This window comes from Phyllostomus discolor, chromosome 12, assembly GCF_004126475.2.
Source record: "Phyllostomus discolor isolate MPI-MPIP mPhyDis1 chromosome 12, mPhyDis1.pri.v3, whole genome shotgun sequence".
NCBI classification, from domain to species: Eukaryota; Metazoa; Chordata; class Mammalia; order Chiroptera; family Phyllostomidae; genus Phyllostomus; species Phyllostomus discolor.
The window spans coordinates 21,815,794-21,925,896 of record NC_040914.2 but is presented as its reverse complement, the minus strand read 5'-3'; the positions used below and the strand labels follow the sequence as shown (position 1 = coordinate 21,925,896).

Genomic DNA, 110,103 nt, shown 5'->3' with positions numbered 1-110,103 from the left:
CCTGTTCCCCTGGATGTGGATGTCACGTGTCGGTGTGTCAACTGGGGAGGACAGAGAGAACCAGGCCCTGGAGAAGGAGTCCCTGAGTGTGCCCCTAACTACAACCTCTGTGCCAGGTCAGCCCCTGTGTCCATTCCCCATTAATCGCCCTGAGTCCTTCCCAGGATGAGGAGACTCAGGCTCCTTCCCAGCCCAGGAGCCCTCAGGACCCAGCCATGTGTCCTCACCTTGACCCCATTTCTTACCTGTCACATGTACAGACAGCATGTTGTTTTTATAATTTTGTTTCACATAGGACCCTTTCTGCACCCTAAAGAAGTATCTCCCTGTGTCCCCTTTCTGTGCATCTCTGATGTGCAGGGAGCAGTTGGAGATCCGGGGATCCCCGATGAGGTGGAAGCGACCCCTGGTCTCATTCTTCACTTTACAATTGGGGTTGTTTGTGGCCACAGGATCATCCTCGCCTGACTTGGCCCCTTCCACGAATCAGTAACCATGAGCTGGGGCAGACTCAGTCCAGCCTATCTTGGGGTAGATCACAGTGCAAGGCATGGAGATGCACTGGCCCTCCTGCAACGTCACAGACTCCTGCACTCACAGCCCATATCTATGATCCTCAGCCACCGACCCTGCAGGGAAAGGTCAATCAGCCGCTGACTCTACCCCAACCCACACACTTGTCCCTGGGGCACTTACCTGCCCACAGCAGGGCCAGCAGCCACAGGAGCAGCAGCAGCATCTCTGGGGTAAGTGTAAGGGTCTCGGTGTCACAGGACTGAGAGGAAGCCCCAACAGGAAGCCAGGGGGAAGGGAGAAAAGTGATGATCAGGGAGAAGGAAGTGGGCAGCCTGTGTGGTGGAGCTGACCCAGCCTTTGTAGAATAAGTTCTTCCACTGTTCACATAGGGTCCCCATGAGGGCCCTAATGCTGAGGAGGCCCAACAATCCCAGCTCCCTGTCCTCGCCTGCCCCTCTGGCACTACTGTACACATAGGAAAGCAGGCACTGTCTGACCAGGTATGGGTTCTATCTGATGCAGAGGATCAGTCCCTCAGGCATGGGACTCAGGAGGGGCTGACAGGGGAAGGGGAAAGTGTGAAATGTGACATAGTCCTCCAGGTGAGACAGGTGGTGATGCATGAATGAATGAACACACAGTGCACCAGAGCATCTACTCCCTCAGGGGTGTGGAGTAAAAGTGGAGACAGTGGCAGCCTTTGTCCCTGTCCCTGAGAGTGACCCTCACACATGAGGAGGCAGAGGAGTCCCAGGCCATGCCAGCTCCTGGTGGTCCAGGGCATGTTGGTGGGAAAACAGGCCGGGGTATGTAGAAAACAGGTTGCTCAGGACAGTCGACAGTGAGCCCCTGGAGAGAATGACCAGAGTGCACAGGAGCAGGCCCCTGAGGGTGTCACCAGCCTCTGACCCCACAGGTGGTCCTCAGCTTGCTCACCTACTTGGAGCCCCCCTGCCCAGGCATCTCTGTTGTTGATACAGAGCAAGATGCCAGCACACTGTGCCTTTGGAGTCAGGTGGGCTTGGCTCTTCTGTCCTCCAAGCCTCACTTTCCTCATCTGTCACAGGAGGCATCACAGTCCTCAACCCTTGTTGTCTGTGGGAGAACCGTAGGTAAGGGCAGGTGCCAGGCCTGCCCTATCCTAAGCGGTCACTCTGAGTCCGGCCCTTGGTGGACATCCCCTGATGGGTAGCTCAGCCCTGGGCTTCCTCAGTGGAGGCCTCCAGATGGGGTCAGGGGTGCGGGCTCTGCAGCGAGATGGCCCTGGGCTCCAGCCTGGCTCCTCCATGCTCACTGTGCTGCCTCGGGAAAGGCCTCACTGCCGTGTGCACAGTCGGACCCACAGGCTCACGAGGCGCTGTGGGCTGAATTGTGTCACCCCCAAAATACATCTCTTCATGTTGTGACCCCCCACTACTGATGACTGTGACTGGTTTTGGAGATGGGTTTTTGAGGGGGATTAAGGTAGAATGAGGTCATTAGGGTAGACCCTCATCCAATAGCACTGGTGTCCTCATAAGGAGTGATTAGGGCACAGACACACACAAAGGAGAGACCACAGGGGAAGAACCGTGTGCAAACCAAGCAGAGAGGCCTCAGAGGGGATCAGTCCTACCAACACCTTGATGTTGAAACTTCCTGTCTCCAGAACTGTGAAACTATGAATTGCTGTGGTTTACGCCCCTAGTGGCGGCCCAGTGTTATGACAGCCCGAGTCAGGGAACTCCGGGCATTGCTAAAAAGATGGAGGTGTTCCTACAGGTAAAGTGTGGGGAGCGGCCTGGCTTGGCCCACAGTGTACACCGTCTACATGGGGCGGGTCTATCTGAAGGGGCTCGCTCTGTGGGTGGGAGGAGGAGAGGGAAGGGAAGGAGTTGGTAACAAGAGGAAACCTCGGAAGGAAACACCGCTGCTCCTCCACAAACAGCTCTGCACTCTGCAAGGCTGCAGCTTCACCACTGCCACTCTGTTTCTCCTCTCCCCAGGGCAGGACTGGCCCCCTCCTGCACTCTGCTGAGGCTGCTCCCTCTGCTGGGGAGGCCCATCACTGCGCCTGCACCTGGTTACCTGCTTCCCATCTGAGGGGCACGGTGTTCTTGAGGGGCTGGGCTGAAGTGAGGCAGACCCTGCTGGACCTGGGCTGGAGGCAGGGACAGAGTCACAGCCTGGGTGGTCAGGGCTGACACAAGGGGAGGGTGGGCTAAGGGAACCCGAGGAGGGAGAGCAGGTGGGTCTGGGGGATGGGACAGGTGAGCTGGGGGATGGAAGGGGAGCAGGGTTGTATGGGGAGGGGAGGCAACTCATCCCATTTCACAGAGCAGGACCAGAGCCAGACACACTGGTGGGGCAGAGAGGGGGTCCTGCTGTAATCCACTTGCATCAGTCAGTCCTTCAGCATCTCTGCTCCAGCATCCAAGGGAATCCACCTCCTCCCCTCCCCCATTCTCTCCTCCACATCTCCCCTGCCCCTCCCCTCACCTTCTATTACTCCTACTCCACCTCCCCTTTCTTGCATCCCCTTCTCACTTTCTCCTCTCCCCCTGCTTCTCCACCACTCCTACTCTTTTCAAGTGGTTCCACTTCAATTCCCACCTGTCCTGGCTTCAGGTCTCAGTCTTTCTAAAGGTGGAAAGATGTCCCACCTCCCCTGTCCATCTCCCAGTGTTTTTTTTTTTTCAGTGTGGACACAACTGTAGTTCCCTCACAGGCCATTGGGGGGGTGATAAAGCACAAGAAACTGGTGGACCACAGGCTAAGGGACTAGGGGTGTGGTGACATCAGATGGCAAGGGGTGGCTTTTGAGATTGGCAGGGAATGTCAGTGGAAGGGCAGACAGGACCCTGAGCTTATGAGTGTCCCTGACCTTCCCTCCTGCTGGGATGTTGGGTCTGGTTTGCTTGACCATCAGGCCTGAATCTTCCCAGGGAAAGCTGCCCATGTGAGGAACCAGGGGTGAGATCTGTTGTGTGTCTCTGTGTGTGTATGTTGTTTAGAAGTATTGCATCTTTTTTGCATGTCTGTGTATATATTAATATGTGTATATGTGTATATGTGTGTCTGTGGTCTCTGTGTGTATGCGTGTATATGTGTTCCTCTGATCTCTCTGTGTGTATGTGTGTATATGTGTGTCTGTGGTTTGTGTTTGTATTATGTGCACATATCTGAGTGGTGGGTGTAACTGTGAGGCAGCTGTGGTGAGTGTGCATGTGTGCACACTGAAAGCTCAGCTTCTCAAAAGTGACATCCACTAACAACACCATGCAGAATGTAATCCATCCCATATTTTCTATAAAACTTTCCTGCTTTGTTTTCCTGCAAACTCCTATCACCAGTCTATATAACATATAAATCTACTTATTCCACTTCCTGCGACTCTTTAACTCTGGGGCTCAGGCCAGCCTGGGGAGGCACTGCAGGAAGTATCTGGGCAGAAGTGGGGCTGGGAGTCTGGGGTGGTTGAGACCACCTGGGAAGAGACCAGAAGGCTGCAGACAGAAATGTGAGAAACCCCAGAAAAAGGGAAAGCCTGTCCCAGACTGTAAAAGTTACAATCAGCTTCAGTGGGGAAAGATAGAAAGCATGCTTGAAGTTATTCAGCGGCTGGGGGACAAATAAAAAGCTAAAAGGAAACCTGATTTCCCCTAGCCTTGTAACACCTGTAAAGTGTCATAAAGACCCCCCCTATGAGTGATGAATGTTCTTTTCCATTCATACTCCCAGTCTGGCTTCGTTATTCCCATCTAATGAGTTAACACAGCATCCAGTACACAGTAGACTTCCTTACGGGGGAAGGGCCCACTTCTGAGGAAGGCGGCACCCCAGAGGTCCCTACACCCATGACCAGCATTACTGACTTGGAGGTCAACAGACCCTCGCCCAGCCCCTCCCACTCTGCCCTTGGCATGATAGATGGTTGGCCTGCAGGGGGCACACAATCCACAAGGAAACACTGAATCTCTGGGAGACTCAGGCAGGGACGCTGCCGCTGTCTGTGGTGCTGAAACTGCGTTCCGAGGCGAACTCAGGTACCTACCTCTCAACTCTACAAAAGGGCCTGACCCCAGAGACTTATGTCCCAGTTTGGAGTCAGGAGGGGAAGATTGTGGAGGTGGACGGAACCTGGTAAAGGGAGTCAACAATCAGGTGTCTTCAAGCTGGGCTCCTCTCTCTGCTCCATCTTCCCCCTCTCCTCTTGACTCTCAGGCATTGTCTGTCTTGAGGAGGATGTCTGTCTGTTCACCTGGCTGAGCTGCAGGCAGGAGGATGTGCTTGCTAAGACTCTCTGTCGCCCTCTGTATGACTCCTAAGTAGCTCTCTTCATGCCAGCTGCACTAAACAAAAAGCCCAACACAAGAAATCTAAAACTGAGAGGTTAGCCCTCCCAGCTGACAAAGGATGAAAGTGACGGTTAGGGTCATGGATACTAGACACTATGCTGGAGCCTTTCTCCAGTTCTGCCCACCCAGCCTGTGCTTCTGGGCAGGAGAGGATACTCTCAGGCCTGACAGGAAAAGTAGGCACTTCCTGGCTCCCACTGGCCCCTCTTGCAGGATTTGCTGCTACTGTCAGAGGGACCTGGAGAGGGAGGCACCTACCTGGCTGCCTCCTGATTTTCAGTTGGCATTTCGGAAACAGCAGGTTGAGTGTTGGTCCTCTGTTGTTCTGGGCACTGAGGGGCCCTGCGTCCGCATTGTCCCTCATGCCCTGGGCTCCTAAACCAATTTACCTTCTTATCTCCAGAAGTTTCTGGTGGCCTCTTGCATGAGTCACAGGGTGTATGGCTGTGAGTGGAGAAGAGGAGTAAGGAACAAGGGTTGACACCATTCTCTCTGGATTGGAGGTCTATCTATCAATTATTTAATGTTTCAAGAATGGATTGATGTACATCACCCTGCCTGACACTCTCAAGAACACACGTCTGACTCAGCTGTTCCTTCTGGGTGTTGGACAGAGGGGTTTAGGGATTGGGCATTGTTTTACATTACATTTCTCCTTAGGGGTCACTTTATGACCTTATGATGCATACTCTCCACTGTCATGGTTTTGGTGCTGTTTTTGTTTAAATTGATTTTAAGATCAAATACTAGTTATCTTGCCTGTGCCAGCAGGCTCTGTTGACTAAGGCAACATCCTGTAGACTGAAAAATTGTGGGTTTTATTTTTTGTCAGGACACATGCCCAGGTGGCAAATTCTATCCCTGCTTGGGATGGGAAGGGCAACAAATCAATTACTCTATTATCTATCTATCTATCTATCCCTATCTCTCTTCCCAAAGTGATAATAAAAATAGTCCTCAGGTGAGGATAGAAAATAATGAACAAATGTCAGGGTTTTCAGAAGGAAGATTGCAGAATCCTTCCTCCTTCCATCATCTCAATGATGGCATGTAATTCTGAAGGCTAGGAAGGTGTTAGGCAGAGGATGGCATGGTGATGGGACATGGATGCTCACAGACAGGGAAGAACCCATCAGAACAAGGGTCCTCAGAGACTGGCCTGAGTGATTGAAAGCTTAGGATATGGTGACAGGGAAGTGGGCCAGGTGTGATTAAGAATCAATTTGAACAGAGGGGAGAACACTATAACCAGGGGGCTGCTTGCATTTGCCAATAAAATGTTGTGAAACAGTGACACTAACTCATTTCCAGATTGTCTATGATGGTGTTTGTCATGCAAATCAAATTGCATCATTGCAACAGAGACCATACAGCTTGCAAAGCCTAAAGTTTGCTTTCTGTCCTCTCACAACATTTTTCTCATAACTCCTGACCTAGAACACCAAGTGAAGCCTCGTAAAGTGTTCTTCTGGGCTGAGAAGACAGAGCAGTATTTTGACTCTGGTTAGCTCTGAGTTTTAGGAAATTCTATAAATGTCAATACATGGTTTTGCCCATAGCAGGACTGGTGGCAGGCAGGCAGGTTGGAAAGAGATTTAGGAGTAGAGAGAGGTGATGGGAACTAACCTAAAGCAGGGATTTGAGTAAAGAGCAAGGCTGACATGTTGCAGATGTGGTGTCCACGACAGGACAGACACCCAGCCTCTGAGTGAAATGTCACTCAGTCTCACAGTGCACCAGGACCTCTGCTGGGTGTTCTGCATATGGACTTTTATTCAGTCCTCAAGCAACTCTGTGAGGTGGAGCTTCTTACACCTAATCACAAAGCAGGGAATGGAGACACAGATAGGCAAGGTGGCTCACGGGTTGTCATATTCATAATAAGTGGAAGAGCATGAACTCGACCCCAGGTCCCTCTGATTGTTATGCCTAAGACAGTTTCAACATTGCAGGAAATGCAGGTACAGTGGTTTATCCACTCCTTGCCCATGGGGACATTAAGTCTCCAAGAATGAGTCTTCTGACATGGACACGCTGGCTTCCTACTAGGTCCCTATCTCTGTGTGTGTTGTGTGGGTTCTCTTCTGAGGAGGATTCATTTCTGAAAGCTGATGGAGGCATAAAACACCTCTGGCTCTGTTTCCAAGGTCGGGCTGTCCCCTGTAGAGTGTGTAGGGTTAACCTGGCTGTCTGATGTGGGCTTCGTCTGGGGACCCTGTGGGGAGAGCAAAGAACAGGGTCAGACCAGGGAGTTGGTGGGGTGGCAGGGTCCCCTGAAGTGGATTTGAAAGTTACAGGACCTTTGTTCATTCTTCCAATCTTTTATGTAATACCTGTTTTTAACCTTTACCTGGGGATATGTTTATTGATGTGTGTGTGTGTGTGTGTGTGTGTGTGTGTGAGTATGTGTGTGAGAAAAACATTGATGTGAGAATATCAATAGGTTGCCTCCTGAACGTGCTCTGACTAAGGATCGAATCCGCAACCTAGGTATGTGCTCTGATCAGGGATCGAACTCTCAAAATGTTCATGTATGGGATGATATTCCAATGAATAGAGCCACTCCACCAGGGCTATGAAGTATTTCTCAAGGTCCCATGTCTTAGTTATCCAACAAACATGGCTCTGATAGTTTTCTACCAGTTCCACTCAACAAGCACACACACTGTGTGGAAAATATAATTATTTTTACAAGGACAGAAACTAAGTATCAAAGAAGTTGGGTGCCTCTCAAGGCCACATGTCTATGGTTTGGGGACACATCCCCTGGGCTCTCGGGGGTCTCCCATGTACCAGACAGATACAGTAGAAGGGGTTTATGAAAATTGACTTCTCTTTCTGTGTGTCTCTCCCTTGCCATTACACCAAGCAATTCTCTGATACCAGCTGAGTGTCCTACAACAGGGCTGAACTTGGACACTGTCTACTTGTGGTATTGTCTGATCCCACACATCAGGGGCTGTGTCCCACAAGATCAACACCTTCACTGACATGTCAGATGCCAATCACAAATATAGGTGGTCACTCCTTTCTTGGTTGCCAAGTGAACTGCAACATTTCTCAGGAGGCTTTGCACTTCCTCTTCTTCCAGTCTCTCTTGAACTCACTCAATCAGGACATGTGCCTCCTCCTGGCCACCAGACTTGTGTTTGTCCACAGCAGCTCTGACACCACTCAGCTCAGTCTGAATGGCCATTTCCCAGACCCTGTCTCACCAGACTTACTAGCATCTGAGCAAACATGGGCAGTCTCTCCCCCTCAAAGTTTCACTCCCTTCTCGCCACCAGGATCCAACCCCTCACTCTCCCAGTCATTCATTTTTCTTCAGTGGTCTCCTTTCTGGGTCCACCATGTCTCCCTGACTCTAAACACTGGGGTGAGAGAGGGTCTCAGAGCTCTGTCTGCAGACCCCTTCTCCTCTTGGTGCTGTCATCCACTATCAGAACTTGAGTGGAGGATCCCCAAATCTCCATACTTCCCACCTGCCCCCTCTTGAGATCTGGATTTTGAGCATCTGTTTGTCACCCTCAGGCAAACATTTCAGAAGCGCCTTAAACTGATGGTAACTGACGCAAGGTTTCCTCTCTCACACTGCACTCCTCCTGAGAGTTGGTCATTTCAGGAAATCGTGATTCAGTTCTTTTAGTTGCTCAGGGCAACCACACAAAAGTCCTCCTAGGTGATTGTGGGAATTTATGGACATCTAGGGTTGTATATGGACCACTATGGCATCACTGAACATCTATGATGTCCATGGAGTCACCTTTGACACCAGTGACACCTATGAGGTAGAGTCCATGGGCTCTCTCTGCTCCCAGCCCAAGTGCACCCCTCATTCCATTGGGAAATCTGGTTGACTCCACCTTAAAAACATATCCAGAACCCAACCATTTCACACCAAATTCATTGCTGTTCCCCTCACAGTCTGTCATATGGACTGACCTGTGCCCCCACATTCATGGGTTGAAGCTCAAAGTCCCAATGTCCCTGGGGACCCAAAGGTCTCTACTTGGTGTTTGGGCCTTTGGAGAAGGATGCAATTTTAAAAGGGGTCATTAGGGCAGGACCCAAAATGACTTAAATCTTCCTAAGAAGAAGAGGAAGCAGAAATGTGTGGACTCAAAGAAAAAGCCATGAGAAGACCCAGCAAGAAGGTGGCCATCAGCAAGTCAAAGAGAGTGTTTCCAGGAGAAATGTTTTACATCAGTAAGGTAATGATTTGTAAAAATACAGATATTAGCCAAGCACCCAGAACAGTTGACGGGGGAGATATTTGCTGAAGGAAAAGATCAGTGCTCGGGTTCTGTGAATCATGTGCTCAAAGACCTCACCACAGTGCCCTCATTGGTCAGAGTTCAATGTGTAACTAAGAACCAGAGCACAGAGGCTTAGCAGAAACCGGGCAGGGGACACAGGCATGTGACAGGGTGGGGAGAGACAGTGAGTGATGCTGAGACGTGAGTGAGCAGGCGAGTGTGGGAGGCAGGAGGCACTGAAGGTGACTCTGGTTTTCTAGCCTCAAATGCCAGACCAAGTGGCCTGGGCCTGTTGTAGCTCAGTGCATTTTGGACTTGGGTGGGATGGGGCAGTGCTGTTTCATGGAAGCAATGCTAACATGTGGGCAGGGAAGGAGAGGTGGAGAGATGGCAGGCAGGGCATAGAGGGGCATAAGCAGGATAAGGACTAAGAGGGGAGCTCAGGTTGAAGGGACTGGTTGTGCTCGGCTATGTTCAGAAGAAGCATGAACAAGCTTTACAGAGTCTTGTGCAGGAAGAGCTCATGGAGGAGGGACAGAGATAGGTCCCTGATTGGGTGTCAGAGGCAAGAAGACCAGCTGTGAGGTGCAGATCCAGCAGAAGTGTGTTTGTGGGAGTATTAACCACATCCTTCTTTGTTATGACACCAGGGGCCTTGCTCCCCTAGGGAAACTGTCCTTGCCAGAACTGGCCAATGGCTAGAGATAGGGAAGGAGTTACCTGCAAACATGACAGGCACACAGCAAACCAGCCAGTCAAAAGGGCACAGCCCCACCACCCCCTTTACAGAGCTCTTACACCCCAGCCCCTTCCCCTCCTGCCCTAATCCCACCAGGACCAGGAACCAGGCAACAAGAGGCAGCCCCTACACCTAGGCCCACTGACATTATTCAAACCAGCCAGGCTTAAGCCTGCTTCCCCTGACTCACATCCCCTTCCCCAGGGGACCCTCCATCAAGGATATGCCTACATGTCCCTCTCTCCCCTTCTGTCTGTGTCTGACCTGCCCTGGAGCTGCCCTATCTGGCCCTATAGTATGGCTTTCCCTCTGCCTCTTGGGAAGTGGGAGCAATAAATGGTGGTACTTGTTTCCCAGGTGTGTTGGTCTGATACACTGAATAATAATAAAATTGATGTTTTGAAAAAATGTATGACATTTGAGACCCAATTTTTGTCCATGCCAGCTGGGGCTCAACGGTAGCCCACCCGGGGAAGGGGTGGGGTGTGCAGGTTGCCCACCAGATGCCCAGGTCACTCACATGGGAGCAGGCGCCGTGGCAGTGTGGGTGTCGTCCACGCCCCCTGATGGCCTGGCTGCTTTCTCCCTGCGGGTCCTCTTCACTCTGGGGGAGACACCAGGGTCTTTGACAGGAGGTCATTCTCTGAGCTGGAGTGTGTGGCTAGGTCAGGTGCAGGGTGGAGCAGTCCAGGAACCTTCATAACAAGACTTACTAACCAAGTCCCCCTCTGCTTGAATGTGTGGAGACACAGCTGGAAACACACTGAAGCCTGGCTCAGCAGCTGGATTCTCACCACTACTGCACCCCAGCCTTCCTCCGAGAACTCCCAAGCCCTCCAGGTCCCTGTTCTGCACCTCGTGCCCACACCCTATGCAGCTCACAGGAAGTAGGTGGCACAGAGGCAGCCAGCCAGCAGCGTGGTGACAGCAGCTCCCATGACGGCCCATGAACCATGCCTGCCCTGGTCTCTGATTCCCCTGCACACGAGAGAGGCTGGGGATGAGCCCAAATCTTAACATACAGGCTGTGTCCCCTCTTCTGGAGCATGAAGACAGGGGTGCCCCTCAGTTCCCAGGCAGGCTCATCACTGAGGTCCCCCAGAGCCACAGCATGAGGGGCATCGTCTACACACACCACCTAGCCAGTCCCTATCCTCCTGGGCAGCACACCTCTTAATTTCTGAGACCAGGTCCCTCTCCACCTGGGTGTCTCTGAGGCAGATGCGCCCTGGCTGCACAGAACCTTACACCTCAGGGTCGTGTGGGTATTCCTGCAGAGACACGCAGAGAGCTGGAGGATGCTGAGAGACCCACCTCTCCTTCCTTCCTGGAAAGCATTCTGAATCTTCTCTCCTTATCCCCTCTGGCCCTGTCAGTCAGGGTCCAAGGTAGCCTTTTTGCCTCCAGAAAGGGGCACCATCAGGGAGGTTCTCAGACTTTCTGGGGAGCCTCAAACCACTCTCTTGGTTTTATCTGTCCAGTCTCCCAGGAGTCCCACACCCCTGGTCAGGGTGGTGTCTCTGGGCACCATGTGTCTGATGGGACCGAACAAAGTCCCTGTCCAGTGGGAGTGGGGACCAGATGCCATCACCAGTGGGAACAGGGCTGGGGAGTGCTGGGCTCCAGAGTCAGGCCCAGGCCAGGGCTGAGGGGTGGGCAGTCACTAAATGGGTCAAAGAAATTATTCTGAGCACTGAAAACTCTCTGTGTGATGCTATAAATGTGGACACAGCCCATCACACAAAGTCCAAACCCTCAGCACATCCAGCACCACCTAAAGTAGATGGTGGGTTGTGGGTGATGGTGCTGAGTCACTGCAGGTTCGTCAATTGTACACATGCCCCCTCAGGTGGTGGATGTGCTTGTAAGAAAGGGAGCAGCAGGTGTATGGACAATCATTCCATCTTCTGCTGAGTCTTGCTGTTGACTTGCAGCTGCTCTAAACACTGCATCTCCTGGAAAATGCTCCAAACTTGGGTGACTGGAGGAAGAACCTCCTTTAGGATGGGCAAAGAGGAGCTTGTGGGCCACCCTTGGGAGACAGTAGGAAAGGACATTGGGGAAGACGCCTGAAGGAGGTTCCTCCATCTAACCAGGTTCCGTCCCTCTGTCGGACTCTGGGAGACTTGCTCTGAGTCAGCTGGGCACAGACCCCTCTTCACTCAACATCATATGGACAGGAGGCTCCTTCCCACCTGGGTTGTCTCCCAGGCAGGCAGCGATGGCTGGGTTGTAGGGGGCACCTTGGGTAGGAGGAGAGAAGTTTCCTGTTCAATGGGTGGGAACGGATGAGACACCTGTAGGCATCACCCCATCCTCAGAAGTCACAGAAATGCAGGACACACAGGGCTGTGCCCTCTGGGTCTCCTGCTCAGCCAGGCCTCCAGGACAAAGGCACCTGCACAGCAGCCTGGCTCTCCTGCTCCCACACCCTCAGGGACCCTGCCGTTCTGAACCAGCACTCACAGGTGACATTGAGCTGGATGGTTCTCTCCACAGTCACACCCACTGAGGGAAATTGCACCTGACAGGTGAGGTTGGTCCCATGGTCCTGAGGCTGTGGGGTGAGGGTGACCATGGAGGATGGGTGGGTCCTGGGGCCCAGGGAGGTGTGAGCAGCTGACATCCAGGAGAAGGGGTGGGGCGTGCCCTGCTCACAGTCCCAGGGCATAGAGCAGGTCAGGTTCCTGGGGTGGCCAGACTCCAGGTTCCCTGGGATGAGGATGTCAGGTGTGTGGTTGAGGGCTGGTGAGGAGAATTGGGGACAGAGGATGAGGAGCAGGAGTCTCAGGTTCAAACCTGAGAGAAGCCTCAGGCCTTGGTCCAGGTCCTCCCTCTGAGCCCCAATATGCTGTCCACCCTTCCCCTCCCAGGATGGGCCCATCCCAGCCCTGCCCCGGGGCCACTGTGAACTTCCCTGTGGCCTCTCTGGGAACCTATTCCTTACCCATCACAAGCACAGTGAATTTGTTCTGTGTGAAAGAATGTTTTACAGTAGTTCCTCTCTCCACTCAAAAAAGGTACTGTCCCTCATCAGTCCTCCTGGCGTCTCTTATGTCCAGGGAGCAGTTGTGGCTTCCAGGATCCCCAAGGAGGAGGAATTGGCCCTGGCTCTCCTCCTACACTTCTCGATCTCAGTTGTTTGTTGCTTCAGGAAGATTTTGTAATTGCTTACCTTCTTCCCGCAACCAGTAGCCATAAGCAGGGGTAACATTATACCAGTAGAACCATGGATACTCAAATGAGCAGGGCACAGAGACACACAGGCCCTCCTGCACTGTCACTGGCCCCTGTAGGGTCACCTTTTATCTGTCATCCTGAGCCAGGGACCCTGTGGAGAAAGCAGGGTCAGCAGCTGCCCTCACCCACCCACAGCCTTCCCCTCAGGCTCTCACCTGCCCACAGCAGGGCCAGCAGCAGCCGCAGCATCGCTGACAAGGAGAGTCTTTGGTTCCTGTGGGTGAAAAAGAATGAAGGTGGTAGGATGGGGCTGTGGGGAGACCACAGAAGCTGGGAGGAGCACCAGATCTTAGCTGTTTACAGAAGAGTAACCTCAGAGCCAACGTGGGTCCCTCTGCACACAGCAAGGGGATACCCCGCAACCCACACATGGTGGCACCCAGGAAAGAGCAGAGGGGAGCTGATCCTGAATCCTGGCCTCTTGGCAGCTCCCCTGCAGGACCAGAGCAGCGGCAGGACCTCTGAGGACAGATTCGTGAGTCTCCTAAGGGCCTCCATCAGAGGGGCCGGTCATCTCTTGCCTGAGCAGGAGTCAGAGCCTCATCTGGGAGCTGTGCTGGTGCCCACAGGGTGTAGGACTCAAGATGTTCCTGTGAGAGTCGGGGAGAAGGGAAGTGGGGGTCCCTGTGAGGAGAAGGCAGTGCTCGCTCACTCACTCACTCACTCACTCACTCATTCACAAACACTCGGTGAAGAGCTAAGTGTTGATTGGCTGAAGACCAGACAAGAGGGGACCCATGGACCTGGTCCATGTGCCTGAGAAAGTCCCCACCAGAGACCTCCCTTCCTCCCAACACAGGAAGGCTGTGGTCACTGCGGATTTGACCACATTTCCTGCTCACATACTATTTTTTTTCTAAAAATACAGGTGTGGGGTATTTTAAAAATCTAACATGCCGAGGAACTGCAAGGGTGTTTTCCAAAGCAGATGCACATTTTGCAGTAGAGAGCAAATCAGAAGAGGTCGATTTTCTTCTTATTCACTCCAATATTTTTTCCTTTCTCTTTTTTTAGTTTTTTCGATAATAGCCAACTTACAGAATCATTGTGAAACTTTCTTGTATGAATTAATTTAAATCTATCTCATATTGGTAATGTTGAACGTATTTTCATGTATTCATTGACCATTTGTATGTCTTTATAGAAATGTCTATTTAAATAATTGAGAAAATTATAAGTAGGATTCTTTCTGGAGTTATTTTGGTTGTTGTTGTATAGTGACTATTTTTCTACAATGAGGTTTATTTTTTTATTATTGCTTCATGTAAAAATCTTGGTTATTCTGGATTGAAGTCATTCATGAAGTCCATATTTGTAGATAATTTTCTCCAAATCTGTAACTTTTCCTTTAACTCTCTTAAACATGGCTTTTTAGAGCAGGAATCCCCTGTTCCCCAAGGTATGTGCCCCTCACAGGGTCACACTCTACTGCATCAGGATGTGGGAGAACAAGGCAAACTAAGTCTGGAGGCAGAGGGGGACAGTCATGGGGGGCAGAAGGTCACATGGGCACTGCAGAGGGGGAATATTGGCCACCCAAAGAGAGACTGGTACCTGAAAATGCTACCTGATCAGGAAAAGGGTCTTTGCAGATGGGATGGAGGTGAGGACATTGACCTGGAGAGGATCCTCCCTTGTCAGGGTTGGTCCCTGAATGTAGCCACAGTTGTCATCCTAGGGAGACGCAGCAGGTGACTTTCTGCACACAGAGCAGGATGAGGCTGTGTGGCCAGGGGACAGGCTGCAGTGACCCAGACACCAACCAAGGATGGCTGAGAGCCCCACCCCCTGGGAATCACAAAGGTGGACTCTCCCCTCGAGTCTCTGAGGACATGAGTCCCACCAACCACCGGACTTCCACACATCAGACCTCATTTTTCATCACATGGTTCAGGATACGGGACCCCTGGGTGTGATACCTAGTCTTTCTCTGTTCCAGGGATCTCAGTCCAGAACTTAGAAGGACAGAGGATATACATATTTTACTTCTTACATGAATTTCTAGCCCCCAAATCAAAGAGAATAAAACTTTTTCAAAAGTCACTGAGTGTGTGGTAATTTGTTTCAATGGCCTCAGGAAAGCAACACAGGCAGGAATTCACGGGGCACCTCTGGGAAAGGGCAGAGAAGGAACCGAGAAAAGTCCTCCTCGTCCAGACCCACTCCACTGTTCCTCTTTGCAGACAAACCTCTCAGGGGTTTTCTGGACCCTGGGTTCCCATATTGCCATGTCACCTCAATACATTCAATGAAAAGGTAAAACAATAAAGAAAAAGTAAGCATAAATACATTAAAAACTTTGGGAGGGAAACTAAATGTGAGCCTGGCGGACTTCACCAGTCACATGCTGAGCAGGCCCCTGGCCCTTCTTCAAGGCCTTGTCACCTCTAGGCCCAGGGTCCACAGGACCAGCCCGCACACTCCCCTGTCCTGGCAACAGCAGCGCCCAGAGGGTCTGGGTTCCAGACATCCTGAGGCTGAACCTGGAAATAAGGTGGAGCTGCTGGGCCTCATCCCAGCTGAGCTGAGATCATCCCTGGCCTGGATTAGCTCCTACCCCATCCCCATCCTCTCTCACATGTCCAGAGCAGGGGCAGCCCACACACCAGTCACCAACACTCGCTTGACATCGAGACGCTCAGAAGGTGAGCTCCCCTCTGTCTGCAGCTTCCACCCAGGGCAGTGCCACACCCTCAGGGAGTGAGGATTCCTACGAGGGGGCCACGGTGAAGGCTGAGCTCAGGACAGTTAATATTGAGCCAATTAGACTGACAGCAGTGTGTGAGTCCCATAGAGTCACTGCTGGGGAGGAGGACCTCCCACCACGCAGGACCCCGAGGGCTGTCCTCAACAGCCGCCAGAAAGAGTACCTGACATGGGTGTGGGGGGTTGCAGTCAGGGATCTCCGGGTTCTCACAGGAGGACTGGACCTGCTTGCCTGCATGATTCTACAGGCAGACAGGGAACTCAGTCAGCTCTGGATTTTGTAACCATGTACCAAGGACTGGGCATTTCAAACAACAGAAATGTATTAAGGCTGGGAAGTCCAAGTTTGTGTTCAGCAGATTTGGTTGCTGGTGTGAGCCCACCTCCTGGCTTGCTGGTGACTGACTTCTCCCTGTCCTTACGTGGCCTTTTTTTTTTTTGCATGTGGGAAGAGGAAGGGGAGATTGCTTTCTCTTTGTTTTCTTCTAAAGCCATCAATCTTCGGGATACACCATCATGAACCACTTTAATCTCAATTATTCTGGAATAACTATCATGTCACTTCAACATATGGATTTGGGGGACCTGATTCAGTCTATGGAATTCATGCTCCATGGGGTCCCCACCTTCCACCCATCCTTATCCTTACTGTAGGCTGTTCCATACCTGTTGTGTGCACAGTCTTTCTTCTCTTACTGCTATAGTTTCCTTCCCCCCGCCCTTTGCAATAATCTCACTTCCCTTACTGCAATACTCCTTGTTTAAAAATCCTCACCTGAGGATATGTTTCTTTAGAGAGAAAAAGAGAGAGGGAGGGAGGAAGGGAGAGACAGAGAGAGAGAGAGAGAGAGAGAGAGAGAGAGAGAGAGAGAGAGAGAGAGAGAGAGAGAGAGAGAGAGAGAGAGAGAGAGAGAGAGAGAGAGAGAGAGAAATGTTGATCAGTTGCCTATCATATGCATCCCAACCAGGGATTAAAACTGTAACCTAGGCATGTGCCCTGACCAGGAATTGAACCAGCAATCCTTTGGTGTAGGAAACCATGCTGCAAACAACTAAGTCACTTCCCAGGGCTTATGATAATCCTTTTGAATAAAGTCTCTCCTTATCTAGATCCAGATTTGTTTTTTATGTTACAAACTGAAGGCTGAAGGCCCGCCTCCTCTGCTCAGCTGTGGAGCCCTTGGAGAGCAGACCCCAGAAAGACATCCAGGGGCTTGACCCCACCCTGCCTCCTTTACCCCAGGTTTCAGCTATCACATATGGACTGCTCCTGCCCAGACAGTGGCCAGGACCTCTCCCAGCCCCTTGCTTTGTGCCTGATACCATCACTGCCTGGGATGCTTTCCCTCCTCTCTCTGCTTGGCCAACTCCTGCTTTCCCCTCAAGGTGCATCCTGAGAGAGGTTTCTCCTGAGAAGTCTTTTCTCACTTCCTTTCCACCCCTGAGGGCTAAGGCTCTGGTCCTTCGACCTGCAGGCCATGGGAACCTCATCACACTGTGTTTCAATGGTTTACATATTTCTGTGCCTTCCCCAGACCCCAAACCATGGACTTGAGCTCTCCTGAGGCAGGAACTGTATCTTCCTCTTACTGTTTCTGGTGTACAATGGACATGCAGTAAGAGAACAAAGAAATGGGGAGAAATGTAGGGATTTCTCAGTGTTTCCCTCATGAATATGATGCAAAGGAGCTGAAATGCACTTTTGTGTTAAAGCAAGCCAGGGGTGAATCTTTCTCTGGTGAACTTGAAAAGAAGAACTGGAGAAAGTTTGTCAATCTGCCATAGTGACTCTGAAGGCAGAGGCTGGAGACTCTCAGCCCATGGTTCTTTCTCATCATGGGTGTTACCACCCACAGACATTGGGAAATGTCTGGAGATACTGTGGTTGTCAAAATAGGGCAGGGGAAGCTCCTGGCATCATGAGGGTAGAGACCAGGGATGCTGCTTAACATCCTACAATGCACAGGACAGCCCACCCTTAAGCATCCAAAACCCCCACTCAGCTACAAATACCCCAATATCAATAGCACTGAGGTTGGTAAACCATGGCCCTAATTCAACCTGTGGGGAAGAGCAGAGGTGGAGGGGTGGAAAGGCAGAGAGCACAGCTTGTGTTAGGAGGTGGTATTTGAGCCATTCTCACAGGATAAGCATAGGCTGCAATGATGGAGAAGGTGGACACTATGACAGGGAGGTGGAACCAGGTGAATTCAGTGTGCGGAGGCCAGAAGGAGCAGGAGGTGTTCAGGTGGTGTCAGGGGTGTGACGGAGGTGTGTGTGGGTTGGTGGCTGAGAGAGTGTCATGATGATGGTGAGGCTGTGAATCTTCATGAACACCTCCTTACAGAGTTGATACCTTGAAAGTGGCAGGTGGATAAGGATGTCTAGCCGGGGGAGGAGCAGAGCTGGTGCTTTGTGTTAGAAAGTTTCCTGTTTTGCTGGATTTTTGTTTTGGTGTGGCTGGCATGGATCAAACTACTTGAAGGAGTCATCCGGAGGGCAGGAAACGGAGAGCCTTAGCAAGCACATCCTCCTGCCTGCGGCTCAGCCAGGTGGGGCAGACAGACATCTTCCTCAGGATGGACAAAGCCTGAGAGTGAACAGGAGAGGGGGGAGATGGAGTAGAGAGAGGAGCCCAGCTGGATGACTCCTGATTGTTGGCTCCCCTACAGATCCATCCACCTCCACACCTTTCTCCTCCTGGCCCCAAACTGGGACATAAGTCTCTGGAGTCAGGCCCTTCTGCAGAGTTGGTAGGCTGGTATGTCAGGTCGCCTAGGGTCCCGGTTTCAGCATCACTGACAGTGGCAGCTGCCCCGAGTCTCCTGGAGTTCAGTGTCTCCTGGTGGATGGATCGCCCCCTGGAGGCCAGACTCTCTCAGGCCCAGAGCAGAGTAGGAGAGGCTGGGTGAGTGTCTGATGAACTCCTAGGTCAGTGATGCTGGTCCCCTGCATTGGGACCTCCGGAGTGCCGCCTTTCTCAGATTTGGGCTCTTCACCCATGAAGAAGTCAACTATGTTCTGGATGCTGTGCTAACTCTTTAGACGGGAATAATGAAGCCAGACTCAGAGCATGATGGGAGGAGAGCATTCACCACTCAAAGTGGGGACTTTATCACACTTTACAGCTACTATATGCCCTTAGGAGAAATCAGGTTTCATTTAGCTTTTTATCTGTCTTTTTAGAGGGGAGGGGAGGAGACAGATTCCCTGGGATGCTGGAGCAGAGATGCTGAAGGACTGACTGAAGCAAGTGGGATACAGTGGGACCCCCTCTCTGCCCCACCAGCATCTCTGGCTCTGGTCCTGCTCTGTGAAATGAGGTGACTGGCCTCCCATACAACCCTGCTCCCCTTCTACCTCCAGCTCGCCTCTCCCATCCCCCACACCACCCTCCCTACTTCCTCAGGTTTTCCCAGGCCACCCTCTCCTTGGGTCAGCCCTGACTAATATGAAAGTGACTCTGGCTTTACCCTGCACTTCATGTCAGCAGGGTCTGCCTCACCTCAGCCCGGCCCCTCAAGAACAGCCTGTTCCACGAAGGGAAGCAGGTACCCAGGGTGCAGGTGCAGTGACAGGCCTCTACAGCAGAGGGAGCCGCCTAAGCAAGGCCCAGGGGAGCTGGTCCTGCCCTTGGGAGAGGAGGAGCAGGGTGGCTGGGCTGAAGCTGCAGCCCTGCAGAGTGCAGAGCAGGTGGAGGAGAAACAGAGGGGTTTCCTTGCCAGGTTTCCTCCCCTTACTAAGTCCTTCCATTCCCTTTCCTCCTCCTTCCCACAGGGTGGCCCTGTCCTACAGACCCGCCCATTTGGACTGTGTCCACTGTGGGCCAGGCCAGGCTGCTCCCTACACTTTTCTTGTAGGAACACCTCCATCTTCTTGGCAACTCCCTGTGTTACCTGGCTCAGGCTGTCATAACACAGTGCTGCCACTAGGGGCGTAAAGCACACAATTCATATTCTCACAGTTTTGGAGACAGGAAGTTCAACATCAAGGTGTTGGTAGGACTGGTCCCCTCTGTGACCTGTCTGCTTGGCTTGCACAAAGTTCTTCCCCTGTGGTCTCTCCTCTGTGTGTGTCTGTGCCCTAAACTCTCCTTATAAGGACACGAGTCCTATTGGATGAGGGTCTACTCTAATGACCTCATTCTATCTTAATCCCCATAAAAGACTCATCTCCAAAACAACTCACATTCAACAGTAGTAGGGGTCAGGACATGAACAGATGAAATCTGGGAGTGACACAATTCAGCCCACAGCACTTTGTGAGCCTGGGCTTCCAGCTGTGCACAGGGCAGTGAGGCCTTTCACCAGGCAGCACAGTGAACATGAGGGAGCCAGATGGAGCCTGGGGCAATCTGGCTGCAGAGCCCACATCCCTGACCCCACCCCAGAGGCCTCCACTGAGGAAGCCCAGGGCTGAGCTGGCCATGATGGGATGTCCACCAAGGGCTGAACTCAGAGGGACCAATGAATATTGGGGAGGGCCAGCACCTACCCTTACCTATGGTTCTTCCACAGATCACAAGGGTTGAGGACTGTGATGCCTCCCTGTGACAGATGAGGAAAGTGAGGCTTGGAGGGCAGAAGAGCCAGGCCCACTTGACTCCAAAGGCACACTGTGCTGCCATCTTGCCCTGAATCAACACCAGGGATGCCTGGGCAGAGGGGCTCCAAGCAGGCCAGCAAGTTGAGGACCACCTGTGAGGTCACAGGCTGCTGACACCCTTGGTGGCCTGGTTCTGTCCTCTGTGGCCATTCTCACCTGGGAGCTCACTGTCGACTTCCCAGAGCAACTGGTTTTCCTACACACCCTGGCCTGTGCTCCCATCAACACACCCTGGACCACTGGGAGCTGCCATGGACTTGGGCCCCGCTGCCTCCTTGGGTATTAGGGTCACTCTCAGGGACAGAGACAAAGGCTCCCACAATCTCCACTTTCACTTCACGCCCCTGCGAGAGTAGATGCTCTGGTGGGCTGTGTGTTCATTCCTTCATCCACTAACACCTGTCTCCTGGAGGACTATGTCACATTTCCTGCCTTCCCCTGCCCCTCTGAGTCTGTCCTGAGTCCTGCTCCCAGGGGACTGATCCTGTGTATTGTACAGAAACTGTGTCTGCTTTCTTGTGTGGACAGTAATGCCAGAGGGATAGGCGAGGACAGGGAGTTGAGTGTAGTGGCGTGGGTCTTCCTTGGTGCATGGGGGCCTCACAGGGCGTTATCTGGAAAGTGGAAGTGCTTATTCTCCAAGGGCTGGGCCAGCTCCAGCACACTGGCTGCCCACTTCCTCCTCCCTGATCATCACTATTTTCTCTTCCCCCTGGCTTCCTGTTGGGGCTTCCTCTCAGTCCTGTGACACTGAGACCCTGACAGTTACTCCAGAAATGCTGCTGCTGCTGCTGCTGCTGGCCCTGCTGTGGGCAGGTGAGTGCCCCAGGGGAGAGTGTGTTGGCTGGGGTAGAGGCTATGGCTGATTGATCTTTCCCTGCAGGGTCCCTGGCTCAGCATCAAGAATTCCAGCTGCAAGTGCAGGGGTCCGTGAGGGTGCAGGAAGGCCAGTGCATCTTCGTGCCCTGCACTGTGATCTACCCCAATAAAGGTTGGAATGAGTCTGACCCAGCTCATGGCTACTGGTTCCTGGAAGGGGCCAAGACAAACACGGATCCTCCTGTGGCCACAAACAACCCCAACTGTAAAGTGAGGAATGAGACCAGGGACCGATTCCACCTCATTGGGGACCCCCGGACCTCCAACTGCTCCCTGCACATCAGAGATGCACAGAAAAGGGACACAGGGAGATACTTCTTTAGAGTAGAGCGAGGGTCCTATGTGAAAGAGAATTACAAAAAAAACATGCTGTCTGTACATGTGACAGGTAAGAAATGGGGTCAAGGTGAGGACACATGGCTGGGTCCCGAGGGCTCCTGGGCTGGGAAGGAACCTTATTCTCCTCATCCTGGGATGGACTCAGGAAGACTAGCAGGAAGTGGATCCAGGGGCAGGCCTGGCACAGAGGCAATAGTTAGGGGCACACTCATAGACCCCACCTCCAGGGCCTCAGTCTCTATTTCCCTCTTCTCCAGATCTGGTACCTGACATCCACATCCAGGGGACACTGGTGTCTGGCCACCCCAACAACATTACCTGTACAATGTCATGGGCCTGTGACAGAGAGACCCCACCCATGTTCTCCTGGATGGGGCCCAACCTCATGCCCCTGGGTCCCTGGACTCCCAACTCCTCAGTGCTCACCTTCACACCAGGGCCCCAGGACCACCGCACCAACCTCACCTGTCAGGTGTCTTTGGAGGGTGGCCAGGAAGGGCAGAGGACCATCCAGCTCAATGTGACCTGTGAGTACCTGGTCAGGACAGCAGTCCATGGGGGTGGAGGGAGTTGGGGGTTAGGGTGCTGGGCCCTGCAAACACAGGATGCAGAGGAAGGAAGGAGGACACCCAATTTCACCCCATACCTGTGTATACTGTTTGTGGGTGGAAAGGGACATTGCCCACCTTTCTGCCATTGAAAAGGGAATAATTATGTCTGTCTGCTTGTCCAGATGTGATCCAGAACCTAACCATCATGTCCTGGCAAGAAGGCACAGGTAGGGTGCTTCTTCTCCTGTCTGGGGGTGGTGGAAGTTGGTCTCCCTGCATCCTTCAGAGCAGAGCTGGGATTTCAGAACTCAGATGGGAGACAGACTCAGGCCAGGTGAGAGGACAGAAGAGGAGAAGGCTCCCACTCACTCCTTCTCAGCTTACAAAAACTGGCCTTCCCCACCCCTACCCCTCACAGGATACTGCATGAGGTTCTCAGATTTACAACACTGTGGTCAGATGTTCATAGAACTTACAAAGAAATAAGTTTCGCTCCCCCTGGCACCATCCATAATTATTAAAATATTATTCACTATATTCCCTCTACTGTACTTTACATCCCATGACTATTTTTATAATGAGTAATTTGTAATGCTATTTTTTAAATCTCCCTTAATTTCTTCCACTAGCCTCATGTAAACAGCCTGTACATGGCCACTCCATCATTCCTCAGAGGACTTCTTGCTTCTCTGGGAGCAGGCGGGGCCATGCCACACCCTGGTGGTAGTTGTGGTCTATGCCGTCCTCCCACCATGCCCTCCATGCCAGCACCATTGCCTGGCCAGCTGCCACCCTTTCTTGAGCTTTGCTTAAACTTCTCTTCCTCCAGAATGCCCTCCCTGACCTGCCAGTCTCATTCAAGTCCTCTCCTCAGGACTCCCTCAACACAGTTAACCCCCCATCATAAACTATACCTTACTGTTCTGTGAGAACCTGCTTTTGGAGCATCTTGTCCATGAGACTGTGAAGTGTGAGACATAGTTGAAATGGGCAGGTCATAGTGTACCTCTGTTGAGAGACATAAATGACAGTGTTCATCCAGAGAAATATGGGGTCTGCGTTTGCACTAGAAGCCAAAGCAGGAGGTGTGGGGACCAGGGTGGTCCAACCAAACCCTCAGTAGCCTCTTGCAGAGGCTGTAGTATCTGCCCCTAGCCCTGTCCCCTCGGGGTTGAGCCCAGATAGTAGAGTCCATGCGATTATGGAAGAGAAGAAACTGATGTACATAAAGTATGGAGGGGAGAGATAGCATGTGCACAGAGGTGAGTAGAGACAGAGACAAAGGGAAATATAGAAATGAAAAGAGAGAGAGAGACATAGATGAAGAGGAGGATTGAGAGAAAGAGTCAGGGAGGTGAAGAGAGAGGCAGAGCCACAGAGAGGCAGGGACATACAGGCAGGGAGAGAGGGAGGCAGAGGGAGACCTAACCACAGGGGGGCTGGACTTTCTCTCTGTCTTGCCAGGATATCAAGTTCTGTCCAATGGCTCATCTCTCCAAGTCCAGGAGGGCAACTACCTGTGCCTGGTGTGTAAAGCCGACAGCAACCCACCTGCTCACATGAGGTGGACCCGGGGCAGCCTGACCCTCGAGTCCATAGACCCAGGGGTCTTGAAGCTGCCCCAGGTGCAACTGGAGGACCATGGGAAATACATCTGCCGAGCTCAGCAGCATGAGTCAGCCTCTCTGGAAGCCTCTGTTACCCTCAGTGTGAAGAGTGAGTAGGAACACACCTGGGGGCAGGGTGCTGGGGTGTTGGGGAGGAGAGAGGCTCCTCTGATCCCTGCCAATTCTCTCCATAGACCCCCCACAGCTGCAGGGACCCTTCTGCTCCTGGGAGGACCAGGGTCTCCACTGCAGCTGCTCCTCCCAAACCCAGCCACCCCCCTCAGTGAGCTGGCGGCTGGGGGAGGGGCTGCTGGAGGGCAACCACAGCAATGTCTCCCATAAGGTCACCTTCCACTCAGCAAAGCCCTGGGCCAACAGCTCCCTGAGTGTACATGGGGAGCTTACTTCCAACCTCAGGCTGGGATGTGAGGCCCAGAATGCCCACGGGAAAGAAACAGTGACTGTCCTGCTGCTACCAGGTAAGGTGTGAGGGGGGAAGGTCAGGGAGGGGGCACAGAGGGCTGGACCCTAGAAGACACTGAGTGGGAGGGAAAGTGTCCTGATTCTGGGCAAAGGGACACTGGAGTCCAGGCCCCTGAGACATTTGGCTGGGGAGGGGGCTGGGCAACCTGGATGCTGCAGTCTTATGAAGGGGTGGGGGACAAAGTAGTCCTGGATGGGTGTGGGCACACTTGTCAGCATGGATTCGAGAAGGCGCGGTGCTCAGATACATGCTTTGTGTAACTGGAACTCACCCCAGGTGTCTCATCCCTGCAGGGAGACCAGGATATAGGACAGGAGTAATTCAGGGGGCTGTTGGGGGAGCTGGTGCCACAGGCCTGCTGGCTGTCTGCCTCGGCCTCATCACGTGAGTGGATGATGGCCCCAAGCTGGGCAAAGGACTCAGGAGGTGGAGTTGGTGTTGTGTGGGGGCAGGGACACAAAGAATCTCCTAACCTGAAAGCCCAGAGTTATGACAAGGTGATATATCTGGGAAGAGTGCCACTAGTTGAGGCAGAGTCAGGAAGTCAGCCTCCTGGCACCTTGGCCAGGTGCACTGTGTTCCCAACATCTGGCTGCAGCTGTCTGGGAGGAGGGACGTGTGTTCCTGTCCTGGTCCCTGCAGCCAGGCAGCAGCCTCCACACCTGCCTCTGTGAGCCCTGCTGGGCCCCCAGGTGTGAGCCAGCTGGGCTGAAAGGCTCTGTCTTTGTCCTCAGACTGAGGATCTTCAGGAAGAAATGGACAGAGAAGGCAGAGAGCCAGGAAGGCATCTCCCAGGTGAGTGGCAGGGGCCACGTTCCACCCAGTGTCTCTGTGCTGAATACAGGTGTTCCTCCTCTGCCCCCAAACTTGGCCCTTCCCCAGTTTTCCGGGCACTGCCCCTCAGGTCTGAGAAATGTCCTCTCCTGCCTCCCCAAGAGCCTGTCTTGGCCAAGTCCTGTCCCATTTTTCTTATAGCAACGCTCTTCTCCTTGGTTGCCATTTTCCTTTGGTTGCTTTTTGGCAGAGCCCCCAAGTATTACTCGGTGTCCTCTACTCCATCTCCCCTCCCCAAATATTCCCCACACAGCTGTTGTGCTTCTCCCATTAACATCAGTGAGTCCAACAGAAATATGATGTGAACAATGTTTATAACTTACAACTTCCTAGGGGTGGTGTCAAAAGAGTAGGGAGGAACATGAGATCAACTTTCCTATTTGTAAAATGGGATAACAGTCATATCCATGGAGAGAGGTGATAAGAATTATGTGAGATTAGTAATAAGAACAAGTTTTTATGCTTAAAATTTGTTAATGGTACAAATGGGTAAATGAATGAATGAGTGAGTGAATGAATGAGTAAGTGACTGAATCATCAGGAAATTGGTGTGAAATGGATAAAGGAATAAGATCCTCCAAGCCCCAGGTACCCATCTCCAGACCCCAAAGGCCAGCTCGGACACCCCTCTCTCCTCCCACTCAGGGTCACCTGAATGTACCCTCCTCCCACCAGCTGCCCCCAGCGCTGGCCACCTCCCCCTCAGAGTATGAGCTCCACTACGCTGCTCTCAGTTTCCACAACATGAAACCACACAACCCTCAGGCCCAGGAGACCCTGTACTCTGAGGTCAAGATCCAGAAATGATGGCGCACCCTCACCCGCAGGAGCTGGCTGGAGCCCAGTAAAGGCATCTCCAAAAAGAAAGGTGTGTCAAGGTCTGATTCTTAACAGCTAACAGCCCTCTGAGCCAAAGATCATGAATGGAAACATGAAGTTCCTTGGAGTCGCTGAAGTGGCAGAGATTCCTGGGTTCAAATCCAGGCTCAGCTACTTCCTGAGGGTGTTCCAGCAGGCAAGTCACTTTACCTCTGTGTGCCTCAGTTTCCAGCTCTGTAACATGGGGGATAATTTGATGACCTACATTATTAAGTGAGAAAACATGCACCTTTGGCATTAAGGACATTGTTGTGTACTAAGTTCACCTCATGTCAGAGGAAGATGTCACTTTTGTCTCTACCTCTATCTTCTGGTTCGTTGACTATTTTTAAGAACATGTGTGATCACCATTGGGTGGGGAGGAACTTGTACTATTTTAAAATATTTCTATTTCTAAATGTAACTTTTTGGCAGGAAAAGATATTGCCCAATACATGTATGTAACAAAGGATTCATCCAGAGTCAATAAAGACTGTGTAAAGATCTTCCAAAAATCAAAGACAGAAGGCAGACAACCCAGGAAAAAAAAAATGGGATATTCCAAGGGCCAATAAGCACATGGAAAAGCTGCAGGCTTCAGCAGCAATCAGGGAACTGCAAATAGAATCTGCAGTGCTCTACCGCCACACAGCACCACACTGGCAAAAATAAAAGGAATATAAAAAATAGCAGGTGTTGAGAACATTGCACTGAGTGAAAAAAGAGCCAGTCACAGAAAGACAGACACTGTGACTCCACTTACACCCTGTATCTACTGCCATTAAACTCTGAGAAACAGAGGGCACAGGGCCCCTGGGGAGGAGATATGGGAAGTAGCTACAGAGTTTCAGTTTTGCAATATGAAGAGACTCTAGAGAATCATGGACAACCACATGGGCAGACTCAACACCATTGTGCTGTGCACTTGAAAATAGTGAAGGATTTTATGTTTTTTTCCTTTTTTTTCTAATTTTATTTTAATCATTGCTCATGTACAGTTTTCTGTTATTTACTCCCATCCCAGCCTGCCCTCCCCATTCCCTCCCAACCTCTCTCCCATTTCCACATCCCCTAGTTTTTGTCCATGTGTCCTTTTTGTTTGTTCCTGTAAACTCTTCCCATTCTCCCCCAAAATTCCCTCCCCTCTCCCCTCAGGTCACTGTCAGCCTGTTCTCTATTTCAGTGTCTTTGGTTATATTTTGCTTGTTTGTTTGTTTTGTTGTTTAGCTTCCTGTTAAAGGTGAAATCATATGGTATTTGTCTTTCATTGCCTGGCTTATTTTGCTTAGCATGATGCTTTCCAGCTCCATCCATGCTGTTGCAAAGGGTAGGAACTCTTTTCTTTCTGCTGCATAGAATTCCATTGTGTAAATGTACCATAGTTTTTTTTTGTTCTTGTTTTTGTTTTTAGTTTAATCATTATTCAAGTACAGTTTTCTCCCTTTTACTCCCATTCCAGCCCACCCACCTATCCCTCCCCACCTCTCTCCCATTACCACACTCCCTAGTTTTTGTGCATGTGTCATTTATATTTGTTCCTGTAAACCCTTCTCACTCTCCCCTGAAATTCCCTCTTCTCTCCCCTCTGGTTACTGTCAGCCTGTTCTCTATTTCAGTGTCTTTGGTTATATTTTGCTTGTTTCTTTGTTTTGTTGTTTAGGTTCCTGTTAAAGGTGAGATCATAGGGTATTTGTCTTTCACTGCCTGGCTTATTTTGCTTAGCATGATGCTTTCCAGTTCCATCCAAGCTATTGCAAAGGGTAGGAGCTCCTTCTTTCTTTGTGCTGCATAGAATTCCATTGTGTAAATGTACCATAGTTTTTTGATCTATTCATTTACTGATAGGTATCTAGGTTGCTTCCAGCACTTGGCTATTGTAAATTGTGCTGCTATGAACATTGGGGTGCATAGGGTCGTTTGTATTGGTGTTTCAGGGTTCTTCAGATATAATCCCAGCATTGGAATTTCTGGGTCAAAAGACAGATCCATTTTTAGTTTTCTGAGAAAGTTCCATACTGTTTTCCATAGTGGTTGTACCAGTCTGCAATCCCACCAACAGTGCACTAGGGTCCCCTTTTCTCCACAACCTCTCCAACACTTGTTGTTTGTTGTTATTCTTCAACATAATAAAGGCTATATGAGAGACCTATAGCCAACATCATACTCAATGGGCAAAAACTAAAATCTTTTCCACTAAGATCAGGAACAAGACAGGCTGTCCACTCTCACCACTTCTATTCAATATAGTATTGGAAGTGTTAGCCACAGTGATCAGACAAGAAAAGGAAATAAAAGACATCCAAATCAGAAAGGAGGAAACAAAACTGTCAATGTTTGAAGATGACATGATAGTGTACATAAAAAATTCTATAGACTCAGCCAAAAATTTACTACTTGATGTAATAAATGAATTTGGGAAAACAGCAGGATACAAAGGATTTTGTGTTTTTAACCACAATAAAGAAAAGTAGCATATAGTGGTTATCAGAGGCTTGAGACTGAGGGACTAGGTAGGCTGTTTGTATTCAACGGGTACAGAACTTCAGTTCAGGGTGAGAAAGAACTTCTGGAGGTGGATGGTAGTGATGGTTGCACAAAGTGAATGTACTAAAGGCCACTAAAGTGTACACTTAAAAATAGCTAAAGAGTAAGTTTTATGCTGTGTGCCTTAGAGCAATCAAAACATTTTGAAAGACAATCAAGTGTTGGTTGGGAGGTGGAGCCACTGGGACTTGGACACACGCTGATGGGGAGGAGAACTGGGATGACCTCTTGGGAGACAGAGCATACGAGCCAGCAGTTCCACTCTGGGGGGCAGAGCTAACACAGATGTGTGCAAATGCCCCTGAAACGTGCACCTGGAGGTCCCCAGCAGCACTCCCTGTGAGGGCTGAACAATGCAACCTCCCCAAATTCCCATCTACAGGTCCACATAGTGCAGATTATTGACACAGTGGAAGATGCAAATAACATCTCTGCACCAGGCATGTGAATCCTACCAACACTATGATGAGGAAAAGAACCCACACACAGAGTGCATGTGCTGTGTGATACCATTATCATGAGGTTCAGAAGCAGACAAAACTCATCTTTGGGCCCTGGCTGGTGTAGCTCAGTGGATTGAGCATGGGCTGCAAAGCAAAGGTTCGTGAGTTTGATTCCCAGTGAGGGCACATACCTGGGTTGTGAGCGAGGTCCCCAGTGGGGGCCACATGAGAGGCAACAACACATCAATGTTTCTCTTCCTCTTTTATGCCCTTCCTTCCCCTCTGTATAAAAACAAATAAAATATATTTTCTAACAAAACCTCATTTTTGGTACCAGAAATCTGGAGCTTGGTCACCCTGAGGGGGAAGTGATGGGAAGGTGGCAGGGGGGCCCTTCTAGGGGTTCAGGGAAGGGTCTGCTTCTTGATCTGGGCACAAGTTGCTCATGTGTATTCAGTCTATGAACCATTTTACTTACTTATTTTTACCCTTACCTGGGGATCAGGAAGGGGTGTTCCACCTGAGGCCTTGAGGGGAACCTCAGGCTTTGGTACAACTCCTCCCTCTGAGCCACAACATGCTGTACCCACAACACCCTCCCAGGATGAGGACATCCAAGTGCTGTCCCAGGGCCACCTTGAATGTCCCTGTGGCCTCTCTTGCAGCAGAATCCATACCCATCACACCCAGGCAGGCTGGTTCTTTTTGTAACTATGTCTCACATAGGACTGTCTCTCCAACCTGAAGAAGTATCTCCCTGGGTCTCTTCTCTGTGGGTCTCTGATGTGCAGGGAGCAGCTGCAGTTCCCAGGATCCCCAAGGAGCTGGAATCGGCCCTGGGTCTCCTCCTGCACTTGATGATCTCAGTTCTTTGTGGCTACAGAAGGATCTTGTAATTCATTAGCCCTTTCTGAGAACCAGTAGCCATAAGCGGGAGTGGCATACTTGCAGTTGCTCCTTGAGTAGAAAAAGGATCAGGGCACAGAGAGGCTCAGGCCCTCCTTCACCGTCAGAGACCTCTCTAGGGTCACCTGATATCTGAACCAAGGTTACTGTGGGGCACGCAGGGTCAGCAGCTGCCCTCACCCACGCACAGCCTTCCCCTCAGGCTCTCACCTGCCCACAGCAGGGCCAGCAGCAGCAGCAGCAGCAGCAGCATCGCTGTCTAGGAGGAGGTCTGGTTCCTGTGGGTGAAAAAGAATAAAGGCAGTGGAAGGGGTGCTGTGGGAGGGGGGTTGTGGGGAGAACACAGAAGCTGGGAGGAACGTGAGATCTTGGCCTCTGCTGGCCATTTGCAAAAGAGGAACCTCAGAGACAAACTGTGTTCCTCTCTGCACAGAACCAGGGACACCCCACAGCCCAGACATGCTGGCGCCCAGGGAAGAGCAGACAGGGAGCTGACTGTGAGTCTTGCCCACCTCAGGGCTCTCCTGCAGCACCAGAGCAGGACAAGGACCTCTGAGGACAGACACATAAGTCTCCAAAGGGCCCCCATCAGAGGGGCTGGTCATCTCCTGCATGAGCAGGAGTCAGAAACTCATCTGGCAGCCGTGCTGGGTCCCACAGGGTGTAGGGCTTGTAATTTTCCTGTGAGAGTCGAGGAGAAGGGAGGTTGGGGTCCCTGTGAGGAGAAGGCAGTGTTCACTCACTCACTCATTCATTCATTCAGAAGTACTTGGTGAGCATCTAAGTGTTAGTGGCTGAAGGGGAGCCTTGGTAGGCACTAAATGGCTGAAGACAAGACAAGAGGGGACCTATGGGCCTGGTTTGTGTTTCTGAGACAGCCCTCACCACAGACACACCCCTCCCAACACGGGAAGACTGTGTTCACTGGGGAGTTGACCACGTTTCTGCTCCCATTCTAAGTATTTTCTTTTTAAAAAATTTTTTTAAAGATTTTATTTTATTTTCATTTTTAGAGAGGGAAGGGAGGGAGGGAGAGAGAGAGAGAGAAACATCAATGTGCGCTTGCTGGGTTTATGGCCTTCCACCCAGGAATGTACTCTGCCTGGGAATCGAACCTGCGATACTTTGGATCACAGCCTGCGCTCAATCCACTGAGCTATGCCAGCCAGGGCTAGTATTTTCTAAACATATGAATGTGGGGTGTTTTATGCTGAGTAACTGCAAGGCTGCTTTCCAAAGCAGATGCACAGCTTTGCAGTGGACAGCAAAGCAGAAGAGGTCAGTTTCCTTCTCACTCACTCCCACAGTTCTTCTTTTGTCTTTTAATTTTTTGATAATAGTCAACTTACAGAATCATGGTGAAACCTCCTTGTGTGATTTGATTTAAACTTATCTCATATTGGTAATGTTGAACATATTTTCATGTATTTATTGACTATTTGTACATCTTTATAGGAATGTCTATTCAAATAATTGACCAAATTGTAAGTAGGGTACTTTCTGTTTCTTGTTGTTAATGACCGTATTTCTATATGGAATTTATTTTTTGATTATAGCTTTATAAAAATATGTTGGATATATTCTGGGTTCAAGTCATTCATGAAGTCTACATTGTAGATATTTTTCTCTAAGTCTGTAACTTTTCCTTTAACTCTTTTAATAAGGGCTCTTTTAGAACAGCAAGCCCCTGTTCCCCAGACATGTGTCCCTCACTGGGTGACCCTCTACTGCATCAGTATGTAGGAGAACAAGGCAAACTAAGCCTGGAGGCCACATGGGGACATTCATGGGGGTAGCAGGTCACATGGGCAGTGCCAAGGCTGAATATGGCCAACCAAAAAGAGCCTGGTACCTGCAAACATTACCTGATCAGGAAAGGGGTCTTTGCAGATGGGATGGAGGTGAGGATATTGACCTGGAGAGGATCCTCCTTTGTCAGGGTTCGTCCCTGAATGTAATCATACATGTCCTCTAAGGGATACACAGCAGGTGACCTTCTACACACAGAGCAGGATGAGGCAGTGTGGCCAAGAGACAGGCTGCAGTGACCCAGACACCAACCAAGGCTGGCCAACAGCCCCAGTCCCTGGGAATCACAAAGGTGGACTCTCCCCTCTAATCTCTGAGGATGAGACTCCCACTGACAACTGGATTTCCACACCTCAGAACTCTTTTCTCATCACAGGGTTCAGAACATCTGACCCCAACGTGTGGCAACTAGTCCTACTCTGTTCCAGGGGCCTCAGCCAAGAGCTTAGAAGTGCAGAATGAGAAGATATTTTACTTCCTGCATGAACTTCTGGCCTCAAGGGCCAAGAGAATAAACCTTTACCAAAAAAGGCCCCAAGTGTGTGGTAATTTGTTTCAATGGTGTCAAGAAAGCAATATAGGCAGGAATTCATGGGGAACCTCTGGGAAAAAGCAGAAAGAACTGAGAAAAGACCTCCTTCACTACACCCACTCTTTTGTTCCTCATTTGCAGGCAAACTTCTCAGAGGGTTTTCTGGACCCTGAGTTCCCATATCCCCTCCTCCCATTCTCTGCTGATCCTGCTCCAATCCCATCTTCACACCATTCCCACCAACAGAGATCCAGTGATGATGTGTTTTCTTGTGTCTTCTCTGTGTCCTCCCTCACCACTGCCACCCTCTCACACTGACACATGTGCCCCCATCTCCAGCTCTGACAACCTCCTCATCTCCATCATTCACACCTGCTCTCTCGCTTATGTCCCCCGGTGGTCATGAGGTGGCTTCTCAGAATGAACATCCCCTCAAAACCCTTCTCTGGTCCCTGAAACACAAGCCGTCTCTTCTGTGGCTCAGTGCTATAGTGGCTTCAGTGAGTTAAATTCCACCCTTTTGTCTCCAGAAGGACAGTTTCTGGACTAAATGGATTTTTGGTGCTGTGTTCACAGCCACATCCCCAGTGTCTGCAAGACTGCACACAGTAGGGGTTCAGTCACACTAGTAAAGAGACTATAAATAAACAAGTAAGTATTATTTTCTTCAAAACCACATAAGAATTACACACACACTTGGAGATGTAGGAATCTGAAGTGAAGGGCATTTCAGCAGGAGGAGCTGCACATGCAAGGTTTCAGAGTCACAGAGACCCTGGCCCAGCTGGGTTTGGAGATGGTGTGACATTCCAGGAGAGGGTGGAATCCATTCAAGAATCCAGCAGGGCACAGTCCATGCCCGGCTTAAATCCAGCCTGTGGAGTTTGTCACTCATCCCTGGCCACTGAGAAGAAACATTGCTGATCAAACCATGTGGGACATGGATGACAGGTGTCTGCAAACACAGTTGGGAGGCCTGGGTTGAGGACTGAGGTGGATGCAGGACATTGATGGGTGCAGAGATCCAGGAAGAAATAAGGCCCCAGGAACGACCAGGGTCAGCATGGGGAGGAGATGAACATTCAACTGAGCTGTGATAAGGAGGAAGGGTGGACAACACTTAGTGGTTTATTAAATCACAAAGAAGGAAGGGAGGGCACTGTGTCATCTGTGTGACCAGGACCCAGTAAAGAAGTAGGCTCAGGGAGGAAGATGGCAGCTCTGCTCTAACCATAGTAAGCAGAGCAATCCTAGGGACCATCCTGGAGGTGGTGTCAGTGGGATGTTGGGTAGTGAGAGTCCTGGATCACTCACCTGGGACATTAACCTGATTCTGTGTTTGTATCTTTCATGCCCCTTGTGAGCCTTGTCACCTTCCTCCTGTGGTACCTGACTCTGAGAGAAGAGACCAGGGTTTTCCAGCCTGGTTGGATGAGGGTGCTATGGGCAGCAGGCCCAACCCCCTGTTTCTTTCTCAAGAGATAGAGGAGAGAGTGAAGTGGGGGAGGGCAAGTCTCACAGATTATGTTGAGCACAGTAGGTGCCTCCCAGCCTGGACACTCATGATGGCTGTGCATGTGGGGTCCTCACCCACCACCCCTTCACCTCCTGCCAGCACAAGCCCTGATTCATCAGTGTCCCTGTCCCTAGTTCTGGACTGAGCCATGATCCCCTTGCCCTCCCCTCCCCTCCCTCCCTCGTGGGGCAGAGCTCACATGAGAATGATGATGCAGAGGCAGATGACCAAGGTCTTAGTAGTTGCTTCCACAATGGCCACCAGAACCACCACTGGTCTGGGCCCTGATTTTCCTACAGAAAGGAGGGACAAGGAAGGAGTCATCTGCTCAATGGCAATCCCGTGTTCTTCGGCCCCACTGGAAACCTGGAGTTCATCCTCCAGGCTTTCCTCCATCAATAGACTCGGGACTGCCTGTGCCTTTACCCTTGAACCTGCCCTGACCCCCTGTAGTGGGACATAAAATAAAATGCCTCAGTTGGAATTCATCAAAATAAAACATTGTGTTCATTGATTAACATTACGGAAGAAGTGAAAAACCAACCCATTTAACTGGAGAAATGTTTGCTAATGGTAGATCTGATAACGTTTTTATCCAGCACATATAAACAAGTCTTACAGTCCTGGCTGGTGGCTCATTTGATTAGAGTGCCATCCCAAAGTGCCAAGGTTGTGGTCAAGGCACATGCAAGAAGCGACCAATGAATCCATAAATAAGTGTAACAACAAATCAATATCTCTCTCTATTTCTGCTTTCCCTCACTTTATAATTGATTTACAATAAAAATCTTAAACAAAAAACATTCTTACAACTCAACAAGAAAAAGTAAAATAACCCCAATAAAAAATGGGTAAAGGACTTGAAAAGATTGTCTTCAAAGGTGGATACAAATGAGCAGTAACTGCATGGGAAAATAAATGGCTTCATTGTTATTACATGGAAATGCAAATCAAAGGTGTGCTGAAATAGCCCTTCATCCCCACTTGTGACCTGTAATATTTTTCAAGGAGAATAACAGTACAAGTCACTGTGGGGAGAAATGGGAAGGCTTATACTTTCCTTTGGGAATCTGCAATGAAGCTGCCACCATGGAGATCACTCTGCAGTTTCTTCTAACAGTGACACAAGAAACTACCCTGTGACTCAGCAATTCCACTCCCAAGCATGTCCCAAAAATACGTATTTTCCAACAGAAAAAGATAACCAATATTGACAGCAATGTTCTCACCATCAAAAAGTGGAAACACTCAAATGTCTGTCTACTGATGAATGGCTGAATGTGACACATCGGTACAATGGAGTGTTATCAAATACTATGTACAGAAGTTGTGTTATGGAATTGTCCACCTGCGCCTATATGATATTAATAACTAATGTCATCTCAATACATTGAATGAAAAAGTAAAACAATAAAGAAAGAGTTAAGAATAAAGACATTAAAGACGATAGGACAAAAACTAATTGTGAACCTGGGGAGAAAAAACTAACTGTGAGCCTAGAGGACTTATCAGGAGAAGGTCTACCAGGAGCCCCAAGAGGCTGCTCTGCATGTGGGAGGTGCCTTGTTCTCCTGGTGCAGCTGACAGGGGCTGGAGAGTCCTTGGTTTGGGGGTGGCCAGTTTGACAGCTGCTCACAGGGGCCAGGAGGAGGAGTTAGAAGAGGGAGCACTCTGTTCTTAGGGTGCTGGGCACCTGGGTGAACCAGGGTGAGGGAGACTCCTGGTCCTGCCCTGGCTTGGAGGAGGCCGAGCTCCCTGCAGCCCATAAAGGGCTCCTTCCTACCTGGGCCGTCTCCTGGGATGACACCAATTGCGGGGTTCTGGGGGGCACCTGGGACAGGAAGACAGGGTGGGATGGGGTGAGACATGTGTAGGTAACTCCCCATCCCCCAACCTTAGAGACCACAGAAATGTAAGACACACAGGACTATACCCTCTGGGTCCCCTGCTGAGCCAGGCCTCCAAGACAAAGGCACCTGCACAGCAGCCTGGCTCTCCTGCTCCCACACCCTCAGGGACCCTGCTGTTCTGACCCAGCACTCACAGGTGACGTTGAGTTGGATGGTTCTCTCCACAGTCACACCCACTGAGGGAAACTGCACCTGACAGGTGAGGTTGGTCCCATGGTCCTGGGGCCATTGGGTGAGAGTGAGCATGGAGGACAGTTGTGTCCTGGGGCCCAGGGAGGTGTGAGCAGCTGACATCCAGGAGAAGAGGTGGGGCGTTCCCTGCTCACAGGCCCAGGGCACAGAACAGGTCAGGTTGATGGGGTGGCCGCACTCCAGGTTTTCTGGTATGAGGATGTCAGGTGTGTGGTTGAAGGCTGGTGAGGAGAAGTGGGGACAGGGGATCAAAGAGAGGGTCCAAGGTGTGGCCCTGAGAGATGTTTCAGGCTTTAGTCCAGCTCCTCCCTCTGAGCCCCACCATGCTGTTCCCCCTCCCCCTCCCAGGATGGGCCCATCCCAGCCCTGCCCAGGAACCACTGTGAACTTCCCTGTGGCCTATCCAGGGAACAGTTCCTTACCCGTCACATGCACAGTGAGCTTATCCTGTATAAAAGAATGTTTTACATTAGTTCCTACCTCCACCTGAAAAAAGTACGATCCACCATCTGTCCTCTTGGCGTCTCTGATTTCCAGGGAGCAGTTGTAGTTCCTGGGGTCCCCAGGGAGAAAGAATCGGCCCTGGGTCTCCTCCTGCACTTCTCGATCTCGGTTGTTTGTGGCAACTGGAGCATCCCAGTCTGTTTTAGCCCCATCCCGGAACCAGTAGCCATAGGTGGGGGGAGCATAATACCAGTTGTTCTTCGAGTAGTTGAAGGAGCAGAGCACAGAGACACACAGGCCCTCCTGCACTGTCACAGGCCCCTGAAATGCCACCTGGTATCCTCTGTCCTGAGCCAGGGACCCTGGGGAAAAAGCAGGGTCAGCAGCTGCCCTCACCCACCCACAGCCTTCCCCTCAGGCTCTCACCTGCCCACAGCAGGGCCAGCAGGAAAAGCAGCAGCATCGCTGACAAGGAGGATGTCTGGCTCCTGTGGGTAAAAAAGAATGAAGGTGGTAGGAGGGGGCTGCGGGGAGACTACAGAAGCTGGGAGGAGCACAAGATCTTGTTTGTTTATAAAAGAGGAACCTCAGAGCCAAAGTGCGCCCTCTCTGCACATAGCTGAAAAACGCCCCACCACCCAGAGATACTGTCCATCCACCCAGAGAAGAGCAGACAGGGAGCCAACCCTGAGTGCTAGCCCCTTTGTGGCTCCCCCGCAGCACTGGGGCAGCAGCAGGAGCCCTGAGGCCAGACACGTGAGTCTCCTAAGGGCCCCCATTAGAGAGGCTGGTCATCTCCTGCCTGAGCAGGAGGTCAGAGCCTCACCTGAGCAATGTGCTGAGTCCCATGGGGTGTAGGACTCCTAATGTTCCTGTGAGAGTCAGAGGGAAGGGAGGAGGGGTTCCCTGTGAGGAGAAGGCAGTGCTCACTCACTCAATCATTCACTCACTCATTCATTCACAAGCACTCGGTGACCATCTAAGTGTCAGTTGGCTGAAGACAAGACAAGAGGGGACCCGTGGACCTGCTCTGTGTCCCTGAGAAAGTCCCCACCACAGACATACCTCCCTCCCAACACAGGAAGGCTGTGGTCACTGAGGAGTTGACCATGTTTCCTGCTCACATGCTGGTTTTATTCTAAAAATACAAGTGTAGGGTGTTTTAAAAATCAAACATGCTGAGGAACTGCAAGGCTGTTTTCCAAGCAGATGCACAGCTTTATAGTGGAGAGCAAATAAGAAGTCAGTTTCCTTCTTATTCTTTCCCACAGTTCTTGTCTCCTTTTTTAGTTTTCCTGTAATAATCACTCACAGAATCATGGTGAAACTTCCCTGTGTGATTTAGTTTAAATATATCTCATATTGGTAATATTGAACATATTTTCATGTATTTGTTAACAATTTCTACATCTCAATAGAAATGTCTATTCAAATAAGTGGGAAAATTGAAAACAGGGTTTTTCTGGCTTTTTTTGTTGTTTTTGTTAATGACTATTTTTCTACATTGGGATTTATTTTTAATTATTGCTTCACATGAATATCTTGGATACATTCTGGATTCAAGTCATTCATGAAGTCTATATTGTAGATATTTTCCCCCAAGTCTGTAACTTTTTCCTTTAACTCTCTTAATAGGGGCTCTTTTAGAACAGCAAGGCCCTGTTCTCCAGACATGTGCTTCTCACAGGGTGACCCCCTACTGCATCAGGATGTGGGAGAACAAGGCAAACTAAGCCTGGAGGCCACATGGGGACATTCATGAGGGCACCAGTTCACATGGGCAGTGCAGAGGCTGAATATTGACCACCCAAAGAGTGCCGGGTACCTGCAAACATTACCTGATTAGGAAAAAGGTCTTTGCAGATGGGATGGAGGTGAGGATATTGACCTGGAGAGGATCCTCCTTTGTCAGGGTTTGTCCCTGAGTATAGTCACAGTTGTCCTCCAAGGGAGACACAGCAGGTGACTCTCTGCACACAGAGCAGGATGAGGCAGTGTGGCCAGGGGACAGGCTGTAGTGACCCAGACATCAACCAAGGATGGTCAAGAGCCCCAGCCCCTGGGAATCACAAAGGTGGACTCTCCCCTCTAGTCTCTGAGGGCGTGAGTCCCACTCAGCACTCAATTTCCACACCTCAGAACTCATTCCTCATCACAGGGTTCAGTACATCTGACTCCCAGGTGTGACAACTAGTCTTTCTCTGTTGCAGGGGTCTCAGTCAAGAACTTGGAAAGGCAGAATGAGAAGCTTCTTTACTTACTGCATGAACTTCTGGCCCCAAGGACCCAGAGAATAAAACTTTACAAAAAAAGGCCCCAAGTGTATGGTAATTTGTTTCAATGGCCTCAGGAAAGCAACACAGGCAGGAATTCATGGGGCACCTCTGCGGAAAAGCAAAGAAGAAGCTGAAAAATGTCCTCCTCCTGCGGACCCACTCCTCTGTTCCTCTTTGTAGACAAACTTCTCAGGGGTTTTCTGGACCCTGGGATCCCATATCCCCTCCTCCAGTTCTCTCCTGGTCCTATTCCAATCACATCTTCACAATTTCCCACCAAACACTGAGACCCAGTGAGGACAGGTTTTCTTGTGTTTTCTCTTCTCTGTGGGACCCCTCACCACTGCCACCCTCTGACACTGACACACGTGCCCCCATCTCCAGTCTTGACCACCTCCTCATTTCCACTGTTCACACCAGCTCTCTCACTCATGTGCCCCAGTGGTAATGAGGTTGCTTTTCAGAATGAATATCGCCCTCAAGACTTCTCTCTGGTCCCTGAAACACAGGCCCTCCCTTCTGTGGTTCAGTGTTGTAGTGTCTTCAGTGATTTAAATCTATCCTCTTGTCTCTAGAATGACAGCTTTTGGATTGAATGGATTTTGGTGCTGGGTTCACAAACACATCCCCAGTGTCTACAAGACTTCCCACAGTAGGGGTTCAGTCACACTACTAAAGAGAATATAAATAAACAAATAAGCATTATTTTCTTCAAAACCAAGTAAGAATTACACACACACTTGGAGATACAAGAATTTGAAAGGAAGAGTATTTCAGCAGGAGGAACTGCACATGCAATGTCTCAGAGTCACAAAGACCCTGGCCAGGCTGGGTGGGGGAATGGTGTGAGATTCCAGAAGAGGGTGGAATCCAGTGGAGAGTCCAGCAGGGCACAGGCCACTATAGCCCTACATCCCATCTGTGAAGTTTGCCCCCAGTCCCTGGCCATGAAGAGGAAATGTCACTGTTCATCCCATGCAGAACCCAGAGGAGAGGAGTCTGCAAACACAACCAGGAGGACTAAGTGAGAACAGAGGTGGAGTCAGGACATTTTTGGGTTTAGAGGCCCAGGAAGAGATGAGGCCACAGGAATGACCAGGGTCAGGATGGGGAGGAGATGGGCATTGAGCTGAGCTGTGCTAAGGAGGAAGGGTGGACAAGATTAGTGACTTATTGAATCACGATAGGAAGGGAGGGCATCCCTGGCCCTGGTCCTGCACTCAGCTGTGGGCTCCTTACCCTCCCCTCCTCTCCCTTCCCCTTGGGGCAGGGCTTACTTGAGGACAATAAGGGAGAATAGGAGGAGCAGGGTCTTAGAAGCTGCTTCCACAATGGCCACCAGCACCACCAGTGCCCCAGACCTTGATTTCCCTGTAGGAAAGAGACAAGGAGGGCGTCACCTGCTCAATGGCAATCCCGTGTCCTTCGGCTCCACTGGGAACCTGGAGGTCATCCTCCAGGCCTTCCTGTATTCATAGACTGGGGACTGCCTGTGCCTTTACCCTTGAACCTGCTCTGACCCCCTGAAATGGGACAGAAAATAAAAAGCCTCAGTTGGAATTCATCAAAAGAAAACATTCTGTTCATTAATTAGCTCTATGGAGAAAGTGAAAAACAACCCATTTAATGGAAGAAATATTTCCTAATCATAGATCTGATAAGGCTTATTATCCAGCACATAGAAAGACCTCTTACCGTCCTGGCTGGTGGCTCAGTTGGTTAGAGCATCATCCCATTGTGCCAACACTAGGGGTTTGATCCCTGGTCAGGGCACACAGAAGAAGTAACCAATGAATCCATCAATAAGTGTAACAACAAATTGATGGTTTGCTTTCTGTCCCTTCCTGTCTCTGTGAAATCAATTTAGAAAACAAATCTTAAACAAACAACATTCTTAAAACTCAACAACAAAAAGTCAGTCAACCCGATTAAAAATGTGCAAGGGGTTGGCCTGTTCTAAACAAATTAATTTTATAAAATGGGTAAAGGGCTTGAAAAAATTGTCTTCAGAGATGAATACAAATGGACAGTAACTCCAGAAGAAAATAAATGACTTCATTGTTATTACACACAAGTGCAAATCAAAGGGGTGCTGAAATAGCCCTTTACCCCCACTAGTGACCTGTAATATTTTTGAAGGAGAATAACTATGCAGGTCACTGTAGGGAGAAATGGGAAAGCTTATACTTTGCTTTTGGGAACCTGCAATGAAACTGCCATCGTGGAGATCAGTCTGCAGTTTCTTCTAACAGTGACACACAGACACCACCCTGTGACCCAGCAATTCCACTCCCAGGCATGTCCCCAAAATGCATATGTTCCAACAAAAAAAGCATAACCAGTATTCACAGCAGTGATCTCACCATCAAAAATGGAAACACCCAAACATCTGTCCATTGATGTATGGATGAATGTGACACAGCCACACAATGGGGTGTTAGTAAATACTATGAACAGAAGATATATTATGGAATTATCCACCTGTGCCTATATGATATTAATAACCAATGTCACCTCATTAAGTTAAATGAAAAAGTAAAAAAATTAAGGAAAAAATAAGAATAAATACATTAAAAATAGGGAAGGAAACTAAATGTGAGCCTGCCAGATTCCACCAGCCACAGGTTGAATAGGCTCTAGGCTCTGCCTCAAGGTCTCATCCCCTCTAGGCTCAGGGTCCCCAGGACGAGCCCCACACTTCCTGTCCTGGCAACAGCAGGGCCCAGATGATCTGGGTTCCTGGAATCCTGAGGCTGAACTCGAATTGCTTCTCAGCGGAGCTGCTGGGGCTGGTCCCAGTTGAGCTGAGGTCATGACTGGCCTGGACTAGCTCCTACCCCTTCCCCATCCTCTCTCACATATCCCGAGCAGGCGCAGCCCACACACCAGCTGCCTATGCTCACTTGGACCCGAGACGCAGGGATACCTGGGCTTCAGCAGGTGGTGCACTCAGGTGAGCTCCCCTCTGTCTGCAGCCCCTATCCAGGGCAGGGCCACGTCCTCGAGGAGGGAGGATTCCCACCAGGGGCCACGGTGAGGGCTGAGCTCAGGACAGTTAATATTGAGCCAATTAGATGGACAGCGGTGTGTGAGTCCCATAGAGTCGCTGCAGGGGAGGAGGACATCGCACCACGCAGGTCCCCAAGGGCTGCCCTCAGCAGCCGCCTGAATGAGTACCTGACACAGGCAGCAGGTCTGCAGTGAGGGGTCTCCTGGTTCCCGTCTGGGGTGGGGACAGGCTTGCCTGCATGACTCTGCAGGCTGACAGGGAACTCAGTCAGATCAGGATTTTGTAACCAGGTACCAAGGACTGGGCATTTCAAACAAGAGAAACATATTTAAGGCTGGGAAGTCCAAGTTTGTGTATTAGCAGATTTGGTTGCTGGTGTGAGCCCACCTCCTGGCTTGCTGGTGGACCACTTCTCCCCATCTTCCTGTGGCTTTTTTTTTAATGTGAGAAGAGGAAGAGGAGATTGCTTTCTTTTTCTTTTCTTATAAAGCCATCAATCTTCAAGGTACACTATCATGGACCACTTAAATCTCAATTATTCTGAAATAACTATCATGTACTTCAACATATTGATTGGGGGAATCTGATTCAGTCTATGGCATTCAGGCTCCATGGGGTCCCCACCTTCCACCCATCCTTGTCCTTACTGTAGATAGTTGTATACGTGTTGTGTGCACAGTCTTTCTTCTCTTACTGCTATAGTTTCCTTCCCCCCTTTGCAATAATCTCACTCCCCTTATTGCAATAATCCTTGTTTAAAAATGCTCACCTGAAGATATGTTTTTATTGATTAAAGAGAGGGAGAGAGAAACACCGATAAGTTGTATCCCATATGCATCCCAACCAGAGATCAAAACTGTAATCTAGGCATGTGCCCTGACCAGGAGTTGAACCAACAACCCTTTGGTGTAGGAGATGATGCTTCAACCAATTAAGCCACTTGCCAGGTTTTGCGATATCTTTTTGAGTAAAGTCTTTTCTAATCTAGATTCAGATTTGTCATTTACCTGAGAGATTGAACACTGAAGGCCAGCATCCTCTGCTCTGCTGTGAAGCCCTTGGAGAGCAGAACCGAGATAGACATCCAGAGGCGTAACCCCACCCTACCTCCTTTACCTCAGGTTCCAGCTATCACACATGGACTGCTCCTGCCCAGACAGTGGCCAGGACCTCTCTCAGCCCCTTGCTTTGTGCCTGATGTCACCACTGCCTGGCACACTTTCCCTCCCGTCTCTGCTTGGCCAACCCCTGCTTTCCCCTCAAGGTGCATCTCGAGAGGGGTTGCTCCTGAGAAGCCTTTTCTCACTTCCTTTCCACCCTTGAGGGCAAAGGCCAGAGCTCTGGCCCTTGGACCCCCAGGCCATGGGAACCTCCTAACAGTGTGCTTTAATACTTACATGTTTCTGTGCCTTCCCCAAACCCCAAACCATGAACTTGAGCTTCCCTGAGGCAGGAACTGTATTTTCTTCCTCTTACTGTTACCGGTGTATAATGGACACTAAGTAAAAGTTTAGAGAACAAAGAAATAGGCAGAAATGTAGGAATTTCCCAGTGTTTCCCTCATGAATGTGATGCAAAGGAGCTGAAATGTACTTTTCTTATGAAATGAGCTGGGAGTGAATGTTTCTCTGCTGACCTTGAAAAGAAGAACTGGAGAAAGTTTGTCAATCTTCCAAAGTGACTCTGTGAAGGCAGAGGGAAGAGACTCTCACCCCATAGTGCTTTGTCATCAGAGGGTGTTACCACCCACAGACATTGGGAAATGTCTGGAGATACTGTGGTTGTCAAAATAGGGCAGGGGAAGCTCCTGGCATCTTCTGGGCAGAGACCAGGGATGTTGCTTAACATCCTACAATGCACAGGACAGCCCACCCCACACAACCAAAAACTCCACTCAGCTACAAATGCCCCAATATCCCCAATATCAACAGCACTGGGATTGATAAGTCATGGCCCTAATCCTAACTGTGAAAAAGGGCATGGCTGGAGGCGGTGGAAAGGCAGCGACCACAGCTTGTGTGAGGAGCTGGCATTTGAGCCCTTTCTCACAGGATAAGCATGTGCTGCAATGATGGAAAATGGGGACACTATGACAGGGAGGTGGAACCAGGTGAATTCAGTGTGGGGAGTCCAGAAGGGGCAGGAGGTGTTCAGGTAGTGGCACGGGTGTGGCTGAGGTGTGTGCAGGTTGGTGGCTGAGAGAGTGGTGTGATGATGGTGAGGTTCTCAATCGTCCTGAACACCTGCATACTGAGTGGATACCTTGAAAGTGGCAGGTGGGGAAGGATGTCTAGCCAGGGGAGGAGCAGGGCTGGAGCCGAGTGTTAGAAAGTTCCCTGTTCTGCTGGATTTTTGTTTTGGTGCAGCTGGCATGGATCAGACTACTTGAAGGAACCATCCAGAGGGCAGGAAACAGAGAGCCTTAGCAAGCACATCCTCCTGCCTGTGGCTCATCCAGGTGGGTCAGACAGACATCATCTTCAGGATGGACAAAGCCTGAGAGTGAACAGAAGGGAGGGAGATGGAGCCGAGAAAGGAGCCCAACCTGATGAATCCTGATTGTCGGGTCCCCACAGATCCATCCACTTCCACACCTTTCCCCTCCTGGCCCCAAACTGGGACAGAAGCTTCTGGGGTCAGGCCTTTCTGCTGAGTTGGGAGCCTGGTACCTGAACTCACCTATTGACCCCATTTCAGCACCAAGGACAGCGGCAGCTGCCCAGAATCTCCCTGGGGTTCAGTGTCTCCTGGTGGATTGAGCGCCCCCTGGAGGCCAACCAGGTATCAGTCCCAGGGCAGAGTTGGAGGGGCTGGGTGAGGTTCTGGTGACTCCTAGGTCAGTGATGCTAATCAGGGGACCTCCGGAGTGCTGCCTTCCTCAGACATGGTCTCTTCTCCCATAGGAAGTCAACTGTGTAGTGGATGCTGTGCTACCTTATTAGATGGGAATAAGGAAGTCAGACTCGGAACATCAGTGGAGGAGAGCATTCACCACTAAAGTGGGGTCCTTATGACACTTTACAGCTGTTCCAATACCTTAGGAGAAATCAGGTTTCCTTTTAGCTTTTTATCTGTGCCGCAGCCAGCTGAATACCTTCAAGCATGCTTTGTATCTCTCCCCACCGGAGCTGATTAAACACTTACAATCCAGGACAGGCTTTCCTTTTTTTCTGTTTTTTGTTTGTTTGTTTTTCATTTTTCTCTGCAGCCTTCTGGTCTCTGCCCAGGTGGTCTTAACCACCACAAGGCTCCCAGCCTCACTTCTGTCCAGGCACTTCCTGCAGTTCCTCCGCAGGCTGGCCTGAGCCCCAGAGTTAGAGTCACAGGAAGTGTGGGTCCTGAAAGTGCTGAAAACAGGAACTTCACTTCCCTCCGACCTTTCCCTCTATTTGTGGTTCTCCATGTTTCCATCACTCAGCTCAGCAGTGCCCACATAGGGGTTGGCTTTCTGCTCCTCTGTGCCCTCTCCAGCATCCACTACACCAGGGGTCAGATTCCTCCCAGGTGAACCCTCATCTGAGTGCCCCAGACACCAGAATACAGCTCTCAGGCCACTCAGGCCAGGCCAGCATTCGATTGGATGCTGACCTCACTCCTGTTTATACTGGCTGGGTTGGAGCTTCCAGAAAAGGAGGGATGAGAAAAGTTGAGGTCCTTTGCTGTGTAGGACACAGGGAAGGTCCTGGACTCAGGCTCCAGAAATGACCAGACACAAGGACACCCCAACCCTTCTCCCCACCCCTAAGCACCTCTGCACATCAGAGAAGCACTTGGCTGAGTGGGTCTTGACTTACAAGGAAAAACAATCTTTTGTTCACCTCTCACTTCTGGTCTTTCAGACTATTCCCTCTTGCTATGGGTGAGTAATTACAAGGAGAAGGAAAACAGGATGCATGTAATTCTCTTTAGCAAAATTAAAGCAAAACTTTATGCAAGACTCTGCTGCTTATGCCTCTGCCTTTATGTAGACCTGGGAAGCCTGTCACTTGGCACACCCTTATCACCTACTGTGCAGCTCATCATTGTGTGGGAAGCTAGTGCACAGGGCTGGTGAGAGATGCACATGCCTACCTCCAAGGACTCACTTTCCATTGTGGGGACTTACATACACAGCCAAGGGAACGTGTCTCAGTGGTCTCTGCCCACCCTCAATCTGTCCTCCACAGAGAAGCCAGAGTAAACTCTCAAACCCAATGGTGTCCTTTTCCTGATTCCGCAGTTTAATTTTCCTCCAGTTGCCCCAATGGAAATAGATAGGCCCTTTAAGATGATCCCAGGGGTGTCACTCAGTGTCTTGTTTGTTACTAATGCTTAGAACACAACACAAACCAAATGCCAACACATGCATAGAGACACACACAAATTTGTTCATGTAGTCTTTCTAAAAAGTTTAGCCTTAGCCATCGTGTCTTAGTTGGTTGGAGCATCATCTTGTAGACCAAAAATCCATGGGTTCAATTCCCAGTCAGGGCCTGTACACAGATTATGGGTTTGAACCCTGGTTGGAACATGTACAAGAAGGCAGTCAATTGATGTTTCCTTCACACATCCATCTCTCTCCCTCTCCCTCTCCCTCTCTCTCATCAATGAGGAAAATGTCTTTGGGCAAGGATAAAAACTTTTTAAAATGTAACATCATTTTTCTCATATAGATACAAAATAAACATGTGTTAAAGGCTTTTATTGTGTTTAAAAGCACATAACATCAGATCTACCCTCATAACCAATTTTTAAGAGCCCAGTATTACCAACTTCCAGAGCTCTGTTGTACAGAGCTCCCTAGAACTTTCTCATCCTACATAATGGAAACGCCATGGCCATTACAGAGCAGGTCCCCATGTCATCTGACTCATGAATGAGAGAACCAGGAAGAAATGACAGGAGCACATATCTGTGTGGAGTGCAGGAGTGTTGAAGTGAAGTTGTGAATGGATGTGACACTGGGTTGTGGGGGGATTCAAGTGACCCTTCAGCAGACAGAATGCCTGTGTGTGTCTGTGCACTTGAATTACTTCCATGATTTCCAATTATCTGTAATCTATGGCAGCGTAAAACTGTTCAAATGCAATAGAAGGCCAGAATCAGATAACCCTGGAAGTGTGTGTGGTAGAGAATGCACAGTTTCCCACCACAGACAGCCAGTCATTTCATTTTTGCATCAATTTTCATACAATAGTTAAAGCAAATACTTACTGATCATCTAATATAAGTCAAACATGTTTCTAAGCAGTGTGGTGGATTCAGCAGTAAGAAGAGGTACAAGACCCTTCATGAGGCTTACATTCTAATGGCAGGAAAGACAGACAAAGAATGACTAAGTAGATCCTGTATTATATGGGTTGGTGATAAGGAGCCTAGAGATAAACACAACAGGAAAGGTTTATAGAAAACATGGGATGATGGGAGTAAAAGGGAGAAAACAGGACTTGAACAATTATTAAAATTATAAAAATAGAAGAAAGAAAACATGGGATGGATTGTATTCTTCATGCGATTATTGAGAAGCTGAGGTTTGAGTGTGTCTACATTAGCTTCACACACACATGCACACCTCAGATGGGTGCACACAGAGATCACAGACACACACAATCACAGACACACACATACACACACAGAGATCCCCACACACCCACACACACAGATACACCTGAACACACACACAGACATACTCCCTAGAGAGACACATGGAAAAAAGACAGGCACCACCAGACACACACACATACACCTTAGATACATACAGAGAGACGACACACACAGGTGCATGCCCACAAACACACATGCACAGGTACATACTTCACATACACACACAGACACAAACACCAGGCACAGAGACTGTAAACACAGACACACTTGTCCACAGACACACAACACAGACATGCACACAAACACACAGAAACACCTACACACTTCAGATAGACACGCAGACACACCTGACACACACAGACCACAAACACAGACACACACAGAGACTCAGACATATAAACACTTACAGACAGAAAGGCATGCCACAAAGAAACAAACACTTCTAAAGAATACACACACACACAGACACACAACAGGTCTCACACCCCAGGTCCTCACATGGGCAGCTTTGCAGGGGAACATTCAGGCCTGATGGTCAGGCCCACCTGACCCAACATCCTAGCAGGAGGGAAGGTCAGGGAGGCTCATGCCTCCAGGTCCTTCTCAGTCTTTCCACTCACCTGTCCTTCTCAGAAGCCACCCCCTGCCCATTGTGTCACCATATCCCCCCAGTCCCTGAGCCTGTGGTCCAGCAGTCCCTGCAGCCTCATCACCCCCTCTCGACCCACCACTGGCCTAAGAGGGAACTAAAGTTCTGTCCACACTGAGAGCAAGGACTGAGGGATGGGCAGGGAAGATGGGAACATCTCTTCACCTTTGGAAAAAATGACACCTGAAGCCAGGACAGGTGGGAAGGAAAGTGGACTCACCAGAAATAAGTAGGGGTGGAGGAGCAGGAGGAGAACAGAAGGAGGGAAGGGGGCAATGGAAAGGGGCAGGTGGAGGAGGAGGAATTGGAAGGGAGGGGAGGGGAGGGGAGTGGGCAGATTCCCTTGGACCCTGGAGCAGAGGGGTTGAAGGACTGACTGAAGCAAGAGGGATACAGCAGGTCCCCACTCTCAGTACCACCAGTGTCTCTGGCTCTGGTCCTGCTTGTCAAATGGGGAGACTGCCTCCCAAACAACCCTGCTTCCTTTCCACCCACCAACTCACCTGTCCAATCCCTCCCACACACCCTCTCTTGCTCCTCAGGTTCCTCCATCACACCTTCCCCTTGTGTCAGCCCTAACAAGTCAGGCTGTGACTCTGTCTCTGCTGCCCACTCCAGATCCACCAGGGTCTGCCTCACCTCAGCCCATTCCCTCAAGATCACCAGGCTCCAGAGACGAGAGGCAGGTACCCACGGTGCAGGTGCAGTGATGGGCCTCTACAGCAGAGGAAGCAGCCTGAGCAGAGCACAGGGCGCTGGTACTGCCTCGGAGAGAGGAGGAGCAGGGTGGCTAGGCTAAAGCTGCAGCCCTGCAGGGTGCATAGAGATGGAGGAGGAACAAGGGGTTTCCTTACTGGGCTTCTTCCACTTACCAAGTCCTTCCCTTCCCTCTCCTCCTCCCACCTGCAGAGTGGCCCCATCTTACAGACCTGCCCTGTGTGGATGGTGTCCACTGTGCGCCAGGCCAGGCCACTCCACACACTTTACTTGTAGGAACTCCTCCATCTTCTTGGCAACCCCATGTGTTCCCTGGCTCCAGCTGTCATAACACAGTGCCGCCACTAGGGGGCAGAAACCCCAGAAATTCATAGTCTCACAGTTCTGGAGACAGGAAGTTCAACATCAAGGTGTTGGTTGGACTGTTCTCCTCTGAGGTCTCTGATTGGCTTGCAGGTGGTTCTTCCCCTGTAACCTCTCCTCTGTGTATGTCTGTGCCCTAAACTCTCCTTATAAGGACACCAGTCCTATTGGATGAGGGACTACCCTAGTGACCTCATTCTACCTTAATCCACCTAAAAGTCCCATCTCCAAAACCAGTCATATTCAGCAGTAGTGGTGGCCAGGACATGAACAGATGAATTTGGGGGATGACAGAATTCAGCCCACATGTGATCCTGGGTGTCTGACTGTGCACAGGGCTGTGAGGCCTTTCCCGAGGCAGCGCAGTGAGCATGGAGGAGCCAGGCTGCAGCCCAGGGCCGTCTGGCTGCAGAGCCCGCACTTGTGACCTCACCCTGGAGGCCTCCACTGAGGAAGCCCAGGGTTGAGCTGGCCATCAGGGCATGTCCTTGGAGCCCCAGACTCAGAGTGACCACTGAGGATTGGGGAAGACCCCAACCTGCCCTTACCTAGGGTTCTCCCACAGATGACAAGGGTTGAGGACTGTGATGCCTCCTGTGACAGATGAGGAAAGTGAGGCTTGGAGGGCAGAAGAGCCAGGCCCACCTGACTCCAAAGGCACACTGTGCTGGCATCTTGCTCTGAATCAACACCAGGGATGCCTGGGCAGGGGTCTCCAAGCAGGCCAGGAAGCTGAGGACCAGTTGTAGGGTCACAGGCTGCTGACCCCTGGGTGGCCTAATCCTGTCCTCTCTGGCCATTCTCACCTGGGAGCTCACTGTCGACTGCCCAGTGGAACTGGGTTTCCTACATGCCCTGGCCTGTGCTCCCACCAACACGCCCTAGACCACTGAGAACTGGCATGGCCTGGGGCCCCTCTGCCTCCCTGGGTGTGAGGGTCAGTCTCAGGGACAGGGACAAAGGCTGCCACAGTCTGCACTTTAACTCCACGCCCCTGAGGGAGTAGATGCTCTGGTTGTTTGTGTGTTCATTCCTTCCTCCGTCACCACTTGTCTCACCTGGAGGACTATGTCACAATTTCTGCCTTCCCGTTCACTTCTGAGTCGCTCCCGAGTCCTGCTCCCAGGAGACTGATCCTGCATATTATACAGAAGCTGTGCCTCCTTTCCTGAGTGGACAGTAGTGCCAGAGGGACAGGCCAGGACAGGGAGTTGAGAGTGGTGGTGTGGGTCTTCCTTGGTGTATGGGCACCTCATGGGGACTTCATCTGGAAAGTGAAAGTGCTTATCCTCCAAGGGCTGGGCCAGCTCCACCACATGGGCTGCCCACTTCCTCCTCCCTGATCATCATCTTTCTCCCTTCCCCCTGGCTTCCTGCTGGGGCTTCGTCTCAGTCCTGTGACACTGAGACCCTGACACTCACCCCAGAGATGCTGCTGCTGCTGCTGCTGCTGGCCCTGCTGTGGGCAGGTGAGTGCCCCGGGGGAGAGTGTGTGGGCTGGGGTGAAAACTGTGACTGATTAGTCTTTCCCTGCAGGGTCCCTGGCTCAGGATGCAAGATTCCAGCTGCAAGTGCAGGGGTCCATGACGTTGCAGGACGGCCAGTGTGTCTTTGTGCCCTGCACTGTGATCTACCCCAATAAAAGCTGGACTGAGTCTGACCCAGCTCATGGCTACTGGTTTTTGGAAGGGGCCAACACAAACACGGATCCTCCTGTGGCCACAAACAACCCCAACTGTGAAGTGAGGAATGAGACCAGGGGGTCAATTCCACCTCGATGGGGACCCCCGGACCTCCAACTGTTCCCTGTACATCAGAGATGCACAGAAAGGGGACACAGGGAGATACTTCTTTAGGGTGGAGTGAGGGTCCTATGTGAAAGAGAATTACAAAAACAACATGCAGTCTGTACATGTGACAGGTAAGAAATGGGGTCCAGGTGAGGACACATGGCTGGGTCCTGAGGGCTCCTGGGCTGGGAAGGGACCTGATTCTACTCATTCTGAGAAGGATACAGGGGGACCGATGGGGACTGGACCTGGGGTATGGACTAACACAAAGGCTGCAGTTAGGGGAACACTCAGGGTCCCCACCTCTAGGGCTATGGTCTTTGGCTTTCTCTTATCCAGATATTGGGCCTGACATGCACATCCAGGGGACCCTGGAATCTGGACACCCCAACAACATTACATGTACAGTGTCATGGGCCTGTGACAGGGAGACACCACCCATCTTCTCCTGGGTGGGAGCCAACCTCACACCCCTGGGTCCTGACACTCCCAACTCCTCAGTGCTCACCCTCAGCCCCAGGGCCCCAGCACCATGGCACCAACCTCACCTGTCGGGTGGCCTTGCCAGGTGGTCAGATCAAGGAGAAGACAATCCAGCTCAATGTGACCTGTGAGTACACCCACTTTGTCAGGACACCAGTACCTGGGATTGGAGGGAGTTGGGGGTGTAGGTTTGAACTGTGTTAGCAGGGCTGGAGAAGAAATAAGGAGGACATCCAATTTCAACCCCTTCCTGTGTATGAAATCTGTGGGTGGAAAGGGCCAATGGTCACCTTTCTGCCACTGAAAAGGGAACAATTATGTCTGTCCATCCAGATGCACTCCAGAACCTAACTATCACGTCCTGGCAAGAAGGCACAGGTAGGGTGCATCTTCTGTCTGGGGGTGGTGGAAGTTGGTCTCCCTGCATCCTTCAGAGCAGAGCTGGGATTTCATAACTCAGAAGGAAGACAGAGTCGGGCCAGGTGAGAGGAGAGCAGAGGAGAGAGACCCTCACTCACTCCTTCTCAGCTTACAAACTGGCCTCCCCACCCCCAACCACTCACAGGACACTGCATGAGGTTCTCAGATGTACAGCACTGTGGTCAGACATTCATAGAACTTACACAGGAATAAGTTTAGCTCCCCATGGCACCATCCATAGTTATTACAATATTATTCACTATATTCCCTGTGCTGTACTTTACATCCCATGACTGTTTTTATAACCAGCAATTTGTAATATTAGCTTTTGAATCTCCTTAATTTCTTCTAGTAGCCTCATGTAAACACCCACAACATGACCACTCAAATGGGCCTCACAGGACTTCTTACTTCTCTGGGAGCAGGTGGGGCGATGCCACACCCTGGTGGAAGCTGTGCTCTGTGCCATCCTCCCACAGTGTCCTCCATGCCAGCACCATCACCTGGCCAGCTGCCACCCCTTCCTGTGTTCTGCTTAAGCCTCTCTTCCTCCAGGAAGCCCTCCCTGACCTGTCAGTTTCATTCAGGTACCGACCTCAGGGCTCCCTCAACACAGTTAACCCCCAGTCATAAAGTACATCTTACTGCTCTGTGAGAACCTACTTTTGGGGTTTCTTGTCCATGAGACTGTGAGCTGTGAGACACAGCTGAACTGGTCATACTGTACCTCTGTGGACAGATGTAAATGACATGGTTCATCCAGAGAAATCTGGGGTCTGCGTTCACACTGGTAGTGAAGGCAGGAAATGTCGGGACCAGGGCAGTTCTGCCAAACCCTCAGCAGCCTCTTGAAGAGGTTGTAGTGCCTGCCCCTAGCCCTTTCCCATAGGGGCTGAGCCCAGATGGTAGAGCCCATGGGATTATGGAAGAGAAGAAACTGATGTACATAAAGTATGGAAGGGGGAGAGAGCATGTGCACAGAGATGATGAGAGAGAGAGACAGAGAAAAATATAGAAATGAGAAGAGAGAGAGACATGTAGATGAAGAGGGAGATTGAAGGAGAGAACCAGGGAGAAGAAGACAGAGGCAGAGCCACAAAGAGGCAGGGACATACAGACTGGGAGAGAGGGAGACAGAGAGAGACCTAACCACAGGGGGGCTGGACTCTCTCTGTCTTGCCAAGATATAAAGTTCTCTCCAACGGCTCATCTCTGCAAGTCCAAGAGGGCAAGTCTCTGTGCCTGGTGTGTAAAGCCGACAGCAACACACCTGCGAGTATGTGGTGGGCCTGGGGCAGCCTGACCCTGAAGTCCATGCACCCAGGGGCCCTGAAGCTGCCCCAGGTAGAACTGGAGGACCATGGGAAATATATCTGCCGAGCTCAGCAGCATGAGTCAGCCTCTCTGGAAGCCTCTGTGGCCCTCAGTGTGAAGAGTGAGTAGGAACACACTTGTGGGCAGGCCCTGGGGTTGGGGAGGAAAGAGGCTCCTCTGATCCCTCCCCTGTTACTCCTCACAGACCCCCACAGCTGCAGGGACTCTCCTGCTCCTGGGAGGACGAGGGTATCCACTGAAGTTGCTCCTCCAGAGCCCAGCTGGTCCCCTCCCTGCGCTGGGGGCTGGGGAAGGTGCTGCTGGAGGGGAACCCCAGCAATGCCTCCCACACGGTCACCTTCCACTCAGCAGAGCCCTGGGCCAACAGCTCCCTGAGCATCTATGGGGACCTTACGTCCAACCTCAGGCTGGAATGTGAGGCCCAGAGTGACCACGGGAAAGAGACAGTGACTGTCCTGCTGCTGCCAGGTCAGGTGTGAGGGGGGAAGCCCAGGGAGGGGGCTCTCAGCTCTGGACCCTAGAAGACACTGAGTGGGAGGGAAAGTCGCCTGACTCTGGGCAAAGGGACACTGGAGTCCAGGCCCCTGAGACATTGGCTAAGAAGGGCCTGGGGGACCTGGAGGCTACAGCCACATGAAGGGTGGGGGACAAAGGAATCCTGGATGGGAGTGGGCACACTCCACAGCATGGATTTGAGAAGGTGGGGTGCTCAGATACCTGCCTAGGGAAAGAGGAGCTCACCCCAGGTGTCTCATCTCTGCAGGGAGACCAGGACAAAGGACAGAAGTGACTCAGGGGGTTGTCGGGGGAGCTGGTGCCACAGCCCTGCTGGCTGTCTGCCTCGGCCTCATCATGTGAGTGGGTGGTGGCCCCAGGCTGGGCAAAGGCCTCAGGAAGTAGAGGTGGTGATGTGTAGGGGCAAGAATACAAAGAATCTCTGAACCTGAGAGCCCAGAGTTGTCACAAGGTGATAAATGCTGGAATAGGTGCCACAAGGTGAGGCACAGACAGGAAGTCAGCCTCCTGGCACCTTAGCCAGGTGCACTGTGTTCCCAACATCTGGCTGCAGCTGTCTGGGAGGAGGGACGTGTGTTCCTGTCCTGGTCCCTGCAGTCAGGCAGCAGCCTCCACACCTGCCTCAGTAAGCCCTGCCAGGCCCCCAGGTGCGAGCCAGCTGGGCTGAAAGGCCCTGTCTCTCTCCTCAGACTGAGGATCTGCAGGAAGAAATGGGCAGAGAAAGCAGAGAGCCAGAAAGATATCTCGCAGGTGAGTGCTGGGGGCCATGTTCCACCCAGTATCCATGTGGTGAACACAGGCATTCCTCCTCTGCCCCCAGACTTGGCCACCCCCAGGTTTCCTGGCACAGCCCCTCAGATCTGACAACTGTCCTCTTCCGCATCCCTCAGAGCCTGTCATTGGCTAAGTCCTGTCCCATTCCCCTTGTATCAATGCCCTTCTCCTTTGCTTCCTGTCCTGCTCACCCCTACCACTTCCCGGGGTCCCTGACTCCACCTCCCCTCTCCGAATACTCCTGAGCAGCCATCATGCTCCCATCATTAACATCATTGAGTGCAACAAAAACTCGATACAAGCAACGTTTATAACTACAATTTCCTAGGAGTTGTATCCAAAAAGTAGGAAGGAACATGAGATCAGCTTTCCTATCTGTAAAATGGGATAACAGTCATATCCATGGAGAGAGGCCAAAAGTATTACATGTGAGATTAGTAATACAAACAAGCTTTTATGATTAAAATTTGTTAATTGTACAAATGGGTAAATGAGTGAATGAGTGAGTGAATGAAAAGAGTGAGGAATCCTTAGGAAATGGGTATGAAATGGACAAATGAATAAGAGCCCCCGCAGCCCAAATGCCCCTCTCCGCACCCCAAACCCAGCTTGGACACCCCTCTCTCCTCCCACTCAGGGTCGCCTGAATGCACCCTCCTCCCACCACCTGCCCCCAGCGCCGGTCACCTCCCCCTCAGAGCATGAGCTCCACTATGCTGCTCTCAGTTTCCACAACATGAAACCACACAACCCTCAAGCCCAGGAGACCCTGTACTCTCAGGTCAAGATCCGGAAATGATGGCACACCCCCCACCTGCAGGAGCTTGCTGGAGCCCAGAAAAAGCATCTCCGAAAAGAAAAGTGTGTGTCAGGGTCTGACTCATAAACAGTTAACAGCCCTCTGAGCCAAAGGTCATGAATGGAAACATGAAGTTCCTTGGAGTGGCTGAAGTGGCAGAGATTCCTGGGTTCGAATCCAGGCTCAGCTACTTACTGAGGTGTTCCAGCAGGCAAGTCACTTACCTCTGTGTGCCTCAGTTTCCTGCTCTGTAACGTGGGGGATAATTTGATGACCTACATTGTTAAGTGAGAAAACAAGCACCATTGGCATTAAGGACATTGTTGTGTACTAAGTTCACCTCAGGTCAGAGGGAGATGTCACCTTTGTCTCTACCTCTATCTTCTGCTTGGTTGACGATTTTTAAGAACATGTGTTATCACCATTGGGTGGAGAGGAAGTTGTACTATTTTAAAATATTTCTATTTCTAAATGTAACTCCTTGGCAGCAGAAGATATTTCCCATTACATGTATGTAACAAACCCAGATGAACCCAGAGTAAGTAGAGTGTGTAAAGATCTTCCAAAAATCAGTGAGGAAAAGGCAGACAACCTGAGAGAAAAAACAGGATGCTCCAAGGGCCAACAAGCACAGGGGAAGGTGACAGGCTTCAGCAGCAATCAGGGAACTGCAAATAGAAACTGCAGTGCTCTGCCACCACACAGCCACCACACTGGTGAAAATAATAAAAAGAATATAAAAAACACCAGGTGTTGAGAACACTGCACTGAGTGAAAACAGCCAGTCACAGAAAGACAGATACTGTGGTCCCAGTTACCCCCTGTATCTGCAGTCATTAAACTCTTTAAAACAGAGGACACAGGGTCCCCCATCAGAGGGGCTGGTCATGTCCTGCCTAAACCACAGTCAGAGCCTCATCTGGGATCCATGCTGGGTCCCACAGGGTGTAGGACTCATGATGTTCCTGTGACAGTCGGGGAAAAAGGAAGTGGGGTCCCTGAGGAGAAGGCAGCACTCACTTACTCACTCATTCATTCTCATTCACTCGCTCTCATTCATTCATTCACTCATGCAGTTACTCATTCAGTCACTCACTCATTCATTCATTCACAAGCACTCGGTAAGCATCTAAATGTTGGTTGGCTGAAGAGAAGACAAGAGGGGACCCACGGACCTGCTCTGTGTCTGTGAGAAAGTCCCCACCAGAGACCTCCCTTCCTCGCAACACAGGAGGCAGATTAGAGCTGTGGTCACTGGTCAGTTTACCATGTTTCCTGTTCACATGCTGTGTATTTTCTAACAATGTAAGTGCAGGATTTTTGAAAATCTAATGTGCTGAGGGCGTGCAATACTGTTTTCCAAAGCAGATGCACAGTTTTATAACAGAGGAAAGCAAAACAGTTCCATTTTTTAATATCTGCTCCCACAGTTGGTATTTTCTGTTTTTCAGTTTGTTGATAAAGCAAACTTCCAGAATCACTGTGGAACCCCTGTGTGTGGTTTAAATTAAATTATCTAATGCTAATAATGTCCAGGATAGTTTTCTGTGTTTATTGACAATTTGTGTCTATTTCTATAAATGTCTATTCAAATAATTGACCAAATTTTAAGTGTGGTTGTTTCTTTTGTTTTGTTTAGTGACTTTTTTTTTCTACAACTGGGCTGATTTTTTGTTCATTGGTTTGTTTGAGAATTTTGGGTATATTCTGGATACCAGACATTCATGAAGTCTATATTTGTAGGTATATTTCTCCAAGTCTGTAACTTTTCCTTTAACTCTCTTAATGGTGTCCTTTATGGAACAACATCCTCCTATTCCCAAAAACCTGTGCCCCTTGTGAGGTGACCCTGAAATGTATCATGACATGGAAGAGCAGGGCAAACTAGGTCTGGAGGCAGGATGGGGACATTCATGGGGGTCAGCAGGTCACCTGGGCAGCACAGAGGGTGAATATTGGCCACCCAAAGAGAGCCTGGTACCTGCAAATGTTACCTGATGAGGAAAAGGGTCTCTGCAGATGGGATGGAGGTGAGGATATTGACCTGGAGAGGATCCTCCTTTGTAAGGGTTGGTCCCTGAATGTAGTCACACATGTCCTCTGAGAGAGACACAGCAGGTGACTCTCTGCACACAGAGCAGGATGAGGAAGTGTGGCCAGGGGACAGGCTGCAGTGACCCAGACACCAACCAAGGATGGCTGAGAGCCCCACCCCCTGGGAATCACAAAGTTGAAGACTCCCCTCGAGTCTCTGAGACTGTGAGTCCCACCAACCACTGGATTTCCACACATCAGACCTCATTTCTTATCATGGGATTCAGAACATGGGACCCCAAGATGTGGCACCTACTCTTTCTCTGTTCCAGGAATCTCAGTGGAGAGCTTAGAAGGGCAGAATGAGAAGATACTTTACTTCCTGCATGAACTTCTGGCCCCAAGAACCAAGACAGTAAAACTTTACAAAAAAAGGCACTGACTCTCTGGTAACTTGTTTCAATGGCCTCAGGAAACCAACACAGGTGTGAATTCATGGGCCCCCTCTGGGAAAAAGCAGAAAAGAATGGAGAAAGGACCTCCTTCACTGGACCCACCCCTCTGTTCCTCTTTGCAGACAGACTTCTCAAAGTGTTTTCTGGACCGAGTTCCCATATCTCCTCCTCCAGTTCTCTGCTCATCCCGTTCCAATCACATCTTCACACCTTCCCCACCAACCACTGAGACCCAGTGATGATGTGTTTTCTTGTGTCTTCTCTTCTCTGGACTGCCAGGGTGCTGGGGCCCTGGTGTGAGGGTGAGCACTGAGGAGTTGGGAGTCCAGGGACTCAGGGGTGTGAGGTTGGTCCCCATCCAGGAAAAGATGGGTGGTGTCTCTCTGTCACAGGCCCATGACACTGTACAGGTAATGTTGTTGGGGTGTCAAGACTCCAGGGTCCCCTGGATGTGGATGTCAGGTACAAGATCTGGAGAGGAGAAAGACAAAGACTGTGGCCTGTCAGGTGTTGGTGTGTGCACTGTGGGGGAGAGAGAGAGAGACCCAGGCCCTGGATGAGGGGTCCCTGAGTGTGCACCAAACTGCAGCCGCTGTGCCAGGCCAGCCCCAGGGTCCAGTCCCCATTAGTCCCCCGAGTCCTTCCCAGGATGAGGACAATCAGGTCCCTTCCCAGCCCAGGAGCCCTCAGGACCCAGCCATGTGTCTTCACCTTGACCCCATTTCTTACCTGTCACATGTACAGACAGCATGTTGTTTTTGTAATTCTCTTTCACATAGGACCCTCACTCCACCCTAAAGAAGTATCTCCCTGTGTCCCTTTCCTTGCATCTCTGATATGCAGGGAGCAGTTGTAGGTCCTGGGGTCCCCAACAAGGATGAATCGGCCCCTGGTCTCATCCCTCACTTTATGACTGGAGTTGTTTGTGGCCACAGGAGCATCCTCGCCTGACTTGCCCCCTTCCAGGAACCAGTAACCAGGAGCTGGGGCTGTCTCAGTCCAGTCTGTCTTGGGGTAGATCACACTGCAGGGCACGAAGACACACTGGCCCTCTTGCACCGTCACAGACCCCTGCACTTGCAGCCGGAATCCTTGATCCTCAGCCAGGGACCCTGCAGGGAAAAACCACTCAGCCACAGCCTCCACCTCAGCCCACACACTCTGCCCTGAGGCACTCACCTGCCCACAGCAGGGCCAGCAGCAGCAGCAGCAGCATCTCTGGGCTAAGTGTCAGGGTCTCAGTGTCACAGGGTTGAGAGGAAGCCCTAACAGGAAGCTCGGGGGAAGAGAGAAAGGTGATGATCAGGGTGGAGGAAGTGGGCAGCCCATGTGGTGGAGCTGGCCCGACCCTTGGAAAATATGTTCTTCCACTGCTCAGATAGGGTCCCTTTGAGAGCCCCATGTGCTGAGGAGGACCCAGCCCAACAATCCCAGCTCCCTGTCCTCACCTGCCCCTTTGGCACTACTGTCCACACAGTAAAGCAGGCACAGTTTCTGTATAATACGCAGGATCAGTCCCCTGGGACTGGGACTCAGGAGGGGCTGACGGGGGACATTGAGGCATGAAATGTGACATAGTCCTCCAGGTGAGACAGGTGGTGATGGATAAGGGAATGAACACACAGCCCACCAGAGCATCTACTCCCTCAAGGGCGTGGAGTCAAAGTGGAGACTGTGGCAGCTTTTGTCCCTGTCCCTGAGAGTGACCCCCACACCCAAGGAGTCAGAGGGGCCCTAGGCCATGCCAGGTCCCAGTGGTCCAGAGTGTGTTGGTGGGAGCACAGACCAGGGTGTATAGGAAACCCAGTTGCTCTGGGCAGTCGACAGTGAGCTCCCAGATGAGAGTGGCCAAAGAGAACATGATCAGGACTCAGAGGAGGACACCAGCCTGTGACCCTTGAGGTCTGCAGCTTGCTGGTCTGCTTGGAGCCCCCCTGCCCAGGAATCCCTAGTGTTGATTCAGAGCAAGACGGCAGCACAGTGTGCCTTTGGGGTCAGGGGGGCCTGGCTCTTCTGCCCTTTAAGCCTCACTTTCCTCATCTGTCACAGGGAGGCATCACAGTGCCCAACTCTCATCTTCTATGGGAGAACCCTAGGTAAGTGCAGGTGCTAGCCCTGCCTGATCCTCATTGGTCACTCTGAGTCCAGCCCTCGGTAGACATCCCCTGATGGCCAACTCGGCCCTGGGCTTCATCAGTGGAGGCCTCCAGGGTGGGGTCAAGGGTGCAGGCTGTGCAGCCAGACGGCCCTGGGCTCCAGCCTGGCTCCTCCATGCTCACTGTGCTGTCTCGGGAAAGGCCTCACTGCCCTGTGCATAGTCGGACACGCAGGTTCAGGAGGTGCTGTGGGATGAATTCTGTCACCCCCAAAATACATCTCTTCATGTCATGACCCCCACTACTGCTGCATGTGACTATTGGTAATCGGGTCTTTTAGGGTGATCAAGGTAGAATGAGGTCATTAGAGCAGACCCTCATCCAATAGGACTGGTGTCCTTATAAGGAGAGTGTAGGGCACAGACACGCACAGAGGAGAGACCACAGGGGAAGAACCGAGTGCAGACCAAGCAGAGAGGCCACAGAGGGGACCACTCCTACCAACACCTTGTTGTTGAACTTCGGGTCTCCAGAACTGTGAGACTATGAATTGCTGTGGTTTATGCCCCTAGTGGCGGCCCAGTGTTGACAGCCGAAGCCAGGGAATTCAGAGGGTTGCCAAGAAGATCCAGCTGTTCCTACAAGAAAAGTGTGGGGAGTGGCCTGGCTTGGCCCACAGTGGACACTGTCCAAAAGGGGCAGGTCCATAGGACGGGACCGCTCTGCGGGTGGGAGGAGAAGGGGGAAGGGAAAGAGTTGGTAAGAGGAGGAAATCCTGCCAGGTAACCGCTCTGCTCCTCCACCACCTGCTCTGCACTCTGTAGGGCTGCAGCTTCAGCCAGGCCACCCTGCTCCTCTTCTCTCCAGGGCAGTACCAGCCCCGTGGGCTCTGCTCAAGCTGCTCCCTCTGCTGGAGAGTCCTATCACTGCACCTGCACCCGGGGTACCTGCCTCTCATCTCTGGAGCAGGGTGTTCTCGAGGGGATGGCTTGAAGTGAGGCAGACCCTGGTGGACCTGGATGGCAGGCAGGGACAGAGTCGCAGCCTGGCTGGTTAGGGCTGACACAAGGTGGGGTTTGGTGGAGGAACCTGAGGAGGAAGAGAGGGTGGGCCTGGGTGATGGCACAGGTGAGCTGGGGGGTGGAAAGGAAGCAGGGTTGTATGTGAGGCAAGTCACCCCATTTCACAGAGCAGGACCAGAGCCAGAGATGCTGGTGGGGCAGAGAGGGGGTCCCGCTGTATCCCACTTGCTTCAGTCAGTCCTTCAGCCTCTGTGCTCCAGCATCCAAGGGAATCCACCTCCTCCCCTCCCGCATTCTCTCCTCCACATCTCCCCTGACCCTCCCTCTCACCTCCACTTTCTCTTACTCCACCTCCCCTTTCCTGCTTCCTTTTCTAAATTTCTGTTCTCCTCCTGCTTCTTCACCACCCCCCCAACTACTTTCAGGTGAGTCCACTTCACTTCCCACCTGTCCTGGCTTCAGGTCTCAGTCTTTCCAAAAGTGGAGAGATGTTTCCAATTTCCCTGCCCACCTCACAGTGCTTGGTCTGAATGTGGACACAAATGTAGTTCCCTCACAGACCAATAGGGGGGCTGATGAGGCTGAAGAGACTGCTGGACCACAAGCTCAGGGACTAGGGGTGTGGTGATATAAGATGGCAGGGGTTGTTTCTGAGAATGACAGGGAAGGTCAGTGGAATGGCAGAGAGGAACCTGGGGTCACGAGCATCCCAGACCTTCCCTCCTGCTGGGATGTTGGGTCTGGTTGGCTTGACCATCAGGCCTGAATCTTTCCCTGCAAAGCTGGCTGTGCAAGGACCCAGGGGGTGAGACCTGTTGTGTGTGTGTGTTCTTTAGAAGTGTTGCATGTTTGTGGCATGTCTGTCTGTATTTTAGTGTGTGTATATGTGTGTCCCTTACTTCTTTGTGTACATGTGTGTATATGTGTGTCCCTGATCTCTCAGTATGTATGTGTGTATATGTGTGTCTGTGGTCTCTGTGTGTATTGTGTGCACATATCTGAGTGGTGGGTGTGATTGTGAGGTGCCATGGTCTGGCTGCAGCTGGGTCCAGGGGTTCCTGAAAGGTGGGTATGGCGTCGATGATGGGAGACAGACGACAGCATGCTTCAGAGGACGGTGATGCTCTGTTCCGTTTATTGCAAGTACAAGCAGGTTTTTATACTTTCATTTTTAGCAGTGATTAACATTTGCGGTTACGTGAAGCAAGAAAAAATTAATACAAATGTAACCAGGAAAAATACAGAAGTTTTCATAGATTCAATTATATTAAACAAAGATTATTTTGACCAGGAGAGCCATAAATCAGACAATTAGAAATAGCTGTATGTACAAAGTTTGAATGTCTTATTGTTTATTAAAGTTTTCAGAATTTGTCATCTGACTCCTTGGTAACTGTTTTTACATGCTTAGTTTGTAATAGCTAACCAGCTTTTCTTATTTCTTTGCCTGTCTAATTCTTCTTGATATATATTCCTATTCAAGGTAAAGGAGGGGCTGTTACTCCAACAACTTTAGACATTCAGGGGCTATTTCATTAGAGGGGATTTTGTTCTCTGGTCAAGAAATTATTTTATACAACTTCATTGGAATTATGCGAATCAATAAACCTGAGATACAGGTGTCTAACAATCCCACCACCTTTAATCACCAAAACAAACATGTAAGGAGAGATAAACAGGAAATCCAGCTACACTAAACCTTTTTTGTTCCTTAGTTAACAAACACCAGGGAGGTCTGCTTTGAGCTAGCCTTTCCATGAAATTTAGACTATTATAAGGCACTTGGACTCCATTCTTATTGACCATTTTAATGTCATCCTCATTATATGCTCCTGTATAAGGCAATGGGGGATCTGGAACCCTCTGGAGACTATTAGCTCCTCTTGGGGGATACCATAATTTACCATTAATCCAATATGCTACCCAGGGGTATCCCTGGGCTGTGAGTAGGGGTCCATATAATTTTTCTTGTTTTCTTGAAAGACTCTTTGTATCTATGAGTAAGGAACAGGCATGGAAAAGTCTGCCAATAATTCAGCCCATTGTAACTGATTCATTAATTCCTTTATGGGAACAATCAGGGATAATTTCTTACTCAGGTTTATAAACACCTTGTTTAAAACAATCTGGGCATGATTCAATAGTCTAGGGAGAACTAGTTGTCCCTTCAGAATTTCCCTCAAAGTTAATCGTTGACTCACTTTGAGACTTTTTCTTCTTATGGCCTGTTCTTATGGGAATCAGGGTACAAAGTAAGACCATGATCAATATTAGCAAGGAAATGATTAAGAGCAATCCCCAGGAAAATTACCGCCCCCCTTTGTATGCCACACTCTCTTCCAGGAAGATGGATTCCTTGAATTCCCTCTTTCCATGTTTGGACCTTGTCAAAAAACATGGTTGGAAGAGGGCATGGCAGTGATGCACCTGTGGTGAGTGTGCATGTGTGCACCCTGAGAGCTCAGCTTCTCAAAAATGACATCCACAAACAACACCATGCAGAATGTAATCCATCCCACATTTCCATATAACTTTCCTGCTTTGTTTTCCTGAAACTCCTCAACACCAATCTATATAACATATAAATCTACTTTCTCCACTTCCTGTGACTATGACTCTGCGGCTCAGGCCAGCCCAGGGGAGAGCTGGGAGTCTGGGGTGGTTGAGACCACCTGGGAAGAGACCAGAAGGCTGCAGACAGAAATGTGTGAAATGCAGAAAAAGGTAAAGCCTGGCCTGGATTGTAAGAGTTACAATCAGCTTGGGTGGGGAAAGATAGAAAGCATGCATGAAGGTATTCAGCTGGCTGGGGGACAGGTAAAAAGCTAAAAGGAAACGTGATTTCTCCTAAGGTCTTGGAACAGCTGTCAAGTGTCATAAGGACCCCACTTTGAGTCATGAATGCTTTCTTCCAACGATGCTCCGAGTTTGGCTTCGTTATTCCCATCTAATGAGTTAGCACAGCATCCAGTACACAGTTGACATCCCTACAGGGTAAGAGGTCACGTCTGAGGAATGCGGCACCGGGAAGATGAGGACACCAATGACCAGCATTACAGACCTGCGAGGTCACCAGCCCATCACCCAGCCCCTCCCACTCTGCCCTGGGCCTGATAGATGGTTGGCCTCCAGGGGGCGATCAATCCACCAGGAGACACTGAATCCCTAGGAGATTCAGGCAGGGCCTCTGCTGCTGTCCACGGTCCTGAAACTGCACCTCAGGCGAACTCAGGTACCTGCTCCCAAACTCTGCAAAAGGGCTTGACCTCACAGACTTAAGTCCCAGTTTGGGGTCAGGAGGGGAAATTGTGGAGGTGGACGGAACCGGAGGAGGGGAGCGAACAATCAGGTGTCGTCAGGCTGGGCTCCTCTCTCTGCTCCATCTCCCCCCTCTCCTGTTCACTCTCAGGCTTTGTCCTGAGGATGATGTCTGTCTGCCCCACCTGGCTGAGCCGCAGGCAGGAGGATGTGCTTGCTAAATCCCTGTGTGTCTCGTCCTCTGGATGACTTCTAAGTAGCTCTTTTCATACCAGCTGCACCAGAACAAACAAAACCTACACAAGAGGTCTAAAAGTGAGAGGCTAGCCCTCCAGCTGACAAAAGAGAAAAGTGAGGGTCAGGGTCAGGGATACTGGACACTATGCTGGAGCCTTTCTCCAGTTCTGCCCATTCACCCTGTGCTTCTGGGCAGGAGGGGATACTCTCAGTCCTGATGGGAAAAGTAGGCACTCCCTGGCTCCCACTGGCCCCTCTTGCAGGATTTGCTGCTACTGTCAGAGGGACCTGGAGAGGGAGGCACCTACCTGGCTGCCTCCTGATTCTCAGTCGGCATTTGGGAAACAGTGGATTGAGCGTGAGTCCTCTGTTGTGTCCGGGCATTGAGGGGCCCTGCCTTTGCATTGTCCCTCATGTCCTGGGCTCCTAAGCCAATCTACCTTCTACTTATTACCAGAATTTTCTGGTGGCCTCTTGCACGAGTCACAGGGTGTATGGCTGTGAGTGGAGGGGAGGAGTCAGGAACAAGGGTCAACACCATCCTCTCTGCAATGGAAGTCTACCTATCAATTATTAATGTTTCAATAATGGGTTGATGTGCATCACCCTGCCTGACACTCTCATGAACACAAGTCTGACTCAGCTGTTCCTTCTGGGTGCTGGGCTGTGGGGTTTAGGGATTGGGCATTGTTTTACATTACACTTGTCCTTAGGGGTCACTCTATGAACTTATGATGCATCTTCTTCCTTGTCATGGTTTCGGTGCTGCAGGAAAATTATGAGCTGTTTTTGTTTGAACTGATTTTAAGTTCAAATATGAGTTATCTTGCCCTGGCCAGCATGGCTCAGTTGGCTGAGGCATCATCCTGTAGACTGAAAGATTGTGGCTTTGATTTGTGATCAGGGCACATTCCCAGGTGGCAAATTCCATCCCTGCTTGGGATGGGAAGGGCAACAATAGATTTCTCTATCATCTATCTATCTCTCTTCCCAAAGCAATAAAAAAAATGTCATCAGGTGAGGATAGAAAATAATGAACAAATGTCACGGTTTTCAGGAGGAAGATTACAGAATCCTTCCTCCCTCCATCATCTCAATGAAGGCATGTAATGCTGAAGGCTAAGAAGGTGCTACCCAGAGGGTGACATGGTGATGGGAATTCCTGGAGGAGGGACATGGATGCTCAAAGACAGGGAAGAACACATCAGAGCAAAGGTCCTCAGAGACTGGCTGAGTGACTGATAGCTTAGGATATTGTGACAGGGAACTGGACCAGGTGAGGTTAAGAATCACTTGGAACAGGGGGAGATCACTATAACCAGGGAGCTGCTTGCATTTGCTAATAAAATTTGTGAAACAGAGACATTAACTTATTTCCAGATTGTCTATGGTTCTGTTTGCAGGACATTGTTGCAACAGAGGCCATATGGCTTGCTAAGCCTAAAAATTTGCTTTCAAATTTTTCAAATTTTGTTCCTCTCACGACATTTTTCTCCTGACTCCTGACCTAGAACACCAAGTGAACCCTTGTAAAGTATTCTTCTGGGCTGAGGAGATAGAGCAGTATTTTGACTGTGCTCAGCTCTGAGTTTTAGAAAGTTCTATAAATGTCAATTTGTGGTTTTGCCCACAGCAGGACTAGTGGCAGGTGGGCAGGATGGAAACGGAAGTTACCAGAGTGGAGAGAGATGATGGGAAGAAACCCACAGCAGGGATTTGAGTAGAGAACAAGGCTGACGTGTTGCAGATGTGGTGTCAGGGACAGGACAGACACCCAGCCTCTGGGTGAAATGTCACTCAGTCTCACAGTGCACCAGGACCTCTGCTGGGTGTTTGGCATATGGACTTTTATTCAATCCTTAAGGAACCCTGTGAGGTGGAGCTCCTTACATCTAATCACAAAGCAAGGAATGGAGACACAGATGGGTAAGGTGGCTCATGGGCTGTCATATTCATAATAAATGGAAGAGCATGAATTCTATCCCAGGTCCCTCCAATTGCATTGTGTAAGACAGTTTCAACATAGCAGGAAATGCATGTACAGTGGTTTATGCATTCCTTGCCAATGGGGATGTTAAGTCTCTAAGAATGAGCCTTCCCACCTGGACACGCCTGCTTCCTACTAGGTCCTTATCTCTGTGTATTTTGTGTGGGTTCTCTTCTGAGGAGGATTCATTTCTGAAATCTGATGGAGGCATAATACACTTCTGGCTCTTTTTCCAAGATCAGGCTGTCCCGTGTAGAGTGTGTAGGGTCAGTGGGGCTGTCTGATGTGGGCTTTGTCTGGTGACCCTGTGGGGAGAGCAAAGAATGGGATCAGAGCAGGGAGTCAATGGGGTGGGGAGGGTCCCCTGAAGAGGATTTGATTGTGACAGGACCTTTGTTTTTTTTCTTCTATTCTTTTATTAAATACATGTTTTTAACCTTTACCTGGGCATATGTTTATTGGTGTGTGTGATAGAGAGAGAGAGAGAGAGAGAGAGAGAGAGAGAGAGAGGGAGAAACATTGATGTGAGAGAGAACATCAATGGGTTGCCTCCTGTACATGCTCTGACTGAGGATTGAACCTGCAAAGTAAGTATGTGCTCTGACCAGGGATCAAACTCTCAAACTTTTCATGTATGGGATCATATTCCAATCAACAGAGCCACCCACCAGGGCTATTATATATTTCTGAAGGTCCCATGTCTTCAGTTATCCAGCAAACATGCCTCTTACAGGTTGCTTTCCAATTCTACTCAACACTCACACAGACTGTGTGGAAAATGTTATTATTCCTAAAGAGACAGAAACTAAGTCCCAAAGAAGTTAAGTGCCTCTCAAGGCCACAAGTCTATGGTTTGTGAACACAACCCCTGGGCACTTGGGGGTCTCTCATGTGCCAGGCACAGGATACAGTGGAAGGGGTTTATGAAAATCGACTTCCCTTTCTGTGTGTCTCTCCTTTGCTGTTACACTGAGCAATTCTCTGATACCAGCTGAGTGGCCTACAACAGGACTGAACTCTGACACTGTTTACTTTAAGTATTGTCCAATCCCACACAGCAGGGGCTCCATCCCAGAAGGTCGACCCACTGCCATGTCAAATGTCAATCACAAATCCAGGTTGTCACTCCTTTCTTGGCTGCCGAGTTAACTGCAACATTTCCCAAGAGGCTTTGCACATCCTCTTCTCCAGTCTCTCTTGGACTCACTCCAATCAGGACATCTGCTTCCTCCTGGCCACCAGACCTGAGTTCCTCCACAAGGGCTCTGATACCACTCAGCTCAGTCTGAATGGCCATTTCTCAGACCCTGTCTCACCAAACTTACTAGCATCTGAGCAAACATGGGCAGTCTCTCCTCAATGTTCACTCCCTTCTGGCCCCCAGGACCCAGCCCCACACTCTTCTGGATGTTCATTTTTCTTCAGTGCCCACCATGTCTCCCTGACTCTAAACACTGGAGGGAGAGGTCTCAGAGCTCTGTCTGCAGGCCCCTTCTTGTCTTGGTGGTGTCGTCCACTATCAGACCTTGAGTGGAGGATCCCCAAATCTCTGTACTTCCCACCTGCCCCCTCCTGAGCTCTGGACTCTGACCATCTGTTTGTTATCTTCAGGTAAACATTTCAGAAGCACCTTAAACTTATGGTAACTGAAGCAAGGTTTCCTCTCTCACGCTGTACTCCTCTTGAGAGTTGGCCATTTCAGGAAATGGTAATTCAGTTCTTAAAGGTGCTCAGGGTGACCACATGAAAGTCCTCCTTGGTGACTGTGGACATTTATGGACCACTATGGCATTACAGGACATCTATGACGTCCATGCAGTCACCTCTGACACCAGTGACACCTATGAGGTAGGAGCCATGGGCTCTCTTTGCTCCCACCCCAAGTGCACCCCACATCCCATTGGGAAATCTGGTTGGCTCCACCTTGAAAATGTATCCAGAACCCAACTGTTTCACACTAAATTCATTGCTGTTTCCTTCACTCAGTCTGTTATATGGACCGACTTGTGCCTCCATTTCATGGGTAGAAGCTTTAACTCCCAAAGTGGCTGTACTTGGCATTTGGGCCTTTGGAGAAGGATGCAATTTTAAAAGGGGTCGTTAGGGCAGGACCCAAAATGACTTAAACCTTTGTAAGAAGAAGAGGCACCTAAAATCCGTGGACACGCAAAAAAGGCCATGAAAAGACCCAGCAAGAAGGTGGCCATCAGCAAGCCAAAGAGAGCGTTTTCAGGAGAAACACTATATATACATCAGTAACGTAATAATTTATAAAAATACAGATTTTACCCAAGCTTCCAGAACAGTTGGAAATGGGAGATATTTACTGAAGGAGAAGATCAGTGCTTGGGTGCTGCGAATCATGTGCCCAACGACCTCACCTTGGTGCCCACATTAGTCAGAGTTCAATGTGTAACTGAGAGCCAGAATGAAGAGGGCAAGCAGGAACCAGGCGTGTGACACAGGAGTGTGACAGGGCTGGGAGAGATGGCAGGTGATGCTGAGATGTGAGTGAGCAGGTGAGTGTGGGAGGCAGGAGGCACTGAAGGTGACTCTGGTTTTCCAGCCTCAAATGCCAGACCAAGTGGCCTGGGCCTCAGCAGCTCAGTGCATTTCAGACTTGGGTGGGATGAGCGGTGCTATTTCATGGAAGCAATGCTAACTGGCATGCTGGGGAGGAGAGGTGGAGAGGTGGAAGGCAGGGTGGAGTGGGACATGCAGGATAAGGACTAAGAGGGGAACTCAGCTCGAAGGGACAGGTTGTATTCCCTTTGAAGGGAGGGAATAAGCTGCATTCAGAAGAAGCATGGACATGCTTTGCAGAGCCTTGGTGCAGGAAGAGCTGGTGGAGGACTGGGAGAGACAGAGACAGTTCTCTGATTGGGTGTCAGGGACAAGACCAGCGGAGAGTTGGAGGTCCAGCAGAAGTCTGTTTGTGGAAGTATTAACCACATCCTTCTTTGTTATGACACCAGGGGCATTGCTCTCCTAGGGACACTGTCCCTGCCAGAACTGGCCAATGGCTAGAGATAAGGAAGGACTTGCCTGCAGATGTGACAGGCATACAGCAAACCAGCCAGTCCAAAGGGAACAGCCCCCACTACCCCTTTATAGAGCTCTTACACCCCAGCCCCTTCCCCTCCTGCCCTAATCCCACCAGGACCAGGTACCAGGCAATAAGAGGCAGCCCCTACACCCTAGAGCCCACCGACATTATTCAAACCAGCCAAGTCTAAGCCTGCTTCCCCTGCCTTCCCTCCCCTCCCCGAGGGAACCCTCCATCAAGGATATGCCCACGTGTCCCCCTCTCCCCTTCTGTCTGCATCTGACTGACCGTGGGGGCTGCCCTGTCTGGCCCTGTAGTGTGGCTTTCCCTCTGCCTCTTGGGAAGTGGGAGCAATAAATGGTGGTACTTGTCTCCCAGGTGTGTTGGCCTGATATACTGAATAATAGTAAAATCTATGTTTTCAAAAATAATTACAACATTGGAGACCTCATTTTGTTCATGCCAGCTGGAGCTCGACTATGGGCCACCTGGGGAAATGGGTGGGGTGTGCAGGCTACCCAGGTCACTCACCGTGGGAGCAGGCACCGTGGCAGTGTGGGTGTCATCCATGCCCCCTGCTGGCCTGGCTGCTGTCTTCTTGCAGTTCCTCTTCACTCTGGGGGAGACACCAGGGTCTTTGACAGGAGGTCTCTCTCTGAGGCTGGAGTGCGTGGCTAGGGCAGGTGCAGGGTGAGGCAGACCAAGAACCTTCATAACAAGACTTTCTAATCAGGTCCCCCTGAGTTTGGACGTCCAGGGCCACAGTTCGAAACACACTGAAGCCACTCTCAGCAGTGGGATTCTCAGTACTACTGCACCCCAGCTTTCCTCAACGCCTCCCAAGCCCTCCAGCCCCTGTTTGGGCCCACACCCTATGAAGCTCACAGGAAGTAGGTGGTGCAGAGGCAGCCACCCAACAGTGCGGTGACACCAGCTCCCACGGCGGCCCCATAGACCATGCCTGCCCTGGTCTCTGGTTCTCCTGCACACGAGAGAGGCTGGGGGTGAGCTCCAACCTGAACATGCAAGCTGTGTCCCTTCTCCTGGAGCATGAAGACAGGGGTGCCCCTCGGTTCCCATTCAGGCTCATCACTGCGGTCTCTCAGAGCTGCAGCATGAAGGGTATGATCTATGGATACCCCCTTATCCGGTCTGATGCTCCTGGGAAGCACACCTCATCACTTCTGAAGTCAGGTCCCTCAGGTTTCTCTGAGGCAGACGTGTTCTAGCTGCACAGAACCTTACATCTAAGGGTCTCGTGGGCATTCCCACAGAGACATGAAGAGAACTGTGGGGTGCTGAGAGACCTGCCTCTCCTTCCTTCCTGGGAAGCATTCTGAATCTTCTCTCCTCATCCCCTCTGGCTCTGTCACTCAGGGTCAAAAGTGGCCTTTGTGCCTCCAGAAAGGGGCACAATCAGGGAGGTTCTCAGATTTTCTGGGGAGCCCCAAACCACTCTCTTACTTCTATCTGACCAGCCTCCCAGGAGCCCCACACCCATGGTCAGGGTGGTATCTCTGGGCACCACCTGTCTGATGGGACCAATGAAGTCCCTGTCCAGTGGGGGTGGGGAACAGATGTCATCACCAATAGGAACAGTACTGGAGGAGTTCTGGGCTCCAGAGACAGGCCCAGGTCAGGGCTGAGGGGCATACAGTCACTAAATAGGTCAAAGAGATTATTCTGAGCACTGAAAATCTTTGTGTGATACTGTAAAAGTGGACACAGACCACCACACAAAGTCCAATCCCCCAGCACATCCAGCACCACAAGTGGTCCCTAAAGTAGATTGTGAATTGTGGGTGATGGTGCTGAGTCACTTCAGGTTCATTGATTACACACATGTCCCCTCAGGTGGTGGATGTGCTTGTAAGAAAGGGAGCAGCAGGTGTAGGGGCAAACCTTCCATCTTCTGCTGATTTTCTCTGTGGACCTGTAGCTGCTCTAAACACTGTATCTCCTGGAAATGCCCCCAGCGTGGGTGACTGAAGGAAGAGCCTCTTTTAGGATGGGCAGGGAGGAGCTTGTGGGTCACCCTTGGGAGACAGCCGGAAAGGACATTGGGGAAGAGGCCTGAGGGAGGTTCGTCTATCTAACCAGGTTCCGTCCCTCTGTCGGACTCTGTGGGACTTGCTCTGAGTCAGGTGGGCACAGACCCCTCTTTACTCAATACCATATGGACAGGAGGCTCCTTCCCACCTGGGCTGTCTCCTGAGCAGGCACTGATGGCTGGGTTGTGGGGGGCACCTGGGACAGGAAGAGAGGGGTTCCCTCTTCAGTGGGTTGGATAGGATGAGACCTCTGTAGGCATCACCCCACCCTCAGACACCACAGAAATGCAACACACTCTGGAATGTGCCCTCTGAGTCCCCTGCTCAGCCAGAACTCCAGGACAAAGGCACCTGCACAGCAGCCTGGCTCTCCTGCCCCCCACACCCTCAGGGACCCTGCTGTTCTGACCCAGCACTCACAGGTGACGTTGAGCTGGATGGTTCTCTCCAGAGTCACTCCTACTGCAGGAAACCTCACCTGACAGGTGAGGTTGGTCCCATGGTCCTGGGGCCGTGGGGTGAGAGTGAGCACAGAGGACAGGTGGGTCCTAGGGCCCAGGGAGGTGTGAGCAGCTGACATCCAGGAGAAGAGGGGGGGCGTGCCCCGCTCACAGGCCCAGGGCACAGAGCAGGTCACGTTTGTTGGGTGGCTGGACTCCAGGTTCCCCATGATGAGGATGTCAGGTGTGTGGTTGAGGGCTGGTGAGGGGAAGAGGTGACAGAAGATCAGGAGTGGGGGTCCCAGGTGCAGCCCTGAGAGAAGCCTGAGGCTTTGGTCCAGATCCTTCCTCTGAGTCTCAACATGCTGTTCCCCCTCCCCCTACCAGGATGGGCCCATCTCAGCCCTGCCCAGGGGCAACCGTGAACTTCCCCGTGGCCTCTCTGGGAGCCGGTTCCTTACCCGTCACATGCACGGTGAGCAAGTTCCTTTTGTATGAATATTGCACGGAACTTCCTCTCTCCACTCGAAAAAAGTATGTTCCCTCATCGGTCCCCCTGGCATCTCTGATGTCCAGGGAGCAGTTCTGGCTCCCAGGATCCCCAAGGAGGAGGAATCGGCCCTGGGTCTCCTCCTGCACTTGACGATCTTGTTTGTTTGTGGCTGCAGGAGGATCTTGTAATTCCTCAGCCCCTTCCCGGAACCAGTAGCCATAAGTGCGGGGAGGATTATACCAGTAGGGCCATGGATGCTGAAATGAGCAGAGCACAGAAACACACAGGCCCTCCTGCACCGTCACTGGCCCCTGTACTGTCAGCTTGTATCTGTCATCCCGAGCCAGGGACCCTGTGGGGAAAGCAGGGTCAGCAGCTGCCCTCACCGCCCCCCCACCAGCCTTCTCCTCAGGCTCTCACCTGCCCACAGCAGGGCTAGCAGCAGCAGCAGCATCACTGACAAGGAGGGTGTCTGGCTCCTGTGGGTGAAAAAGATGAAGGCTGTGGGAGGGGTCTGAGGGGAGACCAGGGAAGCTGGGAGGAGCAGGAGATCTCGTTTGTTAAGAAAAGAGGAACTTCTGAGCCAATGTGCATCCCTCTCTGCACGGGGCCTGTGGACACCCAGCAGCCCAGATATGCTGGCCACCTGCCCAGAGTAGAGCAGAAGCGGTGCCCACCTCAACTTCTGCCCCCTCAGGGACTCCCCTGCAGCCCGGAGCTGGACCATGACCTCTTTGTATGGGCACGTGACTCTCCTAAGGGCTCTCCATCAGAGGGGCTGGTCAACCCCCTGCCTGAGCAGGAGTCAGAGCCTCATCTGGGAGCTGTGCTGGGTCCCACAGGGTGTAGGACTCCTGATGCTCCTGTGAGAGTGGGGGAGAAGGGTAGTAAGGTTCCCTGAGAGGAGAAGGCAGTGCTCACTCACTCACTCACTCATTCATTCACAAGCCCTCGGTGAGCATCTAAGTGTTGGTTGGTTAAAGACAAGACAAGAGGGGATCTGTGGACCTGCTCTGTGTCCCAGAGAAAGTCCCCACCACAGATATCTCTTCCTCCCAACACAGGAAGGCTGTGGTCACTGGGAGTTGACCAGATTTCAGCTCACACACTGGGTATTTTCTAAAAATAGAAGTGTGCAGTGTTTTAAAAATCTAGCATGCTAAGGAACTGCAAGACTGTTTTCCGAAGTAGATGCACAGTTTTGCAGTAGAGAGCAAAGTAAAAAAGATCCGTTTCCTTCCCAAAGTTCTTCTTTTGTTTTTTAGGGTTTTTTTGTAACAGTCAACTTACACAATCATGTGGAAACTTTCTTATGTCATTTAATTTATTTTTATCTCATACTGGTAATATTGAACATATTTTCATGCATTTATTGACCACTTGTATGTCTTTATAGGAATGTCTACTCAACTGGGCAAATTGTAAGTAAGGTTCTTTCTGTTTTTTTTTTTTTGTGGTTATTGTTAATGACTATTTTCCTACAGTGGGGTTTATTTTTTGATTATTGCTTCACATGAATATCTTGGATATATTCTGAATGCAAGTCGTTCATGAAGTCTATATTGTAGATATTTTTCTCCAAGTCTGTAACTTTTCCTTTAACTTTCTTAAGAGTGGCTTTTGTAGAACAGCAAGCTCCTCTTCCCCCAGACATGTGCTCCTCATGAGGTAACCCTCTACTGCATCAGGATGTGGAAGAACAGGGCAAACTAAGTGTGGAGGGTGTAAGGGGACATTGATAAGGGGAAGCAGGTTACTTGGGCAGTGCAGAGGGTGAATATAGGCCACCAAAAGTCAGGGTGGTACTTGCAAACACTACCTGATGAGGAAAAGGGTCTTTGCAGATGGAACGGAGGTGAGGATATTGACCTGGAGAGAATCCTCCCTTCTCAGGGTTGGTCCCTGAATGTAGTCACACGTGTCCTCCAAGGGAGACACAGCAGGTGACTTTCTGCACACAGAGCAGGATGAGGCAGTGTGTCCAGGGGACAGGCTGCAGTGACCTGGACACCAACGTAGGGTGGCTGAGATCCACAGTCCCTGGAAATCACGAAGTTGGACTCTCCCCTGGAGCCTGTGAGGGCATCAGTCCCACTGACCACTGGATTTCCACACATCAGAACTCATTTCTTATCATGGGGTTCAGGACATGGGATCCCAAGATGTGGCAACTAGTCTTTCTCTGTTTTAGGGCCCTCAGCCAAGAATTTAGAAGGGCAAAATGAGAAGATATTTTACTTCCTGCATGAGCTTCTGGCCTCAAGGACCGAGAGAATAAAACTTTACCAAAAAAGGCAAGGAGTATGTGGTAATTTGTTTTGATGGCTTCAGGACAGCAACACAGGGGAGAATTCATGAGGCACCTCTGGGGAAAAGTAGAGAATGAATAGAGAAAAGTCCTCTTCCTCCTGATCCACCCCTCTGTTCCTCTTTGCAGACAAACTTCTCAGGGGTTTTCTGGACCCTGGCATCCCATATCCCTCCTCCAATTCCCTACTGATTCTGCTCCAGTCACATCTTCATACCTTTCCTACCAACCACTGAGACCCAGTGACTTGCAGTTTCTTGTGTCTTCTCTTCTCTGTAGATCACCAGACCCTGTGGTAACTCATCGCTGTCACCCTGTTACACTGACACATGTACCCCCAACTCCAGTTAAGCACTTCCTCATCTCCATAGTTCATGCCTGGGTTCTTACTGATGTCCCCTGGTGGTCATGAGGTGGCTTCTCAGATAGAACATCACCCTCAAAACCGTTCTCTGTTCCCTGAAGCACAGGCCATCCCTTCTGTGGCTCAGTGCTCTAGGGTCTTCACTGATTAAAATTCTATCCTCTTGTGTCCAGAAAGGCAGCTTCTGGATGACAGAGATTTTGATGCTGGGTCCACAGGCACACCCCCAGTGTCTACAAAAATTCTGGCACACTGTAGGAATTCAGTTGTACTTGCTAAAGAAGATATAAATAAATGACAACCTACATATTTCATTGTTCACAATATACAGGAATTACACACACACACAGAGACACACATACAAAATGAGGTGACTTTTAACTGAGACCAAAGAATGATCAGCACTTGGAGATGTAGGAATCTGAAGGGAAGGCCGTTTCAGCAGGAGGAACTGTACATGTAAAGTCTCAGAGTCACAAAGACCCTGGCTCAGATGGGAGCAGAGATGGAGTGAGATTGCAAAAGAGGGTGGAATCCAGTGGAGAGTCCAGCAGGGTATAGCCAGCGCCAGTCCTAAATCCAGCCTGTGGACTTTGCCTTCATCCCAGCCACAGAGAGGAAACATTGCTGTTCATACTGTGAAGTACCTGGAGGATAGGGGTCTGAAAACACAGTCTGTTAGCCTCAGTTGAAGACAGAGGTGGAGGAAGGACATTGCTGAGTTCAGACACCCAGGAAAAGATGAGGCTACAGGAATGATTAGGGATAAGATGGGAAGGAGACGGGCATTGAGCTGAGCTGTGATAAGAAGAAAAGGTGGACAAGACTTAGTGACGTACTGAATCACGAAGGAAGGGAGGGCACTGTGTCATCTGTGTGACTACGACCCTGCAAAGAAGTGGGTTTGGGGAGGAAGATGGCAGCTCAGCTGTAACCATGCTCAGCAGAGCAATCCCAGGGACCATCCTGGAGGTGGTGTCAGTGAGATGTTGGGTAGTGAGAATCCTGGGTCACTCGCCTGAGGCATTAACTGGATGCTGTGTTTGCATCTCTCATGCCTCTTGTGGGCCTTGTCACCATCCTTCTGTGGTACCTGACTCTGAGAGAAGAGACCAGGGTTTTTCAGTCTGGTCGGATCAGGGTGCAGTGGGCAGCAGATCTACCCCCCTGTTTCTTTCTCAAGATAGGCGAGAGAGTAAGTTTGGGGATCATAGATCTGGCCCCAAAGATTACCTTGAGCACTGAAGGTTCCTCCTAGCCTAGACACTCACAATGGCTGCTCATGTGGGGTCCTCACCCACCACCCCTTCACCACCTTCCAGCACTACCCCTGATTTGCTGGAATTCCTGGCCCTGGTTTTGGACTCAACCACATGTCTCCTACCCTCCCCTTCCTTCCCTTGTCCCTGGGGCAGAGCTCACATGAGGATGATGAGGCAGAGCAGCAGGAGTAGGGTCTTAGCAGCTGCTTCCACAATGGCCACCAGCACCACCACTGCCCTGGGCCCTGATTTCCCTGCAGGAAAGAGGGACAAGGAGGGGGTCATCTGCTCAATGGCAATCCTGTGTCCTTTGTCTCCCACTACAAACCTGGAGGTCATCCTCCAGGCTTTTCTGCATCCATATACGCAGGACTATCTGTGCCTTTACCATTGAACCTGCCCTGACCCCCTGTACTTGAAAATAAAATGGGGCCTCACATGAAATTTATCAAAATAATACATTCTGTTAATAAATTAATAGTATGGACAAAGTGAAAAGCCAACCTATTTAATGGGAGAAATATTTGCTATTCTTAGATCCAATAAGGCTTATTATCCAGCACGTATAAAGAACTCTACAGTCCTGGATAGCAGCTCAGTGGGTCAAAGCATCATCCTGATGTGCCAAGATTGTGAGTTGGATCCCTGGTCAGGACACATACAAGAAGCAACCAATGAATCTGTAGATAATTATAACAATAAATTAGTGTTCCACTCTCTCTTTCTTTCTCCCATCTTCTTTCGGTAAAATCAATTTAGAAAATAAATTCTGTACTACTTCACAATGGTCAGACTGGCCATCATAAACAAATTGACAAAGAACAAGTGCTGGCGAGGTTGTGGAGAAAAGGGAACCCTTGTGCACTGTTGGTGGGAATACAGCCTGGTGCAGCCACTGTGGAAAACAGTATAGAATTTCCTCAAAAAAAAAAACAAAACTAAAAATGAAACTGCCTTTCACCCAGTAATTCCACTGCGAGGATCACACCTGTAGAATCTGAAAACATCAATTCACATAGCCCATGCACCCCAATGTTCATAGCAGCATTGTTGACAATTGCCGAGTGCTAGAAACAACCCTAATGCCCATCAGTAAATGAATGGATCAAAAAACTGTAGCATGTTTACACAATGGAATATACAGCAGAAAGAAAGAAGGAGCTCCTACCCTCTGGGACAGCATGGGTAGAACTGGAGAGCATTATGTTGAGTGAAATAAACCAGGTGGTAAAAGACAAATACCATATGATCCCACCTATAAGTGGAATCTAATCAACAAAACAAATGAGCAAGCAAAATAGAACCAGACACAATAAAATAAAAAAAACAATCTGACAGTGACCAGAGGGGAGGGAGGAAGGGAATATTGGGACTAAGAAGGAGAAGGGTCAAGACGAGGAACACGTATAAAGGACACATGAACAAGGACAATGGGAGCAAGGATTGTAGGAGAGGGGGGATGGGAAGGGGAAAGGATAGTAATATGGGAAAATGCGGAGAATTCTAACTGAACAATTTAAAAAAGAAGAGAAACCTTTAACAAAAAAATCATTCTTTTTTATTATTGTTGTTAGAGTACAGTTGGCTCCATTTTCCTGCCATCACCCCCACCTCCCACACTCAATCCCACAACCCTGACTTTGTCCATGGATCCTTTACCCATGTTCCTTGATGATCTGTCCCCTTCTTTCCTCCATTATCCCCTTCCTTCCACCCCTCTGGTCATGTCAGATTGTTTTTTATTTCCTTGTCTCTGGTTCTATTTTGCTCATTTGTTTGTTTTCTTGATTAGGTACCAATGATAGGTGAGATCATACAGTATTTGTCTTTCACACCTGGCTTATTTCACTTAGCATAATACTATCCAGTTCCATCCATGTTGTCATGAAGGGTAGTACTTCTTTATTACTGCTGCATAGTATTCCATTGTGTAAATGTACCATGGCTGTGTTTGTTTATTTGCATTTTTTGATCCACTCAGAAAACTACACAACACTGAGGAAAGAAATTAAGGGAGACACAGATAAATGGAAGCATATACAGAGTTCATGGACTGGAAGAGTTAACATCATCACAGTGTCCATACTACCCAAAGCAATGTATAGATTCAATGCAATCCCTGTTAAAATACCCATGACACATTTCTCAGATGCAGAAGAAATATTTCAAAATTTATATGGAACCATAAACAACCCCAAATAGCTGCAGTAATTTTGAGACAGAAGAATAAGTAGGAGGGATCACAATACCTGACATCAAATTATACTGCAAGGCCACAGTAATCAAAACAGTGTGGTACTGGCATAAGAAGAGACACACAGATCAATGGGACAGGATAGAGAGCCCAGAAATAAACCCATGTTTCTATTGTCAAAAAAACATTCTTACAACTCAACAACCCAAAAGTCAAACAACCCGGTTAGAAAAATGGGCAAAAATGCCCTGGCTGGTGTGAACAGCACAGTCTTCTCCTGGACACCAGCTGTTCATACCAGCTGGTGTCCAGGAGACACCAGCTGGGTGTCTCCACATTTTCCCGTATTACTATCCTTTCCCCTTCCCATTCACAGGCCCAGGGCACAGAGCAGGTCAGGTTTGCAGAGCAGCCCCCCTCCAGGGGCCCTGGGATGAAGATGTAAGGTATGTGACTGAGGGCTGGTGAGAAGGGGGAACAGGGGATCAGGATGAGAGTCCCAGGTCTCACCCTTAAGGAAGCCTCAGAGCTTGGTCCAGCTCTTCCCTCTGACCATGTAGGAGGTGTTGCTGGGGTTCCCCTTTAGCAGACCCTCCCCGAGCCTCCAGCCCAGAAAGGAGGCCAGCTTGGCTAGTGAGAAACTGAAGGGCTGACCCTCATCCTCCCAGGAACACTCTGGTACCTGCAGCTCTGGGAGGACTGTTGGGAGAAACAGGGGAGGGGTCACAGGAGCCTTTCTCCTCCCCAAGACCCCAGGGCCCTGACCCAGGTGTGTCCCTACTCACTCTTCACACTGAGGGTCACAGAGGCTTCCAGAGAGGCTGACTCATGCTGCTGAGCTTGGCAGATGTATTTCCCATGGTCCTCCAGTTGCACCTGGGGCAGCTTCAAGACCCCTGGGTCTATGGACTCGAGGGTCAGGCTGCCCCGGGTCCACCTCATGTGAGCAGGTGGGTTGCTGTCAGCTTTACACACCAGGCACAGGTAGTTGCCCTCCTGGACTTGGAGAGATGAGCCATTGGACAGAACTTGATATCCTGGCAAGACAGAGAGAAAGTCCAGCCCCTCTGTGGTTAGGTCTCCCTCTGCCTCCCTCTCTCCCTGCCTGTATGTCCCTGCCTCTCTGTGGCTCTGCCTCTCTCTTCACCTCCCTGGCTCTTTCTCTCAATCCTCCTCTTCATCTATGTCTCTCTCTCTCTCTCTTTTCATTTCTATATTTCCCTTTGTCTCTGTCTCTACTCACCTCTGTGCACATGCTATCTCTCCCCTCCATACTTTATGTACATCAGTTTCTTCTCTTCCATAATCGCATGGACTCTACTATCTGGGCTCAACCCCGAGGGAACAGGGCTAGGGGCAGATACTACAGCCTCTGCAAGAGGCTGCTGAGGGTTTGGTTGGACCACCCTGGTCCCCACACCTCCTGCTTTAGCTTCTAGTGCAAACGCAGACCCCATATTTCTCTGGATGAACACTGTCATTTATGTCTCTCAACAGAGGTACACTATGACCTGCCCATTTCAACTATGTCTCACACTTCACAGTCTCATGGACAAGATGCTCCAAAAGCAGGTTCTCACAGAACAGTAAGGTATAGTTTATGATGGGGGGTTAACTGTGTTGAGGGAGTCCTGAGGAGAGGACTTGAATGAGACTGGCAGGTCAGGGAGGGCATTCTGGAGGAAGAGAAGTTTAAGCAAAGCTCAAGAAAGGGTGGCAGCTGGCCAGGCAATGGTGCTGGCATGGAGGGCATGGTGGGAGGACGGCATAGACCACAACTACCACCAGGGTGTGGCATGGCCCCACCTGCTCCCAGAGAAGCAAGAAGTCCTCTGAGGAATGATGGAGTGGCCATGTACAGGCTGTTTACATGAGGCTAGTGGAAGAAATTAAGGGAGATTTAAAAAATAGCATTACAAATTACTCATTATAAAAATAGTCATGGGATGTAAAGTACAGTAGAGGGAATATAGTGAATAATATTTTAATAACTATGGATGGTGCCAGGGGGAGCGAAACTTATTTCTTTGTAAGTTCTATGAACATCTGACCACAGTGTTGTAAATCTGAGAACCTCATGCAGTATCCTGTGAGGGGTAAGGGTGGGGAAGGCCAGTTTGTAAGCTGAGAAGGAGTGAGTGGGAGCCTTCTCCTCTTCTGTCCTCTCACCTGGCCTGAGTCTGTCTCCCATCTGAGTTCTGAAATCCCAGCTCTGCTCTGAAGGATGCAGGGAGACCAACTTCCACCACCCCCAGACAGGAGAAGAAGCACCCTACCTGTGCCTTCTTGCCAGGACATGATGGTTAGGTTCTGGATCACATCTGGACAAGCAGACAGACATAATTATTCCCTTTTCAATGGCAGAAAGGTGGGCAATGTCCCTTTCCACCCACAAACAGTATACACAGGAATGGGGTGAAATTGGGTGTCCTCCTTCCTTCCTCTGCATCCTGTGTTTGCAGGGCCCAGCACCCTAACCCCCAACTCCCTCCACCCCCATGGACTGCTGTCCTGACCAGGTACTCACAGGTCACATTGAGCTGGATGGTCCTCTGCCCTTCCTGGCCACCCTCCAAAGACACCTGACAGGTGAGGTTGGTGCGGTGGTCCTGGGGCCCTGGTGTGAAGGTGAGCACTGAGGAGTTGGGAGTCCAGGGACCCAGGGGCGTGAGGTTGGGCCCCATCCAGGAGAACATGGGTGGGGTCTCTCTGTCACAGGCCCATGACATTGTACAGGTAATGTTGTTGGGGTGGCCAGACACCAGTGTCCCCTGGATGTGGATGTCAGGTACCAGATCTGGAGAAGAGGGAAATAGAGACTGAGGCCCTGGAGGTGGGGTCCATGAGTGTGCCCCTAACTATTGCCTCTGTGCCAGGCCTGCCCCTGGATCCACTTCCTGCTAGTCTTCCTGAGTCCATCCCAGGATGAGGAGAATCAGGTTCCTTCCCAGCCCAGGAGCCCTCAGGACCCAGCCATGTGTCATCACCTTGACCCCATTTCTTACCTGTCACATGTACAGACAGCATGTTTTTTTTGTAATTCTCTTTCACATAGGGCCCTCGCTCTACTCTAAAGAAGTATCTCCCTGTGTCCCTTTTCTGTGCATCTCTGATGTGCAGGGAGCAGTTGGAGGTCCGGGGGTCCCCAATGAGGTGGAATCGGTCCCTGGTCTCATTCCTCACTTTACAGTTGGGGTTGTTTGTGGCCACAGGAGGATCCGTGTTTGTCTTGGCCCCTTCCAGGAACCAGTAGCCATGAGCTGGGTCAGACTCATTCCAACCTTTATTGGGGTAGATCACAGTGCAGGGCACGAAGATGCACTGGCCTTCCTGCACCCTCACGGACCCCTGCACTTGCAGCTGGAATTCTTGATGCTGAGCCAGGGACCCTGCAGGGAAAGATCAATCAGCCATAGCCTCTACCCCAGCCAACACACTCTCCCCTGGGGCACTCACCTGCCCACAGCAGGGCCAGCAGCAGCCGCAGCAGCAGCAGCATTTCTGGAGTAACTGTCAGGGTCTCAGTGTCACAGGACTGAGAGGAAGCCCCAACAGGAAGCCAGGGGGAAGAGAAAATAGTGATGATCAGGGAGGAGGAAGTGGGCAGCCAGTGTGCTGGAGCTGGCCCAGCCCTTGGAGAATAAGCACTTCCACTTTCCAGATAACGCCCTGTGAGGCCCCCATGCACCAAGGAAGACCCACGCCACTACACTCAACTCCCTGTCCTCGCCTATCCCTCTGGCATTACTGTCCACACAAGAAAGCAGATACAGTTTCTGTACAATACACAGGATCAGTCCCCTGGGAGCAGGACTCAGGACAGACTCAGAGGGGCAGGGAAAGGCAGGAAATGTGACATAGTCCTCCAGGAGACAGGTGTTAGTGGATGAAGGAATGAACACACAGCCCACCAGAGCATCTACTCTCGCAGGGGCGTGGAGTGAAAGTGGAGATTGTGGGAGCCTTTGTCTCTGTCCCTGAGAGTGACCCTAATACCCAAGGAGGCAGCGGGGCCCAAGTCCATGGCAGCTCCCAGTGGTCCAGGGTGTGTTGATGGGAGCACAGGCCAGGGTGTGTAGGAAAACCAGTTGCTCTGGGAAGTCGACAGTGAGCTCCCAGGTGAGAATGGCCACAGAGGACAGAACCAGGCCACCAAGGGGGTCAGCAGCCTGTGACCTCACAGGTGGTCCTCAGCTTGCTGGCCTGCTTGGAGCCCCTCTGCCCAGGCATCCCTGGTGTTGATTCAGGGCAAGATGGCAGCACAGTGTGCCTTTGGAGTCAAGTGGGCCTGGCTCTTCTGCGCTCCAAGCCTCACTTTCCTCATCTGTCACAGGGAGGCATCACAGTCCTCAACCCTTGTGATCTGTGGAAGAACCATAGGTAAGGGTAGGTGCTGGTCCTCCCCAATCTTCATTGGTCCCTCTGAGCTCAGCCCTTGGTGGACATCCCATCATGGCCAGCTCAGCCCTGGACTTCCTCAGTGGAGGCCTCTGGGGTGGGGTCAGGGATGTGGGCTCTGCAGCCAGATTGCCCCAGGCTCCATCTGGCTCCCTCATGTTCACTGTGCTGCCTGGTGAAAGGCCTCACTGCCCTGTGCACAGCTGGAAGCCCAGGCTCACAAAGTGCTGTGGGCTGAATTGTGTCACTCCCAGATTTCATCTGTTCATGTCCTGACCCCTACTACTGTTGAATGTGAGTTGTTTTGGAGATGAGTCTTTTATGGGGATTAAGATAGAATGAGGTCATTAGAGTAGACCCTCATCCAATAGGACTCGTGTCCTTGTAAGGAGAGTTTAGGGCACAGACACGCACAAAGGAGAGACCACAGGGGAAAAACTTTGTGCAAGCCAAGCAGACAGGTCACAGAGGGGACCAGTCCTACCAACACCTTGATGTTGAACTTCCTGTCTCCAAAACTGTGAGAATATGAGTTGTGTGCTTTATGCCCCTAGTGGCAGCACTGTGTTATGACAGCCTGAGCCAGGTAACACAGGGAGTTGCCAAGAAGATGGAGGTGTTCCTACAAGAAAAGTGTAGGGAGCAGCCTGGCCTGGCCCACAGTGGACACAGTCCAAATGGGCGGGTCTGTAGGACAGGGCCACCCTGTGGGAGGGAGGAGGAAAGGGAATGGAAGGACTTAGTAAGGGGAGGAAACCTGGCAAGGAAACCCCTCTGTTTCTCCTCCACCTGCTCTGCACTCTGCAGGGCTGCAGCTTCAGCCCAGCCACCCTGCTCCTCCTCTCCCAAGGGCAGGACCAGCTCCCCTGGGCCTTGCTTAGGCGTCTCCCTCTGCTGTAGAAGCCTGTCACTGCACCTGCACCCTGGGTACCTGCTTCCCTTCGTGGAACAGGCTGTTCTTGAGGGGCTGGGTTGAGGTGAGGCAGACCCTGCTGACATGAAGTGCAGGGTAAAGCCAGAGTCACTTTCACACTAGTCAGGGCTGACCCAAGGAGAGGGTGGCCTGGGAAAACCTGAGGAAGTAGGGAGGGTGGTGTGGGGGATGGGAGAGGTGAGCTGGAGGTGGAAGGGGAGCAGGGTTGTATGGGAGGCCAGTCACCTCATTTCACAGAGCAGGACCAGAGCCAGAGATGCTGGTGGGGCAGAGAGGGGGTCCCACTGTATCCTACTTGCTTCAGTCAGTCCTTCAGCATCTCTGCTCCAGCATCCCAGGGAATCTGTCTCCTCCCCTCCCCTCTAAAAAGACAGATAAAAAGCTAAATGAAACCTGATTTCTCCTAAGGGCATATAGTAGCTGTAAAGTGTGATAAAGTCCCCACTTTGAGTGGTGAATGCTCTCCTCCCATCATGCTCTGAGTCTGGCTTCATTATTCCCGTCTAAAGAGTTAGCACAGCATCCAGAACATAGTTGACTTCTTCATGGGAGAAGAGCCCAAATCTGAGAAAGGCGGCACTCCGGAGGTCCCAATGCCGGGGACCAGCATCACTGACCTAGGAGTTCATCAGACACTCACCCAGCCTCTCCTACTCTGCTCTGGGCCTGAGAGAGTCTGGCCTCCAGGGGGCGATCCATCCACCAGGAGACACTGAACTCCAGGAGACTCGGGGCAGCTGCCACTGTCAGTGATGCTGAAACCGGGACCCTAGGCGACCTGACATACCAGCCTACCAACTCTGCAGAAGGGCCTGACTCCAGAGACTTATGTCCCAGTTTGGGGCCAGGAGGAGAAAGGTGTGGAGGTGGATGGATCTGTAGGGGAGCCAACAATCAGGAGTCATCCAGCTGGGCTCCTCTCTCTACTCCATCTCCCCGCTCTCCTGTTCACTCTCAGGCTTTGTCCATCCTGAGGAAGATGTCTGTCTGCCCCACCTGGCTGAGCCGCAGGCAGGAGGATGTGCTTGCTAAGGCTCTCTGTTTCCTGCCCTCCGGATGACTCCTTCAAGTAGTTTGATCCATGCCAGCCACACCAAAACAAAAATCCAGCAAAACAGGAAACTTTCTAACACAAAGCACCAGCTCTGCTCCTCCCCCGGCTAGACATCCTTATCCACCTGCCACTTTCAAGGTATCAACTCTGTAAGGAGGTGTTCATGAAGATTCACAGCCTCACCATCATCATGACACTCTCTCAGCCACCAACCCACACACACCTCCGTCACACCCCTGACACCACCTGAACACCTCCTGCTCCTTCTGGCCTCCGCACACTGAATTCACCTGGTTCCACCTCCCTGTCATAGTGTCCACCTTCTCCATCATTGCAGCCTATGCTTATCCTGTGAGAATGGCTCAAATACCACCTCCTAACACAAGCTGTGCTCTCTGCCTTTCCACCCCTCCACCTCTGCTCTTCCCCACAGGTTGAATTAGGGCCATGGTTTACCAACCTCAGTGCTATTGATATTGGGGTATTTGTAGCTGAGTGGGGGTTTTGGATGCTTAAGGGTGGGCTGTCCTGTGCATTGTAGGATGTTAAGCAGCATCCCTGGTCTCTACCCTCATGATGCCAGGAGCTTCCCCTGCCCTATTTTGACAACCACAGTATCTCCAGACATTTCCCAATGTCTGTGGGTGGTAACACCCATGATGAGAAAGAACCATGGGCTGAGAGTCTCCAGCCTCTGCCTTCAGAGTCACTATGGCAGATTGACAAACTTTCTCCAGTTCTTCTTTTCAAGTTCACCAGAGAAAGATTCACCCCTGGCTTGCTTTAACACAAAAGTGCATTTCAGCTCCTTTGCATCATATTCATGAGGGAAACACTGAGAAATCCCTACATTTCTCCCCATTTCTTTGTTCTCTTACTGCATGTCCATTGTACACCAGAAACAGTAAGAGGAAGATACAGTTCCTGCCTCAGGAGAGCTCAAGTCCATGGTTTGGGGTCTGGGGAAGGCACAGAAATATGTAAACCATTGAAACACAGTGTGATGAGGTTCCCATGGCCTGCAGGTCGAAGGACCAGAGCCTTAGCCCTCAGGGGTGGAAAGGAAGTGAGAAAAGACTTCTCAGGAGAAACCTCTCTCAGGATGTATCTTGAGGGGAAAGCAGGAGCTGGCCAAGCAGAGAGAGGAGGGAAAGCATCCCAGGCAGTGGTGGTATCAGGCACAAAGCAAGGGGCTGGGAGAGGTCCTGGCCACTGTCTGGGCAGGAGCAGTCCATATGTGATAGCTGGAACCTGGGGTAAAGGAGGCAGGGTGGGGTCAAGCCCCTGGATGTCTTTCTGGGGTCTGTTCTCCAAGGGCTCCACAGCTGAGCAGAGGAGGCGGGCCTTCAGCCTTCAGTCTGTAACATAAAAAACAAATCTGGATCTAGATAAGGAGAGACTTTATTCAAAAGGATTATCATAAGCCCTGGGAAGTGACTTAGTTGTTTGCAGCATGGTTTCCTACACCAAAGGATTGCTAGTTCAATTCCTGGTCAGGGCACATGCCTAGGTTACAGTTTTAATCCCTGGTTGGGATGCATATGATAGGCAACTGATCAACATTTCTCTCTCTCTCTCTCTCTCCCTCTCTCTCTCCCTCTCTCTCTCTCTCTCTCTCTCTCTCTCTCTCTCTGGCTCTCCCTTCCTCCCTCCCTCTCTCTTTTTCTCTCTAAAGAAACATATCCTCAGGTGAGGATTTTTAAACAAGGAGTATTGCAGTAAGGGAAGTGAGATTATTGCAAAGGGGGGGGGAAGGAAACTATAGCAGTAAGAGAAGAAAGACTGTGCACACAACAGGTATGGAACAGCCTACAGTAAGGATAAGGATGGGTGGAAGGTGGGGACCCCATGGAGCCTGAATTCCATAGACTGAATCAGGTCCCCCAAATCCATATGTTGAAGTGACATGATAGTTATTTCAGAATAATTGAGATTAAAGTGGTTCATGATGGTGTATCCCGAAGATTGATGGCTTTAGAAGAAAACAAAGAGAAAGCAATCTCCCCTTCCTCTTCCCACATGCAAAAAAAAAGGCCACGTAAGGACAGGGAGAAGTCAGTCACCAGCAAGGCAGGAGGTGGGCTCACACCAGCAACCAAATCTGCTGAACACAAACTTGGACTTCCCAGCCTTAATACATTTCTGTTGTTTGAAATGCCCAGTCCTTGGTACATGGTTACAAAATCCAGAGCTGACTGAGTTCCCTGTCTGCCTGTAGAATCATGCAGGCAAGCAGGTCCAGTCCTCCTGTGAGAACCCTGAGATCCCTGACTACAACCCCCCACACCCATGTCAGGTACTCTTTCTGGAGGCTGTTGAGGACAGCCCTCGGGGTCCTGCGTGGTGGGAGGTCCTCCTCCCCAGCAGCAACTCTATGGGACTCACACACTGCTGTCAGTCTAATTGGCTCAATATTAACTGTCCTGAGCTCAGCCCTCACCGTGGCCCCCTCGTAGGAATCCTTACTCCCTGAGGGTGTGGCACTGCCCTGGGTGGAAGCTGCAGACAGAGGGGAGCTCACCTTCTGAGCGTCTCGATGTCAAGCGAGTGTTGGTGACTGGTGTGTGGGCTGCCCCTGCTCTGGACATGTGAGAGAGGATGGGGAAGGGGTAGGAGCTAATCCAGGCCAGGGATGATCTCAGCTCAACTGGGATGAGGCCCAGCAGCTCCACCTTATTTCCAGGTTCAGCCTCAGGATGTCTGGAACCCAGACCCTCTGGGCGCTGCTGTTGCCAGGACAGGGGAGTGTGCGGGCTGGTCCTGTGGACCCTGGGCCTAGAGGTGACAAGGCCTTGAAGAAGGGCCAGGGGCCTGCTCAGCATGTGACTGGTGAAGTCCGCCAGGCTCACATTTAGTTTCCCTCCCAAAGTTTTTAATGTATTTATGCTTACTTTTTCTTTATTGTTTTACCTTTTCATTGAATGTATTGAGGTGACATGGCAATATGGGAACCCAGGGTCCAGAAAACCCCTGAGAGGTTTGTCTGCAAAGAGGAACAGTGGAGTGGGTCTGGACGAGGAGGGCTTTTCTCGGTTCCTTCTCTGCCCTTTCCCAGAGGTGCCCCGTGAATTCCTGCCTGTGTTGCTTTCCTGAGGCCATTGAAACAAATTACCACACACTCAGTGACTTTTGAAAAAGTTTTATTCTCTTTCATTTGGGGGCTAGAAATTCATGTAAGAAGTAAAATATGTATATCCTCTGTCCTTCTAAGTTCTGGACTGAGATCCCTGGAACAGAGAAAGACTAGGTATCACACCCAGGGGTCCCATATCCTGAACCATGTGATGAAAAATGAGGTCTGATGTGTGGAAGTCCGGTGGTTGGTGGGACTCATGTCCTCAGAGACTCGAGGGGAGAGTCCACCTTTGTGATTCCCAGGGGGTGGGGCTCTCAGCCATCCTTGGTTGGTGTCTGGGTCACTGCAGCCTGTCCCCTGGCCACACAGCCTCATCCTGCTCTGTGTGCAGAAAGTCACCTGCTGCGTCTCCCTAGGATGACAACTGTGGCTACATTCAGGGACCAACCCTGACAAGGGAGGATCCTCTCCAGGTCAATGTCCTCACCTCCATCCCATCTGCAAAGACCCTTTTCCTGATCAGGTAGCATTTTCAGGTACCAGTCTCTCTTTGGGTGGCCAATATTCCCCCTCTGCAGTGCCCATGTGACCTTCTGCCCCCCATGACTGTCCCCCTCTGCCTCCAGATTTAGTTTGCCTTGTTCTCCCACATCCTGATGCAGTAGAGTGTGACCCTGTGAGGGCACATACCTTGGGGAACAGGGGATTCCTGCTCTAAAAAGCCATGTTTAAGAGAGTTAAAGGAAAAGTTACAGATTTGGAGAAAATTATCTACAAATATGGACTTCATGAATGACTTCAATCCAGAATAACCAAGATTTTTACATGAAGGAATAATCAAAAAATAAACCTCATTGTAGAAAAATAGTCACTATACAACAACAACCAAAATAACTCCAGAAAGAATCCTACTTATAATTTTCTCAATTATTTAAATAGACATTTCTATAAAGACATACAAATGGTCAATGAATACATGAAAATACGTTCAACATTACCAATATGAGATAGATTTAAATTAATTCATACAAGAAAGTTTCACAATGATTCTGTAAGTTGGCTATTATCGAAAAAACTAAAAAAAGAGAAAGGAAAAAATATTGGAGTGAATAAGAAGAAAATCGACCTCTTCTGATTTGCTCTCTACTGCAAAATGTGCATCTGCTTTGGAAAACACCCTTGCAGTTCCTCGGCATGTTAGATTTTTAAAATACCCTACACTTGTATTTTTAGAAAAAAAAATAGTATGTGAGCAGGAAATGTGGTCAAATCCGCAGTGACCACAGCCTTCCTGTGTTGGGAGGAAGGGAGATCTCTGGTGGGGACTTTCTCAGGCACATGGACCAGGTCCATGGGTCCCCTCTTGTCTGGTCTTCAGCCAATCAACACTTAGCTCTTCACCGAGTGTTTGTGAATGAGTGAGTGAGTGAGTGAGTGAGCGAGCGAGCACTGCCTTCTCCTCACAGGGACCCCCACTTCCCTTCTCCCCGACTCTCACAGGAACTTCTTGAGTCCTACACCCTGTGGGCACCAGCACATGCTTCCAGATGAGGCTCTGACTCCTGCTCAGGCAGGGGCTGACCAGCCCCTCTGATGGGGGCCCTTAGGAGACTCACGAATCTGTCCTCAGAGGTCCTGCTGCTGCTCTGGTCCTGCAGGGGAGCTGCCAAGAGGCCAGGATTCAGGATCAGCTCCCCTCTGCTCTTTCCTGGGTGCCACCATGTGTGGGTTGCGGGGTATCCCCCTGCTGTGTGCAGAGGGACCCACGTTGGCTCTGAGGTTACTCTTCTGTAAACAGCTAAGATCTGGTGCTCCTCCCAGCTTCTGTGGTCTCCCCACAGCCCCATCCTACCACCTTCATTCTTTTTCACCCACAGGAACCAAAGACTCTCCTTGTCAGCGATGCTGCGGCTGCTGCTGGCCCTGCTGTGGGCAGGTGAGAGCCTGAGGGGAAGGCTGTGGGTGGGTGAGGGCAGCTGCTGACCCTGCTTTCTCCACAGGGTCCCTGGCTCAGGATGACAGATAAAAGGTGACCCTACAGGGGCCGGTGACAGTGCAGGAGGGCCTGTGTGTCTCTGTGCCCTGCTCATTTGAGTATCCATGGTTCTACTGGTATAATGCTACCCCTGCTTATGGCTACTGGTTGCGGGAAGAAGCTAAGCAATTACAAAACCTTCCTGAAGCAACAAACAACTGAGATCGAGAAGTGTAGGAGGAGAGCCAGGGCCAATTCCTCCTCCTTGGGGATCCTGGAAGCCACAACTGCTCCCTGGACATAAGAGACGCCAGGAGGACTGATGAGGGACAGTACCTTTTTTGAGTGGAGAGAGGAACTACTGTAAAACATTCTTTCACACAGAACAAATTCACTGTGCTTGTGATGGGTAAGGAATAGGTTCCCAGAGAGGCCACAGGGAAGTTCACAGTGGCCCCGGGGCAGGGCTGGGATGGGCCCATCCTGGGAGGGGAAGGGTGGACAGCATATTGGGGCTCAGAGGGAGGACCTGGACCAAGGCCTGAGGCTTCTCTCAGGTTTGAACCTGAGACTCCTGCTCCTCATCCTCTGTCCCCAATTCTCCTCACCAGCCCTCAACCACACACCTGACATCCTCATCCCAGGGAACCTGGAGTCTGGCCACCCCAGGAACCTGACCTGCTCTGTGCCCTGGGACTGTGAGCAGGGCACGCCCCACCCCTTCTCCTGGATGTCAGCTGCTCACACCTCCCTGGGCCCCAGGACCCACCCATCCTCCATGGTCACCCTCACCCCACAGCCTCAGGACCATGGGACCAACCTCACCTGTCAGGTGCAATTTCCCTCAGTGGGTGTGACTGTGGAGAGAACCATCCAGCTCAATGTCACCTGTGAGTGCTGGTTCAGAACGGCAGGGTCCCTGAGGGTGTGGGAGCAGGAGAGCCAGGCTGCTGTGCAGGTGCCTTTGTCCTGGAGGCCTGGCTGAGCAGGAGACCCAGAGGGCACAGCCCTGTGTGTCCTGCATTTCTGTGACTTCTGAGGATGGGGTGATGCCTACAGGTGTCTCATCCGTTCCCACCCATTGAACAGGAAACTTCTCTCCTCCTACCCGAGGTGCCCCCTACAACCCAGCCATCGCTGCCTGCCTGGGAGACAGCCCAGGTGGGAAGGAGCCTCCTGTCCATATGATGTTGAGTGAAGAGGGGTCTGTGCCCAGCTGACTCAGAGCAAGTCTCCCAGAGTCCGACAGAGGGACGGAACCTGGTTAGATGGAGGAACCTCCTTCAGGCGTCTTCCCCAATGTCCTTTCCTACTGTCTCCCAAGGGTGGCCCACAAGCTCCTCTTTGCCCATCCTAAAGGAGGTTCTTCCTCCAGTCACCCAAGTTTGGAGCATTTTCCAGGAGATGCAGTGTTTAGAGCAGCTGCAAGTCAACAGCAAGACTCAGCAGAAGATGGAATGATTGTCCATACACCTGCTGCTCCCTTTCTTACAAGCACATCCACCACCTGAGGGGGCATGTGTACAATTGACGAACCTGCAGTGACTCAGCACCATCACCCACAACCCACCATCTACTTTAGGTGGTGCTGGATGTGCTGAGGGTTTGGACTTTGTGTGATGGGCTGTGTCCACATTTATAGCATCACACAGAGAGTTTTCAGTGCTCAGAATAATTTCTTTGACCCATTTAGTGACTGCCCACCCCTCAGCCCTGGCCTGGGCCTGACTCTGGAGCCCAGCACTCCCCAGCCCTGTTCCCACTGGTGATGGCATCTGGTCCCCACTCCCACTGGACAGGGACTTTGTTCGGTCCCATCAGACACATGGTGCCCAGAGACACCACCCTGACCAGGGGTGTGGGACTCCTGGGAGACTGGACAGATAAAACCAAGAGAGTGGTTTGAGGCTCCCCAGAAAGTCTGAGAACCTCCCTGATGGTGCCCCTTTCTGGAGGCAAAAAGGCTACCTTGGACCCTGACTGACAGGGCCAGAGGGGATAAGGAGAGAAGATTCAGAATGCTTTCCAGGAAGGAAGGAGAGGTGGGTCTCTCAGCATCCTCCAGCTCTCTGCGTGTCTCTGCAGGAATACCCACACGACCCTGAGGTGTAAGGTTCTGTGCAGCCAGGGCGCATCTGCCTCAGAGACACCCAGGTGGAGAGGGACCTGGTCTCAGAAATTAAGAGGTGTGCTGCCCAGGAGGATAGGGACTGGCTAGGTGGTGTGTGTAGACGATGCCCCTCATGCTGTGGCTCTGGGGGACCTCAGTGATGAGCCTGCCTGGGAACTGAGGGGCACCCCTGTCTTCATGCTCCAGAAGAGGGGACACAGCCTGTATGTTAAGATTTGGGCTCATCCCCAGCCTCTCTCGTGTGCAGGGGAATCAGAGACCAGGGCAGGCATGGTTCATGGGCCGTCATGGGAGCTGCTGTCACCACGCTGCTGGCTGGCTGCCTCTGTGCCACCTACTTCCTGTGAGCTGCATAGGGTGTGGGCACGAGGTGCAGAACAGGGACCTGGAGGGCTTGGGAGTTCTCGGAGGAAGGCTGGGGTGCAGTAGTGGTGAGAATCCAGCTGCTGAGCCAGGCTTCAGTGTGTTTCCAGCTGTGTCTCCACACATTCAAGCAGAGGGGGACTTGGTTAGTAAGTCTTGTTATGAAGGTTCCTGGACTGCTCCACCCTGCACCTGACCTAGCCACACACTCCAGCTCAGAGAATGACCTCCTGTCAAAGACCCTGGTGTCTCCCCCAGAGTGAAGAGGACCCGCAGGGAGAAAGCAGCCAGGCCATCAGGGGGCGTGGACGACACCCACACTGCCACGGCGCCTGCTCCCATGTGAGTGACCTGGGCATCTGGTGGGCAACCTGCACACCCCACCCCTTCCCCGGGTGGGCTACCGTTGAGCCCCAGCTGGCATGGACAAAAATTGGGTCTCAAATGTCATACATTTTTTCAAAACATCAATTTTATTATTATTCAGTGTATCAGACCAACACACCTGGGAAACAAGTACCACCATTTATTGCTCCCACTTCCCAAGAGGCAGAGGGAAAGCCATACTATAGGGCCAGATAGGGCAGCTCCAGGGCAGGTCAGACACAGACAGAAGGGGAGAGAGGGACATGTAGGCATATCCTTGATGGAGGGTCCCCTGGGGAAGGGGATGTGAGTCAGGGGAAGCAGGCTTAAGCCTGGCTGGTTTGAATAATGTCAGTGGGCCTAGGTGTAGGGGCTGCCTCTTGTTGCCTGGTTCCTGGTCCTGGTGGGATTAGGGCAGGAGGGGAAGGGGCTGGGGTGTAAGAGCTCTGTAAAGGGGGTGGTGGGGCTGTGCCCTTTTGACTGGCTGGTTTGCTGTGTGCCTGTCATGTTTGCAGGTAACTCCTTCCCTATCTCTAGCCATTGGCCAGTTCTGGCAAGGACAGTTTCCCTAGGGGAGCAAGGCCCCTGGTGTCATAACAAAGAAGGATGTGGTTAATACTCCCACAAACACACTTCTGCTGGATCTGCACCTCGCCACTGGTCTTCTTGCCTCTGACACCCAATCAGGGACCTATCTCTGTCCCTCCTCCATGAGCTCTTCCTGCACCAAGACTCTGTAAAGCTTGTTCATGCTTCTTCTGAACATAGCCGAGCACAACCACTCCCTTCAACCTGAGCTCCCCTCTTAGTCCTTATCCTGCTTATGCCCCTCTATGCCCTGCCTGCCATCTCTCCACCTCTCCTTCCCTGCCCACATGTTAGCATTGCTTCCATGAAACAGCACTGCCCCATCCCACCCAAGTCCAAAATGCACTGAGCTACAACAGGCCCAGGCCACTTGGTCTGGCATTTGAGGCTAGAAAACCAGAGTCACCTTCAGTGCCTCCTGCCTCCCACACTCGCCTGCTCACTCATGTCTCAGCATCACTCACTGTCTCTCCCCACCCTGTCACATGCCTGTGTCCTCCGCCCGGTTTCTGCTAAGCCTCTGTGCTCTGGTTCTTAGTTACACATTGAACTCTGACCAATGAGGGCACTGTGGTGAGGTCTTTGAGCACATGATTCACAGAACCCGAGCACTGATCTTTTCCTTCAGCAAATATCTCCCCCTGTCAACTGTTCTGGGTGCTTGGCTAATATCTGTATTTTTACAAATCATTACCTTACTGATGTAAAACATTTCTCCTGGAAACACTCTCTTTGACTTGCTGATGGGCACCTTCTTGCTGGGTCTTCTCATGGCTTTTTCTTTGAGTCCACACATTTCTGCTTCCTCTTCTTCTTAGGAAGATTTAAGTCATTTTGGGCCCTGCCCTAATGACCCCTTTTAAAATTGCATCCTTCTCCAAAGGCCCAAACACCAAGTAGAGACCTTTGGGTCCCCAGGGACATTGGGACTTTGAGCTTCAACCCATGAATGTGGGGGCACAGGTCAGTCCATATGACAAACTGTGAGGGGAACAGCAATGAATCTGGTGTGAAATGGTTGGGTTCTGGATATGTTTTTAAGGTGGAGTCAATCAGATTTCCCAATGGAATGAGGGGTGCACTTGGGCTGGGAGCAGAGAGAGCCCATGGACTCTACCTCATAGGTGTCACTGGTGTCAAAGGTGACTCCATGGACATCATAGATGTTCAGTGATGCCATAGTGGTCCATATAGAACCCTAGATGTCCATAAATTTCCACAATCACCTAGGAGGACTTTTGTGTGGTTGCCCTGAGCAACTAAAAGAACTGAATCACGATTTCCTGAAATGACCAACTCTCAGGAGGAGTGCAGTGTGAGAGAGGAAACCTTGCGTCAGTTACCATCAGTTTAAGGAGCTTCTGAAATGTTTGCCTGAGGGTGACAAACAGATGCTCAAAATCCAGATCTCAAGAGGGGGCAGGTGGGAAGTATGGAGATTTGGGGATCCTCCACTCAAGGTCTGATAGTGGATGACAGCACCAAGAGGAGAAGGGGTCTGCAGACAGAGCTCTGAGACCCTCTCTCACCCCAGTGTTTAGAGTCAGGGAGACATGGTGGACCCAGAAAGGAGACCACTGAAGAAAAATGAATGACTGGGAGAGTGAGGGGTTGGATCCTGGTGGCCAGAAGGGAGTGAAACTTTGAGGGGGAGAGACTGCCCATGTTTGCTCAGATGCTAGTAAGTCTGGTGAGACAGGGTCTGGGAAATGGCCATTCAGACTGAGCTGAGTGGTGTCAGAGCTGCTGTGGACAAACACAAGTCTGGTGGCCAGGAGGAGGCACATGTCCTGATTGAGTGAGTTCAAGAGAGACTGGAAGAAGAGGAAGTGCAAAGCCTCCTGAGAAATGTTGCAGTTCACTTGGCAACCAAGAAAGGAGTGACCACCTATATTTGTGATTGGCATCTGACATGTCAGTGAAGGTGTTGATCTTGTGGGACACAGCCCCTGATGTGTGGGATCAGACAATACCACAAGTAGACAGTGTCCAAGTTCAGCCCTGTTGTAGGACACTCAGCTGGTATCAGAGAATTGCTTGGTGTAATGGCAAGGGAGAGACACACAGAAAGAGAAGTCAATTTTCATAAACCCCTTCTACTGTATCTGTCTGGTACATGGGAGACCCCCGAGAGCCCAGGGGATGTGTCCCCAAACCATAGACATGTGGCCTTGAGAGGCACCCAACTTCTTTGATACTTAGTTTCTGTCCTTGTAAAAATAATTATATTTTCCACACAGTGTGTGTGCTTGTTGAGTGGAACTGGTAGAAAACTATCAGAGCCATGTTTGTTGGATAACTAAGACATGGGACCTTGAGAAATACTTCATAGCCCTGGTGGAGTGGCTCTATTCATTGGAATATCATCCCATACATGAACATTTTGAGAGTTCGATCCCTGATCAGAGCACATACCTAGGTTGCGGATTCGATCCTTAGTCAGAGCACGTTCAGGAGGCAACCTATTGATATTCTCACATCAATGTTTTTCTCACACACATACTCACACACACACACACACATCAATAAACATATCCCCAGGTAAAGGTTAAAAACAGGTATTTAATAAAAGATTGGAAGAATGAACAAAGGTCCTGTAACTTTCAAATCCACTTCAGGGGACCCTGCCACCCCACCAACTCCCTGGTCTGACCCTGTTCTTTGCTCTCCCCACAGGGTCCCCAGACGAAGCCCACATCAGACAGCCAGGTTAACCCTACACACTCTACAGGGGACAGCCCGACCTTGGAAACAGAGCCAGAGGTGTTTTATGCCTCCATCAGCTTTCAGAAATGAATCCTCCTCAGAAGAGAACCCACACAACACACACAGAGATAGGGACCTAGTAGGAAGCCAGCGTGTCCATGTCAGAAGACTCATTCTTGGAGACTTAATGTCCCCATGGGCAAGGAGTGGATAAACCACTGTACCTGCATTTCCTGCAATGTTGAAACTGTCTTAGGCATAACAATCAGAGGGACCTGGGGTCGAGTTCATGCTCTTCCACTTATTATGAATATGACAACCCGTGAGCCACCTTACCTATCTGTGTCTCCATTCCCTGCTTTGTGATTAGGTGTAAGAAGCTCCACCTCACAGAGTTGCTTGAGGACTGAATAAAAGTCCATATGCAGAGCACCCAGCAGAGGTCCTGCTGCACTGTGAGACTGAGTGACATTTCACTCAGAGGCTGGGTGTCTGTCCTGTCGTGGACACCACATCTGCAACATGTCAGCCTTGCTCTTTACTCAAATCCCTGCTTTGGGTTAGTTCCCATCACCTCTCTCTACTCCTAAATCTCTTTCCAACCTGCCTGCCTGCCACCAGTCCTGCTATGGGCAAAACCATGTATTGACATTTATAGAATTTCCTAAAACTCAGAGCTAACCAGAGTCAAAATACTGCTCTGTCTTCTCAGCCCAGAAGAACACTTTACGAGGCTTCACTTGGTGTTCTAGGTCAGGAGTCATGAGAAAAATGTTGTGAGAGGACAGAAAGCAAACTTTAGGCTTTGCAAGCTGTATGGTCTCTGTTGCAATGATGCAATTTGGTTTGCATGACAAACACCATCATAGACAATCTGGAAATGAGTTAGTGTCACTGTTTCACAACATTTTATTGGCAAATGCAAGCAGCCCCCTGGTTATAGTGTTCTCCCCTCTGTTCAAATTGATTCTTAATCACACCTGGCCCACTTCCCTGTCACCATATCCTAAGCTTTCAATCACTCAGGCCAGTCTCTGAAGACTTGTTCTGATGGGTTCTTCCCTGTCTGTGAGCATCCATGTCCCATCACCATGCCATCCTCTGCCTAACACCTTCCTAGCCTTCAGAATTACATGCCATCATTGAGATGATGGAAGGAGGAAGGATTCTGCAATCTTCCTTCTGAAAACCCTGACATTTGTTCATTATTTTCTATCCTCACCTGAGGACTATTTTTATTATCGCTTTGGGAAGAGAGATAGGGATAGATAGATAGATAGATAGATAGATAATAGAGTAATTGATTTGTTGCCCTTCCCATCCCAAGCAGGGATAGAATTTGCCACCTGGGCATGTGTCCTGACAAAAAATAAAACCCACAATTTTTCAGTCTACAGGATGTTGCCTTAGTCAACAGAGCCTGCTGGCACAGGCAAGATAACTAGTATTTGATCTTAAAATCAATTTAAACAAAAACAGCACCAAAACCATGACAGTGGAGAGTATGCATCATAAGGTCATAAAGTGACCCCTAAGGAGAAATGTAATGTAAAACAATGCCCAATCCCTAAACCCCACTGTCCAACACCCAGAAGGAACAGCTGAGTCAGACGTGTGTTCTTGAGAGTGTCAGGCAGGGTGATGTACATCAATCCATTCTTGAAACATTAAATAATTGATAGATAGACCTCCAATCCAGAGAGAATGGTGTCAACCCTTGTTCCTTACTCCTTTTCTCCACTCACAGCCATACACCCTGTGACTCATGCAAGAGGCCACCAGAAACTTCTGGAAATAAGAAGAAGGTAAATTGGTTTAGGAGCCCAGGGCATGAGGGACAATGCAGACGCAGGGCCCCTCAGTGCCCAGAACAACAGAGGACCAACACTCAACCTGCTGTTTCCGAAATGCCAACTGAAAATCAGGAGGCAGCCAGGTAGGTGCCTCCCTCTCCAGGTCCCTCTGACAGTAGCAGCAAATCCTGCAAGAGGGGCCATTGGGAGCCAGGAAGTGCCTACTTTTCCTGTCAGGCCTGAGAGTATCCTCTCCTGCCCAGAAGCACAGGCTGGGTGGGCAGAACTGGAGAAAGGCTCCAGCATAGTGTCTAGTATCCATGACCCTAACCGTCACTTTCATCCTTTGTCAGCTGGGAGGGCTAACCTCTCAGTTTTAGATTTCTTGTGTTGGGCTTTTTGTTTAGTGCAGCTGGCATGAAGAGAGCTACTTAGGAGTCATACAGAGGGCGACAGAGAGCCTTAGCAAGCACATCCTCCTGCCTGCAGCTCAGCCAGGTGAACAGACAGACATCCTCCTCAAGACAGACAATGCCTGAGAGTCAAGAGGAGAGGGGGAAGATGGAGCAGAGAGAGGAGCCCAGCTTGAAGACACCTGATTGTTGACTCCCTTTACCAGGTTCCATCCACCTCCACAATCTTCCCCTCCTGACTCCAAACTGGGACATAAGTCTCTGGGGTCAGGCCCTTTTGTAGAGTTGAGAGGTAGGTACCTGAGTTCGCCTCGGAACGCAGTTTCAGCACCACAGACAGCGGCAGCGTCCCTGCCTGAGTCTCCCAGAGATTCAGTGTTTCCTCGTGGATTGTGTGCCCCCTGCAGGCCAACCATCTATCATGCCAAGGGCAGAGTGGGAGGGGCTGGGCGAGGGTCTGTTGACCTCCAAGTCAGTAATGCTGGTCATGGGTGTAGGGACCTCTGGGGTGCCGCCTTCCTCAGACGTGGGCCCTTCCCCCGTAAGGAAGTCTACTGTGTACTGGATGCTGTGTTAACTCATTAGATGGGAATAACGAAGCCAGACTGGGAGCATGAATGGAAAAGAACATTCATCACTCATAGGGGGGTCTTTATGACACTTTACAGGTGTTACAAGGCTAAGGGAAATCAGGTTTCCTTTTAGCTTTTTATTTGTCCCCCAGCCGCTGAATAACTTCAAGCATGCTTTCTATCTTTCCCCACTGAAGCTGATTGTAACTTTTACAGTCCGGGACAGGCTTTCCCTTTTTCTGGGGTTTCTCACATTTCTGTCTGCAGCCTTCTGGTCTCTTCCCAGGTGGTCTCAACCACCCCAGACTCCCAGCCCCACTTCTGCCCAGATACTTCCTGCAGTGCCTCCCCAGGCTGGCCTGAGCCCCAGAGTTAGAGTCGCAGGAAGTGGAATAAGTAGATTTATATGTTATATAGACTGGTGATAGGAGTTTGCAGGAAAACAAAGCAGGAAAGTTTTATAGAAAACATGGGATGGATTACATTCTGCATGGTGTTGTTAGTGGATGTCACTTTTGAGAAGCTGAGCTTTCAGTGTGCACACATGCACACTCACCACAGCTGCCTCACAGTTACACCCACCATTCAGATATGTGCACATAATACAAACACAAACCACAGACACACATATACACACATACACACACAGAGATCAGAGAAACACATATACACAAATACACACAGAGAGATCAGAGGAACACATATACACGCATACACACAGAGACCACAGACACACATATACACATATACACATATTAATATATACACAGACATGCAAAAAAGATGCAATACTTCTAAACAACATACACACACAAAGACACACAACAGATCTCACCCCTGGTTCCTCACATGGGCAGCTTTCCCTGGGAAGATTCAAGCCTGATGGTCAAGCAAACCAGACCCAACATCCCAGCAGGAGGGAAGGTCAGGGACACTCATAAGCTCAGGGTCCTGTCTGCCCTTCCACTGACATTCCCTGCCAATCTCAAAAGCCACCCCTTGCCATCTGATGTCACCACACCCCTAGTCCCTTAGCCTGTGGTCCACCAGTTTCTTGTGCTTTATCACCCCCCCAATGGCCTGTGAGGGAACTACAGTTGTGTCCACACTGAAAAAAAAAACACTGGGAGATGGACAGGGGAGGTGGGACATCTTTCCACCTTTAGAAAGACTGAGACCTGAAGCCAGGACAGGTGGGAATTGAAGTGGAACCACTTGAAAAGAGTAGGAGTGGTGGAGAAGCAGGGGGAGAGGAGAAAGTGAGAAGGGGATGCAAGAAAGGGGAGGTGGAGTAGGAGTAATAGAAGGTGAGGGGAGGGGCAGGAGAGATGTGGAGGAGAGAATGGGGGAGGGGAGGAGGTGGATTCCCTTGGATGCTGGAGCAGAGATGCTGAAGGACTGACTGATGCAAGTGGATTACAGCAGGACCCCCTCTCTGCCTCACCAGCGTGTCTGGCTCTGGTCCTGCTCTGTGAAATGGGATGAGTTGCCTCCCATACAACCCTGCTCCCCTTCCATCCCCCAGCTCACCTGTCCCATCCCCCAGACCCACCTGCTCTCCCTCCTCGGGTTCCCTTAGCCCACCCCTCCCCTTGTGTCAGCCCTCACCACCCAGGCTGTGACTCTGTCCCTGCCTCCAGCCCAGGTCCAGCAGGGTCTGCCTCACTTCAGCCCAGCCCCTCAAGAACACCGTGCCCCTCAGATGGGAAGCAGGTAACCAGGTGCAGGCGCAGTGATGGGCCTCCCCAGCAGAGGGAGCAGCCTCAGCAGAGTGCAGGAGGGGGCCAGTCCTGCCCTGGGGAGAGGAGAAGCAGAGTGGCAGTGGTGAAGCTGCAGCCTTGCAGAGTGCAGAGCTGTTTGTGGAGGAGCAGCGGTGTTTCCTTCCGAGGTTTCCTCTTCTTACCAACTCCTTCCCTTCCCTCTCCTCCTCCCACCCACAGAGCGAGCCCCTTCAAATAGACCCGCCCCATGTAGACGGTGTACACTGTGGGCCAAGCCAGGCCGCTCCCCACACTTTACCTGTAGGAACACCTCCATCTTTTTAGCAATGCCCGGAGTTCCCTGACTCGGGCTGTCATAACACTGGGCCGCCACTAGGGGCGTAAACCACAGCAATTCATAGTTTCACAGTTCTGGAGACAGGAAGTTTCAACATCAAGGTGTTGGTAGGACTGATCCCCTCTGAGGCCTCTCTGCTTGGTTTGCACACGGTTCTTCCCCTGTGGTCTCTCCTTTGTGTGCGTCTGTGCCCTAATCACTCCTTATGAGGACACCAGTGCTATTGGATGAGGGTCTACCCTAATGACCTCATTCTACCTTAATCCCCCTCAAAAACCCATCTCCAAAACCAGTCACAGTCATCAGTAGTGGGGGGTCACAACATGAAGAGATGTATTTTGGGGGTGACACAATTCAGCCCACAGCGCCTCGTGAGCCTGCGTGTCCGACTGTGCACACGGCAGTGAGGCCTTTCCCGAGGCAGCACAGTGAGCATGGAGGAGCCAGGCTGGAGCCCAGGACCATCTCGCTGCAGAGCCCGCACCCCTGACCCCACCTTGGAGATCTCCTCTGAGGAAGCCCAGAGCTGAGCTACCCATCAGGGGATGTCCACCAAGGGCCGGACTCAGAGTGACCGCTTAGGATAGGGCAGGCCTGGCACCTGCCCTTACCTACGGTTCTCCCACAGACAACAAGGGTTGAGGACTGTGATGCCTCCTGTGACAGATGAGGAAAGTGAGGCTTGGAGGACAGAAAAGCCAAGCCCACCTGACTCCAAAGGCACAGTGTGCTGGCATCTTGCTCTGAATCAACAACAGAGATGCCTGGGCAGGGGGGCTCCAAGCAGGCCAGAAAGCTGAGGACCACCTGTGGGGTCAGAGGCTGGTGACACCCTCAGGGGCCTGCTCCTGTGCACTCTGGTCATTCTCTCCAGGGGCTCACTGTCGACTGTCCTGAGCAACCTGTTTTCTACATACCCTGGCCTGTTTTCCCACCAACATGCCCTGGACCACCAGGAGCTGGCATGGCCTGGGACTCCTCTGCCTCCTCATGTGTGAGGGTCACTCTCAGGGACAGGGACAAAGGCTGCCACTGTCTCCACTTTTACTCCACACCCCTGAGGGAGTAGATGCTCTGGTGCACTGTGTGTTCATTCATTCATGCATCACCACCTGTCTCACCTGGAGGACTATGTCACATTTCACACTTTCCCCTTCCCCTGTCAGCCCCTCCTGAGTCCCATGCCTGAGGGACTGATCCTCTGCATCAGATAGAACCCATACCTGGTCAGGCAGTGCCTACTTTCCTATGTGTACAGTAGTGCCAGAGGGGCAGGCGAGGACAGGGAGCTGGGATTGTTGGGCCTCCTCAGCATTAGGGCCCTCATGGGGACCCTATGTGAACAGTGGAAGAACTTATTCTACAAAGGCTGGGTCAGCTCCACCACACAGGCTGCCCACTTCCTTCTCCCTGATCATTACTTTTCTCCCTTCCCCCTGGCTTCCTGTTGGGGCTTCCTCTCAGTCCTGTGACACCGAGACCCTTACACTTACCCCAGAGATGCTGCTGCTGCTCCTGTGGCTGCTGGCCCTGCTGTGGGCAGGTAAGTGCCCCAGGGACAAGTGTGTGGGTTGGGGTAGAGTCAGCGGCTGATTGATCTTTCCCTGCAGGGTCGGTGGCTGAGGATCATAGATATGGGCTGTGAGTGCAGGAGTCTGTGACGTTGCAGGAGGGCCAGTGCATCTCCATGCCTTGCACTGTGATCTACCCCAAGATAGGCTGGACTGAGTCTGCCCCAGCTCATGGTTACTGATTCGTGGAAGGGGCCAAGTCAGGCGAGGATGATCCTGTGGCCACAAACAACCCCAATTGTAAAGTGAAGAATGAGACCAGGGGTCGCTTCCACCTCATCGTGGATCCCCGGATCTCCAACTGCCCCCTGCACATCAGAGATGCACAGAAAGGGGACACAGGGAGATACTTCTTTAGGGTGCAGAAAGGGTCCTATGTGAAACAAAATTATAAAAACAACATGCTCTCTGTACATGTGACAGGTAAGAAATGGGGTCAAGGTGAGGACACATGGCTGGGTCCTGAGGGCTCCTGGCCTGGGAAGGAGCCTGAGTCTCCTCATCCTGGGAAGGACTCAGGGGGATTAATGGGGAATGGACACAGGGGCTGACCTGGCACAGAGGTTGTAGTTAGGGGCACACTCAGGGACTCCTTCTCCAGGGCCTGGTTCTCTCTGTCCTCCCCAGTTGACACACCAACACGTGACATCCACATCCAGGGGAACAGGGAGTCTGGCCACCACAGCACCATCACCTGTACAGTGTCATGGGGCTGTGACAGAGAGACAGCACCCATCTTCTTCTGGATGGGGGCCAACAAAACACCCCTGAGTCCCTGGACTCCCAGCTCCTCAGTGCTCACCCTCACACCAGGGCCTCAGCACCACGACACCGACCTCACCTGTCGGGTGGCCTTGCCAGGTGGTCAGATCAGGGAGAGGACCATACAGCTCAATGTGACCTGTGAGTACCCAGTCAGAACACTGGGTCCCTGAAGGTGGAAGGAGTTGGGGGCCCCACTGACCCTCATGTGAAAGTGAGTAGGAGCACACCTGTGCCAGGAGGGCCCTGGAAAATGGGGAGGAGAGAGGCTCCCCTGATTTTTCCCCTGTTCTCCCCACAGACCCCCCACAGCTGCAGGGGCCCTCCTTCTCCTGGGAGGACCAGGGTCTCCACTGCAGCTACTCCTCTCGAGCTCAGCCAGCCCCCTCCCTGCACTGGTGGCTGAGGGAGGAGCTGCTGGAGGGGAACCACAGCAATGCCTCCCACACAGTCACCTTCCACTCAGCAGAGCCCTGGGTCAACAGCTCCCTGAGCATCCGTGGGGAGCTTACGTCCAACCTCAGGCTGGCATGTGAGGCCCACAATGCCCACGGGAAAGAGACAGTGACTGTCCTGCTGCTGCCAGGTCAGGTGTGAGGGGGGAAGCCCCGGGAGGGGGCACACAGCTCTGGACCCTAGAAGACACTGAGCGGGAGGGAAAGTGGCCTGACTCTGGGCAAAGGGGCACTGGATCCCATGCCCCTCAGACGTTGGCTGGGGAGAGGCTGAGGGACCTGGAGGCTGCAGTTGTATGAAGGGTGGTGGACAAAGGAGTCCTGGATGGGAGTGGGCACACTCCTCAGCATAGATTTGAGAAGGCAGGGTGCTCAGATACCTGCCTAGGGAAAGAGGAGCTCACCCCATGTGTCTTGTCTCTGCAGGGCGACCAGGTGCGAGCCAGCTGGGCTGAAAGGCCCAGTCTCACTCTTCAGACTGAGGATCTGCAGGAAGAAATGGGCAGAGAAGGCAGCGAGCCAGGAACAGGTCTCCTAGGTGAGTGCCAGGGGTAACTTTCCACCCAATGTCCCTGTGGTGAACACAGGTGTTCCTCCTCTGCCCCCAAACTTTGTTCTCCACCAGGTTTCCTGGCCCAGCCCCTCAGATCTCAGAACTGTCCTATCCTGCATCCCCCAGAGCCTGTCATTGGCCAAGTCCTGTCCCATTTCCCATGTAGCAACGCCCTCCCCCTTTGCTTCTTGTCCTGCTGAGCCCCCAACCACTTTCTGGGGTCCCTGACTCCACCTCCCCTTCCCAAATATTCCCCAACAGCCATCATGCTCCCATCGTTAACATCCGCGAATCCAACAGTAAAACGATACAAACAATATTTATAACTTACAACTTTCTAGAGGTGGTATCCAAAAAGTAGGAAGAAACATAAGATCAGCCTTCTTATTTTTAAAATGGGGTAACAGTCATATCCATGGAGAGAGGTCATAAGGATTATGTGAGATTTGTAATACAAACAAGCTTTTATGATTAAACTTTGTCAATGGTACAAATGGGTAAATGAGTGAATGTGTGAGTGGATGAATGAGTGAGTGAGGAATCCTCAGGAAATGGGTTTGAAATGAACAAGTGATAAGACCCCCCAAGCCCAAAGTGCCCATCTTCAGACCCCAGAGGCCAGCTTAGACACCCCTCTCTCCTCCCACTCCGGGTCACCTGAGTGCACCCTCCTCCCACCAGCTGCCCCCAATGCCGGTCACCTCCCCCTCAGAGCATGAGCTCCACTACACTGCTCTCAGTTTCCACAACATGAAACCACACAACCCTCGGGCTCAGGAGACTCCGTATTCTGAGGCCAAGATCCGGAAAAGATGGTGCACCCCCACCCTCAGGACCTGGCTAGAGCCCAGAAAAAGCATCTCCAAAAAGAAAGGTGTGTCAAGGTCTGATTCTTAAACAGCTAACAGCCCTCTGAGCCAAAGGTCATGAATGGAAACATGAAGTTCCTGGGAGTGGCTGAAGTAGCAGAGATTCCTGGGTTCAAATCCAGGCTCAGCTACTTCCTGAGCGTGTTCCAGCAGACAAGTCACTTTACCTCTGTGTGCCTCAGTTTCCTGCTCTGTAACATGGGGGATAATTTGATGACCTACATTGTTAAGAGAGAAAACATGCACCATTGGCATTAAGGACATTGTTGTGTACTAAGTTCACCTCAGGTCAGAGGGAGATGTCACTTTTGTCTCTACCTCTATCTTCTGCTTGGTTGACGATTTTTAAGAACATGTGTTATCTTCATTGGGTGGAGAGGAACTGGTATTATTTTTAAATATTTCTATTTCTAAATGTAACTTCTTGGCAGGAGAAGATATTTCCAAATACATGTATGTAACAAAGGGTTTGTCCAGAGTGAATAAAGACTGTGTAAAGATCTTCCAAAAATCAGTGAGGGAAAGGCAGACAACGTGAGAGAAAAAACAGGGTATTCCAGGGGCCAACAAGCCCCTGGGAAGGCTGCAGGCTTCAGCAGCGATCAGGGAACTGCAAAGAGAAACTGCAGTGCTCTGCCACCACACAGCCACCACACTGGCGAAAATGATACAAAGAATATAAAAAACACCATGTGTGAGAACATTGCACTGAGTGAAGAAAGAGCCAGTCACAGAAATACAGACACTGTGGTCCCAGTTACCCCCTGTATCTGCAGTCATTAAACTCTTTAAAACAGAGGGCACAGGGCCCCCATCAGAGGGGCTGATTAACTCCTACATGAACAGGAGTCAGAGCCTCGTCTGGGAGCTGTGCTGGGTCCCACAGGGTGTAGGACTCGTAATGTTCCTGTGAGAGTCGGGAAGAAGGGAAGTGGGGTCCTGGGAGGGAAGGCAGCACTCTGTCAGTCATTCATTCAGTCATTCAGTCTTTCTTTCTTTCTTTGATTCACTCACTCATTCATTTATCCACTCGCTCACTCATTCATTCACAAGCATTCCCATGAGCATCTAAGTGTCAGCTGGCTGAAGAGAAGACAGGAGAGGAACTTTGGACCTGCTCTGTGTCCCTGGGACAGCCCCGACCACAGACATCCCTTCCTCCCAACACAGGAAGGCAGTTTTAGAGCTGCAGTCACTGGGCAGTTTACCACGTTTCCTGTTCACATGCTGTGTATTTTCTAACAATATAAGTGCAGGATTTTTAGAAATCTAATGTGCTGAGTACGTGCAATACTCCTTTCCAAAGCAGATGCACTTTTATAACATAGAGCAAGGCAAAATAGTTCCATTTTTTTAATATCTGCTCCCACAGTTGGTATTTTCTCTTTTTCAGTTTGTTGATAAAGAAAACTTACAGAATCACAGTGGAACCCCCATGTGTGGTTTAAATTAAATTATCTAATGCTAATAATGTCCAGGATAGTTTTCTGTGTTTATTGACAATTTGTATCTATTTCTATAAATGTCTATTCAAATAATTGACCAAATTTTAAGTGTGGTTGTTTCTTTTGTTTTTGTTTAGTGACTTTTTTTCTGACAACTGGGCTGGTTTTTCGTTTTTTGGTTTGCTGGAGAATTTTGGGTGTATTCTGGATACAAGGCATTCATCAAGTCTATATTGGCAGATATACTTCTCCAAGTCTGTAACTTTTCCTTTACCTCTCTTAATGGTGTCCTTTATAGAACATCAACCACCTGTTCCCAAAAACCTGTGCCCCCCGTGACGTGACCCTGAAATGTATCGGGACATGGAAGTGCAGAGCAAACTAGGTCTGGAGGCAGGATGGGGATATTCATGGGGGGAAGCAGGTCACATGGGCAGTGCAGAGGGTGAATATTGGCCACCCAAAGAGCCTTGTACCTGCAAATGTTACCTGATGAGGAAAAGGGTCTTTGCAGAAGGGATGGAGGTGAGGATAGTGACCTGTAGAGGATCCTTGCTTGTCAGGTATTGTCCCTGAATGTAGCCACACATGTCCTCCAAGGGAGACACAGCAGGTGACTTTCTGCACACAGAGCAGGATGAGACAGTGTGGCCAGGGGACAGGCTGCAGTGACCCAGACACCAACCAAGGATGGCTGAGAGCCCCAATCCCTGAGAACTACAAAGTTGGACTCTCCCCTAGAGTCTCTGAGAGTGTGAGTCCCACCAACCCCCGAATTTCCACACATCAGAACTCAATTCTCATCATGGGGTTCATGATACAGGACCCTGATATGTGGCACCTAGTCTTTCCCTGTTCCAGGGGTCTCAGTCGAGAACTTAGAAGGGCAGAATGAGAAGATATTTTACTTCATGCATGAACTTCTGGCCTCAAGAACCAAGACAAGAAAACTTTACCAAAAAAAGGCTCTGAGTGTGTGGTAACTTCTTTCAATGGCCTCACAAAAGCAACACAGGCAGGAATTCACGAGGCACCTCTGGGAAAAAGCAGAGAAAGAACCGAGAAAAGACCTTCTTCACTGGACCCCCTCCACTGTTTCTCTTTGAAGACAAAATTCTCAGGGGTTTTCTGGACCCTGGGATCCCATATCCCCTCCTCCAGTTCTCTGCTGATCCTGCTCCAATCACAGCTTCACACCTTTCCCACCAACCACTGAGACCCAGTGATGATGTGTCTTCTTGTGTCTTCTCTTCTGTGTGGGCCGCCAGAGCCTGTACTCCCTCACCACTGCCACCCTCTGACACTGACCATGTGCCCCCATCTCCAGTCCTGACACTTCCTCACCTCCAGCATTCACACCAGCTCTCTGGCTAATGTCCCCTGGTGGTCATGAGGTGGCTTCTCAGAATGAACATCCCCCTCAAAACCCCTTTCTGGTCCCTGAATCGTACACCCTCCCTTCTGTGGGTCATTGTTCTAGTGTCTTCACTGATTTAATTCTATCTTCTTGTGTCCAGAAAGGCAGCTTCTGAATGATAGAGATTTTCATGCTGGGTCCAAAGGCACATTCCCAGTGTCTACAAAAGATGCTGTCACACAGTAGACATTCAGTCATACTTGCTAAAGAGGATATAAGTAAATTATGACCCTACATATTTCATTGTTCAGAATATACAAGAATTACACACACACACAGACACACACACAAAATGAGGTGACTTTTAACTGAGACCAAAGATGATCAGCTCTTGGGGATGTAGGAATCTGAAGGGAAGGCCATTTCAGCAGGAGGAACTGTACATACAACGTCTCAGAGTCACAAAGACCCTGGCTCAGATGGAAGCAGAGATGGTGTGAGATTCCAGAAGAGGGTGGAATCCAGTGGAAAGTCCAGCAGGGTACAGGCCATGCCAGCCCTAAATCCAGCCTGTGGACTTTGCCTTCATCCCAGCCACAGAGAGGAAACATCGTTGTTCATACTGTGCAGAACCTGGAGGATAGGGTCTGCAAACACAGTCTGTGGCCTCAGTTGAGGACAGAGGTGGAGGCAGGACATGCTGGGTTCAGACACCCAGGAAGAGATGAGGCCACAGCAATGACCAGGGATGGTATGGAGTGGAGACAGGCATTGAGCTGAGCTGTGATAAGAAGAAAAGGTGGACAAGACTTAATAATGTACTGAATCACGAAGAAGGAAGGGAAGGCACGGTGTCCTCTGTGTGAATAAGACCCTGTAAAGAAGTGGATTTGGGGAGGAAGATGGGCAGCTCAGCTGTAACCATGCTCAGCAGAGCAATCCCAGGGACTTTCCTGGAGGTGGTATCAGTGGGATGTTGGATAGTGAGAATCCTGGGTCATTCACCTGAGGCATTAACTGGATGCTGTGTTGCATCTCTCATGCCCCTTGCAGGCCTCATCACCCTTCCTCCTGTGGTACCTGACTCTGAAAGAAGAGACCAAGGTTTTCCAGATCTGGTTGGTATCAGGGTGCAGTGGGCAGCAGACCCAACCCCAATTTCTTCTTAAGGGATAAAGGGTCCGAGCAAATTGGGGAATGGCAGATCTGGCTCCACAGATTTTCTTGAGCAAGAAGGTTCCTCCCAGTCTAGGCACTCACAAATGGCTGCTCATGTGTGGGTCCCCACTCAGCCACCCCTCTCACCACCTGCCAGCACTACTCCTGATTTGCTGGGATCCCAAGCCCTGGTTTTGGACTCAACCACATGTCTCCTACCCACCCCTTTCCTCCCTTGTCCCTGGGGCAGAGCTCACATGAGGACAATAAGGCGGAGAAGGAGGAGCAGGGTCTTAGCAGCTGCTTCCACAATGGCCACCAGCACCACCACTGCCCTGGGCCCTGATTTCCCTGCAGGAAAGAGGGACAAGGAGGGTGTCATCTGCTCAATGGCAATCCTGTGTCCTTTGGCTCCCACTTGGAACCTGAAGGTCATCCTCCAGGTTTTCCTGCACCCATATACACAGGATGCCTGTCCCTTTACCCTTGAACCTGCCCTGACCTCCTGCACTTGGACTGAAAATAAAAGGCCTCATGTGAAATTTATCAAAATTATACATTCTGTTATTAAATTAATAGTATGGACAAAGTGAAAAGTCAACCTATTTAATGGAGAAATATTTGCTATTCTTAGATCCAGTACGGCTTATTATCCAGCACATATAAAGAACTCTACAGTCCTGGCTAGCAGCTCAGTGGGTCAAAGCATCATCCGGAAGTGCCAAGATTGTGAGTTTGATCCCTGGTCAAGGCACATACAAGAAGCAACCAATGAATCTGTACAGTACACTAACAATACATTAGTGTTCCTCTCTCTCTCTTTCTCCCATCTTCTTTCCATAAAATCAATTCAGAAAATATATTCTATACCACTTCACACTGGTCATACTGGCCATCATAAACAATCAATAAATAAGTGCTGGCGAGGAGGCAGGGAAAAGGGAACCCTCGTGCACTGTTGGAGGGAATGTAGACTGGTGCAGCCACTGTTGAAAACTGTGTGGAATTTCCTCAAAAAAACTAAAAATGGAACTGCCTTTCACCCAGTAATTCCACTGCTGGTATTATACCCTAAGAATCTGAAAACACCAATTCAAAGAACCTATGCACCCCAATGTTCATAGCAGCATTGTTGACAATAGCCAAGTGCTAGAATCAGCCCCAATGCCCATCAGTAAATGAGTGGATCAAAAAATTGTAGTATGTTTACACAATGGAATACAGAGCAGAAAGAAGGAAGTCCTACCCTTTTGGACAGCAAGGATGGATCTAGACAGCATTATGCTAAGTGAAATAA

At 50.6% G+C, this 110,103-nt stretch overlaps 4 protein-coding genes and 3 pseudogenes across 4 annotated transcripts in view; 3 read left to right on the top strand and 4 right to left on the bottom strand.

Annotated features, from left to right (window-relative positions):
• Positions 1-11,984: 11,984 nt before the first annotated feature.
• On the bottom strand, positions 11,985-13,277 carry LOC114510605 (annotated as a pseudogene).
• Positions 13,278-21,071: 7,794 nt separating this feature from the next.
• On the top strand, positions 21,072-54,962 carry LOC114510604 (sialic acid-binding Ig-like lectin 5). The gene is made up of 17 exons (XM_036012867.1): positions 21,072-21,215; positions 21,283-21,666; positions 21,875-22,144; positions 22,351-22,395; positions 23,633-23,884; positions 23,970-24,254; positions 24,553-24,643; positions 24,994-25,054; positions 25,739-25,897; positions 50,239-50,314; positions 50,382-50,587; positions 51,137-51,245; positions 52,863-52,973; positions 53,129-53,341; positions 53,637-53,727; positions 54,079-54,139; positions 54,801-54,962. Exons 1-17 carry the CDS (start codon positions 21,176-21,178, stop codon positions 54,960-54,962), a joined length of 2,616 nt encoding a protein of 871 aa, XP_035868760.1. The 5' UTR covers positions 21,072-21,175.
• On the bottom strand, positions 39,555-82,439 carry LOC114510599 (sialic acid-binding Ig-like lectin 13). Its single transcript, XM_036012865.1, has 8 exons — positions 82,391-82,439; positions 81,215-81,598; positions 80,737-81,006; positions 80,486-80,530; positions 78,995-79,246; positions 76,176-76,269; positions 75,772-75,852; positions 39,555-39,657 (listed from the first exon to the last, which is right to left on the bottom strand). The coding sequence occupies exons 1-7, from the start codon at positions 82,437-82,439 to the stop codon at positions 75,780-75,782; spliced, it is 1,167 nt and encodes a 388-aa protein (XP_035868758.1). The 3' UTR covers positions 39,555-39,657; positions 75,772-75,779.
• Positions 57,648-58,667, bottom strand: LOC114510601 (annotated as a pseudogene).
• Positions 64,151-72,552, bottom strand: LOC114510600 (myeloid cell surface antigen CD33-like). The gene is made up of 7 exons (XM_036012866.1): positions 72,502-72,552; positions 72,050-72,433; positions 71,569-71,847; positions 70,562-70,714; positions 69,983-70,079; positions 69,629-69,713; positions 64,151-64,162 (listed from the first exon to the last, which is right to left on the bottom strand). Exons 1-7 carry the CDS (start codon positions 72,533-72,535, stop codon positions 64,151-64,153), a joined length of 1,044 nt encoding a protein of 347 aa, XP_035868759.1. The 5' UTR covers positions 72,536-72,552.
• A 7,134-nt stretch (positions 82,440-89,573) lies between the features above and the next one.
• Positions 89,574-90,946, top strand: LOC114510598 (annotated as a pseudogene).
• An 11,175-nt stretch (positions 90,947-102,121) lies between these two features.
• LOC114510594 overlaps positions 102,122-110,103 on the top strand; it is a 58,059-nt gene continuing 50,077 nt past the window's right edge. The window contains exon 1 of the mRNA XM_036012864.1: positions 102,122-102,179. Within this exon, the coding sequence (XP_035868757.1) occupies positions 102,137-102,179 (43 nt within the window). The 5' untranslated portion in view covers positions 102,122-102,136. The remainder of the gene's footprint in view (positions 102,180-110,103) is intronic.

Coding starts and splice junctions, on each gene's coding strand:
- LOC114510604 (XM_036012867.1), top strand. CDS start 21,176: ATGCTGCTGCTGCTGCTGCTGCTGGCCCTGCTGTGGGCAG. Junction 25,898..50,238: donor CTGAGGTCAAGATCCAGAAA/TGATGGCGCACC, acceptor GCTTCGTCTCAG/TCCTGTGACACTGAGACCCT. Junction 53,342..53,636: donor GACTGTCCTGCTGCTGCCAG/GTCAGGTGTGAG, acceptor TCATCTCTGCAG/GGAGACCAGGACAAAGGACA.
- LOC114510600 (XM_036012866.1), bottom strand. CDS start 72,535: ATGCTGCTGCTGCTGCTAGCCCTGCTGTGGGCAG. Junction 71,848..72,049: donor GCTCACCGTGCATGTGACGG/GTAAGGAACCGG, acceptor TCCCCTCACCAG/CCCTCAACCACACACCTGAC. Junction 70,715..71,568: donor CATCCAGCTCAACGTCACCT/GTGAGTGCTGGG, acceptor CTGTCTCTGGAG/CCCAGAACTCCTCCAGTACT.
- LOC114510599 (XM_036012865.1), bottom strand. CDS start 82,439: ATGCCTGGGCAGAGGGGCTCCAAGCAGGCCAGCAAGCTGAGGACCACC. Junction 81,599..82,390: donor CAGCAAGCTGAGGACCACCT/GTGAGGTCACAG, acceptor CTTTCCCTGCAG/GGTCCCTGGCTCAGCATCAA. Junction 75,853..76,175: donor CTCTGCCTCATCATCCTCAT/GTGAGCTCTGCC, acceptor CTCTTCTCTCAG/AGTCAGGTACCACAGAAGGA.